Here is a 141,738-nt window from a genome sequence, read left to right as displayed (position 1 = left end):
CAAAGTGTTTGGCAATATTTTTCGAAAGAACCGCCCCATTGCCTCGCCCACTTGGCGCTTTTAGCGCTGGTTTGTTTACGCATACCCTCGAAGAATAGAAACTGCGAAGGGGTATATTAAATACGAAAAAGTAATAAAGTTATCTTTAGCAAAATGTGTAGCGTATCTTCAAGTTCATCATTCCCTTCCACAACCTAGTTGTGTTTGTGATTTGTTTTTAGCTTTTATAGCGGCAACAACAGCGGCACAGTGTTAGCATTTCACACCTCCGATTCATTGAAAAATCTATTGAAATATATTTTGAGTTTGTGCATAAAATTCGCTGAATCTGGCCATTCATGTGCGAGACACAAACGAACTGGAAAAAATCTGTAAAAATAAATGTGTGCGAGAGTGTGTTTGAATATCAACGCCAGAAGAGTAAACGTAGCGTGAGCGAATCTTATGCCAGAAAATTTAATTTGACAGACAGCAAAGTGCAGAAATTGAAATTGCACCATGAATCTATCAACAGCTACGCAATAAAATCTAAAAATAATTACAAAATGCAATGAATAGAAGCCCTTAATAGCAATAGGAGTTTTATTAAAAATTTTATTTGGAGAAGAGAGGAAATTTTGTTTAAAAAATTGTAAAGAACTTGTTTGCTCAGCAAATTTTTCAAATTATGTCTAATAATAACGACCCAATAAATAATATGTACCTTGTAAATTTAATTATAATCAAAAGTATTTTGTATTTAAATTATCTTTCATTTCTTTTAGAGTCGCCATAGTTTAAATAACATAATGGTATAGTACTACATTATAAATATACTATAGAATAAAAAATAGAACATATTGTCAGCCAAAGCTACGAAGATCCGAAGTAAATTAAAATTAAAATATGCTATTAAATAATAATTAAAAATTATTTTTAAACGTGTTCATTTTTTATTAATTTGTACATTGAAATACATAAAATATGTACTTGAATGTCTGCTCAAATTCATTTTTTAGTTTAGCAAGTTTTTTAACTTAACTCGTTTGCTCAGTAAAATTTCAAATTATTTTTAATAATAACGACCCAATAAATAAAAGACATCTTTAAAAATAATATTAAAATAACGAGTTCTAAGTCTAACGCATTTTTTTTCATAAACATAAAAGAAACATAACAATTTTGTGCACATCAAGTAAAGGTGAATTTTTATTTAGTAGAGTGTACTTATATGTGGATATAAGTATTAAAGACAACATAAATGCTTAAATGTTTATGTTGCCAGCACTAAAAATCGCTTCTTAAGTTGACGCCAAATCTCAAATTGGGCATATTGCCAAATGGCCAATTCGTGCAATGTTTATTTATAGTCCGTGGAGGGATATTAAACGGCTATTTAATTTGTTTACCAGTTGATTGGCTGGTTGCTTTTAATTGAGAGAAGCTAATGAAAAATTAATGCGGCACTTTCGACAAAAAAAAAAAAAAAAACACATCATGACGCAAAATCACGCTGACAGATAAACTCAATTTGACACACTTTATTTTGTTTTGTTTTCGGGTTGAATTCAGTCAACTCCGCCCACAGAGTGACCCATGAGTGTATGTGAATGAATAAGCTCTCAAGAAATTTGTTCATTTTGTTCAAGTTACAATGAAAACATTTAATCAATTCCTGTACTCGCACACAACGCATATCTCACTCTCCCTTTGAGAGTTCTCCGAATTTTGAAACATGTTCCAAACTGCGCCGATGGCCTTGTCTCGTTAATCAGCTGGTTGTGTGATGATCGCTGCTCTAACCACAAAGTGGGGGCGTCTCCAGGCGGAAGTCTTCCTTGACTGTCCCTGACTGGGCCTTTTGTTGTTGCCACTGTGCGTGTGTGTCCCATGCGTCGTATGAGTGATATATGTGACATTTGTGACGCTCGCGCGATGATGCGACTGCTTTCTTCGCTCGCCAAGGGTTGCCCCCACCTTTTGTTCAATATTTCACAATGTGTCAGCCGTAAGTAGGCTTCACTTAGTGTGGTCAGTGAAAGTGGGTCATGCGAAACTCTTAAAACTCTGTTGGGGTAGGTGAAGTGAACTACTTAAAGTAACTTTTGCAGATTAATAGAGCTAGCTAAAGTGATGACTGTAATGCGCTTTACTGCGCATTGCTGTTTAACATTCACTGCTGTTGCCTCATCGAGTCCACTTCGAACTGACTTGCTCAAGCACCAATACGTTATCGCCTCTCAAGATCCACACACGGCTCTTCAGTTAGCAGTCTCCCATCTATCAGCAGAGAACTCTCAGAGAATCGCAATCGAAATCAGAAATCAGAATCACACTCACTCCATGTCGTTTTTACGACTCGCAACTGTATTGTTTTTGCCCTGTCAATAATGTGTAAGGATAATTTTAAAGTGAAGAACAGTGACTGGGTTGCTTGTGCCCGGTTTTTATCGCCGCAATCTTTTGCGGCCGTCCGTTGTCCGTCGTCCGCCGTCTTGCTTTGCATGCGAGGCAATTTATTAATTATGCATAAATGGTAAATCCGCTGGGGAGCCATTTACTCAGTGCTGCTTGGAGTATGTCGGAAAGTTCAAAAAGCAATCAACGACAGCGTTTCGAGTGCCGACAGCCAACAGTTCTGCAGTTGCATTTGGCATTTCTGCTGTGTGTCTTGGGGGAAGCTCTGCGATTCTTGACTGTACAGTTATATACACAATAAAGCAGGCAGAAGGCGGCGGCGCTGACCAGATCTGTTTATGGCCATCTCTTGGTGTTTTTTTTTTTTTGGGTTTAAGCTGACAAATACAATTCGAGTGGTGCTGCGTTAAATTGATTTACCTTAAATGGCAGTCGAGTCTTTTGTCATTTCACTTCGATGTGAGCTTCTTTGAATTTCGATGTCAGATTTCCTTTGCTTCCATTTCATTTCAGCAGAAACAATTTTAATTTGCACGCCTCGGCGACTTGGGTCATAATAGGTTTCTTTTGCTTCTCGATCGATTTTTATAGATTTCTGCCCCATAAATTATACGAAAAGTGTCTAGTCTGCATCCTCTGTCTGCCAAAAACCAAAAGAACCAACAAAAAAATATCATAATAATGAGAGAAACCTTTTGCGCGTCAAAAAGAATAAAAATAAAGCAAACTACAGTGCTATATAATGCCAGCGGGCCATTCTTTAGGCTATGCCAGCCAAAGAGGTTCACCACCATTACCATCACCATCATCATCAACAGCAAACAGCAAACAGCAGAGAAACACCAGAGAGCTACCTGCTGACTGCCCGTCCACATTTATCTAAACTGCCCAAAACGATCCTCAGACCGTAGCCCATGTGTTCTTAAGTGGCTCCGGCTCTGCCTTTGGTTCTCGGTTAGGAACTCGGCCTATGTTCTATCATATCGAACACCCTAACACCATTTTTCAGTTTTCGTAAAGTTTTAAATTTCTTGGAAATAAAAGCCTGGCCATTAGTTTTCGTCCTTTTTCACCTCCCTCCAACTCTAACCATCTTCCATCTTTGCGTTGCTCTACGCTCGGTTGCCTTTTTGTTTTCCTTTTCTTTCTATTCTTTAGATGCAGGACAGGCAAAATTTTAGATACATATACTTGTGCGTATGCGTTTATGTCTGGATCAGTGTGTGTGCGTGTGTTTGTGTGTATTTCAGTGCAAAGCGAGCTCTAAAGAAAATCTAAGACTCGTCACGCCTGCATCGTTTTTCGACAACACTCTTCTTGAGGTTGGGTATGCATAGTTTGTAATGAAGTTTGAGTTTGGTATAGATTTAACGTTGAACAATGAGACTTTGAAAATATATGCTTATACTTTTCTACGACGAGTTCTAAAGATTTTTCGTATATGGTCTTAAAAAAGTACTTCATTTTAGCATCTAGCAATAGCAACTGCTAAATCAAATAATACATTTTAAGAAATTTCGAGTACTTCCATATATATTAATTGCTTTTATAAATTTTAGTTAAATATGATTTTAATTCTCTAAACTTAATTATTTATTATTTTAAATTTACTATCTAATTTGTTGAGTTCTCCAATAATTAAATCTTCGACTTATATTTTGTATACCACTCGCAGGAAAATTTATTTATAATTGCTCTAAAATAAACATTTTATTCATCACATTTAATTATTATTTGCATATAATTTTACACACTTTCCTAGTAATTAAATATTCGATTCCTTTATATCGGTACGTTTTATAATAATATTTTTTTATAATTGCTCTCAAATATGCACTGAGTAGCATTTTATTCATCATATATCTTTGTAATGAGCACATTAATTAAATATGTTCAATGTTCTCGTACAAGTACGAATATAATCTTTGCTCCATCGCTTTACATTGTTCTCGCTTACAACAAAGTATTTAATTTCATAAGAAATTATATAGATTGTAAATATATGTATTTTATATCATGTGAAACTCAATAAATTACAAACCTGTCTATTTTATTTCATACAAAATAACATAAATTGTGGATGTAATCCCTTTATTTACTTAATTACTAATACTAATTACAGGGAGGAAGCTCTTGCTTAACTGAAAAGAATCGATTTCAAGAAATGCAATAGGTTAACTACTTTGTTATTTCGAGGTTGCTTCAGCAGCCTCTAGTATCTCAATCAAGTGTAAGTGTATTCAAACGTCGACTTTTTGAACGTTCGTTACGCTGGTTATCGTCTCTCGGTTAGTTCTACGTAACCGTCGTCGTCATCGTCGTCGTTTACTCTGCTCGGCTCAGCTCAGCTCAGCTCGGTTCGGTTGTCTGTTTGTCTGCATTTTGGGCTTCACTTGTCCCTCATACACCTCGTTGTTGTTGTTGTTGTAGTTGCTGCAGTTGCTGTTGTTGTCGTAGTTGTAGTTGTTGCTATTGCCTGTGATACGAAACCGTGCAGGTGTCCAATATTTTCTTTTATACCGCGTCATTGGGTTTAAGAGTAATACATACAAACAAACACACACAAATACACACACGCACATATACAGACATACGCAGTATATGCAGGCAAAACAAAACTAGTTCTAGATTTACAGCGGCTGCTTCGACGTCGTCTACCGTCCGCTTCGGCCCCCCTTTAGCACCATCATCGAGAACCATCAACAACAAGCAGCAAGTGGAACCATCGCTTTATTTCGCCCATATTTTCGATTCGATTGCGTATAACAAGTTTAGCTGCCTCGTTCCCGATGCCCCTCGATCAGCTCTCCCCCGCCCTCTTCCACTTTCCGAACCGATCCCACTCGGTTCTTTAAGTTTATAAAGTGCTTTGCATCCATGCAACGTTTGCTGTCTGTCTTTTTGTTCCCCCCTCTCTCTTCACCTAATGCTTTGGGTTTTTAATTTTTGTTTTGATTCTTCGTTTTTGTGCTTGTTCCATTGTGATTTTGATTAATATTTTATACATGCGGTTGAGGTTGAGGTTGAGGAGATACCATGCGGTGCCTTCGTCGTCGTCGTTTCTTCGTTCTCGGCCTGTCTGTCCCATGTAATTACCCAAATTTGGCGTCACTTGCCGTTAAAGGTTTTGGATTAGACAAAATGGACTGCAACGGTATATTGGACTTACATTTTATTTATGGACTGCCCCACCAAACAAGGCAAATCTACGAGGGGGGAAGGGACAATTCTAACGTTACAATTCATTGCTTAGTTAAAGAACTGCGATCTTCATGCACAATTTCGACTGCTTGAAATAATGCATTTTCACCCAGGAACTCACTTTCCTCCTCCAGCTGTCGCTCAAAAGGATAACCGAAAGGCAATTCATCCCAGCTGCTAACTCCATTGCTAAAGTCACAGATCAGTTCTTGCTCCTGCCTTGCCTTGAAGTTATAGGGCGTGGCAAGCACAAAAAGACGCATTGCAAGTGGCTGCTTCATGTCACCTTGGGGCAGCAACAAACGGCGAGGAAAACCACAACTCGGTATTGTAATATTGAGTGGGAAATCAAACTCATCCCTCTCAGCCAAACGCACATAGTGATAAAGTTCAGTGAAGCTGAGATGATCCCCAACAGTGCCGGCAAAGTCAACCGATTCCCTGGTAATCGTATTGTTGCCCGCATGCAGCACAGTCAAAAAGGCGTCCAGCTGATAGAAAGGTTCTTCGTGCAAATCTCCTCCAGCTGTGGTCAGAAATGTACGCAATATTATCGACTGCGTCTTGTTGCTCTCCAGCTGAAAGTTGATTGTGAATGGTTGATGTTGCAAGCGCTGGCGACGCACTTGCAACGTTTGTGGCCACACAAATTGATTGTCAAAGTAAAAGTGTCGCGTATGCAGCAGATTGCTAATGTCAAAGTCAACAGACTCTTCGTAGGTAATCAGCGGACTCACTTGCACTTGCAGCAGTTGCATTTCAGTGGGTTTAATTTGCTGAGTATAATCCGGTTGAAAGGCAGCGCGATAAGCTCTATAAAAACGCAATATGCGATCAGCAAATGTATAAAATTTGTGATCTCCCAGCATTGTGTGCAGATCCAAAAGTTGTTGCGGCTCCTTGGGAAACTTGAAATGCAATTGCAGTTGATTCAGATCATAAGGAAATAGTTCAGTCAAGCCTATTTGCCAATTTTGACCGTGACTTAGATCAATTGTGCTGCCATTTGATAGTTGATAAGATCCTGTTGCCAGTGCTTCCTCAACTTTAAACTCCCATTTCTTCAGCTGCTCCGCAATGTCTTCACTTTTATCTCCATAACGTTGATACAGCCAAGTGCGAGTTTTAGAAGTCTTTAACTTTTCACTTTCCAACAATCTTCTGTATTCTATTCGCTGTCCATAGCGTTCCAGTTTGTAGCGTGCCAGAAGTTGACTCAGCTGCCAATACCACCAATCTCGAAGACGTTCAGTTTCCTGTGGTTCCTCTATCAATGATGTGGCCATGTTGATGGAATACCAATAGGCACGCCAGCCAGGATCCTCAGTTAGCAGCGCGAGTCCTTTGGCTTCCTCGTTCGGCTTCAAACTGAGTATTTGCACCTCGGACATGGCTTCGCTCCATTTGCTCGTATTGCGCAGCTCTCCATCCAAGTTTAGTGGCAACAACTGCTTTGATTTCTGCAACTTTGATTCAGTTTCATTCTCCCACACTTGATTGGCAAAGTTGAAACTAATTGCTGTGTGGACAAGCTGCTCATCGTAATAGGGAGCAGGGAGCAGCTCATAGATTTTGGGCACAATCAACGCACGGTAATCATCTCTCTTCATCAGTGTCTGCATCAGCGCATAGAGAAAGAGTCCAGGATTCACAAAGATCCGAGCCCAGCAAATGTTCTGTCTCAGCGTGCTCCATTCCCGTGTATTGTAGAAGAAGTGAAACAGTCCCAAGGTCTGCTGATAATGCTCCGGCTGTTGGGGATTGTAGTAAACATCGCGTGGCAGCAAGCGTCCATTGCTCAGCAGCTGATAAAACTGCACCATGTGATAATTGTAATGCTGTGAAGGGAAGCAAATCTTTTAATATATTGTTCTTTGATCTATTATAAATTCACTTACCACATATTGCGACTTGTCGGTGACAATTTGTTGCCCCAACCCCAGCCACTGTTCGTGCAGCAAGGGCTCATGGAGATGATGCAACATTTCCAGCAGAAAGCGCTGCTTGTTCAAATAGTAGTGATTAACTAAGATAGAAAATAATTAGTTAAGATATTATATATCATACTCGTATGATATACAAAATTTAATTCATTCCTACCTATATTTCCCGGGAATAATGACACATTGTGTTGGAGCTGCAGCAATAAGCTGATAAGTAACAGAAAGTAACCAAAACGCATGGCACTTGTTAATCTTTCACAGCTTCAGAACAAACTGAGCTGTGGAATTGCTGAGCAAATATTTTCGGGCTGTATTGCGAATGCATCATCATAATCTGAATGAACTATTGAACTTGATTTGGAGCGCTTGGGGGCCTCAATTTTGGGCACGTCACTTGCGTTCAAGGCCAATTCAGTTTGTTGTACTTTGCTTCCTAATTTTAAATATAGGTGAATAACAATTTATATACAGATCTAATAGGTTAACCTATGTTTGAAGTAGTATTTATTTATTTTCCTTTTACAAGCAATAATTCAAATTTCCCTTCATATTAAAAACAAGTTTTCTTCTCTGATAATGAAAAGAAATTAGTATAATTGGATATCATACATCGAATGTTACATAAAAATGGAAACTATTAATAAATCAGTAATAATGACAATACATCCTATAATACCAACTTTTCCATTTGATAATAAGAATAATATAAAACAAATTAACGATGAAAATTTCGCAGAAATGCAACCAAATTTTTAAATAAAATCAGAGCTTTAAATACAATCTAATTGTCATTTATTCTCTTTTCAAGCTGATCCCGATTTATTTGTTAGAGCATCTAAGCTAGTTTTCTTATCTCCTTGTCAAATGATAACAAAGCTTCACAGAGTTTATGATTTAAAAAAAATGTAAGTAGCTCGTAAAGTTTAAATAATGCTATGAATGAAATAAATTATTATTAATTGCCCATTATAATTCGAAAAACTTCTATGTCAATATGAGGTTAAGTGGGTGAGATTATTATTAGAAGTAGGTGTGATTCATCTGAATAATCAGTTCGACTTAAAGTATATGTGAAATTTGTCAAATTAGTACTTAACAATAAATTCATTGACTACAAATGATTCACTTTGCTTATCAGCTCTACAATAAAGAATACGTTCCACAGATTTGTCCAATAAAATATATTTCGATCGAAAATCAGCAAATACTGATAACCTCGAATAATAGATGCTTAATTCAGTAGTATCTGGTTTTATATAGCTGAATATAGAAATAATTAGAACGCAATACGTAGAGAGAAGGTTGTGCTTCGATAGTGGAAGGGCAGTGCAATGATTAATGGGCTGCACTCGCTGAAGGGGACTGATAATGACTTTTTAAATACACTTCTAATGCGCTAAAAGAGGGCAATCAAACGATGACAAAAGGAAGGCGCGACAAGGTGAGAAAAAGTCGTTGATCGAGCTGAGGGAAGGAGAAGGGGAAGGGGAGATTTGTCTGTGTCGAGACAAAAACAGCCTATTGAATAGTAATTTGCATTTTATAAGCTTCTGGGCAAAAAGAAAAGATAAAAGTGCGCTCAATGATGACATTAGAGGATCCAGAACCCAAACACGCCTCGAGGGCCCTTTTGGGAAGAGAGAAAAAACCGATTTATGTGTTTTTGATGATTGCAACACTATGGAGATGAGATGAGTTAATGCTATGCAAAGTACTTGTGATCGAGGAGCAGACAAAGCAACGCACTTCCAATCGCAAAATCCAAATGCAAAATCATTTTCCTGACCCTTTGCACGTGCTTTCTTTCTGTATTGTTGCTTTGCAATCATTATGCGATCAGCGGCGTTTGTCTCTTGTCATCTCTCTCTCTACTTTATATTCATGTTGTTGCAAACGGGGTAAACGAGGCCCTTGGCAATGATTAGACAACATTTAGGCTATGAGTTTGTCACGTTTTGAGGCAACTCTTTAATCAATTGTCTTGCGCCTTTTTTTTGTCATCTGCCGTCGCTTGCCGAATTGCATTGGAGTTTTTCTTTTGTGTGCCTTTTGAAAAGTCGCTTCTCTGTTCTCTGTTCCATGTCATTAAGTTTTCCCCATAAAAAAACGCTTGTCATACGACGCGTCTGGAAATTGCCACCTAGCAGCAGGCCAACAAAGAATCATCCGATTCGAATATATATTCATTGGTAAGTGAGCGTTTATTGTGCCTACGAATACGAATATAATCCGTTTCGCCTGGTTGCCGCTTTTTCGCATTTTCGTTACAAAAGCAACAGGCGCATTTCCTTTCTGTCCACCCCCCTTTGCATTGCCCATTGCCCATACTTGGCCAAGTGACTGTAATTAACATTTTTATGCATTATAATTTGCCCCTTTTTTCCGCTATCCATTCGAGTTCGTCAACTGTGAGCTGGCGCTTAATGTGCGCACATTTGCAAGCCAACAAACAAGACGATCCACTGGAACTGTGCGGAGGAGGGAAGGAAGGGGAAAGGGAAGCAGTAGCAGCAGGTGGAGAACTGCAACTCAGTAGTTAACAACGACAACAGCAAAATGAAATAATACAAATAAAAATCATAATAAAAATGCTTCACCTTTTGTTTCCACTTTGCATGACTAACAGCAATGTGAAGCGACCAATTGACAATTTTATGCTATAAATCTCTTAATTATGTTAATGACTCTGAAATTTCTACAACACTTATTGACTTACTGAACTTGTTTGATTAATTAGGAATCGACTTCAGATATTCTCATTAATTTTTATAGCATTGATACAAAAACATTTTGTTGAAAGCAAAAATACATCAGCAACGAATCAGATAATTAGCTTAATATAATAATTGTTGTGTTTATTATTTTAATTACCAACAAATAATAAAATATACCGAAAGCTATATGTGGTATTACGATATACTATTGCATTTAAAATATACCATTTATTGGCATAACCGAAAGGCATTAGCTTAAAATTATATGATTGAGTTATTATTTTATTTATTATTTAATTATTTAATGAATTCATATGTTTCTTTCTTCGTTCGTTGATTATGTATTTCTTCTATTATAATCAGTTAATTTAAAATGTATTGATATCAAATGCAGCGTAGAACTTTATATTATATATAATAATTTAATTACTCTACGAAAACTATCTTAAGATCATTTTTATCATTTAGTTTCACACTCAAGCTTACATTTGCATAAAGATTACACTTTTTATAGGTATTTAAATTAATTCAAATTTAATTTAATTCAAACTTATCTGAATATATTTTCATTCAATATAATATAATTTATTTCTTACTCATTGTTAATTTTGTTTTCAAGATTATAAATAATAGTTTTTAGTAAAATGTCCAGTTTGCCACAAACATTCAAAATATATATTAATAAAAATTCCTATTTGGTTTTACATTTCTCATAATAATAAAATCCTCTATAATAAATGTGAATGGAAAGCTAGTTATCTAGTTGTAATATGTTAACTTATTTGATCTTTATTTCGTTATATATTTTAATGTTCAATTCTTAGAATATTCAGATGCTCTCTAATACCTCCACGCAAATTATCTCGTGACTCTCAGGTTGAATTTATGTATCTTGATGGAGAAAACTAGTTGGCAAATTTAGCAACAATTAAGTGTTGCCGTCGTCACAAACTAACGAGTGTGTCAACACTCACTTACAGATCTTCGGTGCATAACTCAGAGGTGTTGCATTCGTGAAATGTCTAAGGTCTGACGCATAGGCACCAAATGGAGTGTGGGGCAGGCAGCTCTGAGCTCTCCATTCTCTCATCTACCTCGCATACCACAATATCTACCAACTGACAAGAGCCAAGACTCAACAGCCGATGGCGAAATGTAACCAAATGAATCATCAATGTGCGAGTTGTGTTTTTTTCTCATTTTTTTTTTACATTTTTGTTTAACCCCGAATCGCCACCCAGGTTGTTGAGTTGAATTGGTAGTAGCACTACGGGCGTTTAATAAGGCATGCGACAAAAAGGAAATTGGGTCAAGTGAGATAAATGTACATATACGAATACGAATATATACACATATATAGTGTATGTTTAATAACTGAAAACCGAAGTGAAAGAATGAATATGTATGAAAAGCGAGAACAAAGAAACAAAATGAAAATTTGTCGAAACTTAATACGAGGAGGGAAGCGAAAGAAAATAAGAGTTTTGAGTTTGATCGAACAATGGATGGGCTTTCATGCGAACTGTCAACTTGTCACGACAATTAAGCAAACCCGATGACTATCTTTGCCATATCTATCTATCCGCCCACGCGCCGTCTGACCCTCTGATTAAACAAATTACTGTTCATGTGTGAGTGAAGAATTATTGAAATATGATATTGGTGGAGGTAGAGGTAGAGGTAAAGTCATTCCCGCTTTTTGGACAGGTAGCCCGACCCAATTCGCGTTGCACTTGCATGTCACTTTTTTGTGTTGTTTCCCTTAACTCCCATCAATTTGTTTTTGTGTTGCAAGCACGCTGTCACCTTATAAAGAATCAAAAGAATGAAGAATAAAAAAAAGCTTCTCTTCCCTCTGCCGAGTTCTTTACGTTCTGTTTACCAATATTTGTGTGTTTACCATTTAGATTATTATGCTGTACGTATGCCACAATTCTCCTTTTGCTTTTGTGTGTGCTTGTGTTTGTTTCTGTTTCTGTTGCTGTTTCTTTTCTTGTTTGATTGCCCTTATTGGGGGGCTTGACTCGCTGTCAAGTACATAATTTCCAATTCGAGTTATGATTATTATACTTACTCGTATGTTGGGAAAGTCAAATAACGGTCACTAAAACCTATGCTCAACGCACACACACACACATCGACACACTCTGAAATTGTCGTGCATAATTTCCATTTGATGAGTTTTCAATTCAGCTTTTCTATGGCGATGGGTTTATTGATCTTTCTCGTTATAGGTGTTGGGAAAATTGATATTGCACCACAAATGCTTAACGAAATATTCAACATAAAATTACCACAATTATATTTACTACCTTCGAGCATGGGAAAGAAATCTTCAGTGCTCAAATATAAACAACTCGATAATTGCCTTAACAGTTCGATTTATTTTCATAAGAGTGCGGACGATTGACAATTCAAATTTCAATTACGAAAAGTAACACAATTCTTGAATAATTCTATTCGTTATTGGTTGACAAGTGATCTTTGCCGACAATCTAAGGGGGAGGATTTTTATTAAATTAGGGATTTCCCTAAAACTTAATAACAAACGATTTTTCTGTAGGTTCTCTCGATGCATTCATCGTATTTATAAAATCTAAACTAATACAACATTAATATACCAAAACATACTGAATTTATACTGAAAACATACTGAAAGCTATATTTAGTATACTAATATAGTACTACTTTGAAAATATACCCTCGAGTAGAAAATGTATGAATTTGCCAACCAAAGCTACTAAGACCAGTTGTAAGTAGACATTTTTCTGAAATAACTTTTGCAATATTTATCTGATTGCAACCAAATTTGCAGGAATCATAAAAATGAATCTTAAAAAAAACAATAAAAATGAGTGCAAAATTTGTATACTTCTAGTAATCTGCCACCTTAAAGAATGAACTTGTTTCATAATGCCTTAATGATCAGTGATCAGTCAGTCAGTCAGTCAGTCATGACATCAGTAAGGGATTTTTCGTTATGACAGAAACCGTTTTGTGTTGATTCTCCACGTTACACAAATTGCGCGCTAAAAGCGTCAAATCATCGCGAGGATTAAGTTCCTTTCCTTATAAGGCAGCCCACTTTTGTACTTTTGTACTGAGCGATAAGATTCATTAGCTGCGACCGAGAAAAAGTTCTCAGCAAAACTGGAAAGCATTTCACATTTTACATTTACCTTTAATGCCTGGCTGGAGTTTTGTGATGTGTCATTTCAGCTTTTGTTTTGTTTGGTTGACAAATTTCATTGCTTGCGTTTTGTCGATTCGAAAGTGCCAGATCATGATTACCTCGAGACTTGTCTGGACTTATGAGGCGTTGATAAATGATACAAGTTGTGGCATTTAACTGTGTTTAACTGTGTTTTGCCCCTGACCAGCTGCAATTTGTGTATAATAAATGCAATTATTATGCCCAGCTGATTAGAAGTCCACGCACACAGAACGGTAGAGCCAACAAAAAAAAGTACTTTTAATGCATGTTAATGAAGAAGCAAAAGTGCTGGTGCGGAGCATGGGGGGTCGCCTCTCCCTCCCGCTTCCAATTCTAGCATTAGACATGAGATGCCGTTAGTTGGACTGACATCAGCCAAGAGTAAAACCGAACGCGTGCCACAACAAATGCAAGTCTCCCCGATGTCTGGCAGCGTTTGCAAGCCAAAAATAAACGAAAAAATGCCAATTTTGCGCAGTTCCAGTCTCTAAAGTATCTACCAGATCCCCCTATTTTTTTTGCCAAGTTGAGTTTAAAATTCCTTTGCGCACCCATTTCGCTGAGTGTGTGTATAAATAAAACTGCCGCTTCACTGTCAAAGTTGACAATTTATTTTTAATCAAACAATGTGGCAGGCAGCGTTCCGCTCACTCGCCTTTTTATACCCGCTACCCATAAAGTAGAAGGGTATTATAACGTTGTGTCTCCAGAAAGCGCATGTAACAGGCAGAAAAAGGTATCCCCAGCAAGCCTGATTACTACGGGTCCTAGTTGCTTTGGCTCACAATCTAGTATATTTTGCACTCTATGGTATATTTTGGTAATCGTTGGTATATTTTTAGTATTTCGGTATATTTTGCAGTATAGTGAATATACCTAAAATAGTCGTTGGTATATTTTTAGTATTTTGGTATATTTTGTACTCTATGGTATATTTTGAATGTAATTTTATATAAATATTCATAAAAAAGCCTGTATATTTTTAGTATTTTAGCAGTATATTAATTTGGTATAGTTTAAAATTTATACCGCACTATATTGTTTTTATTCATAATGGGTATCGGATATCTCCCAGTTGAGCACACTCCACTGTAGCTAGCTCATTTGTTATTTCTCGCTGCTTATCGCGTCAAATGTATCTCACAGATACAATCGCTGCGCTGCGTTGCACTTGAACTTGTATCTAAAATGCAAATTTCACAATAGAGGGAACAGCTTTCAGTTGCACTTTGTCAATAGAGTTTCGTTTCATTAATTAATAAGAAATATAACCCGGAAAAACAATTTGTACAAACTCTAATTATAGAGTGTTTGCGAGAGAGACCAAAAGATACTCGGCTACAACTGCATTTATCACTCGAAGAAATATGATGGAGCACAATCGAAAATCTCTATCTGTTGCAGCTTCCTTTGCACACACAAAAAAAGCGCCTGCAGTTATTAGAATTGTATGGAAAGAAACAACAAAACAACAAAAAAAGTAATAGAACGCCTATTGCAGCTTCCGTTGCAACTACGTTTGTGGCCGTGTGGCAGTTGCAACTCTCGTTGATTTCCCCCTCGGGGGCAATTATCTGCCTGCAGCCTGCAACCAAAGACGCTGCACGCTTTGCCATTTATAATTGCAGCCCCGAAACCGAAAACTGCAGCCAACCTGCTACTGGTTTGCTTTGCTTTGCCCTATCCCCCCTCAAAAGAGTGGAGAGGGGTGAAAAGGGGGGCAACAGTTGCTGGTAGATTTATCATTTCAGCTGCAACGAGGTAAATATAATAATTTTGCGTGTTGTTGTTTCAACTGTTGCAAACTCACAGATACTTTTTATGCTTTCATGCTAATTTATCTCTGTGTGTATGTATGTGTGTGTGTGTGTAGGTAGAGACAACATTACACTCAGCCTCGTTGAGATTTGTGGCATGCAACACGCGCCACAAATTAGAAGAAATAAGTGCCGTGGCAGCACAAGGAGAAAGAGGAGAGTTGTGTGGAGTTATAGATAAAGCTGCAGCGGCTGCTACGTATTAATTGGAATTACTGTAATTGCTGACAAAACTGGCCGAGGTGTGAGTCGAGTCCAGCTTCTAGCATCCAGCTGGGCGGCATGCCCCACAGCTCATATCTTATCATCGCTTCGTATTTCTCTCTCCCGCTCCCATTGAAAGCGAAACTTGAAGCTGCATGCTCCAATAAGCTGCTGACCTCAAAGGTTGCAACAACAAGGCGGGATCAAAGCATAAACAACCGCGCGTTGAATTGGACCAGGAAGATGACTCCAAGCATGTTTGTTTTGCTTGGCTCGCTCTCTGGGTCAAAAGAGGCAACAAGCAGCTATCAGTTGACACGCCAAATGCGCTTTAGAATTCGCTCTAAATACAACACAAAAAGAAAAGTTAAAGCTCGCAAAAAATCAATACGTTCACTTCTTTTTTGTTCTCCTGCAAGCGCAAGCATATAATTTGGTTGACGCGCAGCATAAATGATAAATGCAATCATTATAAAAGAAACAACAGCCAGAAAGAAGAAGTTGGCCAAAAAGCGAACAAAACACGAACGCCTGATTAAAACTTTTGCCAGCGCACTCCGCAGTTTGCTGTTTGCAATTTTTTTTTTAAAGGCGTTGATGCAGCGCCAAAGTCAAGATCGAGAACTAGCTGGTCACTGGTCACTTCTGCACCACTCTTTTCCCTACTCCACTCTCTCTCTCTCTCTCTCTCTCTCTCTCTCTCTCCTCCACTCCGCCTGGTCATGCGTGTGCCCGAGTCTCGCCCCTGACACGCCTCAACCTCGGAATCGGCCTCAACCTGGGATCGTGATACGAGCCACGTCTGTTGGTTTCACAAATGTTTTATGGCTGGCCGAGCATAATTTGTTAGCCAGCTTCGAGTGGATGCTTCACTCCTCTTCTCTCCACTTCACTCCACTTCATCCTGCCATCTGCGGAGGATGTGCTCGCCTGTCCGCCTCCTCTCAGTGTGGTTTTCGTTTCGTACTTTTTCGACTTCTTTTATTTTTTGGGCTGCTGTTGCACAGAAGCTGCTCGCTGGCTTCGATTGCGTATAATTTCTGTGGAGAGCGCGAAGACTACAGACTACAGACTGAAGACTGAAGGCAACCCATACAGTGTGTGGACTGTAGACTGTGGGCTCTGCTTCTTCTCCTCATCATTGGCTGCGGGGCATAATTTTTGATGAGCTTTTGTCTGCTTCTTTGGAACAAAAGATACTGTCGCTGACTGCGCTACACGAATAACTAAAGGGTTGCTTAGCTTATGAAGTCTAAGGATAGTACTCGTTGAACAATAAATTAAGTCACTTTTTATAGTCATACTAAATTTATGCAAGGATTAATGAGCATTCTATAGTAGTTAACTATAATATTTATCTATTATTTATTATATTAACTATTGTGAGAAATACTAAATTTAATTTTACATAATAGAGAGTGCTTTCTGCTGGGGCTTATGTATCGATATTTGGTTTCTATACTTATATTGAAAATAGTTTTCTTAGTTGGTGAAATAAAATATAAGTGCAGTTTTAATACACATCATATATTTAAATTGCATTTTAGAACAGTTTTTCTTAGTTTTCATTCCCGATCACAGTTTCCTTCTTATGTCTTTAATGTTCAACTAAAGTAAATCATAAAATACTATTTAATCGTATTTTATAAATTGTAAATTAGTAACATATTTCCTTAATTTTATTTCAAATAATTTTCTTAACAAAAAAAGGAAAAAATTAATTATTTTTTTATATGTTTTCACCACAAATTTAAACTGAGCTGATATAGTATTTAAAATCAAATAAATTGAATTATAACTATAATAGTTTTAAACAAATTTTTTTGGTTTAAAACTAAATTCATTGAAATTTAAATTCTTAAATTTGGAATTTTGACTTTAAGAACAAGAAATTTGAATGTCAATCGCAGCTCATTGCTCATGTCTTAAAAGCGTTGTCTTACTTAGAGTGCATCATCAAAATATACGCTACACATTTTCACTTTATGAAGTTCTCCTCGCTGATTGCTCCTCCAGCGATCCTGCTGCTCAGCTCTGCTTTGCTTTGGTCAGCTTCGGCGATTTGCGCGCCGCAGGTCTCAAGTCGAGCTCAGCATGCATATTTTATTGGCGAAAGGCTCGAGGGCAAGCCGGGACTCAAGTGGGACTGCGACTGGATCTTCGACTGAAACAGGGACAGGGACAGGGACTGAGAATGGGTTTTGGGACAGGGACTGAGACTGAGACAGGGACTAAGACTGTGGGCAGTCTGTCAGGGCAGTCAGCAGGGTCGTTGCTGATGAACGCCACAGTCGACGACGTGTTTCGTGTCTGGCATCTTAAAGATACTTTTTTTGTTGTATGTGTATGTGTGTGTTTTTTGTAGTCTTTTTCGCGTTTGCTGCGCTGTATTTTATGCTCATTTAATCTCGCTGCGCGTTTTTTAACACATTTACGGCAGAGGGCAGCGAGCTGAGCTGAACTGAACTGTGCTGAGCAACAAGAGCAACAACAGCAACTACAACCACATCATCGATTATGTTGATCTTTTTCTGTCTGTTGTGGTTCGTTTCTCTTTCTCTCTCTTTCTCTTTCGATTTTTTAACTGCGCACTTTTCGAAGACAGAAACCAGGGACAGACAATGGCCGAGTCGATGCGGCGACTTGCTACCTGTCTTACACAAAATAAACGCACGTCCCGTTCCCCTGTCCCCCTGTCCCCTTGTCCCCTTGTCCCCCTGCCCCTCTCACACTTTTTCTCTCCTATAGCAATCCCAGTTACCAATCCCAGTTCCAATCCCTATCGTCTTCGTTCTTGGCAGTTGCCCAGTTTCGTTTGCCAGCTCTTCAGTTTTGTCAGTTTGTTTTTTCCATTTTAATGTTTTCTTTTCTTGCTGTCTTTGTAACATAGTTTTTTTTTTCTCTCCACTGCTTCGCTTCATTCGATTGTCTGTCTGTCCTATCTGTCCGCTCTTCTATCTGTCTGTCCGTCCATCCGTCCGTCTGTCTGTCTGTCCGCCCAACCATCTGTTTGGCCTCTTTGTGTGTTGCGTGTTTTATCAGGGAGTCCAGTTTGGAAACCCTTTAGGCGCTCATTGCCAGCTCAGTTCTGTTGACGAAGCCAGCAAAAAAACCAAAACAAAAGCAACAAGTAAGAAAGCAACAGTTTAGTGTTGACTGTTAAAGACCCTTTTCTTTCTAGGTTACAACTGTAATATAATTTTGCAGAGGAAGATATTGTTAGTTATTTTTACAAAGTTATGTATAACTTACATTTTAGATAAAGATATCAATTGACAAAAACATCATCAAATATTTATAATCTTAAAAGTAAAATTTGCTGTAGATATTATTCTTAAGCTTAATATACAAATCAAAATATTCTTTACTTAAAATATTGCTTTTAACAATTTGGAATTGTAAAATTTATAGAATCAATATAATTAATTAATTAACTTAATTTAAGTGATAAATTATAAGTCAAGTTGTTACTACTTCTATTATTACTATTACTACTTTCAAATTAAGATAACACATCCTAATTCTAAGATAAACACATGGTGTAATCGATATTGTCATACTTTTTAGAATGTATTACATTGTCTAAATGTGAAGATCAAAAGAAATGTCTACATTTTGTAAACTAATAATGAAATATACTTTAAATTCGATTCCAAACTCAAAATTTCGACACACTTATTAGACCCTTTTTCACGTTTTTTTCAAAGTCAAGAGTCTGTAAACAAAAGTAAATAGCAACCTGAGGAAATATGAGATTTCTTATTGTAAATCATGACATTTTGCTGTTACCTTTGCATTGCAGCTACTGTTCGCCCCATTTTCGTGGGGAAGTGTGTTTTTGGCGGATTTACCCTTCAAGGGAGTCGCCTCCAAATGGTGACCACTTTGGGGGCAAGCACTTGCACTTGAGGCCAAGCTCAAAAGTAGCTGCAAGTAGATGCAAGCGCACAAAGGGCAACTACTTTGATGGAAATAAAAAGAGGGACAGGCCAAACACAAATTAGTTCCTATTTAGGGAGGTGGAGAGGTAGAAAGAGAGGGGCGTGGCAGCGCAAAGTTACGTGGGGCAACCTGCCAAAGTGAAAAGATGCTGTGCAAAATGTAAATAAAATTGCCACATTTATTTTCAAAAACACACACAAATGGGCTCCCTCTCTTTCTCCTTTCTCGTTCTCTCTTTCGTTCGCACGCTTTGACACCTAAAGTGTGCGCCCATACGCCTCCACATACCTCGCTCCTCCCTCCTCCCTCCCTCCCTCACCCCTTGATGCGCTCTCTCTCTCTCACGGCTGGCAAAACACTTTGGGCGCCCCCTTCGTTTATTTTAATTTTTTGTTTCGCCTGCGCTTTCGTTTTTATGTATCAGGCGAGGCGAGGAGTTTGTTGCTGCCCCTGGGCAACATTTGCCACCAGCAGCAGCAGCAGCAGCGGCAGTTGGCAACCCTCTCGCCAGAGTTCTCTCTCTCTCTCTGTCTTACTCGCTCTCTCTCTATCTCTCTCGCTGCTGCTCAATAGGTCTTGCACTTGATAGGTCAGTGACCCAGTTGATGTCGATGTTGCTCTTGCTCTGATGTGCTGTGATGTGATGTGTTATGCGGTGTTGCTGTTGCTGTTGTGCATTGCTGTGGTGTTGTGGCAGGGCAGTTTTTGCCGAGGGTTGACTGAAGCTTTAATTGAATGCTTCCTTTGGGCTATATGGGCTCGAAATCAAAATCAAAGTCACTGAAAGGTGTGGCAACCCCAAAGCCAAAGCCAAAGCCAATGCCTCAAAAGCGGCCTCAAAGCCCACAACAATTGTCAACGGTCCAACAGACAGCTGTGTGCAGACTGCGGTTGTTCTAGCTCCTGCTCCTACTCCTTCCCCCCGTTTTTACTTTACTTTACTGCGCATCGAGTTGCATAAACCTCGAGTCGCTGCAACATCATCATCGTCATCCCAATCAACTTCATTATGCTCTTGGCTGCACCTCTCACTCTCTCTCGCACAGTGTGTTGTTTATTTCTGACTTCTTTTGCGCTTTCCACAAAGTCAACGTTCTTGGCGTTTTCGCAGCTGCTGCTGCCACCGAGCACCGAGCACTGAGTTTCCTCCCGACGTTGCCTGCCACTGCCACTGAGGCAAAAGATTGCGGCACATGTGACGATGTGGTCGCGTGCTGCCTTCAGCTTCGAGCTCTAACTCTCTGACTGCTTGACTTGCTGCCAGCTTGCTACCCATGCCCCATGCCACATGCCCCACTCCTTGCCCTTCGCCCTTGGCCCCTTCAGGTTGCCTTGGGGGCCTCACAGATGGGCCCCTGGTCGCAGTGCCATCCAAGTTCGAGTGTAGGCAACCGTTTTGCCATTTGCTTCATTTGAGTTTAGTTGCTGCAATTGGCTTGGGGAAAGGGGCAGATGTTGCCACTGCCTCCCCTCCCTCCTTCCCATCCCCCCTGCTGTTATTATGCTGCTTTCAGAGCTCTTATCAAGAGCAGGTCATCAGGATGCGGGGGAAAATTGGTTGCTGGCAGGCCGTCGAAAGTGTAACTTTTTCTATCTTCTATCGCAAAAATTATATTTGAATTTATCGTTTAAGCGTGCGCTTGGCAAACTTCCATCTAATGCTATCGATAAGTGTCGTAATGGAGAAAATTTGAGTAACGATGCAAAACAGATAACACAAACTGCAGTTCCGTATAATTGATTATTTTTAGTCTGAGTAAAGAGTAGTAAAGATAAAGATATTCTTTATTTTCTTTACTGCAGATAACGTTGTAACGCAATAATACAGAGCGTTTACAATTGAAAGGAAAATTAAGATGAACATAAACTTGAAACGTTATCAACAAGTTACTTTCTTCTAAAGTAAACAATGTCAGGGTCTAATACAGTCATTTAAATCAAAAAAAATATTGACAAATTGTTCTTAAATCTGGAGAAAAAATAATGTTTCATAACTTGATCAATAATCACTATTTTTAAGCAAAACAATAAATATCATAAAGCTGCTGTGGCTATTTTCTGATATTCCCCTTTCTCAACATTTATTCTTATTACAAATTACAATGATTTAATTTATATTGGTGTAGGTGAAGGCTTAAAATATTTGTAATATTTCCATCAAAGATCTCTAGCAAAGCTAATTTGGGAATCAGTTTTGCAATATTGAAGCACACACATGGAAGTATTGTTGAAATCAGCTATCGATAACTTTTTGTATACAATACTATCACATCATGCAGCGCGCATCGATAAGTTTTTACATAAAATACAATCACAGTCTATCGTGTACTATCGATAATAAAACATGCGCAAGTAATCATTATATTTCATACTATCGATAACAGCACATATGCAAATAATCATTATATTTCATACTATCGATAACAGCATACAATTTGTTTCTATGTAATGTCTTTTCACTGCTCCAATGCTGCTTAAATTGCTGAACTGTTTTGAACTATTTTCTAACCCCAATTATGCAATGGACCCCTTTACTAACTTCCACACAAAATGCGTGATCTTCCCTCTCGTTCCTTCTCCATCCACCCCTCTCCTCCCTCATTCCCTCACGCTGCTTAAGTGACAGACAGTGGAGCGCTTAATTCGATGGTCAGCTTAGCTTAGCTCACATCTTTGTCATGCTCAAACATGTCCATGCATCACACACCCCTCTCTGACCCCCCCCCTCTTCGCCCCACTCCTCCCCCTAAGCTCCACTGCATTCTGTTTGCATTTCGACTGCGCGCAAGCGCCCAATTTACTGTTGTTTGGCCTAAGCAGCGACAACGCCTAATTGGTTGTTGTTGTTGTTGTTCATGTTGTTGTTGCTGCTGCTACTTATAGTAAATATGAATTATTATTTATTTTTATTGAAGCGGGCGGCGGCCGATGCAAAATTGTTATTTGTTTTCATTGTTGTGGTTGTTCGCATTGCTGTTGTTGCCGCAGTCGCTGCTGCTGCTGCTGCAGTTGCAAAATTGTGTAATAAATAATTTACGCTCGCGTTTGCAGCGTGCCACATAATCATATTCAATAAAAAACAACAACAGGCAATTCGCAAATAACAACAGCAACAACAACAACACTCGAAACTTGGGTTGGGCCTTGGATACTTGGACACTTGGACACTTGGCATACGACATAACATACAAATACATGCACACATATGTACTTGTATTCAGACTCTCGCTCTCTCTCTCTCTCCCTCGCTCGCTCGCACTCCCCCGCCACGCCTCTCTGGTTAACTCCCATGATGTCGTTTACTCCGCTTACTGTTCGTTTAGCTCTTTGGGTCGCTGACCCAGAAATGTCAATGGGGAAGTCTTTTAATTTGTATACATCGCTTCTGATACCCTGCATGAAATTTCAAATGTTTGCAAAGTGAGTGTAAATGATGTAGGCAAGGATTCGTAATTCCATAAAGTTGAAAACCATATAAATTCACAATACTTCCTAAATATTATATTTTAATATAATATTTCAGAGATTTTTTAAACAATATATGTATCATAAAGAGCTGAATGAAAGCCTTGTACTGTACACTTTTAAATTTAATATTCAAGTTCTATAAGTTAATAAAACAAAAACAAACTAATAAACAAAAATGAATTTTAGCTTTAATCCAATTTAAAAGGTTTGAATTTAAAGTCACAATTTTTTAAAAATTTATTAAACATAACAATATATGCTTTCATTACAACTTTTTATATAGAACCATTAATTTTATTAATATATTATTTTAATGGCTATGATCTTAGTGTAGCAAATTGGATTACAATCAGTAAAAAATAACTTCACAGGGTAGTTAGCAGTCGATCACACACCGAAAGCAACGCACTGACTTATTTATTTAGGCATTATGTGTCTTATGTTTTCGAAGTGAGTCTTTAAAGTGATTTCAATTTATGTGCTTGGTATTATATTAATGCATGAGTGTTCTTATCATCTTGAATTGTGCCATTTCAGCAGAGACCCAAATAAAACAACGAATTATGGAAATTTATTTAAATATGGTTTGTACAAATTAAGATAATTCGAAAAAGTTTGACAAGAGAATGAAATATTTTTTTAAGATTTTTTTTTCTTCCCAATAAGAGTCTGATATAATTTGCAGTCTGCGTAAACTTTTGTTCGTCACTGTAGCCTGATGATGATATCTTTCAATCGGTGCCAAATAATCTCGCACCGTTCCCAACGTCTGGATGTATTATGTAAAAGAGTAAAATAAATAATGAATACGCGACAAACAAGCAAAAGAATAACAAAATATCTCAGCTAATATTGCGAACGTATGTATGTACGTATTTATGTACATTGTTCTCACATTACGCTTAATCAGTTCCATTGCAGAAAAAATGGAAAGAAACGAAAAGCAAAACAAAAGAAATCAACAGGCAGCTGCAACAGCAAACCGGCCCAAATCAATGCCCCTGCCCCACTGTGCCTCCCTCCCTCTCCCACTCCCTTTCCCCCTCCTCCCTTTAACCACTCCACCATCCCAGAATGCTGAAAGACTCGCAGTCAAGTAATTGGAATCCCTAATGAAAAAGCTTTGTGATAAAGAACGAAAAAAACGACAGAAGACGAATAAGAGCACAAAAAAAAAATTGCAAATCAAACTAAAGCAAAACGATGTGGAGCATAAATCAAAATAACCGAGCCTCCTTTTCTGTTATTCTTCAAGTGTGTGAGAGAGAGTGTGTGTGTTTGCTTCCCTCTCCTCGCCTGGTCCGCTTTGCACCTCTTCGCTTGTTGCATGCGCAGTCATGTTCATGTTTTTTCTTTGAATTTCATCATCTCGGGCAATCCTTGCAACACGCCATGTCACTGCCTCGTTTTATCTTTATCACATTGTATGGCACTATCAGCACTTCATTTCCGTATCAAAAGCATTACGTGGTGAATTGATTTGAATTAGTTCATGATCGATAAAAGATCGATTGACCCTACTTATCGATAACTAGGCAAGCAAAGAACATTCCATGTTCAAATATAGTTGTTTAGTATATCAACTTTTCTAACGTTATATGCAACTGAAACGCAATTTGCATAATTTTGCAATTCTCTTTTAGTCGGCTGTTTCGCGCGCGCAAAATATTCGAAGGAGGCGCATGCGAGAGAGAATGATGTAGCATAATTTGAGAGCCTGTTTGCACAGTTGCTGCGTGTGGATAACAGAGGGGGATAAAGAGGGGGCGTGTTACTGTGAAACAGGTTTGCATGCTGCAAGCACTTTGAATACATTGTGAAATTGGTCAGAATCAAACGCAGTGCAGCGAATGCTAGTTAGAAGAGTATTGCCTAAAAAGTAGTCAAGAAAAAGTAGTAAGATTGTATTAGAAATAATACTCCATCTACTACTATTTAACAACTACTCAAGTCCAGCTCAAGCAAGTTTCAACTTGCCTACTACTTACTACTTTACTTACTTGCAGAGTAACTGGCATAAATACATCCTTACTATGTAACTAAGAGCGAGGCTTATGCTCTCACACTCACACTCTCTCTCGCTCTCACTCTTTTCTTAGCTCAGACTCAGACTTTGTGCCTGCAATTGCATTTTTTTGTTTTGCTTCAACGTTCGCTCTGCTCTGCTACGTCGCTGCCTACTCTCGTTGTTGTTGCTTTTGTTACCTGCTCAACAAGATCTTTGTGCTGCCTCGCACTCGCACTCCCAGTCTCTCTCACACACACACGCGCATGCAGCTCACACACACACGAGCACACTGTGTGCCGCCTACTCACTCACTCTCATGGTGAAAGAGCGCAATGAGAACAGGCTGAATTTATAGCTGCTTCTTCTTTGCCGTTTTATTTTTTTCTTGCTTCCAATGTATATTTTTTTCTCTTTTGGTTTTGCTTTATGGCAGCGTTGGCGTCGACGACGCTGCTGGGCTCCCCCGCTGCGTCTCCCGCTTTCGTTCACTCACTCACTCACTCACTACCTGCCATGCTATGTGCATGTGCCTAGGCTGCATTCTGCCGCGCTGCTCTGCTGCGCTGCATCTGGCTCTCCCTCTGCTCCCATGCTCAATTATGCTCTCTTAATTTGAGTCTCGTTCTTTGTTGCTGTGTTTGTTGTCGATGTTGTTGTTTAAACGCGTATCTTGCGGATACTCGGACTGTGTGTGACTCGCATTGCGCCGCACAGCGCAGACAGTTTAGCTCCGTTCGGTTCAGTTCAGTTCAGCCGCGAAGCGAGTAAGACGTGTTTTCTCCTCAACCCAAAAACAAAACAGAAAAAATTAATACAAACACCCAAACATAACAACACTGAAAACAAAGTTGGATAAGAAGAAAAATCCGAAGTTTGAAGTTTTACACACACACACAACACGTTTTAAGTGCTTCCAGTCTCTTCTGCCATTTTTTGTGTTTTTAAATAAATTGCGCGAGCTTTATGAGAAATGCGAACAAAGTCAAATCAAACTAAACTAACAATAAAAAACGAAAAGTGTACTAAACAAATATATCAATGAAATAAAGAATCTTTTTGAAAATACTTTGAAGAGTGTTTTGTGCTGAAAATGCTGCCATTCTTAATGTTCAAAATATTGCACAAGAAATACAAAATCAATTAACAAATCGACAAGTGCACGCCCAAAAAAACAACAACACATAAAACAGAGACAACAACAGAAAAGTTCTTCAGAGCCAGAATATAGTCTATAAAGCAGGCAGAGCAGGACAAAAGTTGTGTTTCGATAACAAATTCGATAACCACAGACTGTGTGCAGTGCATAAACCGCAGGAGTTTTTGGTCCTCAACGAACGACAATAACACAACACCAACGACAACAACAACAACAATAACAATGGCCGTGCCCTTTTATCTGCCCGAGGGCGGCAACGATGACATTGCCTCGAGTTCAGCGGGCACCTCGGGCATCTCCTCCTCCTCCTCCTCCTCCGCGTCGTCGTCGTCTACTTCATCATCGTCGGCATCCGGCTCGTCGGCAGCATCATCGTCATCGTCCTCCTCTTCGTCCTCCTCCTCCTCTTCCTCGTCGGGTGTTTCGTCGGATGGCGCCAGCAGCATCGCCTCACAGTCCCCAAACACAACGAGCTCGGCCACGCAGACGCCGATGCCATCGCCATTGACAATGCCCAACGACCAAGTGCTGACCGCCCTCTGTGAATGGTATCAACAGCATCTCCATCAACGCTACCAGTTCAATGGCAATGCCACGGGTAAGTTCTCCAAATGGGTCATTTTATTTCTTACTTCTTTTTGCGACTGCACTAATTAGCCAAGTTTGTTTGGGGCCACTTGACTGCATTTCCTTTTCGGCCGTTGGTTTCACTTTTCAAGGTTGTTGACTCATTCTCTCACTGCAATTTGTCGAGCTTCATTCGTTTTGCCTTTTATCTTTCGCTCTCTCTCTTTCACAAAAAAAATGTTTGTGCATGGTCAGCACTTTGTTGTCTTTGCTTATCAGGCCACAACAGCAGCAACAACAAATGGAGCATCGAATTACAGCCAAAGATCTCTTGACGTACATCGCATGACATTTTAGCCACTTCTGATAAATTGCCGACAACTTGTAAAACGGGGTAAAAAAAACAGGAATTAAGTAAGGGAAGGGACTGCGTCTTGGGGTAGAAAACTTGTTGAAATAAGGTCAATATCGAAATTAAAAGACAATTCCAATTTAAGGGACAATATCAATAGTAACATAATCAAAAGAAACTAAATAAACGAACCGAAATTTCTTGTTAGAAAATTTGTGTGACAAAATTGTAAATATATAAGATAAATTTCATAATGAAATAAGAGCGAGAACAGTATACTGAATATTTAGCAATTCTTTTAAAAGTAACAAAGCTGTTTGCAAAAACTTCAATTTACAAATTCTACAAAAAAAAAGATCGATAAATTCAACATTCAAGAAATCCTTACAAAAGTATAAAACCAAATTAAATTTGAAGCAATTCTTTTAATAACAATTAAAATATCAGCTATTTAAAAGAACCTAAATTAATAAAAGCAATAGATCGATAAATTAAATAAATTATCAAGTATTCGTAAAAATAAATATAGAAATCAGTTATATATTTATAATTGCTTCCAATAGTAATTGAGCAATGAACTAGACAATATACATTAATAACAGATAATTAAAACCAAAAAAAAATATTCAAACTATTCATAAAGAAAGCATTTAAGCAAATAAAATTTCTTCCAATATTTACTTCAAGTTATGGAACAGTTGAGTAGATATGGATTGTAACTTATAGAGAACATTGAGATACATATATTTCGAAAATCAAAAGTGATCGATAATTTCAGAACATTTTCAAGTATTCAAAGTATTGGTTTAGATTTAATACTCTTCAATATGATCAAAGGCATTTTAAGTAATTTAACAATCATAAGAAGATTTCTATCTTTATTTTAGAAATCATAAAATAATTCTAAGATCAAAACTTATCGATAATTTTAACATATTTGCAATTGTTCAAAGTAGTAAAGTAAATTGAATATTCTCCAATATTTTTCTATGTATTTCGAGTAATTTAACAAATCAGCTGAAGTATTATATTTGCGTTTTAGAAATCATTTAACAATTCTATAATCAAAACTGATTGACAATCCCAACATATTTGTAAATATTCATAAAACAAAACTACACAAATAAATTGCATATTTATCTATAATTCCGATACTAATGGAATAAAAAGATAAATATTATATATCTCAATTTTATTCACAAATGAGGAATTACTCTCACTATTCTTCAGCTGATTCAGCCATTATTATGCGCTGCCCCAAATGAGACGCTGATTAGCTCAACATGTCCAGCGTTTCCATTAGCTCGATGTATCTTTGCATCTGTGTATCTTGTTTGTTGTGGGTAGCTGCGACTGTGTCATGCGATTTATTTACTTGCTGCGCTGCAGCAACGAGTCCAAAAGGTGGGCGTGTGCTTGGCCAAATGTTGACCAGCTGCTGCTGCTGCATGAAGCTTGTTGCTCGTTTAATTGGCACGCGCCGATTGCAGTCGAATGTCTTATTCGAATTGTGTATCTATTAGATATGTATCTTGTATCTTTTGGGGCAACAGTCGTTGCGCGCAAGCCACTAACCCAAATTATTAAACGCCATTTGACCTTAGGCAACGGCTGCTGTTGCTGCTGCTGCGGGGGGTGCAAGGGCTCCAAACAAAGTGTTTTTCCATTTAACGGCTGTTTAAACAGCCATTTTCTGGGCCATTTTTTGTTTTTTGAACGTGGTCAATGCGGCTACATTATAACTATTTTGTTGGTTTTTGCGGTCTCTTGACAGACTTTTTTTTAGTTTTTTTGTAATTGTTGTTGCTGCCCCTTGTCATCGACGCTGCGGTTTCAAAGCTGAGACAAACAACGTTTCACGTTTTTTTTTTCGTAAAGTATTTTCAATTTTCTTACTTCTTTGCAACTGTCAGCACGGTCAGCTGTGGCTTGACTTGTTATTATTTATAACTGCGATAAGCATAAGCAAAAGTACAAGCGAATGCTCAGCACTCGAAGAGAATTCCCTACACAAATGAGTCATTTTTAATAAAGAAAAAAATTAATAAATGAATTCTGCTTTAGTAGTTGCAATCAACGAAAACATAATATTGTTTTGATAAAGTCAACTTATAAGAAATTTATACGATCGGTAGCTGCATTGGCGTAATTATTTCGTGTTATTACGGATACATTGCGAGTTTTTTACAGAGACTTTTTTGTTTATTCGTTTTGTGAATATTTTTTGTACATTTAACCTTAACAGATTATAAGTTATATTTTTATTATGAAAATAAATAAATTGTCTTTATTGTATAGTTTTAATATATCTACAACTGCGAATTTTAAAATATCAGTTTTATCGTGAATTCTTTCGCCAAAATGATTCCTTAAAAATCGACTTCATATAATATCTTAATTTACTAATACAAAACGTATATTAAAGTATTATATTCAGCAGCTTTTTAAAGAACCTTTTTGGATGACTGAATTATTATTTGAAAAACCAATTTTTCGAATAATTATTGCGCGAAAATTTAAGCTCACTGATTAAATAGCAAATGAAAGGAATGCCAATGGTATTTTAAATTTTCCAACAGCACATTTTTCTATTTTTGTGTTTTATTAAAAAATAAATGCATTGAAATAAGGTATAAATAAAAGAAAGTTTGTATGTTTTGTAATTGAAAGAAACGAGTTTATTATTTCTAAGATATTGGCTAGCAATAGATTAGACCTTAGTCTTAAAACTACAAATTTCGTTTATCTGTTTACTCAGTTACAAAGTTTAAGATCTCCGTCTTTGCCTTCTTTACATTTCATCTCCACATCAATAACAGTTTTTCCTGTTCCAAACTCACACTTGGTAACTTCTCGTTTATTTTCCTAGCTATTAAATATTATCCTCAGGCAATTGCGCCCTTCGTTTCCTGCTTGTGTGTATGTGTTATCATAAGCTGTCGCTGGAGTGCATAATTTATGTAATAGTAACACATCCACAAAACCATCTCTAAACTAGTGAACAATGCTTTAAGCACTTGACGGGCACCAACTTAAACCCGAACCCTATTTTATAGGGTTGCCTTCTGCTGCCAAAGTCTATATGCATAGTAACCCCTAAGCTACCGTTATTCATCATTTTTTTTTCGTATTTTTCATACATTTTTTTGCCGCAGCATCTTGAAATGGAAGGCAACAACCGAGGCAGCAGGCAACGCTTAGTCATCAACGTTGTTGATGCTGCCATCCCCCAAATACGAGCCTAAAAAGAAGTCAACCCCTAAACCCAACCCCCAGCTCGCCTTTTGTGTGGAGCTTTAGGCGCGGAGGGGGAGGGGTGTGAGGGCGCCTAAGTTGCTTAAGCGGCTCGGCAACCCGCCCTTAAAAAAAAGCGAGCCCAACAAAAGGTGCAATGACAGTGTGTGGCACAAACACTTGCCTCTCACTCTCTTTCTATCTCTTTCTTTTGCGCTGCTGTAATCTGACTAAAAGCGACGCCGTTTTGGCTGCTCTCTTTTGGCCTGGCCATTCGCATCATTCGGCCAAATGTTGTTGCTGTCGCTGTTGCCAACAGCTGTTGCTGCTAGGCGTTGTTTCTGCTGCCGACGTCGCTGCCGCTCTTGACATTTTTTTGCGCGCAGTTTGTTTTGCTCAGCAACTTCGTCGCTGCGTCGGCAACGGAAATTGCTGCAGTAGCAACAAAAAAAATGGCGGCAAACATGGCGAGCCTTTTTTTCCTGTTCCTGTTGCTGCTGTTGCTGTTGCTGACCTGGCAACAGCTGACAAACATTGCGGCAGCATGCGCAGAGAGAGATAGAGAGAGAGAGTGGGCTGTGCTGCTCATTATCTCATTGCCAAAGTCACAGCGCATTTGTACAGCCTACACCACAGGCAACAACATTGAACAGCAGTGACAGCGTTGCCAACTTCATTATGTGCCAGTGTTGCCAACTACATACGTTATGCAGTGCATGATGAACTTGGCCATCATTATCATTATCATCATTCAGCGTCAGCGTCATCATCTTCATTTGCATTTCCTTTTTACACTTTGCGGCTGCACAAATGCAAATTTGCTTTTGGCTCTGTTGCCAGGCGAGCCTCTGATTTATGTGCGCAAAAGGGAGAGGGAGAGATGCGAGAGAGTGTAAAGAGAGCATATGTAGCGAGAGTGTGTGTGTGTGCGTGAGAGGGGAGAGTGCTAGTGTGTGTGTGTGTGCTCTGCCTTGATTTTTTGCCTATGCTTTGCTTTAGCTTTTTTCGCATTGTTTTCTAGGGTTTTGTTGTTGTCTTTGCTGCTGTGGTTGTTGTTGTTATTGCTACTGTTTCAGTTGTTATTGTCTCCGCTGATGCTGGTGCTACTGTTGTTGCTGTTGTTTTTGCTATTATTGTCTCCTCTGCTTCTGCTGCTGTTATAGCTGCTGTTGTTGTTGCTATTGTTATTGCTCTTGCTGTTGTTGCTGCTCTTCTTGCTGCTATTGCTGATGCTCTCGCTGCTGTTGTTGTTGCTGTTATTGTCATTGCAGTTGTTGTCATCTTCTACTTCGTGCTTTGCTTTCGCATTGACCGTGAATTGGTTTTGCGCCCGCTGCTTTTATGCAAATCTCCAAATGCGGCAAAGCTTCTAGCGGCATCATTAATTGCAGCCAGCAATCGGTTGTGGCATGCAACATTTCAAGTGTTGGCTGCCAATTTGCCATAAACTCGAAAAGTGCGAAAATATTGCAACTGTTTTGCTTTGGCTTGCAGCTGCAACTATAAAACGCCTTTAAAAAAAAAACGAGGCGCAATGAACTTTCTTCACACATTTCAAGTTTAAATGGCCGCCAGGCACTTTGCTTAATAAGTAAAGCACGAAAGCAGCTCAAAAGACTTGACACTAACACTGCGAAGCGAAGCAAGCCAAGTGACTGACTGAATGACTAACTGACTGAATGACTGAGAGTCGCAATCTCAGTCTCAGTCTGGTTGAGTGTCTAGTTGGCTTTTGATTAAGTCTCACACGTCGCCAAGCCGTGCTAAATTGTTTGCATTGAGGCGCTGCTGCTGATGGATTTCCAAGTGTGAGAAGCTAGTTGAAACGTGCTCAAGTTTTTGTTATGAAATTGAGCCTAGACACAGCGCTTGTCCTTCAGACAAAAGAAATGGCAAGAGTGCTGGAAAAAAGAATCCGTATCAAAAGGAAGCAAAAAACTAAGAAACAGGATATGCTTTTCAAACTTGTGATAATTGGCAGAAGCTGCTTCCACTTAAGCGCGACACTTTTGATTAAGCAGAAATGCATAAGCAGAGAAGTTCCTCAACTTGAGTTTAGTCAGCGCAATTAACAACGCAAAAAAAAATAAGAGAGATAATCATAATATTAAGTATACGACCCCTGGTCAGCTATCGATCAGTGAGATGAAACGCAATTAAATTCAATTGCAAAGCCACATGCAAAAGAAATAAATGACAAACTGCACGTTTTACAACGCGAATAGTAATAAATCAGTAAACAAAAAATATATACAAATAATAATAATAATAAATGAAGAGCAGTCGCGGCAGACGCGCTGTCTTCGCTTCGTCATCCGCCTGCCCTTTCCCCCTTCCCCTCTTGCTTCTTCTTTAGCTGCTGCCACTTTGCTTGTGGCAGCAACTCGTGTGTGCTGACCACTCGCTGCTCTCGTGTCCAGTCGAGTCGAGTCGCCTCTTCCCCCAATCTCGCATTCAATTTCAATGTGCGACGTTAATTGTTGTTAGCATTTTGTTTGCACATTTATTAATCGCATTTGATTGTTTATTAAAGACGTTCTCACATTACGCGATGCGTTGACTCAGTTTCGTTTTGCTGCTCTTCACTTGTTTGTTTATGCAATGCAAAGACGGAATTCTGTTAACACGATAAAACACAGCAAATTGCGTGGGATTTCAATCGATACTCGAGACTATTTGATAACGCGCTTCACCAAATACGCAAAAAAAAACGAAGCTTCTTTTGCATTGGCTGTTGACTGTCTTCTTCTCCTCGGTCTTTTAGCCATCGTCTCTTTTTTGTAGCCTTTTAAGCTGTGCGCTGTGACGTCGCTTCGCTTTGTCTGCCCAAAGTCGATAAATTGCAAAATTGCAGCTTGTCTGTCGTTTATAAAATATTGAACATGCAAAGCAGCGCATCGATGAGCTTTAGAGCTTGTCAAAGGCATTGCAAGTGGGGAAGATTATCTTTAAAGCAAGTGTAGTCAGAGTCAACTCGATTATTAAGCTTAGCTGCTGGTAATTTTACTGTACACAAAAGAATAGGGAAGCATAGAATTTTCTGTTATTATTCTTATTTAATAATAACAAAAATATATGAAAAATTGTATTAATATTTTATGAAATAGAAAAAGCATTAAGATTTGTACATATTTTAAAAATAAAAATCATAAAATGAGTATCTATTCGTCATGCTCTATTTAAAAGCTACAGAGTTTCTCTCAGTTGAACTCTACTTAATAAAGTCACTATTAAGCCTAGTTGTTGGCAACTTTGGGGCTCAGTAAATGAATAGACTCATTTATTATAAGTAATGAATTTTGATTCAGAAGCAAGAAATAGCTCTAAAAATAAGAAATAAAATATCAATCTCTGTACAAAGTATCTAATGGTTTTGTTCTGGTTGTTGTTATTTGTTCATTTCAATATTTACACAGAGTCTATAATCACAATTTTCTTTTTCAATAAAACAAAATTATGTGAAATACAATTTCTATATTTATACTGAAAACTTTATCATGAACACATTTAAAAAAAAAAAACAAATTAATATGAAACCTATTTTCAATATTTATATAAGCTTTTTCAAGAATAGAAAATAATGTGATTTACACTTTCTGCTCTTTAAATAACATTAAATAATATGAATTGCAATTGCAACAAATATGCAGAGTATTTTATCATGTTCCCTCTATCAAATACACTTTTAAATGTTCGTTTTGTAATTCAATATTTACACAATAAGTAATACAATAAATATCAAGATATAGTGAGTATCTGGAAGTCTCAGTCTCTGCCACTCTCACTTGCTTCGCGTGCTAAGCATTTGAACTATTTTCAGACATTTGTTTGACATGCCTGTGAATCGCATCACAATCGAAACAGAGAAAGAGTGTGTGGCATGCACTTCTGGGTTTTGTGGCACTGCCTCATTCCAGTGGGAAGATAAAACGCAGCGTAAACTGATGCCTTCGAAATGCGTTTCGCATTGAGCAATAAATCGTTTAATGAATTCTCTGGCAATTAAATCAAACTAAATGATAATTACTGTAGCTCTGGCTTTGCGTGTGCTTCAAGTGCTCCACAAAGTGAGTTTAATTTGTGCAACATAAAAAACCGTTGCAGTTGCAGTTGCAGTTGCAATCTTTTTAGGAGGCACGCGTCTCTCGCCTCAAGCGCTCGACACGCATTTTTTCAATTGGCTGTTTAACCTTGCACATGAAACGCTTAGCGCAAATTGCACAGTTTAAAAAATAGTTAGTATCTTTTTGTTGATATAGTATTTTTTTTATATGATTCGCACGCCTCACGCTTGGGCAGCGAAGCTTGAACAGAACAGAACAGAACAAAAGATGCCTCATCAGCTTCATTAGGCGTCTGCGGCGACACAACATAAGCATACGTAATAAAACCGAGTCGTATACGTAATCTGCGAACTGACCTCGTTTACTGCGTTCTTCATTCATTAGCTGCGATTATCGCTTGCCATTCATTTAGTATTAGAATCGTTATTTTTTTTTAGCAGCTGTTTGCATTTATTAAATCAACAATTTCGCAATTTAATTTAAAGTCTTTTCTTTGTTTCAATGTTTTATTCCCGATTCTAATGCGGGTAAAACAAAAAAAAAAACTTTCTCCTTCGTCATTTCCAATGACTCAGAACACTTTCATCGCCACACGCAAAAACTTCCGCATTTTTAATCAGTTACCAAATTTGTAAACAAGACAAACAACGGTAAATCGCATTACACAAATGGCTAATTAGCGTTACCAAAATTGGTAATTAAAAGTTCGATATGGCAATCTGATTGAATCCATTTATTGATCTCTCAGCACCTGTTGATTGACATTCAATTTCGTGTTCATTTTTTAGCTCGTTTTTTTTATCTCGTTTCGTTTACTACCAAAATTGGGACTAGAACATTTGTCATCTGTGCAATTATGTAGCCAAGAAGCTGTTAACAACGCGGCTGCGATTTCTTTTTAAGCTCACAATTATCGGCTAGTTTAACAAGCAATGCGACTTCCTGCTAAAGTTAACCACAAAAAAATAACAAAAACAGAAAACAGTGCAGCAATTAGTCAGTTGACCATGAGTCGCATGCGCATTGGAGCATGCGAATTTGGGATGAGACGTGACAAATAATACCGTTAGCTGGTTGCTCATGAAATGGCTGCGAACTTGGGTCTGATTGACTGGAGAGTTATGTATGTAAGAGACTTTGAGATACTTCTGGATTTTGGCATATTTTCAAAACACTTTTATTTTGAGAACAGTAACAGAAATGTCTAGAAACTTTATTTATTTATTTAAAAAAGTTAAATATAATTAAAATTATTATTTATTTATTATATATTTCTCTTTCTATGTATTGTAAACTCACAACAACTTGGCACATTTTTATACCCGCTACCCATAGGGTAGAAGGGTATTATAACTTTGTGCCGGCAGGAAATGTATGTAACAGGTAGAAGGAGGCATCTCCGACCTTATAAAGTATATATATTCTTGATCAGCGTCAACAGCCGAGACGATATAGCCATGTCCGTCTGTCCGTCTGTGTGTCTGTCCGTCTGTCCGTCTGTCCGTCTGTCCGTATGAAACACTGGATCTCAGAGACTATAAGAGATAAAGCTATAATTTTTTTTTCGACAGCATTTGTTATGTTTGCACGCAGATCAAGTTTGTTTCAAATTTTTGCCACGCCCACTTCCGCCCCCGCAAATTAAAAAAATCGAATAACAAGCGTAATTTTAAAGCTATAGTTCCGAATTTTGGTATATACAATAATAACTATAGTATTTATGATTTCTGAAAATTTGGTTGCGATCAGATAAAAATTGTCGAAGTTATTAAAGAAATACTTTTGTATGGGCAAAAAAGCCTACTTTCTAGGGGGTCTTAGTTGCTTTGGCTGATAATCTGGTATCTTGTGTCGTCTATGGTATATTTTGATATACTATATCGATATACCAAATATACCATTTGGTATATTTTTAGTATTCTTGCAGTATACTTGGTATATTTTGAGAAAATACCGCAAAATATATTTCTTTTATTCAAAATGGGTAGCGGGTATCTCACAGTCGAGTACACTCGACTGTAGCTTTCTTACTTGTTATTTATATCAAACAGTAATAATGAGTTCACATTTGAAATTAATTGATATAGAATTTAAAGTAGATTCGACTTAATATTCTCGTTTATATAGTGTAAATACCCAACTACTTGTTGCCTATAACTACAGGGTATGCCAATACAGCAGCCGCCTCGCCTAATTAACGCGACAGACAGAAATGCAATACGATGTGAGTCGAGTTGAGTTCCACCAAATTTGTAGCGCGCAGTCGCTGCTGTTGCATCGTCGTGACAATCCAACAAATCGCCTTAAAAGAGCTGAATTCAATTCAATTTGATATGTCATGAGTGTGTGTGTGTATGTGTTTGTTGGGGGCGTATCAGGTGTGGCAAGGAGGCGGAGGGATAACATTTGGTAATGCCAATTTTTGACATTCTTTTCACTCAGTGGGGAATTATGCAACGACAGAGAAGTAAAGTAAAGGCTTTGTGCCGTCAACTGAGAGTTAAAGTTGTTGTGGTTGTTGTTGCTGTTGTGGTTGCTGTGGTTGTTGGTGCTGTTGTGGTTGTTGCTGTTGCTGTTGTGTTTGATGCTGCCACTGCAGCTCATCAATAAACATCAGCGTGGCTCAATGTTCACAATGACAGTTGACAAGCAAAAGTTGCGTGTTTCTTGGAAAGAAAGCACAAGATGTGCCAATCAGATATCGAACTATATATGCTTTATAAGATATACTTATGATTAATTAGCTTGCTGCATATTTCTAAGCCACTGCAAGTGACCAAGCTAAAGAGTCGATGTCAGTGTGTCAGGCAGGCGCATTGAAACTAGTTTCAATTTCGATTTCGACGCAATTTCATACTCGTTGTTTAGTTGTTGTTATTTCAGTTGTTGCCGCTTTTTTTGCCAGCCAAGCACTTCAAGGCCATAATGAGAGGCAGCCGCGCATATGCTGCGGGTCTGTCTTTCCCTCTGTCTTTCTGTCTGTCTGACATGTAATCAAAGTGCGCTCACAACGTTTTGTTCTTTTGTGGCAAGTTAAGCGTAACACACACACAGAGTGCCACATTGTTCACGTTTTGTTCTTGAGCTTTGCTTCGGCTACGTTCTGCTTAGCTTCACTTTAAGCCAAGACTAAAGTCGCTTAGCTGTGCTGTGCTCCACTGATTGATGTTTGTCAGCTGCTGCTGCTGTTGCAGCTTGGCCTTAACAATTGTTGCAACATGCCAGTATGAAAAATTAAAGTGAATTATACATACATATAATTGCACTAACAGATGCGACAAATCTAGCCACACCTAACTCCTAACTACTAACCCCTCCTGCCTCCTCCCTCCGTCGCGTTATTAATCCCTTGATGCAGTCGCAATTCAATTAAACATTTTGCTTCGACTTCGTATTAACAAATGCAGAAATAAAAACATGAAACAAAACAAAACAATGGCAAAAACAATTGGTCACGTTTCGTCACCAGCTAAAACAACAATAACGAACTGCAACAAATGCAATTGTTGTTGCTCAGCTGTTGTTGTTGCTGTTGTTGTTGCTGTTGCAGCGCCCGCATCGAGATGCGATCATAAAATGACAACAACAAAAATGTTAAGGTGCCATAAACGTCCTAAACGCGCTGCCAGCGATGCCAAGCGCAAACACAAAGCGTGATTTGATCACAGTGACTGCAAGTGAAGTAGAGTTAATAATTTATTTATTGGTTAAACAATTTAGAAGAAAATGTGAAAGAATATTTTACTAAATGAAAAAATTTAATAAATTTGAACTAGAATTTTTTGAGCAAAGAAAGGGTTTCCAAAAAGAAAGCTATACTAGTGTGAAGGCTATATTTGGTATATTGATATACTAATACATTCAAAATATACCATAGAGGAAGAGAGAGTATAGGCGAAAAAACAAAGAAACATACAAGCTTTTGAGCAATAAAAAGTTAAAAAGTATAAAAGTATATATCTATTTTTGGTATATTAATATACTATTGCAATCAAAATATACTATGTATTATCAAATATACTAGATTGGCAACTAAAGTACCAAATATCCGACAAAATTGATTAATAAGTATACACGTATATATGCAAAATTGGTATATTAATATACTACCAATATCTAAATATACCATAAAGTGCAAAATATACCAGATTAAATTAATTGCATAAGTTCTTTGGCATCGAAAATTAGTTTTGAAGTTTCATCTGATCTCAAGAAAATTTTTAGGAATCATAAAATTAGTAATTTTGATAGTACATTCATAGCTTTATTACGGGTATAAAAACTATACAAAATAAACTGGTATTATCACACAGTATTTCTTAAAAATTTCCAAGTCAAAGTCACAGAATTTTTCGCAATTTAGCTCCGCTCAGTTGTGCCCACATAAGTAATAAAAAAAGATATAGACAGACAGTCAGTCGTTGAGAGATACTCATATGCAAATGCAATTTTAACACTTGGCAAATAATTTTCCACACAATTTGCAATTAGTAGTAACATTTTCAATGCGCCAGCAGTCTCATCATAAAGGCACCAGCATGAGCCCAGCTCAAGCTCAACCACAAAGCTAAAGCTCTGGCTAGTTATATAAGCAAGCAAAGCTGGACAAAGATACAAGAGTGCGGCGTCGACGTCGTGTAATGATGCCTGACTTGGACAGCGAGTTGGACTGGCAGATTTTCAAGGTTAGCCTTTTCAATATTGATGACGACGATGACGATGATGGAGCAGCCGCAACAGCAGCCGCAGCAAACACGTGAGCTGTGCAGCAGCTTAGCAGCTGTTGCGCCAAACTAGTTTCAAATGGCACTAAAACGTATCTGCGAGATACAAAATTCATTGGGCATAAGGAGTGGCGCTGGCACAGCAATTAACCGCAGATATTTCTATGTTTCTTCTAGCTGCAGCAACAACAGCTGCAGCAGCAGGCGAAGCAGTAAAACTTTACGCGACCTGCGATTGGCGATATTCGAGTTCAAGGCTAATGGGTCAACTGCAAATTAGAGTCGCCTGCAGGTTGGACATTGAATGACATTATTTCTGTATACCTCAAGTTGTTGTATCTCCATCTCCATCTCCATCTGCAGCTGTGTCCAGTCAGTCAGTCAGTCAGTTAGCCTGACAAAGTTACGTGCATTGAGTTGCCCTCGGGGCAATTAGCTGCTTGAGACATTATCGTTTCGGTCGAGCAATCGGGCTGTCGAGTGATTTGTATAAACTTTGCATTACAATCAATCATTTGTCGCCGCTTAAATTGCTTTTTAAGTAAATAAACATTAAGAAATCATATGGCGAACGCAGCTCAATCGCAGCCACAATTTATGCGCATATCAAGTGGACAACGCTTTGCAGCGATGCAGCAGCTATCAACGGCTTTTGTTCTCGATTTGCATGAAATATGACAAATATAATATCGTTAAATAAAAAGCCATATGCATCAAAAGATACTTTTTTGCAATTTTATTAAATTTACTTTTAAGTAAATGTTGAATGTTTATAATATACTTGAAACTCTCAAAAGTTATTTTGTTGTACCTTAATGCAATTTTAATAAATTTACTTCTAAGTGATTGTTAAATATTTACACTTTAGTTGAAGCTTCTCCTTAAAGATATCTTGTTTTATTATTGAAAAGGTATCTGCAGCCTTTTATAGACACTTTAGCGTAGTACCTATAAAACGCATCTTTGAGATACTTTTAAGTAATTGTTCGATTGTGAAATTTACTACACAAAAGAGCAGCTATCTTTAAGATGCGCAGCGGCTGCATTTCAGATACGTTCGCTACTTGATTTTGTATGCTTGTCTTTACGATCGCTTTTATGATCAGCTGTTGGGCGAGGACTTGCTTTAATTAAGGCCGTTTTTATGGCTACAGTTTCAACGCACAATGCATCTGACGACCTTAGACACTTCCTTGCATTGTCACAAAGGGCCAATGACAGTCGACAGCTTTGTTTTCATAATTAATGGCACTCAATTTATAGTATACATAACTATATAGTATTATAATGTATTCATGCTCTTTCTTCTCTCAATCTCTGTCTCTGTTCATTGCAGCTCCGCACATTTTCCAGTACCCGACGCCGCCGAGTCCCTCGTGTTCGATGGCTCAGTCACCGAGCTACACGGGCCCCGACTTCTTCTTCGCCCACCCCGGTGTCTCGGCCTCGCATTTGGCACATCCCCGCACACCGCGCACCAGCGTGAGCTTTGCGGCCGGCGAGGAGATCCCCTACTTCCGGTCGCCAGCATATCCGGCGCCATCGACACCACAGCCAATGCCACGACAACCGCCGGCGCCGCAGTCGGCGCCACCGTTGCACTACAGTCACAGCTATCCACAGCAATCGACACACTTGCTGCCCCATCATCCGGCCTCCTCTGGCTCCATCTCCGTCTCCTCATCGACACAATACGGCGGTCATCCGCTGCCCGTTGGCGCCTACTATGCCACCTACACGCCGCCACCGACACCGAACACGGCGAATGCTTCCACCTCGACGCCCAGCTCATCGTCGTATCTACGGCACGGTCATGGCTTAGGGCTGGCTTCGACTCCACTGGCGCCAAGCGGTCCCAAGATGCGATTGCATCGCAGCCAATCGGATGCGGCCAGACGGTGAGTAGCTAATCTATGTTCTAGGTAGTATATGTGTATTCAACCTGATTAGGCTGCTGCTTAATGAGTTAGCAATGAAATTGTTTAGAATAGTTTAGACTTCTTTTCAACACACAAAAGTTAGTTCAAGCCTCAAAACTAATAATTAAGGCAGTCAAGAAATTCAAAATTCGCAATTTCAATTCATTTTATTCATTCTGATTAGATTGCTGATTAGTTAGTCAGCAATTACATTTTTAAGAAGAATACTACGCAAAAGTTAGTTTAAACAACAAATCTACAATCTGAAGCTGAAAAAAAAGAATGAAATTTCGCAATTTCAGTTTATTCACCCTGCGGTTGCTGATAAGTTCAAATTATTAAGTAGAGTTTATACAACTTTTACTTAGTTTGAATTAAATTGACTAATCACATATTATTTGTTATGGTAATGCTTTGTTTTCTCAATCCGAAATAAAATCTGCCAATACATTTACAAAAAGCATAAAGTTTGCCCAATTCCAATTCTAATAAAATATAAAATTAGAATATTTAAACCACAAAATATGATCAATGCTCAGAAATGAAATTCGAAATTGTAAGAACTGTAAAGATGTAACTCTTCAATTTCTACAACTCAAATCAATTTATTGAAATGCGGAAATCAAAGAATATTGCAGTTATATTATATTTTCATGTGTATTGTTTCAGGAAGTAATTCAGTCACCGCATTCTAAATTAAAATTAATGAGATGAATCAACAAATGTTTAATATACGTTTCAGCAATTTTTTGTATTATAAAGTATTTCATTAGTTTGTATAATTTATATAAATAAAATTGTTTTTATTTCACAATCTGAACTAACGCATATCTAAGATTTAAAGAAGCAGCATAAAACTTGCAACAAATCAATTAAAGGTGTATATTAAGTAAACGTTTCTTAAGTTGACTTTATTGAGAAAAGTAATATTTCAAATATTCAAATTTTAATCAGTTGTCATTGAATTTATGCTGATAATATGATGTCTTCTTTTATAGCAAGCGACAGACCTCGACGGGAGAAGATGAACGCGAGTATCAGAGCGATCACGAGACCAGCTGGGATGAGCGGGACGATCGTTATGATAATTTCACGGCTGGACGAGAACGCCTTCAGGAGTTCAATGGACGCATACCGCCGCGCAAGAAGAAGAACAGCGGCAACGGGAATCCGAACAATAATCAAAGCCACAATGAAAGTCCTGAGAGCGAGGAGAACAACAGCGAGCAGCGAGATGCAACGGAGAAGGAAAAGAAGGTAAGCAAAACTGATTCAGATATATTCTTTATATATGTAAATACGAGTTCATTAACATGGCAGATGGAACAAATATAGAGAAGAGGGAGCTGCCTCCTCTGCTTAAGTATTTGACACGTGCTGTGGCATTAGTCAAAGCCCAAACTAGCAAAAATATGCGACTAAAAATAGTGCACAGCCAATGACAAATTGCCCGCAAGGAGTCAGTGTCAGAGTCCAATCGAGAAACGCGAATGGAGAATGGAGAATGGAGAAACGCGAATCGGGAGTTGGAGTCATGCATATTTCAAATGCGGTGGCAGGAAAACTTTGCACATGCTAAAAGTGTGATAAAAATTAATTGCGCAGCGCTGCTCGCGACTCTCTCTCTCTCTGTCTCTGTCGCTGTCTCTTTCTCTGCGGCTTTTGCATCGCTGCTTTATGTTAATCTAGACAAGTGTCGTTCCCATTCCCATTCGCATTCACCCGCCTTCGGCTCTCCTCCCCCCTCTGTTGGAGCTTCTATAGTAGTTTAGTCAGTCAAAGAGTCAGCCTTTGTCAGCTGTGAGCTATAGACTCACTTCTAAATATACTATATCTGTATGTTTTTGTATACTATATAGTCAATAATATGTACGCGCTTAAGTTGCATTGTCACACAACTGGGCGCACTTCTTGGGCATACTTTCTGAGGGTATATTGATATATTCAAGCGATATGCGACGTAGGAAAAGAGGCGCGTCAAAGCAATATATATTTATATATAATTCTGAATATTATGGTTCAATGAATGAAAATACAATATTATATAGAAATATATATGCAAAACATGAAGCTATAGAAATATAATAATACATAAAACTTAATAGGGAATCATTTTTTTCTATTTATTTTCTTTATATTCATTATCGACACTGATTAAACTACTTACAATTTGCTGAATTTTTATTTAAATCGTCACTATATATTTCCATATAAAGAAATTTTCACTAGCATCATTTACTTTATTATTATTACTAACTTATGAAGAAAGGGTATTTAGTGTGCGACCCTTTGAATGCAATTTAAACTCTTCTCCATCTCCTTCTTTTTTTTGCCTGCGCAATTAAAAGAAATGTAACCTTCACTTACACATACATAAGTACTATATATATTTACACTCATAGTTCATTTTCATTTTTATTCGTCATTATCATGTTTTTATATGTATTTCTTTGCAATTCATTTGCACACTTGTAATATGCGAGCGCAATGACAGGCTTATCTCAAGTTTTGGCGGCACGGGAAGAAAAAAACGAAGCAAATTCTCTTGGGAAGCTGTGCTGCTTTCGATTCGCTTTATCGGAGGCGCACTGTAATGAGATCGTGAGAAAATGCTGTAATCTGTTGAAGAGGTTATTGCTAGAAATAAACTAAAGTTATTGTTGAAGTGAATTTGTGAGGAGAGTGAGAAAAGAAAAACAGTAATGAATGTAAACTAAGTAGATTATCCAGAGTGGCTTATTGTAAAATTATAATGAAAATAATTTAACAAATTAAAGGTATCGACTATCAATGAGAAACAAGTAAGAAAGCTACAGTTCAGTGTGCTTAACTCTGAGATACTCGCTACTCTTTTAGAATAGAATAAAATTAATTAAATACCGCAAAAATACTAAAAATACACCAAAGGCTATATTTGGTATATATTGATGTGCACCAGATTGTGAGCCAAAGAAACTAAGACCCGTAGTAAGTGAGCGTTTTTGGACATGCAACAATATTTCTGATATACCACAAAAAAAAAATATATATATATACCAAAAGCCAAATTTGGTGCTCTAGTATACTATTATATTCAAAATATACCATAGATTGCTAAAAATATACCAGATTGTCAGCCAAAGCAACTTAAGTATTTCTTAAATAACTTTTACATGTAAAGTCAATTACCCTTCTACCCTATTTAAAAAATAATCATAAAATTTCATTCATGTATTACAACAGGAAACATGATATTTCACACTATATACTAAGGTACACGTTCGATCAGCCATTGACCACATATGTATACGAGTTCATATACTATAAGTATTTAGGTCACTGACATTCATTTCATTCGCTTAACGAATGAGTGTTTGCGTGGAGAACTTGGCATTGTGGTCAAACAATCAGTGGAAGGGACACGTGCTCAACGATCAACTATAATTTTCATATTTATTCCCCCCTGGGGACTATTTTAGCAGTAATAGAGTTGGCCACATAACAAGTTGTAAAATTAAATAGTTGGACATAGTTAACAACATTTTCGAAATGTCAATTAAAGAGCGCTTTTCATAAAGTTCCATTGTTTTTATAAAACTTACATTCTAAGACGACATGAATCATTTGAGCACTTAGTCAGCTTAGACTGTCTTTGTTTACAATTTACAATTGCATTATTTTTAACTTCTATTAAATAATAAAAAACGATTATTTTTCTTTCTACTTGCAGAAGCAACAAAGCTTCACTTGGCCGACAGTTGTCACCGTCTTTGTGCTTGCCATGGGCTGTGGATTTTTTGCAGCACGATGAGTGCCGAGCAAAAGCAACAACAGCAACAACAACCAGATGCGAGAACATTAACAACAACAACAACATTTACTTAATGATCCATAGTGAAATCGGCTAACATATAGAACATTGTAATCCCATATAAATATACATTTATATAACATATACTATTCAATAAGTTTATCAACGAAAAATCGAGCTGTAAAAGGTAAAGTCATAAAATCGTACAGAATCAACTGATGAGAAACCCCTAAAATATAGTTGTGTATAAAGTTATGGACGGTTGACGGGACACAAGAACAATATATTATATATATACATATATTCATACTATATACACATACGATATGTGTACATTCAACGTACTATATTCTAATTTACTTCTCTCAAAACGAATAGACTATCCATTTAAGAACTACTTAAGAAAACATTCAAACTGCTCAATTGCAAACTGTAGACTGGCTAAAGACTAAACAAAAAACAAAATACAGATATTTTTGCTAAAAAAAAACAAATTACAAACTTAAATACATATTTTTTGGTAACGCTTTTTGGCTAAAGACTCGTAACGTATTTTTGTACACACTTTAAACAAACAAAAACAAAAAAACTAAAAAGTATTAGAAAAGTGAAACAAGTTAAACTGCCATTTTTTGAGATACATACAGAACAGATGAGATATTTAATAATATATACAGATACATTTTTATAATGTATTGAGGGCCGGTCTCTTAGCAATTAAATGTTTGAGCATTTTCTTTCTTTGCTATTTTGCATTTAGCTTTTGCATTTCGTACAACTTAAAAAAAAAAAAAAACACATAACTCACACACAAAAAAACTACAAAAACATAAATGTGAATATAAAAATAATTTTTATTTTGCTTCCGCGTTGATTTCAATCATTTTAATTGTATATTTTTGATTGTCAAACAAACAAATTTTCAATGTCTTCGATTTGTAATTTCAATTACAAGAAAATAATTACATATATTATTATTAAATAAGAATTTCGTAGCAATCGCCCAACTTAATTGAATTGTTGCTTTAAAGTAGTGAAAATTGTCAACAAACAAAAATATTTAGCTTTAATTGTTATCAATGAAAAAATCAGAGAGAAAAAATGCCACAAAAAAGCAAAAAAAAAAAAATAAGAAAAATGAAATGAAGATAAGAAAGAAGAATGTGTTTTTTGTATATAGTTAATATGCCATTTTTGTGATGATTTTGTCGTATATGATTTATCATGTTTTTAGTTAAATTTCATAGTTATTTAAGTCAGACGTTTATCATGTGGATTATTTTGTTCATTCTTCAAATTGGTCTCACAATTTATAGTTTATAGTTTATAAATGCACAACGCACAGTGCAGACAAGAAATTTGCGCAAAAGTTTATTTTGAAATTTTCCCCCGCAAAGACAAGTTCTACCTTTGGTTAACTCTCAAAAGCCAACGTTGAATGATCTCTTAACTGGAAATTAATCGAACAGCAAAGGGCATAACTCAATTGATCTCCATACGATAGCCAAAGTCAAAAGTCAACATAACACAAAGTTATTCACATTTCTGTGGTAAATTTCACAACACTTTTGCCAAATTTCTTGACGTTTCAATGCTAATCGAACCGTGAAAAGTGACAAAACAAACAAAAAACCAAAAAAGTAAGCAAATTGTAAACAAAAGAAACAAAAAAAAAGAAAATAGATAACAAAAACTATTCCCAAAAATCGCATTGATCTCATGGATTTTTTTTATCATTTACATCAAACAATTTTTACTTGCATTAAACACAATGAGAAATGTGTAATTTAAGAATAAACATAATTGTATAATTAAGTATGTAAAAGTTTAGCGATAGGAGCGCCAAGCGTTTTAGTTTACATTTGTTTAAATACCCACGTTTTTATAATCAGTTTATCTACTTGTCGATTGACACAAATTTCAAGTACGTTAAATGCCTGTAAATAGAGCAATATTTTTTTTAGGTCTAAGAAAAAGCTATTATTCATTTCGAAAATAAATACGAGTATACTAGTTAATATGAGAGCCGTAAATAGTAAACAGTAGAGCAAATTTCTTTTTTATTATTTTAATTTTGTTTATTTTTTTTTTTAAATTTCGTCATGTCTCTCACACACATATTTTAATCAAAACATACATAGATACATATTCGATCGTACATCATAATTTGTAAAGAAGTATTCCATGCCCATCCAAAAAAACACACAAAAACAAAACGAAAAACAAAAAAACTCTGAAAATTCTTTGTAAATTTTTCTAAAGTGAATCGGACACCTCGATTGAAGATGGCAACATATTTCGATCATCGATTGCTCCGATTCATTCTAATTAGTTTTCACAATGATCTCGGTAAAGTTTTGTGGCCGCGCGCCCAAAAGTCAACGCGATTTTTGGTTTGCCATAAACTGAAACAAGGCAGAAAAGCAAGAAACAAAAACAAAACAAAAAATCACATAGCGAAAATTTGTTTAATTTTTATCCATGCAATTTTCCCCCAATTTTAAATTTAAGTAATTCGTAATTCTATTTTTTGTACATAGCGCAAAAATCAAATGCCATTTTTGTAAAGATTTGTTGGTGCCAAAATGAAAGTGAAAATGTGTGTTACAAATGTGTGCTGCCAACTTGTGGAAAAAAAGCTGCGATGTGACACATGTTCTAGCTTAAGTTCAACCACGATAACGATGACGATAACGATCGATATCGATATCGAATAGTCTTAAGCCAAGCCCATCATTTTCAACATATTTCATTAATTTTTCTTATACTTTATAACTTGTACATTTTATATTATGCTGTAATATTTTAATACATAATATCATTATGATCTCATGAATATGTTCATAAGACAAAAGTATATATATATATATATATCATTATATATATATTAATATAAATATATGTAAATGAAATAAACACGCATACATTATACATGTAAGAAGAATTATAAACAAAACATCAAAAAAAAAAAAACATGCACAAAGAATATATAAAAAATCAATAAAAATTTGAAAACCAAAACTTTGTTGTTTTTATTCCCATCGAAGTTGACTTTGACTTCTGACCCCTTGGATATTTTTTTGCCTCAAAGCATTATAAGCAATCGACTTGAACTGGAAACAACTAAACTACTAAAAGTGAGCTAAATTATATTGAAATTGTTTTAGAAGAATCTTTATTTGTGAACTCAATAAATATGGAAAGCATTGAACAGCAGTTAATGAATCGTCAAGTTTTACAGGCTTTGACTGCTATTCAGGAACACACAACACGAGCTGTACCAGTGAATGAGATTATCAAACATGTGGCTTACTTGATGAGCCCCGACGAAGCCGAATTTGCAAGAGAACTATTAATGAATTCATTGGAAACTCTCAAGACAGTTGGTCTGATAAGGGAAACGCATGAATCGGAATATACGCTCTTTCAGTTCTCCAAATCAAATAAAAAACGGAGCAAAGAAAAAGTTGCTAAACGCCCTGGTCGACCCAAGAAACTCAAGCTGTCCGAGGAGTTGGAAAATAGTGATGAATCTGAAGAAACTCTTCCGGAAATCGTCTGCATTAGCTGTCGTACGGCTCTGGAGGAGTTTAAAAAGTCCGCTAACATTGTTAAAGAAGAATGTTCGCTACAAATAAATACCGATAACAATACGGAATACACAGGTCGCAAATGGCAGTTCCAGATGCCAGAACCAATTCCTTCGGCAAACGAGCATGAGGCTTAGTGGCGCCATCTATATGTGAAATGTACAGATAACGAGATATTGCTTGAATAAATGTAGCATACTTTTGGGGCTGCTGAAATAGCATTTCTTCACTCGTAGATCGGTTGAATATTGATGTAATCGTTCAACCCTCGTTTCGAGCTCTTTTTATTTTGAGTGGTGTGATTGCTGGCCACTTAACCGGCGCATTATGCTGCCTTAAGCCAATTTGTAGTTTTTGTGGTCGCGGATTAAATGCTCATAATTGCTGAAAATGCAGCACGCGACGCCAGTAACAGGATACAGTACACGGGGCATGCCACAAAAATGATATGTTATTAACAGCTTAAGCGTGCAGGCTTGCTTGCCATTATTATGATTATTTCAACCTGCCCCGAATATGACATCCGTTTCCGCCCTCAATCGGGCAATTGGCAACGTTCAACGTACGCAGCTGTCAATCAAAGCGAAACCCAGGCGCATTTAATTTGAATTTCATTTCGTTCACATAAATCTGAGCGTGTCAACCATATGGTTGACTGGTTATCGCTTACGGTTTACCTTCTAATCTGCATCTAATTTGACATTTGAGCGTTAGCGCGTGTCGCACACGGAACTTATTGTCCTACTGTTCGTTCAGTCCGACAGGTCATCAAATGACTCGCGAATGCCCGCGAATACTTACAAGTTTTCAATTAAATTTTAAGCTAAACTAATCAATAGGCCACCCAACTCTCATTGCATTGAGTTTACGATAATTACTTTTTGATTCAGCACCTGACAATGGCATCTGTTGAAAAGGGGTGCCATCATTATTTAAGCTCTGCCTTTGTCATATATTGGCAATTTTACTATTAAACTCAAACCATATCACCACTTTACCACAAAAGCCAACAACGAACTTCTCCCATTCCAGGCATCCAATTATAATTATTAAAACTACAGAGAGTGGGCAGAGACAGGCTGCATTTGTGCACTGCATTTGGCAATTTTGCGTGAATTTATGTAAATGAACTGCCTGCGGTTTGCGATGGATGCAAATGCAGCCAAAAATGCAAAACATTTGAAATTAACGTCTCAAATGCTGTGACGTTCTTTGAATACAATTCAAATTTGTCAAACACTGCCTATTGTTCATTTAGCCATTATGTTCGTATTGACAAGGAATTAATACTCTAAAAGATAATTAAAGTTAAAAAATATTGTATAATTTATCCATAACATGACCAGCAAAGAAGTATTCAAATTTGGCTTTTAAATTAGATATCACGTTTTATTACTTTGCAGTTAAAGTCTCGAAATTTGGTACAGAGAATAATACTTTTTTATGATTCCTGATCGGATAAAAATTGCAGACGTTTCACATATAAGAAATACTTTGTTATGGAAAAAGGCCTACTTACTGACTAACAATCTGGTTATATTTTGCACTCTATGTTAAATTTTGAATGTAATATGTTACTACATTAATGTACTAAATATATTCTTTGGTATATTTTTAGTATTTTGTGCTATATTAATTTGATATATTTTAAAATTAACACCACACTATTTTGCTTTCATTAAAAAAGAGTAGCGGATATCTCACAGTCGAGCACACTCGATAGCTTTTTAACTTGTTTATTTATCTGTTTACTCTTTTCTTATATTGTTATACTTATTATTATTTATTACACTAAAATCAGTAATAATTTGTTTAATTTTACCTATCAGTGAAATAAATATAGAGTGTGTCTTAGTCTAATTTTTGTTTTCGACTCAAACATTTTTATTTGCTTTAGCTTAAGCATTTTGTAAATAAGTTTCGAGCCTTCATTTCGACCAACGCTGGGTGGCTACTGAAATTTTGATAGCATTAAATGAAATGCAAATATTTGCTGTGAATGTTTGTGCAGAATTCTACTCGATTATGTAGAATGTTAGCCTCGTCGTCTGAATGGCCTTTTAACTTGCTTACACTCGGTATTGTTTCTGTGAGCTCTTCTTGTACGCCTCCGATCTGTACACACACACACACACACATACACATACATACTCGTAAACACAACAGTTTACACTGAAGTGCGTGTGTGCGTTGGGCCTCCCATTCCTGATAAAGCCAAAGACAAAGTGTTGTGAAGAAAGCACAACTTGAAGATACCTTATTATGATATTTTCTTATACTTTTTTATATTTTTTGTTGAATGATTGAAAATGAAAGATAAAAGTGGCTTTCTTTTAACATTTTTTGGAATTTTAAATTCTTAAAAAAAAATATTTATATTATCAATTACGTTTTTATTATTAAATATATATCAATCATTTTTTCAAAAGACAATTTTCCATTGCGCGCACACGGTATGAAATGATTCTGCTGTTTTACACTTTTATCTATGTTAATCCGAAAGTAGTTGCAGCCTCGTGAGATTCTGTGTAAATGTATATACACATTAATGCATAACTGTATGTGTGTGTATCTTTATCTGCGACAGTGTCTGTATCTCTGACACGCGTTACTTAGACTACAAACATGTATTTTTATTATTTTTCTCCCGCGTTCAGGCCCGCAGTCAAGTCAGTCGGTTGTCAGTCGAGAAACGCAGCCACATAACGCGCATTGCAACTGATCGCGCAAGATTCCCCGAAAGAAAAAACGGCGACAAGGCCAAGAAAAACAAAAGTACACAACAAATACTGAACAACAATTCAAATAAAATCAACTGCAATCAGCGTTCGAGATGCCGACTCCCACATTAATGGGATACATCAAGCTAATTGGGATTTTCTTGTTGCTCACAGCGGAATATAATCGAGAAGTGTTGGCTGATGGTATGTCTCTCATAAATGTATAAACATAACATATTATAGCATATAACATAATATGATGAAAGTGAATACTTGAATTCAAAATTTCAATATAAATTTATGAATTATTTCATATATCATATGCATTTACATTCATATACAATGTTCGTTCAGATTCACTAACGTTTAGTATGTAAATATATCTATATTTATTTTGCATTCATTCACATATTTCATAGAGGAATTCCTGCCTGCCGCCAGATCAAGTTATTTTACATTTTTGAGACCTTCCCCCGCAAAATTGTAAAACAAAATTACTGTGCAAAAACGTGATAGGAAAAGCTTCGCCTTGCTTTGCCTTTTCAGGCAGCTAATAGTTGTCTTACATATGGAGTCTGCATTCCTTGCCTTAGATTACTTTTTACCTTATATGTACTATCCGCGATAAGTGCTTATCTCTCAAGCTAGATAAGAAGATAATGCTGTCAGCACGTAGACATTCAAGTTTTCATATATTAACATACAAGAATAAGTATAGCAAACATTTGTGCTGTCATACTTTGTACAAATAATAATATAGACTGAAGTTTAAACCGGTGTTGTCTCCATACAATGTTTATACTCGTATTTGTATAGTAACTGATATAACCTAGCCTTGCCTGCATTTGATAGTTGAAAATAGTTATTTTTGTCATTGCCAACTTATTTTATTTATAGCACAAATTGCGGATCATATTCGAAAATGCTGTTTGAGTGGCTTGAGACAAGCTCATACAGCGCATAGTTGCGAACAATCCGAAACATCTGTATCGAATATTCCTCGACTTTGGTTGGGATTATGCACCTCCACCTATGGCTTATGCTGTTCAAGGGAATTGGTCAAGAAGAATTGCGAGCTGGGACGCTTGGCTGCATTGGAGGGTTCAAAGTGCGTTGATGATTCGAATACAACTTCGGTTACCTACACGGATTGCTGTCGCGCCTGTCAAGGTAAGTTCACTAAAAGAAAATAGTTTTCCAATACTTCAACATTCTTCAATTTACTTTGCAGTTGGTTTGGCTGTCAAGGCGAGTCAGCAAAAATGCAAGGATCCGCTTTTTTCGTTTCTCATGAACATCGACTCTTACCTTATTTGCTGCTCGGATAATAGTTTCTCCAGCTCCGCTGAAAATATAAATACAAATACTGCCACAAATATTTATTCTAAAATTAATACTAATGTTAATAAACTAGACCTGGAAGATGTACCCCGATCTGGTGAAAATGAGGATGAAGATCTAGAAGAACAGAGCATAGAAACTTCGGATGGCGCAATTGTGTTGAAACCTGATGGTGAGTTGATGTACACAGAAAGAAAAAGAGTTTTAAAATCCTTAAAAAAGTTCGGGATTTATAAAGAAATTATAAAAAATTTGAATAACATTTTTTGGATATTTTTCATTTTCAAGAATAAATTCTTAATTCAACAATGCAAATATAGTATGTCAGGTTAAACACACAAAGAGAAATCTCAAAAAAAAGTTCAGGCGTTCTTTAAATTAGATTCTTTAAAATTATAATATTTCTTTTCGAATTTTCTAAATTTGACCTACTTTAAAAAAACTATTATTTTATCAATTACGTTTTCACTATTAAATTAATGTAATATTTTCATTGTGCATGAAAGAAAGTTCTTAAATAAAGTTGAGCCATTTTTCAAATTAGATTGTTTAAAATAATTTAAAAAAAAAATAATTATTTTAATATTTTTTTTATTTAATTGCGTTTATACACTGTTCGCTTTATGTATATTTTATATGTAAAGTTAAATTTTGATACAGGCTCTAGCTGCAATTTTCAAAAGTCTTGCAATCTTGTTGTCAAGCTTTTTGCTGTATAGAATTCATTTTAAATACTATTCTAAATGTAGATTTTTATTCTTGTTCTATAAAATTGTTTTTTATCTCTGCGTTTATTCATATTGCAACAAAATCTGTAATCAAATCTTGTATTTCCTTAGATGATATCTGCAGTCAGATTCCAAATCTTTGTGCTCACATTTGTGAAAATACCCTGGATGCCTACAAATGCAGCTGCAATCCTGGCTATCAACTGGATGATAACAACATAACTTGCTCCAAAGCGATTGATAACGACATCTGTCCTGATGGCTACTTTCTGGATCCTGTGCCCAACAAATGCATTGACGTCGATGAGTGCAAAGAGAATTTACACGCTTGCAAAGCTACTCAGTATTGTCACAATGAAATTGGCTCACATCGTTGTCTCAACAATATTGCACAAAGTTGCTCCAAAGGATACTTTTACAATGAGAAACTGGAGGAGTGTGAAGGTGGGGAAATTGTCCCAAAATTATTATTATTTTATAATGCTTATATTAATTTTCTGGCAGATGACGATGAGTGCCTTCAATCGCCTTGCGCCAAAGGCGAGGAATGCGTAAATTATCCTGGAGGATACGAATGCAATCAATCCTGTGGCACTGGATTTTATTTGAAGGACGGCAGCTGTGTGGACATCGATGAGTGCAGCTATAATGCGACAAACACTTGTATAGCGGACATGCATCAGGAGTGTAAGAACACCATAGGCAGTTACTACTGTAACTGTCTGCCTGGCTACAGTCTGGATGCCACACAAAACGAGTGCGTGGGTGAGTAACAATTGAGATGTGTATTCACTGTATTCGCATGTATTCACTAACTCACTTCCTGTAGATATTAATGAGTGCTCGATTAACAATCACAACTGCCTGCCAACTCAAAGATGTGACAATACAATCGGTTCATACATCTGCACGGTATAAATAAATTGCTTAAATATACTCATCAAATAGCGAAATAATGGATAAATTTATTACAGCGCTGGACTTCTTGTGGCACGGGTTACACACTCAATGCGGAGACTGGAAATTGCGATGGTAAGAAATGAATATTTTCTTAAATTAGTTTAAGTTCTTTAACATAAGTTATAATATCATATTTATGTAAAACAATTAATACATTTTTATTTTTATTCCTCGTTAAACAAAGATGACGACGAATGCGCTCTCTCCACGCACAATTGTCCCTTGGATTATGAGTGTTACAACACCAAAGGTTCATTCCGTTGCCATCGCAAAACAACAACAACTACTACTACAACCACAACAACAACAACCACGCCCTCAACTACTACCACAACAACAACACCATCGCCAGCGCCCTCAAGGGCCAATGCCAGAGACCCTTATTCACGCAGCTATGGAACTTATTCGGTTTCTCGTCATCCTTGCACCGACGGTTTTCATAGGAACTATCTGGGTGCCTGTGTTGGTAAATATCATTATTAAAAAAGTAAATATTATAAAAGTTAATCAATTACTTTGTAGACATCAATGAGTGCACCGAGTACAAGCCGTGCAATAGCAACGCGAGATGCATCAACACCAATGGCTCCTATCGTTGTGAGACCTACACACAATGTCCTGCGGGCTATAAGCCAACACCTGATGGCACCTCCTGTATGGGTAAGTAAAAGAAGTTGTATTATATATATATAGTTGTATTATAATGAATACCATAATCATATATATATGTATCTGACTGCACTCATATTCCGATTCAACTTACCGAACAGACTGAATTTCTTATCGACTTTTATTTTGAGGCATATTTTCTGGTCTTAATAGAAAGAATGTTATTTGAGATTTTATTTAATGACTTTAATTTACTTTTTTTACTGAGTTTTGCATTCAAAGTTAATGCTAGTTATCAAAGTGATTCATATATTATACATATGTACACAATCTATATCACCTTAGATCCATTTATCTTGGAGTAAATCTCACTGTGCTTGTTCTATTTACGTACAGTCAGTGATCTTAAGTAAGGTGGAGATACATCTACTCGTTTAAACCACTTATAATATCCTTAATATCTGCCTTTTGGCCTCTTCAGCCACTTCGCTTCACTATTAAAATACTCTAAGCAGCATTTCTTGTAAGCTTAACCGAAATAAATAATCATAACAAGTCATAAAAATATATATTTTTTTTTTCAAAATATTTTAAGAATTATTTGTAAAATGACTTATCTGTCGACCTACGATTAGAGCTAACCTGAGAATGTATTAATCTTCTTGCCTATGCTTTCATTTACTTTTCGATATACTTTTAGACCGTAGAATGACCTACGTTAGCTATTCCTTTATTCTTTTACTTTTTCAATTCATTTGCAAGTAAAGTTTTGTATCAGAAGAGGTGTTGCTTTAGGAACTAACCTTTATATGCTGATACTGCAGATCTGTCATATATCTATACTTGACCTAAAAAATAACAAAATTCACAACTAATTCAAAAGCAACATCATTCAAAATTAAAAACTCCGCATTTTTCCTTGCAGATATCGATGAATGCGAGAGTGGCGATCACAATTGTGGCGATAAGCAAATTTGTCGCAATCGTAATGGCGGATATATCTGTGCTTGCCCAACCGGACATCAAGTTTCACGCCAGTCAGATGGATCCAACACTTGCGTGGACATCAATGAATGCGAACAGAATCAGGCTGTGTGCTCCTCGAATGCACAGTGCTTCAACACAATTGGATCTTACTACTGCGAATGCAAATCGGGTTTCCAGAAGAAGCCTGCCCACGAAGTGGGAGAAAGTTGGCTAACACATGCCCAATGCTACGATGTGGATGAGTGTCTGGCCATTTCGGGTCTCTGCCAGCAGAAGTGCGTCAACTTCTGGGGCGGATATCGTTGCACCTGCAATCAGGGATACGAGCTGAGCCAGGATAATCGCACTTGCAACGACATCGATGAGTGCGAAGTGCACAAGAACTACAAGCTTTGCATGGGGTAAAGATGTTTGAAAGTTTTCAATTTCTTCATGTTAATTACTTAATTTATTTCGTGGCAGCTTTTGTGTGAATACAGCTGGTTCTTATCAATGCTCGTGTCCGCGTGGCTACACTTTGGAGGCTGACAAAACAACTTGTCGGGATGTTGATGAGTGTGATCCACATTCGGAGAATCATGTGTGCACCGGAAGGGTAAGAAAATGATTTTATATATAGACTATAAAGTGTAATGAAACAAATTCATAAAATATGCAAAGTCTCTTCTATTTTAAAATTTTTTTCAAAACATTAATTTCTGCGGTTACCTAATTTCGACGTCTACTTAAACTTTCCTGTTTTCCCAGAACGACATTTGCACCAATGTGCGTGGCAGCTACAAATGCACCACTATCAACTGTCCTCCTGGCTACACAAATGATGCAGATCAAAAAAAGTAAGACTCTAAAATCAACTCTTTATTATATTAATTACATATTTGTATTCTTTAAATTGCAGTCGCTGTCGCTTTAGCAGTTTTTGTGAGGGAGAAGAGTGCTACACTAAACCCTCAGCTTATACCTACAATTTCATCACATTTGTTTCAAAATTAATGCTGCCTCCCGATGGTCGAACAATCTTTACGCTTAGAGGACCTCATTGGTATGATAGCACAGACTTTACTCTGAAAATAGTGAGAATTCAAGCAGCTGCCAATGTTGAGAAAGCAACAGAGAGTTACTTTGAGTAAGTAAAGAATTATTTATTTCCTACTCGAATATTACCAATATTTTTACTTCACAGCACCTTCCAACAAAACAATCAAGTGGATCTTATATTAAGAAAGGCGCCCGAAGGACCACAGGATGTGGAATTAGAGCTGACAATGACTGTGTTCACAGATGGCAGACCCCGAGGCAAAAGTGTTGCCAAAATATTCTTATTTGTTTCGCAATATCCATTCTAAAAAAGCTTAATTCAATAATTTTTGATTTTATAATACAGAATGTAGTTGTTAAATATTGACATTCAATAGCAAGCATACTTGATAAAGTACTTACATAATATACTTGATTTTACATATTTATTTTTGAATTGAGAATTTGAAATCGTTTGATGTGCCCTAAAAATGTATTATTAATTCACTTTAAGCATTATACAAAACTAAAATCGTTTGGGTAACATAAGTATTGTCCATAAATAAACCCGATCAAAACAATGTTTTTGATTTCTAAACCCGATAAAAATAATGTTTTTGATTTCTAGTAGCATAATTTTACTCAAGCTATTTCTTATCTTTCACAGAAACTTTGTTTCACCTCATCTATACCTTATCTTTATTTGCACATATGACTTTAAATTAATTATCTTTATTTGCTATGTTCTCATACAAATATTTGCATTTATGGCATTTTCTGCAAAGCATTTTTCAATTATAAATTTAATCTAATTAAAATCGCACATGCTTCCAGATTGAAAAGTATGTAATGCCAGCTAATTGGCTTTTGAGCATAGAGTAGCACACCAAAAAGAAAAAACAATTAATTCGATTACACAAAAACGTAGAAAACGCACATAAACTGAGGCTTTTAACTTGGCTTACGATGTAAAGTGCATTGCGAGTAAAGCTGCATTAAAAATTCATCACAAAGTGCAAAAATGGGGATAAGAAACTTATCTTGCATGCGACGTTGCAACATCACTTTGCCACAAGTTTTTCCACCTTCTTAGAGGAAGGGTCGATAGAAAATGAAAAGGACGAACTTTGAGCAAAGGAATGTGCATAAAGGATGTGTGGAAAGATATTTTCTCTCTCTTGATGTCTATGGCCTAAAATGTTCTCAGCCTGCAGCGGGTCATAAGCAAAACTCATAAGTCGAAGGACAGCAGCGATAGTAATCGACATCTTTTGGCACTTTATTGACAAACTAATAAAAACAAAGCGTAGCAAAAGGAAAGCACAAGAAGAGGGCGAAGAAGTCGAAGGACGAAAACGATTTATTAAAATCCCTGTGTATGGCATACATAAAAAGCAGCGCTACTGACCGTTGATGTGATGAGTAATTTGCTTTTGGCTTTTAATGGTCCAGACGACAACAGCAAGGACAACGACGATGATGAGCATGTGGACATGGACAAGGATAATAACGACAACGATGTTGGCGAATAGTTGCAGGACACGGAAATTAGTGCGGAAACGGTTACTACGCTTAGCAATCTGTCAAAAAGCCAAAATGTAATAAATGAGACACACACATACACTTACACACATGTCCTTCGTCCTTAGTCCTTGGCTAACTCCTGCTATCATCGTGCTGGCCATCAACATAATTCATATATCATGCCAGAGCACGACAAAAGCCTTTTGCGAACGGACAAAAGCGCCAACTACTGCTGCGACTGCTGATGCTAAAAGGATGCGCCTTTCATTGAGGTCCTGTGTAAGGATTGTGTGTGTGTGAGTGTGTATAAAGGATACACACATGTGCCATATTTCATTACACGTTGATAAGTGGTCATTTGTCCACCCTCCGAATGGTATGAAGTTGCTTCCTTGGATGCCAACAGGCATTTCATAATAATTTAACAACCTTTTTTACGCAAACATGAAGCGCTCGCCAGACTGAACCGATCCAAAACCAAACTAAAAACGTAGCTGATATTAATATTAAATGCACCAGTTGGACTGTGCATTAACTTGTTTATATTCATACTCAAATTCATATTCATATTCATATTCATATTCATATTCGTTTTCATGTTTGCAAACTAGAGTTGCGGCAACAGTTTGACTCCTTGGAGACCTTCTGCTTGTTATTAATTTTTGCATCATTTTACGGTTTGTTGCATGCCAAGTTATACTTTTTGGCAGACTTATGGAAGCAGTTAACAAAAAATTAAAAATAAAATTAAATGCATACAACATTAAACTAAAATATTGCAATTTATGATAAAGAGCAAATTATGTAAATTATTATTAGATTATTCATAACTAATATACAATTTACATGAAACATTTTTTCTTTAATTCTTGAATTGTGCATTAATAAGAGCCACATTATGATTTTGATGAATATAATTTAGATTTCATATTTCTTTTTTCCGAAAGAGTACAAAATTAATGATTTTCTTGAATCGAAGTCCACAGCAGCCAGTACTCTCTTTTCTATACCAGATTTAATATAATAAATAAAATGAGATAATAAAGATTTTCTTTCAGCTTGTCATTAAATTTAAATTAAGAGGAATGATTGCAAATGAAAACGAAGTCTCTTAAGTAACATAGAAATATAAGATATAACGTTGAGTAATCGACTTCCCTATCTTAGTTTTATATCATTGACACTGTGAAGCTTGCAATTTAATACAATTCGTTAGCTAACTTATACTATAAATTCGTAATCACATACACATTATTTAATCGATAATGTCGATCTTGGATGATAAAAGTGACAAATGATCACTAAGAAAATTATATGTTTTAGCAGCTAGGGCATAAGGCATACCTATCAAAATAAACTGAAGCTTTTAAATAGTTAGTCACTTGATTGCGGACCTGCGAAAAACTTATTAAAATTTTCAATTTTTTATGCAAATAATTCCCAATATTTATAGGCACTGATGACGTTTTGTTTTGAAATAAAGATCTACGATTAACTTCACTCAAAAAAAGTTTGTTAATATACAATTTTATACATATTGCTTCGGCGAATAACTGATCGATAGAGGTCAACACTCTATAATGAGCAGCATTTTGGCCTTTAAATCTAGTTTATATGGATGTGTCCTTAACGGAATGTAATCCGTCTATATTGCCAACATTTTTATAAAAATAATTTCCAATATTCATCATCACTGTTGACGTATTACTATTTGGGGTATACAAAACAAACTTGTAAACAAATTCCAAATTGAAGGCCTACGATTTATTTTATTGGAATTGATAAATTGATGCAACTAATAAAAATTTATCCATAATAAAAAGCTTTTTAGCCTTCAGTTTGAAACTATAATAAAAGCATCCTTAACTGAATGTCAACCGTATATATTGCCAAACTTTTTATAAAAATAATTCCCAACATTGATTCATGTCTAATGACGCCGTACTATCAAATCTGGGCCAAAAATAAAAAAAAAACTTGTAAACAAATGCCAATTTAAACGTGCACGTTTAATTAATTTATATCAAATAAATTAATTTTTGTGTCAGCGAATAACTCATCAATAAATAAACAATCTATAATGAGACATTTGTAGCCTTCATCTCCAATTTTTTAATATTTCCAAACTTTTTGGACCAATAATTCCCAATATATTTCAGAGCAGATGACGTATTATTATCAAATTTGGACTAAACATATCTAAGTTATAAACGAATACAAAACTTAGCAAATACTTCACTGGAATAAATTACAGATTGCTTCAGTCACTAGACTGATCGAAAGACTGTCCATAGTAGAAAGGTTAACGATCTTTAAAGAGATGTGATGTCGCCTTCAATTTCAGAGTCCTTAAGGGGATGTAAGTCGTAAACAATGTTGACATTTCATGATCAAATCCAGCCAAAGCCCAACCCACTTTAAAACGGTTGCAATATTGATGGTTTGCTCCACTCAACTAAATTAGTATATACAGATTGCCTCACACTCTAGACTGATGGATAGACTATCCATAGTAGAAAGGTTAATGATCTATAATGATATGCCTCCTTAAGGGGATGTAAGTCACATATGCAACAACTTTGACATTTCATGATCAAATCCAGTCAAAGCCCAACCCACTTTAAGACGGATACAATTTTGATGGTTTGATGATTAATCGAACTGAACCCAAAAAACGGCGACTTTGACTTTGCGTAATTTCCCAAATAAATAAAAGCGTAACATCACCAAGCAATGAATGGCGAGGGTAAACAAAAAACGAAAGATAACCAAAATTGGCAAAACATATTTCGCAGTTGAATGCCAGACATTGGCATAAATCCAAGAAGTGGTTAAAAGCTGACGTGGAGGCGTGTTGCGAGCACAACCCAAAAAACAAGTATAAAAAAAATACAAAAAAAAGATCTGAAGAGTTCAGTTTCGCTTTCAATATGACGATGATGACCGTCAAAACAGGTCAGCAGCCCGTCTTCTGGTATTAGCCAGGTTGTGAGTTACCTCATTCAGTGTTGTTGGTGCAGGCTGCGGCGAGTCAATAAAACGTGTAAATTATTATTACGTTGCGGGCTTTTGGGAAAGCAGAAAGCAGCGTGGGGGCGCTACTGAAACTGAAACTGAAATTGAAACTGAAACTGAGACTGAGTCTGAGATGGAGACGTAGACTAGACCAGAAAATTACTCAATGTGGCCTTAAGTCTCGAGGCATGGGTAGCTACTATAAATGCCAATGGCTTGTTTGTTGGCTTGTTGGCTGGAGTCATCAGCATCATCATTGTAGTTGGCCCAGCTCTCTTTCGGTTTCTACTTTCACTCTCCGTACAAACTAATTTGCTTAGCGCTCTCCATCGTTGCCATCGTTGTTGTTATTGCAGCATTATAATTAAGCTGTTTGACTCTTCGGTGGCACCCCACATTTGCAACGCGTATTGTACAATAATTTGTCCGCTTATTTACCCACAAGCTCGACAGCAATAACAACAATAACAACAAAATAATCCAATAAAAAGTGTAACAAGTGATTACGCCGACTAATGCAACTGGGCTTTTAATTGAGATGCATAGCTAGATAGTTGAATGAACAGTCGAACAGCTGTAACAGCGTCTCGAATTTTCAATTAAAAGTAGTATAACAAAACGCAATAATATCAAATAATTATAATAACTGTAATGCAATCATATCTGTTGGGTGATTTTGTATTGAGCAGACAACGGCGGCGTCCAGTAAAGTTGAGTCAACAACTTGGCTTGTGGTAATACGATCATCTTGCATTCTTTTTGCCAGCTGCGTTTATTACTTAATGTGCTCTTTCTCTTTCTCTCCTCTTGTGTATCTCTCTCTTTCTCCTCTCTCATAGTGCGCTCTTTCACTCTTGTTTGCTCTGCCTGTTCAAGTGTAAGCTCAGCTCTTTTCGGCGAAAGCCTCGTCTTCACTCGACTCCACTCGACTTGGCTCGTTTGAGCTTCAGTTTCAGCTTCAGCTTCGCTTCTGCTTGAGCTTGACTTGTGGCATGCTCAGCGCCGGCGTCGCGTGTCAAACGAACGCCGCACTCAAAGCCGGAAAGACGTCGCTTGGCGCATGCGTCGCAGTCGCAAAAGAGTTGAATTTCTTTTTTTGAAATAAATATAAACGCGCCGGAAGATACAACAAGTTACCTCTTGTGTGTGTGTGTGTGTTTGTATTTGTGTAAGTGTAAGTGTTACCGAAAGTGTGCAAAAATCACAATCAAAGCCGGCTAAACATAATGTTGGCAAAATGTCGCAATTTTGGAGCTAAACAAAGCATGGCAATTGTGGGCAATTGTTAACAAGACACCAAGACCATTTTAAAGTTCAACCAGCCAACAACAAGAAACGAGCAAAGAAATCAAATGAAATGAAAATGAAAAGAAAAGAAAGTTGTCGCGTCTGTCTGGGTCGTTGAATTGTGCAAAGTGAAGACTAAACATTACAACATAACCATTTAAGAAATTAGCCAAAAAATAGTGTCTTAAGTGAAGACATATTTCTGTGTGACTCATTCAACAACAATCGAAGTTCAGCACGCATTGAGCATTAAAGAGGAGACCACGACATTGAGTGGATTATATAATTTACAAGCAACGCACCTAGATGACATGCACAACACGTACGCTACTTTTTGGTTTCCGTGTCCTGTGTGTCTCAGCAACTGCAGCTCATCTCAAGCGTAAAGTGTCCTTTCGTGTCGAAACGTTGGTTGCACAGCATTTTGTGTTTCTTGCACCTGCTGCTACAGTTGAGAGAGTGCAACAGAAGGTGGCACTCTTCACATTTTGCCAGAATTAGCTGACATTTCTTGTTGTAAAATGCCATTGCAGTCTGTCGATGCAGTCTTCGTTTTTAGTGCAGCGCCCTCTGTCGCCTGTTGGCGGCAAATGCAATTTTCTAGTACCCAAAAACATCTCCTTGTGCTTGCTGCTTGCACCATAAAATTTTGGGCAATTACTGTTACAGCTGCTGCTGTTGCTTGCTTATGTGTGTGTGTTGGTTTCTCTGTCTGTATTTGTGTAATTGCATGAAATTTAAATTTTATATGCGACCAACACATTTGGCATAGTCGCTTTTACAGCATTATGGCCAAAGCATAAATAATAAATTTTGCTGGTTTTCCAGCTGTTGCTCGAACTTCTCCTCTTCTCATATGCCATTAAATGACGCACACTTGAAACACTTGCCAAAAAATAGTATTTCGAAACTATCTTGTGCGTCACAGAGAGATGCGTTTTAAATATAATTTTCAACACGCGACACTACACACAAAAGTAACCTTGACTCCATTTAAATGCAAATTGAGAAGACGCTAAATGAGAAACGCTTAACAAAACGCTGGCTTAAATATTTATGGTGAAATTTTTGTTGATTGTGGTTGAAAGCAAACCGATTACAGTTGTAAAATTTGTCAATCAATAACGTGTTTCATTTGCATTATTAGCAACTCCTTTTAGTTTCTTATCGCAAAAGCTTCTTTTGTCTTCTTTTGCCATTTTCTTCTGTTGATTTTTTAAGATGATAAGTATCTTATTTTGCTATGCAAGATATTAAAAAATATATACTTATAACAATCAATTTTCATGAAATTCAAAGGCTGTCTTTATCTTTCCTTTGACAACTTTAAATACACATTCCATTAGTTATTCTATAATTGATTACTTTGATTTTAGATAAATATCTTTTATAAGAAACTGTATTAATACCTAATATTATTAGAGTGTACATTATTAAAAGATCAATGTTAAAGGAAATGACTTTGCTTATTATAGTTATTGCTACAATTTTAAAAAGTAAAGACTTTTATAGTTGCCGACATTAAACCATTTGTATTAATTAAACTATTTATCATTTTTGATATTTCATAGGGTTTCAAATATAAGAAATAGCTTTAAATTTTCAGCTGACATACAAAGATTATCAGTTCATTTTATTTTCATCTAATTTCAAGGTTAATAACGAAAACCAAGTGCGCTATGTACTTTATTCAGAGGTCAACACTCTATGTATCTAATCTTTTGGTGCAATCTTATCATCTCAATGGCACATACATATACCCTGTAAATTCATGACTCTCTATGCAGCTTCAAGATGAACAAATGTTTATGATCTACCTTTAAAGTAAAATACCAGACTGAACATTAAAATTTGAAGGCCTGTCATCGCAGTGAGGCAGGCAGCAAGAGCAGCAGCAAAAAGGCGACAAATAAAACTTGACATAATAATATGAATAATTTTTAGCGCCAGTCTCTAGACAGAGAGCAGCACAGAGACAAAACAGCTAAAGATTATGGATATGATTATGGAGTGTGTGTGTATGTGTGTGTGTGTGTGTTGGGGTAGTCAAGTGTATGATGATGACGATGACGATGAGTCGAGGCGTGTGGCTGCATAAGCACGGCGCAATCATAACAAATGGAATTAAAGAAATGTCGCCGACAGTTTGCCGTTGCTCAGACATCGCAACGAAAACGAGAACGAGCACGTGAGAATTGCATTAATATGAATGCAAATGTTGCCGTTGCCACCGACTAAATCTATAAATTTATGAGCATCTCAAGAGAAATTGCAATTTTTAGCAGTTTGTAGTTGAGTTTTGTTGAGTTGACAGCAAGTTTTTATTATGCTCTTCTCTGTTTCGCAGGCGACGTGCTTTTGAATCGTTCACTTGTTCAGGGGATTTTCCAATTGGAGCAAGTGGCCCCCCGCCTTCCAACAGGCCAGCTAAGACAGCAACCCAGCGGGCGACCCAAGACATCAAACCAGTCAGCATGCAGTTTCGACAGCAGCCGCAAAGTATGCTATGGAAAATTGCATTTCTAATTATCGCATTAGTCGGCGACGTGTCGTGCATAAGAAATGGCGACGGAAATGACGAGTGAGTTGACATTTTCCACCTTAATTTATGCAAATTTCAATGCAAATTTTACCCACTACCTTCCGCAGGCAAAGACACATTTCCGCCAAGCTAAAGAACTTTTTTCCCTCGGAGCCGCTGCCCGACAACAACAACAACAATTCCCCACTCCCGGCACAAGCATCACAGACCTCGGCACGGGTCACCAACGGTGGCTTTCGACCCTCGCAAATGCTGGAATTCACGCCCTCGGATGTGATGCACGGCGGCACAAAGCGCTATCCGCCCAGTTACCTCGAACCCAACTATAAGCATCATGTGCCCAACACCTTGGCCAATCTCAGTCCCCAGCAATCGGCCATGGACAAGCAGTTTGCATTTCCCGACGAACCCACAGCGACGACTTATCACCATAGCTTTGGCGGCTCACAGCAAATACCCACGACACCGGTGGTCAGCTATCTGGATCCATTTACACAGCAAAACTATCGCTACACACCCACATCCCCACCGCCCTCAACACCCTCATTCATACAGTACCAACGAGAGCAGCCGGTAGAGCAGGGAGATCAGGCCTACACAGTGCAATCGTCGTTGCTTGTGGGCAATCACTCGCCACAGCAGCAGCACCAGACACGTCCCGGCCACGTGGAAGACGTCTATTTAAAGCGTCCCGGCTATGTGTTCGATGAGAGTCCATCCTCGGCATATCGTCGTCCTGCAGCCACAACGGCAGCAACAACAACAACAGCGAAGGCTACTTCGACACATAAAATTTCATACGATTCGCATGATTACCCGCCACCGAGCTATGCCACCCAGCAGACATCCAATTTTGTGCCACAATCGCCACAACCACAAGCACCACGTCCACCCCGGCCAACACCCCCATCGTATAGGCCAACGTACAACCGTCAAGACGTCAATGACAACAGGCCATTAGCAGGACCATCGATACACGAAGCCTCTTATGCATCGCAGCCGCAATTCTCTTCGCCATCTGCAGCCTCATACCCATCCCAGTCATCGTCGTCGTCGTCGTCTAATTATGCAAACAACTTTGGTAATTATTTGCAGCGACCCACCGGCTACCCCAGTCAATCGCAGTCCCCTTCTTACACGCCCAACCCCTCGCACTATCAGTACGAGTCACTGGTAAGACCACAGCAATACCAACAACAACAGCAGCAGCAGCAGCAGTATCAGCGACCGGGACACAATTACTACCAGTATCAAATTGGTGAAATACCTCCACAGCAGCAACAGCAACAACAACAATTCAACTATCGTCCAGCTCCCGCCTATCACCCGCCCACACAATCTACAAATTTAGGGGGAGGTGGAGGAGGAGGAGGTGGTCTGGCTACTTTGGCATCGCTGCTTAGCTCAACACAACAATATGCGCCACAATTTACGAATCTACTTTTGGGTGGCGCTGGCTCAGGGGGAGGTTTCGGCGGTGGCGGAGGTGGTGCTAGCACTTCGGCCAGCCCATTAGGCAGTCTCTTAGGCGCATTCACGGGGCAGCAACAGCATAGCAGACCACCGACCACACAGCTCATTAGAGCACTGGAGAATATCGCACGCAACGACGATTTGCAGTGTGTGCCCAAGGTGCTCTGCCAGATGATTGCCGGTCAAACGTTACGTGGCCAACTGCCCGGATTCATAACATCGCCGGCCATAACCAAGTGAGTATCTTCAGCTCTCTGACTCTGCTCTAAATAATGTGGCAAGGGCTTTAGTTGTAAGTAAATATTATTAAATTTGCATTTCCCAGCCAAACCCATTGCCCCCTTCCTTCGTCATTAACTGGGATTAGACTTCATTATGCAAGTCGATGTGGGCCCAGACCATATTGATTGTTATATTAAATGAGCCACGCTCTGATTGAGACGACAGAGTGAACCTGAGACTCATTCTCGTTCTCGTCCTAGTCGCCATCGTCTGTAAATTGATATTGTTTGGCTTTTCCTTGCAAATTGGCATTTACTCAATTAAGTTTTATAAGCAAGGATATAGTCGCAGATAGACAGCTGGGACCGCATTTGCTTGGCTAATGAGTAGCATAAATATTAAGTAGGATTGGGTTGAAATAGAATAGTCAGGAAAACGTGGCAACTGTCTACCTTTGAAGCAAAGCGAAACGCTTTGGTAATGCTTGTAGGTAGATAACGAGATGATTTTTATTGGAGACCTAAGATATGCGGACTTCATCCTTTTTTAATCATTTCAAGATATAAACTACCAACAACAATCTTACAAATAAATAGACTGATGGTAAATATTTTCTTATTGTCTTGTCACACTTTCTTATTGAGGATAGATAGCACAAATTATATTAGCACAATAATATATTAGACTTAATATAAATTTAATCTTGCATAAAAACTAGTAATATAAAAAGTGTAGATATATTAAAGAACGCTGAGCAACTGAAACTCTGTTTGACTCTTCCTTTTCATTAGAAACATCTTAATAGCTTAGACAAACTTCTCTGTTCATTAGCAACAACTTGAACTAATAGCTAAAATATAAAAATTCGATTTCCTTACAATTCCTAATACTATTTTCTATGGACTTCTCTTTCCATCAGTTTCCTTGCCGGTTTCCCAGCTGCCTCGCCAGCTCTTATTTACGGAAGAGCCGCATTGCTCGGCATAAGTGGTGGCGAGCGAAGTTGCATACGGACTTATGAGCAATGCCCCAAGAATGAGGTAAGCTATCAAAACAGCGTTAAATGATTATTTAAAAACCTCCACTATAACTGTACACTGAAACTTTTATACTTCTCACCCAACAGATGGAAATCATTCACTATCTGAACAATCATCGCGGCGGCTTTTTTAAGTTCTTCAGCGAACCGGAAGAGCAGACAGCGGAGGCACAGCAAAGTGAATCTGGCGGCGGTTCATTGTTCAGCATTCTCTCGGCACTGACAGGAGGCGGTGGCGTCGGCGGCGGTGGCCTGGGGCAGGTAACGCGCACCACGCCGCGGCCAGTGGCACGACCCACACAAAGACCCAGCACGGACATTGCCGATGGCATTGGCAGCTTCTTTACTCGCGTGCTGTCCGAGTATTTGAATGGTGTGGAGTATGAGCGACGTCGTCGGAGGAGAAGGAGAAGTCTGTTGCCAACGGAAATTAAACGCAGCATTCAGACGGATAATGAACGTTTGATGGCCGTTGATTTTCACGATGAAGAAGATGACTTGGATACACAGACGCCCGTCAAGTTTCAAGACGATGATGAGGCGGAGGCAGCTCAAGCTCACACCGAACTGATTGGTGTGCTACAATTTCCCGAAGATGCCGAGACCGAGGGGCGCATACTGCACTTCAAGGACATTGCTAGTGAAGAGCATCATGTCGATGGTGCCGTGCGATTTCCGGATGCCACGCCGGAAGCCCAAGTTATCCACGACTTTAATCGCAATGCAGCTCAGCGTAAATTGAGATTTCCACAGGAGCCAAGCGAAGGTGAACGACAGGCCAAGCAGTTGCAGCTCACCGAGGGATGGAGAGCTGTGCTGCCAAATGGATTGGGCGTGGAGGATTACGGTGTAAACAAGCGGCGTGGCAAGCGAATCGTTTTCAAGGATAACAACGAGCAGCTTGAAGATCTAGATGAGCGACTGAGAGAAGAACAGGAGGAGGAAGACAGACGTTTAAGAGAAGAAGCGGAGGAGCAGCAGCGTCTAAGGGCGGAAGAGGAGGAGCGGCAACGCCATAGAGCAGAGGAAGAGGAGCAACAGCGACTAAGAGAAGAGGCGGAGGAGGACAGACGTCAAAGAGCTGAAGAGGAGGAAGAGAATCGTCAGAGAGAATACCAACGAGAGAAGGAACTAAGGAATCTGCAACTGCAAGAGGAGCAAAGAAAACAGCAACACACCCCACTCAATGCTCTTTACGAGCAGGCAGCTCCTCCACAGCGTGGTGCTCGTGTCATTTTCCCCGATCACTATGAACGTCACATACGCCGCGGAAAGATCCTGAATAAACCAACCTATGCACCCAGCTATGACTACCACAATGAAGTTCGTCCTGAGGAGCATGAGCAACAGCTGGTGGTCAGCGATGAACATAGACCGACCTACTATCGTATAGAGACCGCAGACTATCAAGCAAATACTCTAGGTCAAAACTTTATGAACTACGGAGAATATTTGCCAGGAAATTCTGCGTCTTATATGCCAGGGAATACGGTGCGTTTTGTCGAATCTCTCGATAGACCTCAATATAATGCACACTACAACTACCCGAATACGAACTATATCAGCGATAATCGCTACAGCAGCGCATATCAGGCCAGTTCTACACGCAGACCTAAGCACGAGGATGATAAGAACATCTACATAAATAATTCACAAGGTGTTACAGAATACTATATAAGACCGGATGGACGTAAAGTCTATTTGGCTAGCGGTTGAATGAAGAGAGGCTGTTTTGTTCGCTTTAGCTTTAAGTCTGTAAATAATTGTTAGCCCCAAAATATTTATTAAATGCGTACCTTTTAGTTAATATACAAAAAAAAAAGCGTGCTCTTTAAATTGTCAGCGACAAATCAACAAGTTAGACAACCAACTGAAATATACAAAGGAAATTGCACATAAATCTAGCTACAAAACGGCGTCACTTTTGAAAAATTAAATGTGATCAACGGGGGAAAACAACAGTAGCAACAACAAGAAAATGCAAAAACCAACACACAATTTCAACTTTTTTTTGACAGCGCGCGTTTTTTTTCCCCAAATGGGACTCGCTTTTCTCTCTCGCAACTGAACCAAATCACACAAAAATGCAAAGTGCAAAAAGTGCAGTATACTTTTGTGCGCCTGACGCAGGGTTGCCAACGTCACCAAAGCTCAAAGCAGCGTTTGTTGCTGCTGTCGTTGTCGTTGTCGTTGTCGCTGTCGTTGTCGTTGCTGTCTGTCGCATCGTTTTATTTACAGCACTCGCTTGGGGAACGGCACTGAGGACAGTGCCTGCAAAACATATGCAGCGAGTTAATAAATAAAGGGAGTTTAAAGCTGAGGTAAGGGTAACGCTAGGAGACAGTGTGTACGTGGTTAGGGTTGTGTATTTTACCCAAAAGCTCTAGCTGCATCACTTGTAGCGAAGCAAACGAAAGCCGAAAAAACAAGCAGTGCATAAAGAACAATGATTGAGTGAGGAATGTTGACTTTAAGATACTTTGTAAAGAGAGCGATTAAACAAGAGAAACATTCAAAAATATATATTTATTTAAAATACAGTACAATACAATACAATCTAAATGAATGAAATATGATTAAAGAAGTTTGAAATTATATTCTCAAAAAATGAAACGTAAATAAACTTTCTCGATTTGTGTTATACTTTAATTGTATATTTCTTTAATTATTAATAATTAGCCAAATCTAACACTTAAAGTATCTGACGATCGTTATAAAAGTAATGTTTTTAATAACGCAATGAAAAAATTCATCTACAATTTTATTATTCTTGAATTTTTTGTAATTTATGAATTAGTTCAATATTACATCCGAAATATTTTAGATACAAACCACACCTCAAAAATACAACATACCCTACACACACTCGTTACAGGGTATGCACCATGGAGTCTGAGCTTAATGCCTTGCGTCAACAATTGGTGCGCGCCGCTGCAAAGTATGCAACCGTTTGCCGCTTTTTTCATGTTGCATGCTTTTTGGCGTATCAATTTTTTTTTGCAACCAGAAAAATTTGTGGCATGGAGCGTGAGTGGTAAAAGGGGGTAAAAAGTGCATTGTCCGAGCAGTGAAACAAATGAAACTTCGAACTGGACGCCGAATTCAAGGGAATGGGCGGACAGTCAAGGAGTGCAGACGACTCCAATGGATGGATGGATGGATGGATGGATGAAATCTGCTTTTAAAAGCGCAGACATGACACGGCATCGACACAGAGCATTTTCAAATGATTTTTGTTTATTTATTTGCTTATGCTTCACATGCAGATACATAGAGAAACACATACACTTACTTTACTTATAAGACTGACTAAGCCTATGCTGTCTGTTGTTTAAATTAGAATCCCCAACTAACAGTACGGAATGAATGTGAATGAAGAGATAGACAGAAAGTTGTGCTGAAAGAAAGATGTTCGTGCAGTTGACTGACTGACTGACTACCCGCCCTTAAATACGAGTATTACGATTTTTAATCCATTTGCACTTCTTAGCGCGGCTGCGGAGGCGGCAGTGGTCCAGTGCCTGGACATGGCATCCGCTTGGCCAGGTGCTTGCACAGCGGCACATCTCGCACAGCGTCGCCGATGAAGAGCGAGAGCAGATACCATTGTTTCATGCCGCCGCTTGATTGCACTTTGTAGTTCCTGAGTGTTGTTCAAGGTTGAGTTCCGTGGGGGGCAGTCCAAAGAGATGTTCAGCATCATCGTCATCAACATCATCATCAGAGAGGCACAATAGTCGAGGCAACGAAAGCGGATTACAAAAATAATTACTTATAAGTAGCGAGTAAAACATATACATATTTACTACACAAAAAGCTCTCTTCTCTTTACTCCTTCACCTACCATCACCCATTACCCAGAACCCAAAGGCTTGTCATGCTTGAGAGGCATATTAAAAACAAAAGTAATTTGCGCTTTACTACGAGACTGAAACGAGCCATCTTTCGCATTTGTGAGTTTTTAAAACATTAGGAATATGGGTTTTGGTTAGTGCTACTAATGGCAGCTAAGTATTGTATGTAAGTAAGCAAAGGAAATTGTTAATAATAAGCAAAAAACAAAGCTTCCAAACGTATACCAACAAATCCATCATCGTTTTCTCGTAATAATACCATTTACCTTATGTTAAATAAATTTCAAATTATTACAACTAATACAGTAATTTTATGTATTATGTACAATATATAGTTTTTTGTGGTTATCTTATTAAAAATAAGTGTTTTTAGCAAGCTAAAATTAACTTACAATCAATTACGAATTTAATATGTTTTTGTGGTAAATTGAAAATTTGCTTAAACTCATTTACAATCAATTAATTACAAATGCAAAAGCCAATTTCTTGAAATTTTCAAATTGAAAAAAGTGCTGCCTCTCTTGGTTTATCATAAATATGGTACAATGAATATGTGAAAAGTTTTATTTAAAAGGAAATTGCATTGGCTTTTGCAGCAGCTGAGTTCATTTAATTTGTTGCTGATTACTTTGTGGTAGTCTCTGGTGTCTCCAGTCGGAGTAACACCTTTTTGGTCAGCAAATTTCACACGTCTGCAGTGGGATAATTTAATCAGCACAGTAACAAACACATCTGCAGTGCCCTGGAGCTCCGCTTGGACAGCAAAGGGTAACATGAATATGCAAGATAAGAGTGATTGACGAAGATAATACCCTATGCATACTTTTAAGTATAAAATATTATATATATTCATGCACATTTTACTAACAATTGTTGAATTTATAATGCTTTCTGCATTCCTTTCTAATAGGTATAAAAAAGGTGCAACAGCATCAAAAATGTAACTGACCAATGCAGAAACGAAACAGAAAACTAACGAGTTGAGTTGAATTGAAGTGTTCCCCTTTGTGTGCTTGCATAAATTTAATCAAAAACTTTAATCATATTTTATTATTACAAAACACGACGTGGGCAAACGAACAAAACTTCTTCTAATGCCAATTACATTTGCAACGCAACGAAAACTAAACAAAAACGACAAAGAGAGGGAGAGTGTGGGATGGAAATGGAAATGGAGAGACACCAAATGGACAGACATGGAGCACATTTCAAAAATAATTTGGAATATTTGCACTTGACACGTTGGGGCTAGCACTTGGGTTTCTCTAGCTCTCTCCTGCTCACTCTGTCTGAGCCCGGTCAGAGGCCAAGAGCGAGCCGAAGCACAAGGAAAACTTTGAGTGTTGAAAATTTTGCATGTTAAGTGTGAAAATGTCAGTTGCATGTGAGGCAAGCATACGATATGACACAATATTAAATGAAATTTACAACAATGACCGCCTCTGACTCTGACTCTAACTCCGACTGTGTGTGGTTATGAATGCCACATGTTGCGCATACGACACGTATGCCATAGATTTCTATGCAAAAGCTTTCTGTTTGCGTCTTCAAGTTATCTTTTGTTTGGCCAAAAAGCAAACAAGAATTTCATTTGCCCCACAATAATTTAGCAAATAAAGAAATATGAACTATCAGTGACCACAGAGCAAATAGGATGCACAGAACTTTTTCCATTGTTTTATTGCATAAGTTCCAATAAAAAGGGAGGAAAGACTAGCATCAACAGCGGGGGAGAATTAATTATGAATCACAGTGTAGAACGACGGGTGATTGTGACTAAAGAAGCAGAAAGAGAAACAGAAGCAGAATAGAAATATAAAAACAAGTAAGAAAGCTACAGTCGAGTGTACTCGACTGTGAGATACCCGCTACCCATTTTGAATAAAAGCAATATATTTTGCGGTATTATTCTCAAAATATACCAAATATACTGCAAAAATACTAAAAAAAAAAACCAAATGGTATATGTGGAATATCGATATAGAACCGCATTCAAAATATACCTTAGACGGCACAATATACCAGATTGTCAGCCAAAGCAACTCAGACCCCTAGTAAGTAGGCGTGTTTGCCCATACAAAAGTATTTCTTTAATAACTTCCACAATTTTTTTCTGATCGCAACAAAATTTTCAGGGATCATAACTATTATAGTTATTACTGTATATACCAAAATTCGTAACTCTAGCTTTAAAATTACGCTTGTTATTCGATTTTTTTGATTTGTAGGGGCGGAAGGGGGCGTGGCGAAAATTTGAAACAAACTTGATCTGCGTGCAAACATAACAAATGCTGTCGAAAAATAATTATAGCTCTATCTCTTATAGTCTCTGAGATCTAGGTGTTCATACGGACAGACGGACAGACGGACAGACGGACGGACGGACAGACGGACATGGCTATATCGTCTCGGCTGTTGACGCTGATCAAGAATATATATACTTTATAGGGTCGGAGATGCCTCCTTCTACCTGTTACATACATTTCCTGCCGGCACAAAGTTATAATACCCTTCTACCCTATGGGTAGCGGGTATAAAAATCAAAGCGGAAAAGAATAATTTCCTCAACTTGCAGCACACGACTTGCATGACATTACCATGACAATGGCGAATGAGAGGGCAACTAACTCATCAGGAACTTGTGAAATTTATGTAAACTTACAAATTGAAATCCAAAGCCAAAGTCAGAGCCAAATGCAGCAATGACATGCACATTTAAACCGAGCTGAAGAAGAAAGCGAAGGATGGCAGAAAAACATTAAATTATGCGCAGATGAGTTAGCATTACCAATGACAATGAGCAAAAGGGCGGCACAACGAGAAAGGGAGAGAGACATAAAAATTGATTGGAAAACATTTTGGAAGCTAAAAACAAGTCATTCATTTGCCAAATGACAACAACAGCAGCGCCAAATTGCAACGTAGCAATAACGAATGCAATCTCTGAGACACTCCAATGGCAAGACACCGAAATGGGAGAGCAAAAAAAAAAAAATAGCAACACAAAAGTTCAAGTTGCGAGATGCGAGTTGAATGCGAAGCCATAAAGTCAGCGTTCCACTTGAACAAGAAATGGCAAGTAAAATAAACAGACAGACATTGGGACACAATGGGTCGTATGAGCTATTTTTAAATGAAATAACTTTGATTGAAAGGGATGGAAGACGTGTAATGGCTAGGTAAGATTTGATATGTCTTTTACTTAAAGTGAATGCGGAATTCTCAATTGAAAACTTAAGTAGTATACGTTACGTTGAGATATGTAAATGTATTGTAAGCCACTGCGTATGCGTAATTTGTCAATATTATAGTAACTGATGAAATGACAATGCTTTTATTGGCCAAGCCATGCAAGAAGCAAAAAATGAACTAAAATATCTTAATGAGAAATTAAACTGTGCTGCGTATGCGTGATGTGTTTTGATTAACTAGTCTAGACAAAATGATCTTGGCAATTTGTTTAGCAACACTTAGTTTCACAGTGATGTACAACTCATAAACTTAATTAAGAGATGACCTTGCTTGGTTAAAGAGATGATTATATTTCATCTTACTAATATTAAGTATACGATATATTGTATACGTAATGTTGGTAAAAAAGTATTTCTTTCCCGTACCAACACCTCCAAGCAACATATATTATTTATATCAAACCAAAACATACCTCAGCACCTCCTCCCAGGGTGCATGTGGTGCGGCATTGCCATCGCCTAACGGACGTCGCTGGCTGCCAGGACGTGAGGCATGCACACGGCAAGGCTCCTCGAGAATGCAAGCCCTTGGTCCAAACTCACGCAAGATCTCCTTCTGAGCCAACTCGGCGTCCAAGGAGAGCGGATGGCTAGCATCGCGTCTGCTGCGAGAACGATAAGTGCCTGCAAAATAAAACGTAAATATATTTTTTTGTTGATGCCAGAGTTTAACGAGTTAGAGCTGTGTTTGCCCAACATAATAATGCGAAATTCAGCGTCAGCTGTTGTGTAATGTCTTTGGCGTTGTTAAAGTGCAATGGTATTTCCCGCTCAGCGACTCTTGTGTTTTGGTTTTACCCGCACGTAAACTGATTACCAACTACACTATATACACGCATGCATGGCCAGCCGCTGTCTAACAACTTGACTTGGAGTGACTTCATCTGGCAACTCGTCATCTGGCATAGTAAGTAGTTGTTGTAGTTGTCGACAGCCTTGACCCCATTTCGGCTTTGGCTTGGTTAAGTGGACGTGCACGATGCCGAAGCCGACAACGGCAACGATCAGCGATAAGCGACAATTTGAGCAGACACATTTTTTAGGTCTGGTTTTCAGTAAGTATTTTGTCAACACAACAAAATGCTGATAAAAACTTTTTTCTCACTATTCAATTCAGTAATTTATGCACTTTCACTTATTGAAAAGAAATTAAATTCATAATTAAAAGCGCTGCGTCATGCCCAACATATTTTCACTTCAACAAAACTTACTTGGACTCAGGGAGTAGGCCAACTTTTTTGGCAAACTGCGACAAACGCACCGAGAGTACAATAACAGGGAAACCAACTAGCTGCACAGGCAATTCAAATAAAGGATCCTGAGACTGAGCCAAACCCTCCTCGATGAATTCCGAGAGCAGAACGAGCAGCACATAGAGCGTGGGCAGCGCCGACAATGTGCAAATGTAGCGTAGATTCATGGCTTACAACAAAATATCTTTTTCGGCCGAGGAGGAGGCAAGGCAACTTGGTGCGTTTAAAGTCTTTGACTGACTGACGCGACTTGGCAACGCGACGAGCCGCCAAAGCGCAGCAAACAAAAAACTAAACCAAAAAGGCAATGCAGAGGAGAGTTAAAAAGAGAGAGCCGCAGAGAGAGAGAGATGACAGAAGCAAAGTGTAAGAGGGAAACGGCGTGTAAAGTTGGCGGCCAAGTTTGTTTTGCATTTTGACCAAGTTTCGTCGTCGCGGAAGCAAAAGAAGCCAAAGACAAGTGAAAGTGAGGCAATATGGCCAAAGCGGAGGGCGCCAAGATCCGAGCCTACTTACGAACTGCACACTTGCATACCAGTTGGCCAAAAATACAAAACAAAACACAACAAAGCACTAACCAAAAAGTGGCCAAACCACCTGCTCAGCTGTTTGCCCAGTCACCAAACTGAGTCTCTCTCTTTCTCAGTCTCTGTAATAACAATCTCCTCCTCTCTCTCTCTCACTGCAATAACAGTCTTCTTCTCTGTCTCTCGCGCTTTTTGTTTTAGTTGTAATTATGAAAAGTTATGAAATTTTCCATGTTATAGGGGCCGTTACTTTTGCACTTGCGATTTCCTTTTGGCGTGTCTGGTATGCGTTACAGTTGGTTTTGCATATCAATTACTCAATCCGCGCTTGTTATAAACCACAATTCAGCCAGACTCTGTGTTTCCGTTAGCTGTTTTAGCTGTTAAACGATCTGCTAATGTGCGAGTCTTTGACTAAGACAGATTAGATACTACTAACACCTTAGTCAGTAAGCTGTTGGCGCAAATAATTTTCACGCTGCATAACTAATTAGAGAAACTCAACTATGTTTATCTACATAGGCGCATATTTATTGAGTTCTAACTGCAAAATAATAGTTTTGTATATAGGTCAAACTTATGCAAACAATTTCAAGTCAAAGCTGCATAAAAATATCATTACAATCATTTAATAGTTTTTCATTGTTACACGTGAATTCAATCACATTCTTGCCAACATTTTTGGGAATTTATTAAATTTAAAATTGCATAAAATAAACATCAATCATTAATTATCTTTACAAGCTACAAAAATTTTGTTAAATTAACTTCTTAGCTACAAATTTACTTCACTTTTAATTATACAGCTCTTTAAAAGTGATTAACTATTAGCTGGCGTTACATAAAATATAATTTATTATTTAACTTCTTTGAATTCAACTATTTATTTATAATTCAGTTATTTATAAAGCCTTAGTTGTTAGTTTAGTTATCATTGCACAACAGCTTACAAATTAATTGCGATTAATTATCTTTACTAGTAATATCAATTTTTATGCAATTGCTTAAATAAGTGATTAATTGAACAGCTAAAATATTTAAAAGCAAGTCACAGTAGTTAGCAAGATTTAATTAGTTTGGTTTTTAAAAATAATAATCCGACAGGTGGAAAATCTAGATTTTGTTGCTTAACTTAATTTATAACACCTTTAATATAAAAATACATTTGCGAAATGAATTACCTAGATCTTAAACCATAATTTACTACTGTTTAAACAAAGTTGTTTGTATCTCATATATACTAGCTTATTTATTTCTACTCATAGTTGCTTTCACACTAATTTACGAGTTAAGTTTGGGAGCTAAGGAAATAAAATACAGATGCCTAGATAACAATGTGCAATCTTTTATTTATTGCACTAGCCAAAAGAAGCAACAAGGTAAAGCTGTTGCCATATGGCGAGTAAATAAAAAACTGATCGCGCATTTCAACACTATTCGATGAATTTTATTTGCCTGACAACTTAACACGATTTGCGTATAATTTTTGGGTATTGTTTGCACAAACAATTGTCAGTTGCGTGGTCTTTGGAGCACGTGTCGTTGACCACGCTTATAGTTCCAAAGCAACCACAAAACCTTAAACTTAATCATAGAAAATAAGCTTTGATACGACCATCAATTTCAAGTCAATTTGAGAGTACAAATTGCTAGAACAATTGCATAAATTTGACACAGTTAACACAGACTGCAATTGATTAATGAGCAGCATTGAATGGAGCACAGTTAGCCATACAATTGAGACCACTAACTCACCATGGCCAGAACCGATGCAAAGCTCGCGCCAACAGTCGGTCGAGTCAGTCGGTTATAAGCCAAGACCTGACCACAACGAGTTGAACAGTTGATCAGTTGGCTGATTGCGCAAGACGGCGCCTACAATCAAGTCAAGAAAGAGAGAGGGAGATATAGAGATAGAGATAGAAAAAGAGAGCGCGACTAACTTGGTTTACATTTCGACATTGTTTTCTTTTGTGCAGCCCGTTGCAATATGGGTTGGGAGCGGCAGCATTGTTATAATTGTTGTTGTTACTGTTGTTGCCGTTGTTTGACTGCGCGTAATTTTCATGTTTTTCCAGTTGGTGGCGGCACTTGTTGCACGTTGCAAGTGGCACAAACCGGGATAGAGAGAGAGTGTGTGTGTGCTCTAAGTACTTGCTTGTCTTCCTTTTTGGTAAGTGCAATGCGGAAGAAATGTTAGGCAACCCAAAAGCTGACAAATTGATAGAAGTTTGAGTTTGAGTGCCGGCAACAACAGGCACAACGCGTCATGTAACAAGTACCAAGTAATCTATGTCGTATAAGGCAGACATTGCAGACACAGAGATTGCACAACAAACAGGTCGCCCCGTCGAATACGTCAGGCCAAAAAACCAACTAACACTAATAGTGTTTTGGGGGGGACTCTATCACCAAATTGGGGCGACTCGAAACAATAAAAGTGCGCCCCGATGCCAAAGCTTGGTGTCCGCTTTTGGCACGCAACAAGCGTAACAGCTGGCAAACTGACCCAATTCCATTCATATTACAAATTGTTTACTTTTATTGTTTTTGTTAAGCCATCCAATGAAGGTAAAAAAAAAATGAAAACTAAAACAAAAAAGAAATAAATGTGTTTACTTTATTGCGTCTATTATTTTATTTTTTACTTTTTTTCTTTGCAAAATTCCCCCCATCGAAGAGTGCCGGCTGGACTTGTTAATTATTTGCGAGCCAAGGATTTATAGTGTATTTATCGTGGTCGCATCGCAATCGATCACACACAAAAGCCTTCAAAACAAATCAAAACACAGCCACGTGTCGTTGACTGATTTATGTTATTTGGATGTTGAAATCGAAAGAATGTTTACCTAATCGCGAGTTGTTTACTTTCTAGCATTGTTGTCCCCTTTTTATTGTTTAACAAATTTAATTAGCCATTAGATATGTCTGTCATAAACCCCCCCATCATTTCGCTCAAAACTCTTCTCATTTCATGTGTGTGGCAATTCGTACGCGCTCGTCATGCTCAATGAGGCAATCGGCAACGGCAATCAGCAAATCGACAATCGGCGAAAATAAATATTGAACTTAGATTTAGTATCTTTTCTGATGGTTTTGTTGCTTGTGAGGTGTGCAATGTCAGTGAACATTCCCAAGCGAGCCAATTTGCATACAAAGTGTTTGCTCAAATTTATTGTGCGACGCAATTTCTCAGAGCGCCCGAAAGTATGCAACACAAATTTTACGCTTTGAATTGCCAAAAAATACGAATTTGCATAGTGGTTGCGGGGAATTATTAATTGTTATGAATGAGAGAAATAAACTATTGACGAACCATACCAGTCTTTTAAATGTTAAAAAATCAGGAAGATTGATAGCAGTGCATTAATAGTAATAATGTTATTAACAATATTAAAATATTTGAAGTAGACAAACGAATTTAAAATACTACTCTCCCATACAACTCTACAAAAATGTATTGAGCCAATTTAATACAAAAATCACATTTCAAGATTAAAAAAAACAGTCAGATTAGTCCAGTTTGTTAATTATCATTCCATTATGGCAAAAATGTTTTCCAATCCATATGAGCTAAGGAGAAATAAGCTAATTTCAATTAGCTTATTTTCATTATTATTATTATAGTCACTTTAATCAGCAAGAATGATTGAAATACATGAATAGTAACAATGTTATTATATATTTAACTAGTTAGCGGAAAAAAATGAATTTCCATTACTATTCCACAACTCTACAAAAATGTATTGAATTTAACTTATGTAAAAACTGCTTTTAGAAAGAGCAAAATTTAAAAGTTAAAAACCTTTTTTAAAATATTAGTGCTCTGCATATTCGCAAGCTCATAGCTACACATAATTTTTCTATCTATTACCAACTTATAGTTAATAATCATTTAAAGAAAGCCATTAGTTACTGTCCGAAAATAAATACGCCTCATTACAGACAACTAAAGTAATATTTTAAACATTTTTCAATATTTTTACACTTCCAATTACGTTGAGAAAGTCATTGTTTCGCTCCCAAGCCAGCGAAGCAGAAACAAAGCGCAACTCATTTAGACGGGGCGATTGCATAATTGCAACCAATTGAAAGTGTAAACTCACTGTTTGGATTTCATGATTATGATTTGGCCACATTATTATTACAAAAAGCGAAACAAAACAAAAAGAAAATCATTTTTAATCACAGTCCAAAGTGTTTAATTTATAAATGATTTGAATTATGACCTTCGATGGGAGTTCCAGCCGTCAAATCGATATTTCCTAGGCACTTGGCAAAATGCAATTAAAAAGCATTTTCCGAATGCATTTTGAAAGTTACAAGACAACGAGTCGTGACGATGTAAAGATGACTTGGCATCCATAACACAACTATATTCATATATCATTAGCAAAATGTGCAAACAAAACATAAGATAAAAGTACAAAAAAAAAACAATTCAGATTCAGACTATAACAATATGCATTTATTTACAAATTGCACACGCTCGTCGCACTTACATTAGGCACATAATGTTTACAAGTTTAAACAAAAAACTAACGTACACATATATGTAATTGAGATAGACTAGCCACACTTAAATGACTACTTAGGACACACTTACTATAAGCTAATAGATACAAATTGCAAATTGTCACATCAGTCATGCCTCAGCCTACGAACTGAAGGCACTTTTATTAATCAGCAGCCAGAGGCCGTCGTGTATGTGTGAGGAGAGTGGAAACAAATTATAGTACAATAGTTCATTTTTTTTTCTTTCTGGGCCCAGAGATGTGTGTGTGTGTGTAATAATTATATATCCTAATCACTTAACATTACTATGATCACAATTAACAAAGTGTGCGTGTGTGCTAAACGCGCACCTTGTAGCTCAGTTTCATCAGCTTCTTTGAGCTGATCGGGCAATTTGGCCAGAGATTAGCACAGCCCATTGGACCATGTAGATTGTCGGCTGTATGTCGCATCAGTTCCCCCATATGAGCAGCAAAATACCATTTGCTCGGCGGCATATTCATCATCCAGGGCATGGTGGGTGATCTGTTATTAAGAACAGAGAAAAACAAACGGAAGTTAATTACAAAATACACAAATAAAAGTTATTATAGTCAGCTTGTTTCGTGCGAGGTTGTGATCAGAATTAACTTGGCTAGCAATTAGCCGGTTCAATAGCAAGGAGAATGTTAATAATATGACAATGATTACTCAATGTGCAGCCTAACACATTTTTACAGTTTTCAAGTCGCTTCGCTCACCTTCGACTCAAGTGCGAGGTTACAAAACAAAACAACTTGATCTCTCTCCCTCTAGTTGTTGTATTATGTGTGCAAACACAGCTTGTGTGACAGGGTTAAGCTATTTTGAGGTAGGTTAAGACTGTCTCTCTCACCTCTTACAGCACTTTGTCACTGCTGACTCAACTTGCTTCTTACTAAATTTTATATTTGTAACATTGACGAAACTCTTTTGTCACAAGTTCAATGCACGACTCGGCATTCCCCCAGGCCCAGGTGCAATATAACTGGACATTGAAGTCGATGTCAAACGAGTTAAACCACAATTTCAAACAACTAATTACACACTCCTCTTTCTCTTATCATAACTCACCTTATCAAGCGCAGCAATTCCCTCTCCTTTTCACTCAACTCATATTCTGGCTTTGCAGCCAATTCACACAACATTTTGGGTAAACAGGATTCTTTGATCGTATCCGTTAATTGTGATTTTGTCTTTAGATTCGCTCCCGTCACAATTCCTGTGTTGAGCTTCAATGCTGCCGCTGCAGAGAACTCGTCGAAGTCATGCTCTGAAATTGTTTAATAATAATTAGTAAATAAATTTAAAAAAGAGAATTTAAACTGCGTCTTGGCATTGCAACCCCAAAAATACTAGAGAAGCTACTTTTTAATTAATACTTCAAGGTAAGAGGATTTTTAATTATAATGACAATGACATGATAATTAATTAATCGTTATATGTTATTTTAAAGTTGTTATCTCTCGGCGCTTAAAAAGAAATTCCTTTTCAGAGTATACAAAATTAATGCTAAGCTAAATAAATTGTCGAAAGTAATCAACGAAATAAATGAGCAATTCTTTATTTTTAATTGTTTGCTTTTATCACATTTTCGAATTGTTTTCGATCACTTTAAATAATAAACATCTACACAAATACGAAACTGGAAAATACATTTTATACGCAAATAAATATGATACAAATGCGCAAGTTCTGCAGACAGCAACATTTTTACTGAATACAAAGTTCTGAGACTTGGCAAATATTGAAATTGAGTTTCAAAATATTTGCACACTTGGCGCTTAGCAAAGTGAGCGGTCAACCCGACGATACCATATACATAAGTATTTTACTCCCCCCAGCAAGGTCGAAACGTGCGATGAACTCTGAATAGCATTTTTTTTTTTGCGTTTTTGTCTAGTGTTTTAAATGGAAATTCTAGCAAAATATTTGCTTAGTCATTTGGCGCTGATATTTAGTTAAATTAATTATGCTGTTGAATAAACATTAGGTTTAAGCCTCGATCATAGTTGCCAGTAAATGGCAGTTATTGGCAATTAACAAGAAATCAAAAAGAACGATTGGCGTAAATGTTTTAACACCTGAACTTTGTACGCGGAAAAAGAGTCGAATCTTTCCCCCTTCCCCCTTCTCTCTTCCCTTAATCCAATACCTCAAACCAAGAAAACCAACTACTTACTGGGTGGAGACTTGTTTTGCGGTTACTTATTTATTTATAGCCTTGTGCATGTGTTTTAATATTATTATTATTTATTATTATTGTCTTCGCAAAGAAAGCCAGCGAAGCATAACTAAGTAAGCAATTTAAATTAAAGCTGCTGCTGCCTTTCGGCTAAAATAAATATCCAAATGCAACGAAATTGAAGCCCGGAAGGCCGCTAAAATTAAACATTATGAAGTCAACTTTTGACGTGAGAAACGTTGTTAATTTATTTGAAAAACTACAAGAAAAAAATGCTACGATTATTTGCGTCTTTAGATTTATCTACTCAATAATTCTCTTGTTAATCTATTCACTAACAAATAAATTCGAATTCGCAATAATGATTTCCATTTGATTAACATTTGCATCATCAACTGTATCAAATATCTTTATCGCAATCAAATGGGAAAAAATGCCGATAAAAAATGCAGCTGCAGTGTTTGATTTTATTAAACAAGTCGTCAACGTGAGTAAAATGCAAGCTCTGCATGTTTATCACGCACTGCTTTTAACCGTAATGTGGTCTTGGCCAAATCGAAAGAAACGTGAAAATCATGCCAAAAGGCAGAGAACGTGCGGTATCAGTGAATGGAAAAAATGTAAACAGAAGACCCTGATTAACTATTTTTTTATTTACTATTCGTATTTTAAAAGCCTGGCGTTTTACATGTCGTTAACACAGATATTATGAAACGGCAGATTATTTTCGATAGGAGGGCACATTCGTACTTTACTATACTCTCGATTTCCGTAGAACCCGTTTTCAGGTTGATAAATTTTTATAAACCGGCGCTTAAGATGCGATTACGTATTAAAACCGGTTAAGAGCACCGGCAACGCGAGACAACTTCTATCTACTAAAAATCGGTGTGGAAACGACAACTACCAAAAAAAGAACTGTGCATTGGCGACTCGAAAGCTGTTCAATAAATTAAATAGCACACAAATTAAGTCAATGCTTTGCTTATATTGTTGATTGGCTTCTCAACTTCCTGTTGGCTTGGACTCTACAAGTATTTCGACTTTGTCTAGACAATGTGCATGAAATTTGAATCTGAACTATAAAGCGACAGCGAATTATCTGGAAATAGTCTACATTTTTTTTGTGTTTTCTTTGCTCATTTTCCTCTTTCCTGCTACTCTGGGAAAGTTGAGTTGCAGTTTCCCACACACTCACAAAAGATTTGCAAGGCAGGCAAAGCTAACAACTTTGCTGATTTTATTACGTGAAGTTTATATTTGCCAGGCATTTTTCCACTTTCACCTAAACCCACAACAGCAACAACAACAACCGCAAGCAAATCAAGCCAGACGGAGATCATGTTAATGACCTAAGCTAAACATTTGGAGGTATTCTGGCCAAGTCTTTAGGCGACCTCAAGTTCGCGAGCAATCGAGAAATTTGTTGCTCGATTGCCTCGAACTGCACTTTGACTTTCGATTGATTTCATTAACATTTTTGTGTTTGTTTTTATTGTCATTCGAGGTTTCGAGACCCGCGCTCAACTTGTGGCATTCGTTACATAAGGCTGAATACGGTATTCACATTCAAACATTGACGTCTCTTATATCACACTTTCCTCCGCTAGTCGTGAGTCCCTCTCCCATCATAATGCTATGCAAATCTTTGGGCCATCGAAAGTGGTTACAAATATTTTCTCGCATTGTTTTTGTTTATAAAACATAATCGAACCACGGAGAGCGCTTCAAACATATGTTTTCCTTTTTTTGCTTGCCCGTGAATACATGTTAAATAATATTATTTTTGTGTTAATTTTCTGCGAGGCCCTCTCTTGACATTTATTGCGTGACTTTTTGAAAAGAAACTTCAACAAATTAAATCCGGTTAAGTTGACGGCAAGAAAGGCTTTTAAATAAAAACGAATCCGAAAGTTTAATGTGACATATCAAACGGGTCCTATAAAGAGGACACTCAATTGCGAAACACATGTACGCTCTATAAAAAAGTTTATGACGCGACGTATGGAAACTTTTTGTTCGAGCAATTAAATGACCACCAAAATTTACAACCTAACGTCGAATAGAAAACTTTCCAGCATAGTAATGATATAATACCAAACCTGAACTAAGCTGACTCATACGACCATAATTTGAAAAACTTTAAAGACATTCTTTAATTCAAATAATGTTTGTTAATAATTCCTATTTGGTTGACTGTTTATTTTGAAAAAGCATGTAGGAGGGGAATTTTATTCCTGGAAAGAAACTCTTAACCAAATTAATGAGAATTTCTAATGGAATATACTGAACTCAAAATAATGATTGCATTTTAATTGCTACTCAATTTTGAAGTGACTATCTAAAAAAAGATTAATTATTCCTATCTAGTTTGGGAATATTTAAAACTGTCTCAGAGTAATGATGTTATTCAAAGTAATGATATAATACCAAAGCTGAACGAGATTCTTTTCAAAAACTTTAAAACCTATTCGTTGATAGAAATAAAAGTTGTTTTCCAAATTGACGCTTAACTAACAGATGAGCTAACAATGAATATTTCTATTCTAAACTCATAATAATGATTGCATTTTCATTCTATTTCCAAACAAAATGCCTTTTTAAACTTTGTGCGCATATACTAATAAAAAATGATGTCCAACTGTTTTGGGAATATTTAAGACTGTCAGAGCTAAACTAAATCATAGAAATTGTATTCCAAAGTAAACACTTTATTAACCAAATTTAATTAGCAGTTCTAATTGTAAATGCAATTCTATTTTCAACTCAAATTCTTTAAACTTTGTGCCACATCTAAAAAAAGATTTCTGATGTCTAATATGATTTGAAAGTTATTTTTAACGCACTCTGTCCATTAAATTTGTTAATTTTAAAAACGTTTTGTCAAATTGCTTGTAAAAGTAATAATAATATTAATGGTTAAGGCCTCAACTAGTCGATTCCGGGTAGCAGGCACAACACATTTATTAATGGTCTGCTTACACGTGATGTCAGCTGTTGTATTTTTTCCATTTTTTTTCGGATAGAGCAATGGAACGAATACAACGCGAGGGGTCTCCATATATAAATCGAAATTGACCTTGATACGACCAAACAAAGCGCGACTTATAAGACGAAACAACAACAACAACAAAAACAACAACAGCAAAGCGAGACAAAACAGTCAAAACAACAAAAAACGACAGCGGAGGTGAGTTTATGAAGCCAACCCATAAAAAAAAGAGACATCAGGTATTTTGCAATGCGATGCGCCAAGTGTGTAAAAATTTGCGTTGTAAATGCCAAAATAACAAAGTCAGAAAAATTCAGAATTTGTAAACAAGTCGAGGGAAAAAGTCAAGAGTTAAAATTTGCGTAAAAACCCAATTCGAAAACAGAAAATTGAATTTTGCAATGCCAGCACAACAAATGGGGAAAATGTCATTCACTCACCTTCGCCTATATCGATTTCAGCATTCTTCTCCGGAAACTTTCCAGCAGCAGCTGCCGGTCCAGTGGGCGCTCCACCACCCTGGAGGGGATTATCATCGGGATTATCCGATTTAACGCCACGCACACTTAGACCGCCGAAGCCAACGAGATCGCCCACGAGGAGGAGAGTGAGGATGCCAAAGATCATGAGGCGGCAACGCCAAGCGGTGTCAATGAGCGCCATTTAACCGTTATGTTTTTTATCACACGTGCACTTAAATACTTTTTTTCTTTTATTTCTTGATGTTGTAACACGTAACTTTCAAGAGACACTGCACAAACACCTCTGTGTCTTGTTGTTGTTGAATTACAGAAAAATTATCCGTTTGACACTTGGCTCAATGAAAACTTGTAAAACGTAAAAAAATGAAAGTTGGGGAAAAACGAAAGTCACGACTTGTGGTGATTTTTGTGTTGTTGTTTGTGGTGTTTGAAAAACGTTTTCAAATTAAACGTTAGCTGTCTTCGATAACCGCGATAGCTGCTGTTGCTGAGTGTGGCAATTAAATTTGGCATTCAAGCGCAGACAACACGTTAAGACTCGCAAATGTAACTGTGAATCTGCGCCAAACGAAACGAAATGCAACCGAAACAAAACTCGCGACCGAGCGATGAGCGTCCAACCTCGAGGCTGCTTTCAACTGAACTGAACCAAACAAAAAACCAACAAACAACAAACGCTCCGCACTCGCAGCTCACAGCCCAGCTCAGTTGCGATCAAGCTGAGACTCGACTGAAAAACAGCTGACAGCTGATACTCAGCAGAGAGGAAATCAAGAGAGAGAGAGAGAAAGATCATGTGAGAGAGCGCGTGTTTGTTACCTGCTGTTCGCTAAGTTTTAGTGCCCACTGTTGGTGTTAATTATATGCGACACATATACCTTTAAGCCAGTACTTGCTGTACTCACAAGCGTCGTATTTATGGATTGGACACAAACTTGGTCCCCATTCGAGTTCGATTACCTGAACAGGCGAATGCCCGCCTCATTGCACTCACTGATATTACCGAAGTGCGCTCTCTGTTTAGACAAACAAATTTGAAAAACAATCAAATTTAGTATACATCAAAGTGCAACTCAAACAGATAAACAACACCCAAAGCCCTTAAACGTATTTTGTTAATTTGCTGTGCAATACATTAGTTCAGATGTCAAATAACACAACGTAAATTATTATATGTACAACAATTTCAAATATTATTTGTATTAAATTAAATAAATTAGATCATTGTCAACTAAAGCAAATTTAAAATTATAATAAATATTCATTTCAATTATTTAATTTTAATAAAAATAAAGTAAACTTAAAAAAATTTTAAATTTAAGTAAATGAATTAATTTATATGCCAATTAATACAACATTAATGTTATAATAAATATTTACTTTAATTATTTAATTCGTTTGAAAATAAAAAAAAAATAATAAATAATTTTGATTTAAGATACCACAACATAAATGTTCTTTGAAATACATTGATCTTTAAATCGGTTACTTACCTTGATCATCTAATAAAAATTTTAAAAATAATAAATATAATTGATGCTCATCTATGTACATATATCACATAATTTAAATATCATATTAAATATTTCTAATTGTATTTGAACTTAATCAAATATAAAAAAAAGTAAGAAAAATATCATAAAATTAATATTCTGATAAATGATTCAAATATTAATGGTATTATTATCATATCATTTAAAATTTATGAAATGAGTTGGAATATAAAATAACACAACATATGTATTATATAAACTTTTTTCGAATATCATTTGAATTATTTAACTAGAAATCAAAATAAAAATGTTTCAAATATTTATGAATATTTTATGTGCATAAATATTATACGCAAGCTTAGTTTGGTATCGCCATTTAAAATATTACCTACTTAATAAAGTAATAATAAAATATTTTGATTTAGATCATAGCAAAAAAAACAACCAAAACATCTTCTTTAAAAGTATTTTAATACGTATTTTAATAACATAAATATAAAATGTGTCAAACAAAATAATTTAGAAAATTTTTAAATCAATAAAATATTCCAATTTATTTATTTATTGGGCTGAATATTAAAAATAACAACACAAGCATTTAACATTTTGTCTACCATAATTTTCTATTATTTATTTATTATTAGTAATTTAACAGTCACTTTTTATAAATATTTATAATTCTAACATAATTTGAATTTACTTTTACATTTTGAGATTGTTATTATTTTAAATATAATGGAAGAAACTTCAAGAATATCAAAGTAAATACAAATGTAGTACATTATTAATAGCCGTAATTGTTATTACGAAAATGAAGCAAGGCAAACCGTAAACTTCCTATATTACAGGTTCTAACCACAGCAAAGTAGAAACCACTCGCAACCCAAGTCTTGAGCATTTATAGCCCAACAAATTGCACAGATAATGATTCAAAAACTAATAGCACAACAAATCTCGTAAAGCGAGCTTGCCGCGGTAATAATAATAATAGATAAAACATATGCATAGACAGTGGCTGCTAATGGCATGCTGCTGTATGCATACTTCTCGCAGCACTGTACGCACACGGGTCAATGGTCAATAACTGCCTCCATGGCACAAGAGAGTTTACTCACGTAGGCCACGTAATGTAAATATTTGGTTAAATATTTTGGAAATGTTGCCAGTCCTAGACAGCTGAAAGTTGTAATCGTAATACTAGCTGTCAGCAGGTAAAAGGTCAGAGATTGAATGTTTTATGATTGCATTCTCATTACCTGGGCAAATCCATCATCAACAAAAAAAGAAAATCACAACCAGTCTGACCCTGTCAAAGTGATTGAGTGACTGCTGAGAAGAGGCGGCGATTGCCAAACCTGCCCGAGAACAAGAAGCCAACTGCACAACTTAAATAACCGGACAGTTTGTTTTAGTTGTAAGTTGAGTAAACGCAGCAAAACGTAGCCAACAATCACCCAAATATAGCAAATTAAAGGTAATAACAAGTACAACAACAACGACAACGACAGCGACAGCGACACTGACAACTTTAAGTGTGGCACGATTGCAACTGCAACCAGCAACTGTTCGAAATTGACTTGCAACCGTGGGTTAAACTTGAGTTGTCGCTAGCGCAACTAACGGTAGATAACAGCCAAGTTAAATGCGAAACTGGTAACCAATGTGAACCGCAGCCAACTTTGAGAACAACTGCCACAGATATCCAGCAACAGATTACGTTCGCCTTCAAATTGCCAATGCCGCCAACGTCCTTCAATTGCAAACTCGTACTCCAAGTCGCAGTCGCAGTTCGCTTCGCAGTCGTTGTAGCACTCTCATAATACAACGCTATGGCTTGGCCAAACACAAGCAAAAATGAGAGAAGAAGAATAATAACTGAATGAAAAAAAAACACCTTTAAACATTTTGTGCAGCAAGCTTTATTCATATAGAAATGATTACTCGACTACGAAATGCGCTGGAAGTAAAATGGGACTGCTCATTATACATTTTATATTTAATGTTGGGTTCCTATAATATTTTTAGTCAAGAAATGAGATAAAACTAAAATTGGAAATTTAAATTCAATAAGCATGAAATTTAAGTTTTGTAATCATAATAAATTTTGATGCAATTTTGTGTAAAGTAAAATTCCAAAATTAGCTTTTATACGCTTAAAAATGAAATTTTGTAAACATAATAAATGTTTATTTAATTTGATCTTCCTAACTAAACATTTATATTTGTGGGATAGTCACAAAAATAGCTTGATGTTAAATTTGAGATTTAACTTTAATAATCTCTTACAAAAATAATAATTTGTTACTTAATTTTGTCTTCCTAACACAACATATAGTCTCAAGAATTAATAAATGTCAAATTCGAGATTCGATTTGAATACGACTAATTAATAATATGATATAATATCTCTAAGTAAATCGCCCACCACTGCTTTCTTCTCTTTTAACACTTTGCTCATATTTCATGCAACCCTTACTTACCTCAATTGCTACAGGGTATTAAAAAAAAAAAAGTACCTACGAAACAATTTTCGCGTCGAAGGTTAACGGCAAAGTAAACGCCAAAAAGATTAAAAGAAGACAGAGAGAGAGAGGGAGAGAGAAAAAACCAACTTCATTGCTGTCTGCGCAACGAGGCATAAGGCTAAAAAAATATTATTTAAAATAATAATTTTAAATTTATAATAATACCATAAATAAGTAAGCACATGAACTTCCCCTAAGTGAAGTCGATTAAATGTTGTGGCATGCGGTGTTGCGGTTTCTTTTCTAGACCATAATTGTGGCATATTTGACCAGGGGCCAACAACATTAACACACACTTTAGATATGCCCAAAATGCTGACAGCATAAATGCCAATCTCAATACATCAACGACTAACTAGTAGCTAATATATAACATTATAAGAAACGAGTTCAATAATTTATGAATATGAACAATGAATAATTTGATGACGTTAAACTTTATGCGAATTTTATGCAAAAAGTTGAACTCTATACAGCACTATTATATATAAAATTGTTCACTAAATATACTCCTCATTGCAATTATTAGATCATTTTTACTTATACTTATATACTGAGTTCATATTAACATGTAGAAGTTGTAGAGTCACTTTGAAAGTTCAAGCTTGCATTAGGGTACAGTTTTAGATTCATTGTTACAGTTTACGAAGTACTGAACATTTTTAATGAAAAATCATAAAGAACGAATTTGACAGAACAATAATTTAAATTAAATATTTAAAAAGTCATCAACAGTTGCAGAGTCACTGCTCGAATACTACAGTTTTAAAGAAATTGAACCTTATGCAAACCCGTATCATTCATGAGTTGCAGAAATTCAAGTAAGCCTAAGCAGCTCAATTCAATTTCTTTGCTAAAAAATCGGGTATTCACTTCTCACCACATCATCAGTTCTCGATTTATAAATAAAATGTGAATGGTTTAATGCAATGCATGACCAAAGCGATTTTCCAGAATTGATTGCACAGCAAGAAACAATGAAAACTTGTATTCACATTAAAGTTTCAGTCTGGCAAACAGACAAAAACCCGAAATTAATCCCAATCATACAGAGCTTGTGAAATGTGCTGCCAATTTGTAGCTTTAAAACTGTGCTATTAAGTTGTTTCGCTAATTTAATTAAAGCGATCAATTAAAGGCATTTAATTCCTTTTAGCCAAATGCATTTTGTTAGCCATGTCAATTAAATTATATACTGCAATAAAATACGCAAATGGAAAACTGTTGCCCACACTTTCTATTTAGGTAGTCGTAGTAATAAAAAAGAGGGAAGCAAGCGGAAACGGAAACGGAAGCGACGCGCTCGCTTTGGCTGGCGGCTTTTTTGGCTTTCACAACCACAACTAACACCTCAGAGTTGAATGCAACCCTAACTTCGCCCCCTATTTGCCATACAACCACACACACAACCCCTGCGGTGCCTACTTACAACATGCTGTTAATTTATGCTAAACGCATCGCGTCTTTGCATTTAATTGTGAAATTAAATTTGATGCGATTAATGTTGACACAAGACGCGATTACTGCAAACCCTGCGGTCGCATTGAGGTCTTTAGTTGCTGTTGCTGCTCCTTCCGAATACCTCGTAATTTCGGGAAGCCACATTGGATGGCATATCATCTTCGTGTTTGCCTAAATTATCACTGCAACTAATGCTCGCCTCTTGAATCGCAGACCCAGAAGCGTTGCATAAACAATAATTAAATGTAGCCAAATTAAATTTTACACACACACACACTCACACAAGACACCAAAACACAAAGTGACAGCTGGGCGGGGTCCAGGACAGCTCGGTAGAAATGCCCAGCATAATTATGTGGTGTGTGTGGGTGTGTATGTGTGTGTGCTTGTGTGTCCTGATAATGTGCAGTTTAATTACAGAGGTCTACATGCTCACCGACAACAATAATAACAAGAAAACAATGCCAATGCAATGCAACGAACTGCAAATACTTTACAATGAAAGTAATTTTATTCACAATTTATCTTAACGATTATGAGTAAATTTTGTTAAGAAATATTTACGAAAGTAATCAATAAAAGCATGATATGTATTTTAAGATACCAGTACGTATATTTTTCAATAATTAATGTACAAATTTCTTTAACATTTATTTACAATCTTATCGATATTTACTAAGACAAAAAATGTATTTTTGAAGGGAAGAAACCAATTGTGAGTTCTTCTTTTAAGCAAAAATAATTCTTTGTCATTTATTTACAATAATATGTACTCTAAATAGCATGAAGAAATTATTATTGAAATTTGCATTACATAAGCAAAAGGAGATTGAAATGTATTTTGAGTTACTAGTGAAAAAAATGAGAAAGTTTTCATTAATTCGTGTTTATTCCATAAAGTAAATATTACTTTACATATAATACTATTTTCATCATTAATTTACAATCTATCTTATCGATAATTATGAAAAGAACGAGCTTGAAATATATTTTAAGATATCAATAAAAAAGTTGTGATACATTTTTAATAATTTTTTGTTTACTCAATAAAGTCCACATCAGTTGGCAATAAAATTATTTTCAAACATCATTGCAATTCTATTTTATCGATAATTATTAAATTCCATAGAGCAAATCGCCATTTGTGACGCAGAATTCTAAGGTATTATGTGTCATTAAGTAAGTCGTTGTATTCATTATAATATATTATAGTAGGTTTTCTATATTATACGTTTATTGTGTGAGTAGACAGCTCCAACTAAACCAGACGCTATTTGCGCAAATTTGTCAATGGAACTGCACACAATATTTATTTACAACGAACCTTATTTTCATTAAGCAAAACAAAACAAATTTGCCCAAAGCTAATAGACAATACAAATAATGTTTACAATATGAACAATTTGTGCAGCAATCGTACAATAGATGAAATTGATTTATGGTTTAGTTTTAGCAAACTGAATGGCAAAGTTATGATACCCTCATAAATGTAAAATATTGTAATAGGCAGGTCGACATCTTTGCATAAATTCAAATTAGTTTCAGCCGTGTCTCTGCTGTCCCCTTCCTTTCTCTCTCTCTCTCTTTCTCTCTCTTTCTTACTCACTCCTCAACACTCTGTTGTGCATTGCTCGCATCACTTTTAATTTTGTGTTTGAGACAATGTTCCTTGAAGCTGTCAGTTACATAACTGTATCTACATCTGATTGTTCGTGTCAGTTGTGTGCAAGTGTGTGTGTGTGTGTGTGTTGGGTGTTTATTTGCATTCACTGTTTATTGGCATCCATTAGATAATGGAATTTATGTCGAGCATTTGTTGTGCCAGACTCACTTGCTGACAAAATGGATTCTGTTTCGTATATGGCCTAATCAAATTGTTAATGTTTAATGGATAATAAAGATAAACAATATTATTTGTCATACTATTTATTTGTAGTATAAATTTTGTACACACAAAATCTGTGAGTGGCATTCTCTGAGAGTTTGCCGCTCGTTGATTTGCATTTTGCATTTTGACCAACTGTCATTGCATTCATTCATTTAAAAACTTCAACATTTGCATATCAATAGAGCCAGAAAGCTGTTCAAAAAATATAAAATGAAAAAAAAATACTATATAAAGGTAGGCCAGGCAGGATTGTGTATTTACACTAATTAACACAAAAGTTACAGCGCACAAATAAACACGAATAATTGTAATTAATGCGCTTGTATGCGAATCATACTCATATCCATATCATCATACACTCGCATGGAGTACTATAAGTATATTCATTTGTATATTCATAAAATTGTATGCTGAAAATATTATTATTTGTCTGCTCGTCTCTCTCTCTCTCACTCTCTTCTGCCTACATTTCAATTCAATATAAATAAAATGCAGACGGTTCTCTTTTCCTCATGGTTTTTTTCTTCTTCATTTTTTTTATATATTGTAAATGCAGAGGACTGCGGCAATTTTTTTTATCGTTTTTTATTTTAATGAAAAGTGCAAATAAATGGCATAAATATGAGTTTAATTAAAATTATTATGACATTTTGCGTACGAAATGAATCCAGAAAAAATAGTGAAAAAACTCTCAGATATTATCAGACAAAGCGAAACGAACCAAAAAAAAAAACTTGGCAAAATCTTTATTGTGATACTAATTAATACAGGATTTTTGACTGAAGTTGTAATTAAGAATATATTTAAGATAAAATATGTATCTAATAGTTGTCATTACCGTATGTGTATGTTTTTATACCCGGTACCCATAGCGTAGAAAGGTATTATAACGTTGTGCCTGCAGGAAATGTGTGTAGCTGGCAGAAGGAGGCATCTCCTACCCTATCAAGTATATATAGTATATTCTTGATCAGCGTCAACAGCCAATGATTAAGCTAAATCCAAGCTACTTTGTCTCATATTCTGATATATTTTTTACTTTAGCGGTACTTAAAATGCAGTATTGATGTACCAAGTAGTATATTCACGACATATTTTTAGTATATTTATAGAAACTGTTTTTTTTTAATGAGTAGCTGGTATCTCAGAGTCCAGCTCACTCACCTGTAGCTTTCTTTCTTGTTATATATATTTAATAAGCATGTAGTCTCTTGATGTGTCTAAGATTTACGTCAACAATGATAGTTTTCATAATTTGATATTTGCCACACATGGCAAAACATGTTCGATTTGATGGAGTGCAGAACAAGTATCATACTGAATCTGCCGGGTAGTTCCCAAGTATCTGAAGAGCTATTCGAGCCAAGTGCGATTCTGTTTACGGTTTCAGCCGTCCATCAGTCTCACTCACTCGGGATGAATTTGTATGCATTGGGTGCGACAGCTCATCAAATTTATATATTTTGCAATAATCATATTGGTACTGTTTGTTTTGAGTAATTTTTTATACGCTGAGTGGAACGGATTCTATAGTATCGTAGTAGACAACGCCTTGACTTGCATTACAGATACCCTTTCATTGGGGTATACAATAAGTGATAATGATTGATTGATCAATCGATCGAACGACACCTCAACTGAATATCAAGTAAATTTAATAGTTTTGTGCAGTTTTCTTTACTCTGTTTATAGAGTCTGCTCAGCATGCATTTTAAAGTGTCTAGAATTGACTTCATTTAAGTAAGTTATTGACAATTTAAGCAGGAAGGAGATTCGCTTTATCAACAAAACGATTTTTGAAGTAACTAAGTTGGATTGATATTGTAGAATTAAAGTCTTTGTTGTTCAACTTTAAAATACTTTTCGATTTTATTTCTTGTTTATTTTGTAGAGCATTTAAAGTGCGTTTTAATAGAACAAGCTTCTCATTCTTTATACTATATTATTTGTTTACATTTCGTTAATTTTGCTTGAGAGGATCGAACACAAAAGATCGTCAAGCTCTTCCAGACAGACAGCGTACTTAAGCGCTGCTTCTGGCTGACAATAGGTTCAATTCGGTTTCACATCTGAACGCTGGCTAATATCACTTAACCTGCCGCAGCTTTTGGCTAATAACGTTTGGAACCTACGCTCATTAGTTTTCGCAAAAATTACATAATCATTTACTTTGAAGCTTACTTAAATACATTTATATATATTTTGTTTTCCTGTTCTCTTGATGATCAATCGCGACAGTGTGTGGCTCGAGTGTTTGCTTCTGGCTGTCTCATTTAAATTCGCAAATTTGCTGATCGATTCGATCAGTTGAATGAACGAACTCAAGCCACAATGATCGATTTGTCACTTTTTATTTGGCTACTGTGTTGTGTCTTCATCGCCTATTTGGCATATGCAATTCAATATCACGTGCGAATTAATCGTTTAACCAGCAATTGGCCAGGACCTCCATCCTGGCCCATCATCGGGCATTTGCACATCTTCGCGCGCATCATTGGACCGCGTCCTTTCAAGCGTGCCACCGAGCTGATCAACTGTCATCTGAGGGAGCATCGCGGTAAACTTTGGCTGGGCACAAAACTCTATCTCTTTGACTGCAATCCCAAGGATATTCAGGCACTTTGCAGTGCTCATCAGCTGCTGCAAAAGACTTCCGATTACAATGTTTTTGAAAATTGGCTCTGCGAAGGTCTCTTCACAAGTGGCGTGGAGAAATGGACACATCGTCGCAAAATGATTGCGCCAGCCTTTAACTATAGCATGATAAAGCAATTTGTGGTTATCTTTGAGCGTCAAGCGCGTATTCTGGTGGAGAGATTGTCCAAATTGGCCAAAACCAATGAACCTGTGGACTTTTTTCAGTACATCAGCTGTTATACGTTGGATACCATCTGTGAAACAGCCTTGGGCACAACAGTTAATGCACAGTCAGGGCTAAAATCGGACTACTTTGATGCGGTTAGAGAGTGAGTATGAAATGATCTAATTAAACAACACAAACTAAGAACTTTCCTTCCTAGTATTGTACGCATCATCGACTATCGCTTGAAAAACTTGTTCTATCGCAGCAACTGCATTTACAATCTCACAGCTTTAGCTGCCAAGGAGCGGCAAGTCATCAAAATACTACACAGCTTTACAGAAGGCATCATAAAGCAACGCCTTGAGCAACTCAACTCGGATTTGGCCAATCGGAATTATGGAACAACAGAGAATGCAGATTTGAGTGAGAAGCGGACGCTTAGCTGCTTGGACACTTTGTTGCTGGCCAGAACTCCAGATGGTCAGCCATTGCAGGTGAAAGATATACGCGAGGAAGTGGACACAATAATATTTGGTGGCTTTGACTTGACTGCGGCAACACTAAAGTTCTTCATGTACAACATGACCATGCACATGGATTATCAGCAACTGTGTCGTGAGGAGATTCTACAGGTGTGTGGCAAGGACACAGGCGAAGCCATCACTATGGAGCAACTATGTCAACTGGAATACCTCGAAATGTGCATCAAGGAATCTATGCGCATGTATCCTTCAGGTCCCATCACAGCTAGAAGAGCCACAGCCAATTGCACAATCAGTAAGTACAACTATTCATAACTTATATTAATAGAAAATTAACTCTTCTTCTTTCCAGACGACTTTTTCATACCAAAAGGTAGCGATGTCATCATTTCACCTTTGTATATGGGTCGTTGCAAGGACTTCTTTCCGGATCCGCTTGTCTACAAGCCACAACGTTGGACACGCGACGCAGAACCAAAAATAGAACCTTCCACTTTTCTGCCATTTATGACGGGCGCTCGCAGTTGCCTTGGCCAACGCTATGCGATGGTCATGATGAAGCTAGTGTTATCGCATCTGCTAAGAAAGTATTACTTTGAGCCAGTTGGCGAGCGACAAGAGAAAGCGCGTCTCATCTTTGTCATGACTTTGCACACCAAAAATCCCTATTACTGCAAAGTGCGTGCCGTTGATTAGATTAGTCAGAGAATATATATAGGATATAGCTCGAGATCTGTTAGTTATTAAGTCACATTTAAGTGCTCTTTAAGGGTTGGCTGTATTTGTTTGGCGAACCTTTTGTTAAGCCCTTATCAATTCGCTTCGCCTGACTCCATTCACGATACGATTTTTCGTATTGCATACTTCGCGGCGCACACAAATTACGCATTACATTTCCGTTTTTAATGACGACGGCGACGCCAACGCATATAAAAAATGATGTGTGAACACGCTGATCGACTATGACCTACCCTGTTTTTGTTAATATGAATATTTCTTAGCAAGTATAACCATTTGAAATAAGAATAGAATACGAATAAGAACATTATAACACAATAACACTCATTAAAACACAAACATTAGCTTCTAGCGGCCACAAGATGGCGCCAATTTTCTTTTTAGTGGAAAGAAGTTGTAATATTTATTGTTTGTTTTGCCCGACTGCCACGACAGCAAAATACGATCATGTTTTATAGAAGAGTTCCAAATAGGTCTCACTTTATGAATCTCTGAATTAATATCATCTTACTGAATCATCTTAATGAAATTCGAAATCTTATTGAAGTTCTCGTAACTTACACTAATCTTTTCTAAGTTATATTAAATCGATAGATTTGAATACGTTTTCTACGGACAAATATTTTATAGCAAGATTTTAACATTTAAAAGATCTCTATGTCTGCATTAAGTCTTATATTTTTCTATATATACTTTTGCACAAACTTTTCAAAATTGTGTCCATACCCTTTAACGCCCTCAATCAATGGGCACAATTCGAACAATTTTCTGGCCTTTTTTGTATATTTTTATTATTTGAGGAACGCGCGTTCGTCTAGAAAATAATTTGCTTTTTTGCCCCGATTTTTTATTGTGCGCGCGCTGCGGAAAATCAACAAACATTTCCTGCCAATGATGCTCTGTGTAATAAATAAAAATACATAAAGCAAGCCCAATCCAAACCGACGCCATACACACATATCCTCCCGTCATATTCCGGTGCAAATTATGGCTCGTTGCCTGCTTATTATTACGATACGACGACGACGATGACGACGCCAACGTCGGCGCTGGAGACGCAGCATCGCATATCCTTGCTGAGCGCATAAAATGCAATTTATTTAAATAAAAATCAAGTTTAATTTGCAGTGTCGTAAATTTTTGTTCGTTCGCATTGAATTTCACGCTTTTGTTAACAAGCGCATAAAAGTTTTTTTTTGCCACTGACAACTGATAGCATTGAATGTAAGGGGTAGAAGGAATGCTGAGCGGGAGGCGAGCCGTGAAAATAGTAGAGATAAAGTGCAGTGAACTCGTTGAGTGCAGACTAAAACTTTCTCAATTGGATTGGAATGCTTAAAAGGGAAGAAGCAACTATCATTATCACTTACTAATGAGGCTTAGAGTTGCTCAAAGTATTTGAAGGAACTAAACTAAGTATTTGAAGGAACTAAAAAGTGGCAATTAAGTAACTTAGGTATTTATTTTCTAAAAAAATAAGAATGTTGGAAAAGACACTATTCACTTCTTATTCATTATTGTGAACAATTATTTTTGTCTATTAAAGAAATTGTTATTCAATTTTATATCTATATTGACCTAAAATTCCCCACTTTAAATACCTAAATCTATAAATTTACTCCATATTTACATTCACAATTCTATATCTTGATTCGAATTACACGACAACCACATTTAATAATTTTTATTATAATCTCTGTTGACTTAAACTTAATCTATAAATTTACTCAATTTATATATTCTCAATTATGTATCTTAATGTTTAAAAATTAACTTGAAGACCTTAATTACATCCCATTTTTTACAATATTTTTATTCTGCCAAAGTTTACTCAACTAGCCCCTTAACTCTTCTCAATCTCTGCTCACATGAAGAATTTATTTCAAACACTACCATTATTAATAAATATCCTTTTCTATTTTGACTTCAAAGTGTCTTAGTTTACTTAACTAAATCATCATCGTATAATTTTCAACTATAAGCATTTCAAACTTAAATTAGTAAATATAACTAAGCTTTTACTTTAATTTTCTCACTTCGCCATTTTTAATCAATTTCATTTTCTATTTTTGGTTTAAAGTGTCTTACTTTACTTAACTAAATCTTCAACTCTTTTCAATTTCTACTTTTAAAATTCTGTATCTTAAAGCCGTAAAAACAACTCTGCTGTTACATCAATTCCATCACTTTTATGAGGCCTCAATTGCATTGGCATAATGTAACTCGATACCGTTTCCTTAAGCGAATTGTAACACGTGATTCAATTTCATTGATCAATTTTAATTGATTGCTTCAATCGGTTTTGTCAATTTTACTTTTAGATTTTCCCTTTTCCCCATTTTAATGTATTTTCATGGCCACTTTATTTTCCGCTTGTTGTTCTGGTTATTTTTCTTATTTTATGTTGCTTTTGGCAATTCAATTCTCGATTTTTATGGCTTTTTAATGTGCAAATGCAGCTACTCCTTTTATTTTGGCGCTGCCTTCAACCACCCCTTTATCACTATCTCTCTCTCTCTTGTTCGCATTTGTAATTCGACTCCTAAATGTATGCTACGATTTTTATGTGTTGTTACAGCTAGTTTATGTGTTGCGAGTTGTGTTGTGATTTGCCAAAGTCTGGCATATGGGCAAGGACTTGGCCTTAAAATAGACTATTAAAAACTTACAGCTGCAGCTTTAAGCTGCAAGTTAAGGGCAACACTAATTAGCGTTAAACTGAACGCTATCGGAAGGAGCCAGCGGCCGCAACTTGCAACAGATCCCAAACACAAACAAACACACACACACAACCATTGGCCATTAGCCATGGCACAATATTGACATAATCGACTTTCAGCTGACGCAGAGCACACAATTTGACCACAAATGAGGCTTAGCCTTTGGGCAGCAGGCAGCAGGCAGAGGCAGCATTACTTCAAAGCGACCCAACCATGATAGCCCACCTGCCTCAAATGGCAACCGCAAATGCGTCGCAGCTTGCATGCTGCATGCTGCATGCAGCAAGGTGGCAGCATGCAAATGTTGTTGTTGCATCACAAAACAATGACAAATGTCCATTGACCATGAAGCGAAGCTCCTTAACTTTCACCGCAAAGACAGAGACACAAAGGTCTCTCCCTCTTCTCAATGTGAACTGATTAAAATGATGAAAATATCTTGGCACATTGAGCCTGCCCCGAAGGCATACAAAATTAACAGCCCAAAACGGAAGGCAAACAATAAACTTATGATGATGTTTCAGCTGCTGCTGGACATAAAATGTTCGTTGAAATGAGGAAAAGCGCAATAAAACATTTTGCCAGACGACGACGGCGAAGGCGATTTCATGTTATTTTAATGAGCAAAAAGCCGTGAAGATCTGTGAATTTAGATAAATAAAAATATGACAGCTGCGAGTGCCAAGTGCCGAGTACTCATCATAATTAAAAGTGAGGCTCGGGCTAGCAATAAAAACTGAAGGATTCATATGGATAATTAAGTTATGGCTGGTGTTAAGAGTGGGTTAAAGCGTGGCGGGGTGGAGGGGTTAAGGGTTCAACGACAATGTCAATAAAATGTCCAAAAAGATCGTAAAATATGTAGGCCATAAAAACATAACTGGACTATGAACATTTATGCATAATTTGTTTATATTTTTTAAGCCCACATTTTTATGATTTTTTAATTTTGCAAGAAGTAATTACAAAATGGCAGCTGAAAATGTTTAAAGAAATTAAAAGAAACTCGAGTTAAAGCAGACTTACCTTTTTTTCCATTTCCATTTCTAAACTCAAATCTAAATGCAAAACAGCAACGTGCGAGGGGCGGGAACATTGGCTAATGCAATTAAGAAGTCTGCAAGTAAAATGCAAGTATAAAGTAAAGGAAAAAATTAGCAAATATCTAAAAGGGTTACGAGACTAAAGAGTGTAAGAGAAAAAGCGGGAAATGTCCAAATTACAAACTGTGTGTTGTGTGTTGTGCTGTGCTGCAAAAATGTCAAGTTAAACTTTTTATGCATAGCAATTTTGGCCAACAGACAAACAGCAGCTGTCTTAGGTGGGTTGGCTAATTACAGTGCAGAGTAAACAACATAATAGAGAGCGGAGAAGAAAAATAATATAAATAAATGCAGCGGGGTGCAAGGAACCTTTGAGAGAGAAAACAAAACCGTAACCTGGACTCGACCCTCGAGAGTTGCTACTAAGACGTTAAACAGACGCCACACGAATGCGAAGCACGTCCAAAACCAACAAAACTTAAAACAGAGAGCAACAAAAGCAGAAAAGAAAGTAATACAGAATTAATTAAAACAAAAATTGCATACTGGAAATTGTATTTTATTAAAGATACTACGACTCCATATCGAAGATGTCAGCACCAACTGACGCAAACAATAACTGAATGCAACTGCAACAACATAAACTTTCAACTGTAACAGAAACCAAACACAAAACTGTTACCACAGTTCCCATTGGGTTCGTGTTTCATGTTTTTGCATAAAACTTCTTTTTTTTTTAGTTTGTAAACATTTTACAAGGCAACCGCCGCCGCTTCCACTTGAATCTAACAAGCAAAAGTTAAACGCAAAGTTTACATTTGGCCAACGACAGCAGCAACAATGTGGCTAACAAAACTCAAAACTCAATGCATATCACACAACAACAATTGTGCACACACATTTCAGCCAAAAAGCCATATGAAAAGTTGGTGAACAACAAAGTTGCCAATGAACTGAGTTTCAGGCAACAATCGAATGCCCAAAAATAGCCAAAAGTTAAGAGAGGAAAAGGTGTGGAAAGTTTCGAAAACTGCGAGCAATTATACACTCGAGAGTATTATAATTTGATTGGGAAATATGCAACGCATTGAAATGGTTGTGAGATAATATTTTGAATACTTACTTACCATACAAAATGTGTAAGAAATTTATAAATTTACTAAGGAAAATCATAGCTAACTTTACACTTCTTGAATTGAATACTAAAAGTGCAATTTTGAAGACTAATAAGATAAATAGACTAATCAGATTTACTATAAAATACATGTATTAAATTTAAATAATAAAAAAATAGTGCATACTCTATGAATTCATTAAAATAAGATCTCTATAATTGATAAAAAGTAATATTCCATTTATTTTAAAAAATACAAGATTGTATAAAAACTATATTAAAAATAAAATATATTATTAAAACAAAAAACATCATTAACAAATTAAAAACTATGATAATTGTCAAAGTACCCTTTTTTACAGCTATATTACAACATTAATAAAAATAAATAAATAAATACAAATTAATAATACATACTTTATAGATTAAAAAAATCAAATATTCAACCATTTTTCTACTAGATTATTCCATTCATTGCCTATTTTTACTATAAACTCTAATGCTTTTCAAAGTCCATATAAAGAAAACCACAATTGGATTATTCTCGCAATAATTAAGGGCTAAGTTAAGCCTAAAGGATTGCCGAAGCGAACACATTAAAAGCGATTGATATCTTGGCATTGCAATGCCGCAGAAATCAAAGCACAGAAAACGGGTTGAACAGTATTGACAACACAAAGTGTTTCAGTTTTTAAGCCTATTAAGCGCAAAGTACCAAAAGATGACGAGATACTCTTTTAATTTTTTATGCGACTCAAATGAGTTGCAGTTTTAATTACAAACAAGCCAGTGACTGTTTGCAGCAATTGGATACAAAACCCATTAAAAATTGAAAAAGTTAATGCCCCCAAAAAAGGAAAAAAGAGAACAACTCAAGTGGGCAAGTTGCCATGATGAAGACGAAGACGAAAGCAAAAGCAAAACAATGCGACAACATTTTGGGGAGCAAATAAAGATACAAATGCAGAAGGAGATAAATATAAAGAAAGTGAGCTTGGGGGCAAGAAGAATGTCAGTCAGATTTTGATGCGGAACTAATGAGTGACCGAGGAGGAGCCAAGGCGAGATACTCAACTTAAGTCTATTGCCCCATGGCCGAGCACCTTGTCTCAAGTCAACCGGGTCCAGTGCCAACACTTATTTTAATGAGAAATTCTAATTTCACCAATAATACAAAAGACGGGCGGCGTCCCCAACAGGAAAAAATGCGGCAAATACTCGGATTTTTGTTGTGCAACTTGAAGGGGAGATTGGATTGTTGACTGTGATTGCTTTTCGCCACTCGTCCGTGACGAAAACAAAGAGATGTTGTTCCTTGATTGCTACACTTACTCTTACTCTATCTCTATCTCGAAAGAAAGCAAATAATACAAAAAATTGCCTGTCTTTAGGAATGTCTTGAAAATGAATGAAAATGTTGCAGCAATGTTTATCTTGCCTAATGCCAAACTAAATGCATATTTGATCATTTGCAAATTTATGCAAAACTCAATCAAAATTACAGGAAATTAATATGCAAACATCATGTATACAACCAAACACACAAGCTCACACATAGTTTAATTAAACTAAATCCCTGAGAGACAGTCTGGAGCAGTGTTTGACAAGGTTGTCAATGGACAACGACAGCAAACATGATGTGCAAAAAACTCAAGAAACGCATGCAAATAAATACAAATAAATGAAAGCAAACACATAAAATTACTTAAAATGTGTATAATTTGTTACTGGCTGTCAAAAATCAAAGATACACTAAAAATAAAATTGCCAAAAGGCAAAAGTGTTGTAAGATGTCTTAAGACTACTGAACGATTCTTACTGCAGATAAAGTTGTCATCCAAGTATTCCCTTCCCATTCTCCAACTCTTCAAGCTTATTGTTACACATGGCCAGACAATGTCCGGAATTTCTTGTATTAAAATCGAAATGGCCTATGGAACGAAACAACCCTCCTGCCAATATAAGCTTGACTACTATTCTTGTTTGGACCTGTGTGTAGTATTTGGATACAAGGGGCCCCTTACAGCTGTCAACATGTTTAATTGAAACTGACACTCAGTGTCATTTTATGGCCATTGCCATGCGTTACCTTAACTCGCAACTCGAACTCGAACTCTCGCATTCACATTCGAATTGTAGCTGTAATTCGACTTGGCTACAGCATTTGGCTTGATTATTGTGGCACATTCCTATCGAGCAACGGGGGAAAATGGGGGTTGGTTAGCTTTGGCAGTCATTGCTTGAGAGCCTGTTGTATATTAGTTAAATTTATGGCTGACAATTTCGTGTGTGTTTTGGCATGCGAACTCTGACATTGTCTTATTTGATTTCAGAGTTAGCCGATAAAGCTAACAACATGCTCCGCATAAATAGTTTTATCATTTCTTCAAAGACTTAGATCAAGAAATATATAGACTGATTTCATTATAAATTATTATTTAATAATATTCCTTCATATTATATAATGTAACTAGTTGTATTCTAACTAAAGCGTTTTTTTTTGACAACTTTAAACACATTGAGTATTTATTTGGAAGAAGCATAAATTTGGGTATAAACTGTATTACAAATTTTCTTCGTAATTATTAATTCTTTTCCAGAATCTTTAAAGTACGTTTAATATTTTTCGACAGAGAAAGTATTGATTTTTTTTTAGAAATTTACAAAACTATTTTGTCGCTATTGGTATATTTGCATGTGGTCATAAAATATAATATCAAATATATGTACATATAAGTATATCTTGGTATATTTAGTTGGTATATTAATAGAAAATATCCATTTGGTATTGTTTGCCTTTTATTGAAACTTGTTAGTGGGTATCTCAAAGTTTACATTTAAACATGCTCATCGATGACAGACAGAACCTGATTACAATTTAACAGATATAAAATATATAAAGTTTTCATTTAAGGACATACAACATTTTTTAATTTTTTTGAAATGCTGAACGACTGTTGTGTTTATATTATTTATAAAATTTTACTCAAGTGGCCTAATCATCATTTGTGCAAATTTCATCGGTCGAGCCTTCCACCATCTCCATTCAATGCCATTGACATCCGTACCATTATCGAAATATATATATTTTCCGTTAAGATTGCTGAAATATAATACAATGTTTGGTAAATTTTTCTATTGCGAACAGTCTTAAATTATTACCAACGATAGCAATTGGAAAACCACCATCCAGAACTATAATATTTAGCGCAATTGTTAGAAGAATCCCTATCTGGTGTTGAAAACTTTTGATTTATGTGAGGTTGCATTGATTCGGAAGCAGTGCCTGAGAATGTTCCGAGTTCTTTTAACTCGTAGAATTCTTTTTCGTTACCAATGACAAAGTTGTTATATCGGGCATAGCGGGTTTCATTAAAAAAATCCCCAAGGAAGACAAACAATTCATGTGGCTGGGATTGTGTCAGCAAATGAATCTTCTCCAGTCCAAGAAAGAATTCGCCATGAAGATTTCCAAAGCCTTCTCTATACTCTGACCACGTTCTATTAAAATTCACACTACCATCTTTACGCCGCTGGATTACAGTCCAACCAGCTCCAGCCTCAGGTAAATTCGATTCACATGGAACTGTCATTCTATGAAATATGGGGACTCTTAAGGCATGAAGATACGTCAATTTGCCTAGGCAGCTGGATGCTTGTTTAATTGCTGTGATTTGAGTTTGAAGCTCTTTTGTTTTTAGATTTTGAGATTGCAAATCTTTAATCTCTTTATCTTTCAAAGAGATTTCTGATTTTAAGGTGGTTAATTGAATTTCATATTGATCAAGAAGTTTCTTTTGATATTGATTTTGACTTTCATACGATTCACTCAATTTGGTTTGCTGTGCTAGTTGTATATCCTTAGACTTTATCAATTCATTTAGCTTGTTTATTGTTTCTGCTTGTAACTTGATTGTATGCTGCAGCTCATTATATTCTTTGACCGTATTTACGTATTGTAGAAGGGGCTTGACAACTTGATAGCAATAAGTACTGCATTGATGATCCAACTCTTTTGAATTATTGATGCACTGAATGGAATATTAACTTAGTATTTATATTTAATTGCATTAACATATTTACCTTGCTATTCACTTGTAATACAATTAACAATATTGCCAATATACGCGTATAAGTAGAAATATTCATTTTAATATTTTATTCCGATTCGTTACAGAACTAAAAATCAACTAAATGCCCCTTATTTTGTAATGATGAAAAGGAAAGTGTCAGTTTGCCGTTGCGCTTCCAAGATGTGATTAAATCCGTTGATGCTTGCACTTTTGATAACCTTTAGCAAAATACTAAATGTGCAAGATTAATCTAGAAGAGCATTATATATTTAAATATTATGTATGTAACCTTTGTTTTGTTTAATAAAATTTGCGTTTCGAAACTAATTTAAACTTACTGACAGAAAGCTGAACCAACTATTTTGATTACTTCTTCCGAATGCTTTCTCTGAAATTACAACTGCTTATATAATTTATGTGAATCAATAATATAATATAATTTAAATTGTTACTTGACTTTTAAAAATTAAGTAATATTTATACATAAATTGGAGATAATTATTATGAATTAAATCTTGCTAATTTAATATAATATAAAATAGTTTTAAAATAAAATAAATAGTTGATTTAATTAACCAATATCATTGTATAATTTAGGCTAATCCAACTCAGTTTAAGAACAAAATAGTGTGATATTATTGTTATTATTATTAATAACATATTAAGAACTATGTTAATATTAAATAAAACACTTTAACGTAGCTCTATATTCTTCTATAAAGTATTATGTAATAAATAGAGAATAGATCAGTTCAACATACTTGTAATTTGGGAAGTTAATTCCATTTTCAGAATCTCTGCAGATAAACTATTGAGCACTTTTCAACACTATTTCATTTCTTAACAACACTATTTGCTTATGCTTTCCGACTCATTATATATTATTCTCACTCGACCGCTTTTAAGTACATAATACTCAGAAACCGGCAAGTGATTTCCCACTTCGAATATGGATTCTCTTTTTTGAGGGTGGTTCTCAACTCGACAGCCACTTGATGTCATTTTGACGCCACTGATTTGTATTATTTGCCCAAAATATCAGCGTAATTCCTTTGACAAATCAATTGGCAAATGGCACTCAATAGGACCTCACAGAAGGCTGAGGGCTTTCAGTGAACCATTGACGGTGACACCTCCACATCGAGAGCAAGCTAGAGAGAGTGACGTATTTGCCGAAATCATTGAGAAATCAAAAGGTTCCGACAGAGTGTAAAATGTGACACTTGTTTGGTGCAACAGATCAAAAGGCAAGGGAAGCTGTGAAGCAGCTGGAAGCAACAAACTACAATCGAGGATGAAAATATAACCTATGAATTATTTAAGCAAATATAAATCCAACTGTTTTAAAATAAACGAAATACAAAATTCAATTTTATGCAAAGTTGACAGGAATTCAGCCCAACTTTGAAATCAGAAGGGGTTTGCGTTAACATAATACAAGATGAAACCTTTTCCCCAGACAATTCCAGTTTGGTTATCAATCTGGAATGAAATTTAATTTTATTGGCAACAGCTGGCAGCATATGATACCTGTGGTTGAACTGAGTATCTCAGAAGAAGAAAGACGAATTTGCATGTTACTTGAAGATATCCTAAAAAGGAATATTATATAAGTTTGCTTGCAGTTCTTTCATCAATTTCCTCTTATGTTAAATCGAATGACATTCAAATATACACTCATTGTAATACTATTTATATTTTATTTCTAAGCAGAGAAAAAAGATCATGTACCAAAAATTAGTATACAAAGTTTTAGTTTGAGAACTTTTGTATTCTAGGAAGAATTTGAATCTTAAGTGTTAATTAACAACAACAAGCTTATATTCTTAGCGAACCTATTTGGTTAACTAATGAAATCGCAATACTTCATTATTTAATTTAATTAAAAATATATATAAATAAATATAAATGTATAAAACTATAATAGAATACTATAGATATGAATAATTGCAAAAAGTGGAACAATTTTAGAAGACCGTCAAATGAATGATCACACAAATATTTTAAGGCGCAGTGAACTCAATACTCGTACAATCGAAAATCTAGTGTCTATATTTAAATTTAAGAAGTAGGCTCTTACTTTATACACTCTCATATCAATTCATTACAACTTATTCCTCATCGCAAGCCTTGCAAAATAATTCTCGGAAAAGTAAGTATATCCAATTTAGTTTCTAGACAAACCAGAAATCTCTTTTAATGGAGCTTCTGCTTCAGAATGGAGTTCAATAAGGATAATGACTGTAAAATGGGCTCCAAGGATTCTGGGCCCAATAGCGAATTCATGCAGCTGATATTGTGGCGTAATTGGCGCAAGACTTCATTCGTCTTTCTTCTGATGTTGATGATTCTCATGGACATTGCCTCAAATTCAATCATCAGTGTTGTAAGCGTTTTTGGCGTGCTGATTGTGTTGATCAGCATGAGCTATTGCTGCCACATTTGGGGCATGCGTAAACTGAGCAAGAGCCATATTATGGATCATCCGTATCAAAACTTTCTGGAGACTGATGTGAGCATCTCAGAGGAATCTGCTGCTCGTCTAGCGCGTTTTATTGTTATCAAAGTGAATCCAATACTTTGCCAATTGCGCTCGTTGATACTTATTGAGGATTTTGTGGACTCTTTGAAATTTCTGATCGCACTCTGTGGTCTCAATGTGCTCGGTGACTATATCAATGGCATGACGATGGTTTTGATAGGTAAATTAATTTAAAATACAACTAAAATATATATAAATTAAATTCTTTGTTAGGTTTTGTTATGCTGTTTACGCTGCCCAAACTTTACGAGTGGAAGAAGCCCTTTATCAACAATCAATTCAAGCACTTGCAGCAACTCAAAACACGCTTGTTTTCAACCAAAAAGAAGTCGCACTCTTCAGCTCCAACTGTCGCCGTGGATCCTCAGGTTATATCTTCGAACAGGCAGAAGTCCAATGGCATTGATTGTGAGATTGATCAGCTTAATATGGGTCAATATATTTCGGCTGAATCGGACTATGACTGGGCACAAGAAGATGTCTCTATGGAGGACTATCAGCATTACAAGGGGACATAAGCAGCGAATTTGTCATGATTAATCAATTGCAGTTATATCAATAAAAGTTAAACAACTGCAGCTTTAATGTTGTCAAAAGTCTTTTCACACATCAGCAACCGAAAGGAAGAATATTTCACTGCACTATGAATTATATTTGTAAACGAAGACACTTTTATGATGGCGACGACGATGCGTTTTTATGCCACAAAAATTTTGCCGCCTTCAGCTCGTAAATGTTGTAAAAAAAAAGGGTCGCCTGCTTTATCGATGCACTGCAGCAGCAGCATCAAATTTAAATCGTATGCAAAATGCCATTAAAAATGTTGAGTAAACATCCATCGAAAAGTGCCAAGCCACAACACACACAACACAAGCATAAAATTTCGTTTCTTGCAGTTGGCAAACTAAGGTAATTAGTTTTCTCTTCCATGTCTGTTTCCCTCATAAAACGTCGAATGTCTGTCATTACACACCACAAAAGTCCCTTGTAAGCACTTCAATTACACAACAACAACAAAAACGAATAGATAACTGACAACTGGCAACTCAAACCGAAGCAATTCATCAATCAGTTGAAGCTGAAGCTGAAGCTGAAGCTGTTCCTCTCTTTTTGTTGTCTGACTGTCTTTCTGTCTGTCTGTCTGTCTGTCTGTCTGTCTGTCTGTCTGTCTGTCTGACCCTGGCGCCATTAGCATTTGATCGTAATACTGCGGATTTGTTTAGTTTTTATTGCTGCGCGTAAATGTCATAAAAATTTTGTGTAAAATTGCAGCGAGCGTATATAAATCCGTATGCGGAATATGCTTTTATCGCTTTGGCGCTTTTAAGGTAATTGCATTAGATTTATTTGCGCAGTTGAACAGCCAATGATGGGGCGACAGTATTCAAATTGCACGCATGTAAGAATTTCTAGCATTTCTAGTGGAGAAATTATCTCGAATACGTTCTGTAATAATACGTATTTCTCTATACAGTTTTATACCTCTCAAATGTTCAACAACTGATAAAATTCTTCATTCTATGCTTAGTGAAATTAGTGAAAACTCAAGAAGTGAATGGAAATTTTTTTGAGCTGGTAGGAATTATTTAAAATACTAGCAAAAATAGTCCAGAATTTATCCATCATCAAAGTGACAAAAATTAAAGTTTTCTTCCTTTCAAATATTTGTCTTTTAGATGTGAGAATATTCTTCATTCTGTGGTGATTGGAAATGATTTTTAAAACATCTGACAATTATACATGAAAAACAAGTAAGAAAGCTACAGTCGAGTGTACTCAACTGTGAGATACCCGCTACCCATTTTAAATAAAAGCAAGATATTTTGCGGTATTATTCTCAAAATATACCAAATATACTGCGAAAATGCTAAAAAAAAATATATACCAAATTACATATGTGGTATATCGGTGTAGTACCGCATTCAAAATATATCATAGACGGCTCAATATACCAGATTGTCAGCCAAAGCAACTAAGACCCCTAGTAAGTAGGCGTGTTTGCCCATACAAAAGTATTTCTTTAATAACTTCGACAATTTCTATCTGATCACAACCAAATTTTCAGGAATCATGACTACTATAGTTATTATTGTATATAATTCGTAACTCTAGCTTTAAAATTACGCTTGTTATTCGATTTTTATGATTTGCAGGGGCGGAAGTGGGCGTGGCACAAATTTGAAACAAACTTGATCTGCGTGCAAGCATAACAAATGCTGTCGAAAAAAATTATAGCTCTATCTCTTATAGTCTCTGAGATCTAGGTGTTCATACGGACAGACGGACAGACACACAGACACACAGACGGACAGACGGACATGGCTAAATCATCTCGGCTGTTGACGCTGATCAAGAATATATATACTTTATAGGGACGGAGATGCCCCTTTCTACCTGTTACATACATTTCCTATTGGCACAAAGTTATAATACCCTTCTACCCTATGGGTAGCGGGTATAACAAGTGATTTCAGATAGCAAAACCAGTGTAAAAATCCCTAATTAATTGAATAAGAAAGATTAAATATAGGTGATGCAACTAAACTTATTATTTTCATTAAGTTTACAAAAAATAGTTTAATAAAATATTAATAAATAACAATGATTTGCCTAAATATTAATTTTTATGTACATCTGTAATTTGTTTCCCTCTACTTTTTAGCATTTAAAAATAAAACAAAAAACAAAACAAAAATTATATAAAATGGTTGGACCTAATAAATTAAGAAAGTCCTCAAAAAATTATGTGAGCCTATGAAAAACATATTTCCGATTTTAAATTTTAATTACTTATTTTCTACATTAAGAGAATTCTGCTCTTCTTATTATCTGCCGTTTACAATATTTCCCCCACTATCTATTCTGGAAACTGAATGAGTTTGCTGCTCATGTGGAAAATTCCACATGCCAATCCCGTATAATTATCAGTCGAGTTTCTTAAGAACCATATAAAATCGAAGCACTTGCTAGCACTGAGCTTAAAGGCAAACAGGAAAATGTTTGTTAATTTTTCATTTGCACGAGGTATACGACATTTGAAGAGGGGGTGAAGTCTAAGGGGTTTTGCGGTGGTTGGAGGAGGAGGGGCGTCTCTTGCTCATTAATCAGTTGTGGCAGTTAGTCAGTAGCTAGAATTTAAATAATTTCAAAATGATGACAATGGCGCTTTTCCACACATCGTGCTGCGTTTTAAGTAATTATGCACACATGGAAGAGAAGAAGAGAAAGCGGGGAAAGGAAAGTGAAGCTCCAGCGTCATAATGCAAATTAAAAAACATTAACACTTGCTAGCAAAATAATCTGAGATAAATTGTGGCATCATTAGTCATTAGCAGACTGAAAGGGCTAGTCTGTAAAAAAGGGAATCCATCACACAACCCTCTCCCTCCCCTTTTCTCATCCATGTGTGTGTTCCCTCTGTTTGCAATTGCTGCCCAATTTTTCACACACAATTGGCTCTTACAGGGGGGTGGAGGAGTAGGAGGAGGAGGGTTGGGCACAAGTCACACTCATGATGAGATATCTACGTATTCATATGCAAATTCTGTGGGATTACTTTGAGCATTTCCAAGCTTGCTACTTGACTGTTTGCTCGAAATTATTTATAGGCTGTCATTAAAGTACAGACCAGCACAATGTGTATCTGTAAATCTGGAAAAGATACTATGCGAATGAGTGAAGCGAATATATGTGACATCATCAGGTACAGTTTCAACGAAATGATAATCTAAGCAAGGCAAATAAAGTAGCTGACAGTGAAGTAGATTAGACTGCTCAGTAACTTAAATTTAAGTAGACTAGATGTAGACTGGTCTGCTCAGTTTTGAGATTAAATTAAATGATTAAGATTAAAATGTTTTTCGAAAACAACGAGCTTAACTAAATTTCCCAGATCTACATACTCTTAAAATTTAATTAAATTTAAAAGATAAAAAATTCTACATTTTATTATCATCGGGGTTTTATGGTATTTTATATTATTAAGAGCAGCAAATTCAAGAGACAAGATATACTTTAGCTTATAAGGTGCAATTTATATAATCAACTAGATATTTAAATATATGTTACAAAATGAAAACAAATAAGAAAAAAATAGTAGGGTGTGCTCGACTGTGAGACACCTGCTATCCATTCTTAAATTATGCCAAATTAATATACTGCAAAGTATTAAAATATACTGAAGGTTATAATTTGGTATATTTGTATTCACTCCATTCACAATATACTACAAAATATCCCCCAAAATACTAAAAAAAAATACATAAGGCGATATTTGGTATAGTTATATGGTACTGCATACAGCAAAATATACCGCAGAATATTAAATATACCGAAAGCTACATTTGGTATATTTATATAATGTGTAGTACATTCAGAATATACTATAGCGTTCTAAGCATATCAGATTGTCAGATGCCAATCACTCATCGTTGAATTTTTCAAATTTCATAAAATAGTAAGAGTAAGAGAAATGTTGTTTATAGTTGCGTTGTTAATGATTTAACACTTGTTGTAAATACAAAACGATATTTTAAGAAAAGCGACAGTAAACAGTTAAAACTTCGAAATTTTCCCATTACTCTTCTAAACTTAATCGCACATTTCTAGAGCTAATAAAATGATAAACGAAATCCCAGTAAATCCTTGTAATGTGCCTAATTGCAGCCACTTTGACCCATTAAATAAATGTGTTAAAGAGAACAAAACCAAATGAATCCGAGCCAAAATTCGAAGCAGAGATTTGCCAAACGAAAGATTTATGGTGTGCCAAAATAAATTCCTGTTTATATACATGCGAGTATTAGAGTTTTATTTGAATTCCGGACTAACTCGACAAAGGTTAAGGAGAGAAGAAGGAGAAGAAGGAAGTGAAGAGCTTGTAGGATGTGCCGAAAGTTCATTAATTATGATTGGAGACAGTTGGACAATTAATAAAGGCAACCAAACGATGTTCAACCATCGGTTTGGCTGAGTTGCCAAATTCAGCAAAGCTTTCATTGTGGTCAGTGGGGTTCCCCCGGCCCCTTTTATTTGGGGGGTTGGCGACTCGCCAACGAAAAAGGAAGTGAAGTATTCACTATATTTATTTGTTTTATTTTACTTTGCACTTTGCGATTATGATCGGACTTTGATTTATGGTTTTATGTGCAAATTTATTGCCTTTAATTGTGAGAGGAAAAGCTGTGAGCTAATTGAAAATAAGTTGAAGCTGATTTTTTGTGATAAGAAGAAGTGAAAGCGCCTTAAGTGCATTAGGTTAATCGTAAGCTTTAATTAACATTGAAAATAAACAAAATGCGTAAGTCCGAAGGGAAGACAACAACAAAAAGCCAAAAGAAAAGCCATAAATTCACTTTTGAAATGCATTAGACAACAAGTCTGTCTCAATGTTTGTTCACCCGCCAGCAAAGTGCAGTCCGAAAGGAGAGAAAGAGCAGGGGGCAACAAGGGGTTAAGGTGCAGTCAAAGCCGAGCCATGGGTCAACTTTGGGGAACTGCCAAAACAAATCAACACAAGTTGCACCCAAGCTAAAGTCAGTCAGATTGGGGGCGAGTCAACATCGCCTTTCAATTAATGCATAATTCTCGAATGTCATGGCTCTGGGAAATTTGTTGCTGTTGTTGGGGGTTGATTTTACTTAACGCCTCGCCTCAGCACTTAACTTCCGTTTCCTGTTACTTTGCCAAAGGCTGCGAAGGCATCGCAACTAGAGTTGGAGTTGGAGTTTGAGTTGCAGACGAAGGCATTTGCAACTAATTGAAAGTGCAATGTGATGCTGCAGAATGCAATTAATGCCTTCAAGCAGCCCAAAGACCAATACTCTCCTCCTTCACTCTCCCCTTTTATTCACCTGTCTTTGATTTGTACTCCGATTTTCACTCCGAGTGCAATGCGAGATGCAGCATCCCCCCAAATTCTAAAAAAAAAACAAGAAGACATGAAGTCTGGGTGCAACTTCCGATGGAGTTCAAAGCAAAAAGCAGACAGACAGTTATGCTTATTGCCTCTGAGAGTTAACGGGCTTGGACTTTTGTTTGATTTGCCTACCAGTTGAGATCCTGTCACTCTTCCCCTCGAATACTTTGCACACATGCAGTTGCAAAATTTCTCGAGAAAAAACGCTGCAACATCTAAAGGAAACTGAACTGTGAAATTGAGTTTGAAAACGAAACCAATTAGAGGTAAGCTTACCATTTTTTTCATCTTGAAAGTTAGAGTTATGCTAAAAGTAAGACTGTATTTCAAAACTATACAACACTTTTGGTTGGGAATTTTTAAAGGTCAGTGTAGTCAGTAATAAAATTTTTAAGGAATTGCCTTCCAGAATTCAAATTTGGATACACAATATTTCTAATATATGTTCGGGAATATGAAATGCAGTGGACTGTTTGGTGTGCGAGTTTAAGGTGTGACCATCTTAGTTCTGATAAAATAAGTCGTCAGTTCGAGAACTGAGGGTTTTGTGTGAATGACGCTAGTTCTTCGACATATAAATATATTTATATGTATATATTATAATAATAGCTTTACTTTACACTATATTTCGCAATTTTTTTACAACACACACGCTTTCAATGAGAAACGTTTCTGATAAACTTACTTCATTTCTTTGTTAATATTTAGATTCTTATTCATAAATTTGTACAACATTTATTTATCTATATCGAACCGATAACATTATAAAAACTTGTGCCGAAAATGAGTTGGAAGAAAAGATGGCTAAAGATTCGATAATTTAAAAATGTAGTGCGAATTTTCCTCAATGAATAATCATGAAATCATTAAAGTAAACTAAAAGAAAATAATTTAACAAAGAATCTGTACCTTAACTCATTAAAGTATATTATTGAATTAATTTTAGAACTAAAATCAATATAATAATTTGATGATAATCAATTTATACTATAAACTACTGAAATATATGTAGTTATTATTGTATATAGTATACCGAAAATCTATCTTCAAAATTGCGGTTGTTAATAGATCTTTTTAAATGAGCGAAAAAGGAAGTGAAAGTGACAAAAATTTGAATCAAATTTAATCTGACACATGATTTCTGGGAATATTATTGCGATCGGATAAAAATTGTAAAAATTATTTCAGAATCTGCCATTGGATTAAGTTGTTTTGGCTGATTATCTGGTATATTTTGACCTCTATGGTATATTTCGAATGTAGTACTTCAACGATATACAAAATATGACCTCTTCTGTATATTTGTTTTCAAAAAGGGTAGCGAGTATCTCAAAGTCGAGCACTCAACTGTAGCTTTCTTACTTGTTTGATACAATATTAAATAAAATTTACTTCCACTTGCCCCTAAGGATTCTGTTCTTGAAAATCAACAAACGAAAGTGTCGCAAAAGTGTTCAAATTGAATGCAAGTGTAATAAAGCCCCGCGGCAGTTGCATAAGACACCAAATCACAAAATATGCATAAAGTAAAACAAGAGTTTTGTATTGAGAAGAACATGCAGCAGCTTACTCAAAAGGGCAAAAACAAAAGAATGGGTTAAGGTGCTTACTTTGGGCAAAACAATAAATTGCTTTTTAAACACTTACAACTTACAAGTTGCAACTGGCAAGTAGCAAGTGGCAAGTTGCAGGGTGTCAAGTGCATTTGCCGTTTTGCACGCTTGGCTCAGCTCGACTCGACTCGACTCGACTTGGAACTGACAACTTTCTAAGAATAACTGCAAAGCGATTTGCATATTTTACACCTCCAACTTGAGGGAGGAGGGAAGGGAAAGCGATGCCAAGTTTATCGCACACTGTGCAGACCGAAAACAAGGCACATACTCGCAGCACATTCATCGCATTCACATGAGCACTCACACTCACACTCACACTCACTTGCACTCAGTCGCATATTCAATAGCCAGAAGAACTTGCAGTCGTTACTCGTAAATCGTAAATCTTGGCCAGCAACTTTGGCAGACACGAAATTTATTTATAAACACAAGAAGCAAACACTTGAGTAATGCAGGTTGTTTAGCTGTCATAGCTGTATCAGAAGCTGCCTAAGCTCCAGGGGATTCCCCACTTCCCACCCCCCTCTCCTACCACACAGCTTCCTCACACAGTCACGCATCGAGTATGCGAAAGCTTTGTCAATGCATTTGCTGTTTAAGAAGTCGCAGCTTAAGAACTATACAAGCAACTGCTTATTCAAGTCAATGTTTATCAACTATTTTGCATAAACTTTTTTGAACAACTTGCAATAATTCAAACTTTAATAATGTATAAATAGATATTTAAAATTAAAGAAATAATAATAAAAACCCTACACAATTTGTATAAACAAAATTCTAAATAAATCTCTAAAATAGAAAATCTGTAATTTAAACATAAACATACATTCCCTAAATTATTACAATCTATAGAAAACAAAAGAAGACAACTTGTTCAAATTAAAAAAAAATATATTAATTTCAGAATTATAGTTGCTTACCCCAAAATTCTGATTAGTTTTCCACAAAAGAATATAACTTGATCATAAAACTGTTAAACCGAGTTAAATCATCATAAAAAACTTTTTTTTTATAAGTTCGAGATAATAATACACACCTATTTTATATTATAATTTATCATAATAAAAAAAAAATTGCTCAAATTGTTGATATTAAGTTTGCCTTTCAATTTCTAATTTATAGTTTCATGCTTCAAAATTTTCCACAATTTTTTCTGTCAAAGAATAAGTCTCACATATCATGCTATTAAATGAATTTTATTTCAACAAAACCTCATTTGAGCTATCAATTATTCTGAAACTGATTAAACACTTCACTTCTACACACTCGTGACAGACAAGCAAATAAAAATTCATTAGAAATATGTATACCTCAAACCAGAATTAACTGTTGTCGGCCTTAACGATTGCAGCACTTATTCCCGCATTTATTACGACACTTAAGCCAATCCAGTCAACAAACCATATTTGATTCGAGCACTAAACTCTAGCGATTCCTAAGTATTTCCTTATCTGTCCCATAAGTTTCATTGTAATCAAATAGTGAGCCCCAAAAACTAAGCAATAAAGACCATAGAATGAATTAAGTACTTCAACAATTTAAAATTTTAGGAAAAATAAACATAGTTAGCAGTTGTTGATCTGAGTAACCAAATATATTTCACGCACTTATAGATCATGTTTGAAACTTTAGCAATACATTATCTGTTCCATAAATATGCTTATAATCCCCAACAACTAAGCAATTAAGTCTCCAAAATATATAATATGTTTTCATTATAATTTTTTTTTTAATAACAATTTAGTGCTTCACATTTTAAACTCCGATTAAAATGACATTCAACAATTTAAACTTTGCAAAAAAAAAAAAAACAATAAACAATTGTTGATATCAACGACTGAACATGTTTGACTCATACACTTAAAGATAAGACTCAGAACTTTAGCGATTCCTAGGTATTTTCTTATCTGTTTCATAAATTTCTTTATAATCGGACAATAAACCCCAAAAACTAGCCCAGTTCCCAGTATGAAAATGTTTGCATGAGGTGTGAATGGTGAGTGATAGTGAAAATGTTATGCCACAATCAAAAACTCGACACACTCAGCAGTTAAATTAGTTTAATTTGCAAATAGTAACAATCCATTATAATATAGTATAGTATACAATTTACCTCTCACTCACAACGGCTCTAGAATGCCCTGCTCCTCAAATTGAGGCAAGGTTGCTTTCAACGTTTCACGCACTCGCTCGCTGGCATAGAGTTGATGACGTTTTGCCAGCATTGCCTCGTTATTGGCAAAAGTGTGGGCAGTAAAATCGGAAGCTGCCTCTTTGGAGGCACAACAAATGGGCAGTTCACAAACAGCAGCATAATAGCCATAGAACAAGCAACGTTTCATTTCCTGTTCGAGCAGAGCAAATGTTGGGAATGATCCTTGATAGTTGCAATCCTTTAATGTTTGACAAAGTGAATCTAAATAATATTGCAGCAAACTCTGTTGCTCATTCAGCAAAAGTTCAAGCTGCAAACTGGTGTAGAACAAGAAATGAAGATCCACAGCCGGACTGCCCACAAAACAGTTTTGGAAATCCACCTGAAAAAAACCATTATGAATAACAAAATTCATCTACACGAAACACTTCAATACTTACAATAACTGCATTTTGTGTATCCCGATTAATCATTAAATTATTTAGCCAAATATCTCCATGGGCAATAACTTTAAAATCGCAATTCTTGGGATCAACCACATCTATTATTCGCCTTGAATACTCCGACGCTATTTGTGCTTTCATCTTTTGTGCAATTTCGGACATGCCCGGAAAATTTTTTATTATCTCAGCGCCAAATTCTACGCCGTCCAACACGAGCACTTGAGAGAATCCATCATTTACTCCCTTGGCATAGTGTGAGGGCGCCAATTTAGCGGCCAACGTAGGCTGCTCTTGCAATAACACCATTGAGGAGGCATGAAACTGTGCCAACTTGAAGAGACATATGCGTGCATCATCTACAGATAAGCCCTTAAATGCCAGAGTATTTAATGAAGAATAGTTCAAAGCGCCCAAATCCTCTAGCAAATAGATTTCCTTGCCTTTCGAGCGTTCCACAAACAAACAACTAAAAACAGAAAATAAATATTTAAAAACAATCTCGTTAAAAAGTCGCCAGCTACTCACTTAGCACTCAGCTTTTTGTCATGCTGCAGCGTCGCTTTAGCCAAGACTTGATCCATTGCAGGCAGCAGCTGTTCGAACATTAATTTCTCATTGGAACCCAATTCAGCCATGAAGGGTATCAAGTCCTTCACTATGTAGCTACCATGCACTAGGGGCGCATTTGCACTCTTGCGATATGCAACTTTCACCCGATAGATGACGCTGCAAAAGTTCTCACCACTCTGGCTAATGGCTTGGCTGTCGAAACTTTCCACTCGCAAGCTCTCGCTGCTATAGGCTTGCACCAATGCTTTTTCAATATAAGCGGCATCAAAGTTCGCCGATTTAACGCTTAATTGATGTTCCACCTGTTGATCCATAGTGTCCGGTATTCTATTCCCACACGTCCGACGGCGGCAAGTAGCGTCGAAACACTGACCAATATCGCAACAAAATGTGGCGCGCGATTGTGAAATTCACGGAAGCTTTGGCGCTTTAAATTGAGCACCCCCAACTGCGAGTATGCATATCACTTAATACACAACTTGTTGTAATCACGTTTAATGTCTAAATTATTGTTTATTATTGTAAAATACATTTCCATTAACTTTAATACAAGCGCACTGCGTGAGCATACGAAATATTTGTGCTTAATCTCGGTCTCTCTTGCTTCCGCGCTCGGTCGCTCGCTCACTCTCTCTCTCTCTTTTGTTGTCTGTGAGCAACACTCGTGTCAAACACAAAACAAGCTTTGTGTATGATAACAAACTATCATTTATTATTACAGTCACAACGTTGTACAATGAACTCAAGAGCGCGATCCAAACAGATTAAATTCACGCGACGCTTACGAACAAATAATATGTTAAAAGCCGTTAAAACGATGCACTTCGTTAAATTCTATTGCAGTGCAAAATATTTGCAACAGCCACTTATGCAATTATGGCAAACCTTATGCACATAAACTTATAGAAATATACAAATACAACAAAATACACACACACTAACAAAATAAGAGGACTAGCACGATTAATTAATAAATTTTATTTTAGCGAACCGGCATAACGAATTTTTAATGCGCGAAAGTGGTTACTTCCAGGGCTGTCACAAATCGATATAAAAACTATCGAATTTTATACATCGCTTATCGTAATTCGTATTCGAAGGTCTGGTAAAATATATGTGCGTCAAGATAGCTCCGCAACTTTAGCGTCACATATCGATAAGAAAATATCGGCTTTACATGATATTTAATCTTAAATTAAAAAATTTAAATGCAAAACAATAGAAAATTAAATTATCTTTCTATTAAATCCATGTTCGTCAAATTTCATGCAGTATTTATGCACTAAAATCGTGAATGATAAATAGGGGTAGCAACATTTTTGCCAATATCTCGGCTTTGACGAGTTGTCTGCCAAATCGGCTTATGACAAGTTATAAAGTATTGTTTTATAAATATACCCTCAACTCAAATCATAAATTTATCCTAAGAACGATAACCTCAGCTCCAGCCCCATACAAAATGAGCACAAAAAATCAATGTTGCCGATTAATGACCATAACTTTTTTTTTATTTTCTTGTCGGCCATAGCGCACATTATACTTTCGTAGATACAACTATAAGGAAGATATATAGCAATTTTGATTGAAATCCTTTAAGCTGTTTTTGAGAAAATTGACCTTTTCCTAACCCGCAAAAACAAGTTCATTTCGCAGGTGAATGAAATAACTGGAACCAGCGTGGAACCAGCCAGTGTTAAGTAACACCATTTGGACTTTGGGGGGACTTCAAATACTTGCAGAAAATAACTAAATGAAACAACTATAACTATAATTTAAAATTGCATTTAACTACTCTATTTACACATATATTGCTTTGTTAAAATTAATAAATATACGCAATTTTATATTCTTATTTAAATCGTAATTTTGCAGTTTACTTGACCACTGTTAGCGGCAAAACGGTATCATCAAATTATTCTTAATATTGAGAGCAGTGATAAGCGCGCTTTAGGTCCGCTGCATCCAGTGGTTTTTCGTTTACATCGCCTTCAACTACATTTTCATTTGGCAATGTGAAACCGCCAACAGCAGCAGCCATCGAAGCCACAGAAGCTGCCAATGCAGAGGATGAAGAAGATACGCCACTCAAAGTGGAGTTTAATAAGGTATTCACTTCTTTGTTTTTTTTAATTTATCATCAAATGGATAATTACATTCTCATATTTATTAGGTTGTTGAGGATAATGCAACCTTTTCGAAGCGATGCAAGGTATTTGTGAAGGACAAAGATTTTTCGGATAGTGGTGTGGGCACCTTGTACTTGAAGCCCGTTAAAGACTCCGATAAGACTCAAATTCTGGTTCACGCTGACACCAATTTGGGCAACATTCTAATCAATCTGATTCTGAGCAAAGGTCTGTCATGTCAGCGCATGGTCAAGAACAATGTCATGATGGTGTGCGTGCCAACGCCGGAGGAGAGCAAGGCTATGTCTATATTGCTGCGTGTTAAGACTAGTGACGAGGCAGACGAGCTTTTAAAACAAATTAAGACGCACTCCATCTAAGACTTCAGATATATGTGATCTTTATAAATTTTTTTCAGAATATATTAACATGGAAATGTAAACATTAAAGATCTTCTCAATCCACCGTTGATACCACTACCTTGGCATCAATTAAGTCGCGAAAATTGACATTTAAAATAAGTGTTCCATCGGTAGAATCCTCAAGATTGCTCACGTAACTACGCAATATATTTTTAGGAACGCTGTCACTTGCTGTAATAATTGCGGATTAATTAGGGTTCGTTAAGTCTTTTGCACTCGCTTACCAATTACAGTGATTGTTAGAGCTTTAGTACGACGATTGATGTAGGAGCAGGTGCCTGCAATGTAATTAGTTTTTGCAGACTGTTGTGAGGCTCCTTTTGTCTCGGTTAGCTTAAATATGATGGTTTCGCCAATGTTTGGTAAATCTGTAAGTTTCGCCGCATTATCCAGCATATCTTTTATGATCTCAAAAGAGTTTGACGCTTCCATCGTAGTATCATCCAGCACTACGATATCATCTGAATCATCGGAATCTGTTTCGAGCAGACTCTGTTCAGGTAAAATCGAGGATGTTTCACATAAATTTTCTTCATAGTGTTCCAGATCAGTAATCGGCGGAGTAGTCGCAGTTGGTCTTGACCTCGGTGCTTCGGGTACTTCGGCTTCCTTGGTTTCATTAGCGGTTGCGGCTTGAGCTTCCAATGGCACAATAATACTATCTTTATTTTCCTGGGGTGTTGTGCTACGTTCCGGTGCAGGGATTACAATATTTTCCAGTATCTTCAGAGTTTCTCTTTCAATTGGTAATTTAAAGACGCGCACAGTGGGGTTCATTTTTTCTAGTGCGCATCGAAATTCCACTTGAGGTTTAGCTATAGGTACTCCACCATTGCTAATCTCTGCGGCCATCTCTAGCTCTGGTTGCTTTTCTTCTGCCTGTTGCTGCTCAGCCTCCTTTTCTTCGACATCTGCGAATATTATATGATTATTGGAGGAGGATTCAACATTGAAGCTTTGAACTTGAGCGCGCTTTCCGCAGGATTTTTGTCTTGGGCTTTGTCTATTGTTCTGACGGCTTGAATTACTTCTACTGAGTGTGGTTTGCATGCTGCTCTCTGCCAATTCAACATCATCGTCGCAATTATCAATCGCTGTCGTTTGTGACTTCGACTTATTTTTGGAGCTCTTTCTAGACGAATGCTCTGTTTTAGGTGTTTCTTCTGACTGCAAATTGAGTTGGTTGCTGCTCTCTGCCAATTCTACATCGTCGTCGCAATTATCAATCGCTGTCGTTTGTGACTTCGACTTATTTTTGGAGCTCTTTCTAGACGAATGCTCTGTTTTAGGTGTTTCTTCTGACTGCAAATTGAGTTCTCCTGTATTATTTGTACCCTTCGATCGCTTTGGATTAATTGGAGTTGAGCTGGAGAATTCACTATCCACATCACTTGAATAATTCTTTCGTTTCTTTCCATTGTAAATCAGTGTGGAGGCTTCCCTCAATTCCTCTTTAGAGCTACAAGTTTTGCTCAATGTAAATGCCTTAATGGACTCGACGGATTGCAGCACTTTGATTGACTCTTTGGGAGACAAGTAAAACCCATCCTGAGTCAACAGACTGATATTTGTCTAAAAAAGAAATCCAACGCTTAAATTAAATTTGAAATTCATAATCGAACAGCTAACAAACCAGCCGAAAAATGCTTTCAATGTGATCCTGCACATCTTTGATGTTGGCCCAGGAGTCCGATATCCAAATAAGTGAGTTTTGACGGGCGTCATTGAAGAAATTCGACAAGTCAACGCGCATGGCTGTACTATTCATCATAAACAAGTCGAAGTAATGCAGATTAATAATATGCAATAATTTATTTCCCGAGACTAAAAACAAAACTTATAAAATATACGTTTTAATACCGCGAAAGCATGCCAAATTACAGAAATATCGAAAATTGGCATCTGGGCACACTTTATATGATGCAAGCAAAGCAAAACTTAAACAATATTAAATAAAACCAGATTAACCAGATTAAGTAAATATTAAAATAGTAAAACTACTACATCTGATTTTTACGAAATAGGGGAAAACCAAAAGTTGTTTGCATTTCACAAAGTACCGAGAACGTAAATAAAGTGTTACCAATTACTTATACAGTTGGTATATTTATTTTCGAGTTTAAGAAGTATATTTGAAAATCGAACTTGCGGTCAGTCTGTAAATAACCTCAAAGCAATATAGGAATTCCTCGAGATATTCAATTTTGTAAACAAATAATAATTTAGTGATTTTTGTTGACTGCTTTGGTCGGAGATGGCCAACGACAGTGAAAAGGGCAGCAGCAAGCCGGAAGCAGCGATACCAGCTAAACGACTGTCGACAACAGCGCCGCCTGTTGCCAACAACAACAATAACAACGCGACGTCGGATGGAAGTAAAAAGTCAAATGGAATGACACGGTTAACGCCAGCGAGGGACTTGACGTTGGGAGGACGTGGTACCAGTCGCAAGGTATTTGCGCCCAACTTGAATGCAGTGCGCAACAAGAATACGTAAGCAGCCAACAACAGCTTTCATTCAAGTCAAAATAAAACATAAATTTTCTGCAGAAATGTAAAGACATCCAAGGATTTCACCCAGTCTCGTGGTCGCGGGCGAGGTGCACGCGGAGCTGCTGGTGCAGCACGTGGGCGTGGCGCTGGCGGCACTGGCAACTCATCGCTTATACAGACTACAGGCGTCTTCTCCGAGGGAGCGGGTGCAGTGCATCTTCGCAAACCTTCGAGTGGAGGCGGCGGGTCGTATGCACGTGGTGGCGATGAAGTGACTGTGTCGCGTAAGCGTACCATCGGCAAGGATGAGAGGACTGCCGATCAACGTGTGCAGGATCTGATCAGCGATGACGACGTTGAATCGGCCAGTGATGATGAAATGGGCGGTGATAAGACTGAGTTGAATTACAAACCCATCATGCTTAAGGAAGGCAAGTCGAGTTTACTTTTGTATAAGTTTGCTTTGTTCGTTTATACTATGTTTAAATGCTACACCTCGTGTTTTTAATAAGCGCTAGTTGAAATTAACTTACATTTTTAATTAATTACTTTTCTTTATTAGGTCTATGGCTCAGTGAAAAGCAAGTCGTCAAGCAAGAACCTCAAAGCATTCCCAGCACAAATACAGATGCCGCAGGTAAGATTAACAAGTTCATCAAACTTTTTGATTAGACTTTTAAACTAAATCTGTTTTCTAGCTTTACCTCAGCAGCTAGAAAGTCTCTTCGTACATGAAACACCCGCGCAATATGGACGCTATCCACGTAGCATTGAAGCGTTTCTATCTACGTCACAGTCCCCGCAGCTCTTTGTGATGCAGCTGCCCAATGTGTTGCCCTGCGTAGCGGACGATGCAGATGACGCGCCCCCTGCCAAAGCGCCAGCTGATGCAAGTACGTCAACGGAACAAGCCAACAGTCCCATGCCCGCCACATCAACAGCAGCAAATGGACCCAAGCCAAGCGTGCTGCAGCAGCTGGAGGAGGGACAGATTGGCAAGATACTGCGGTATCGCTCGGGACGCGTCAAACTGTTGCTGGGCGACACGCTGTTCGATCTGGATCTAGGTCTGGAATCGGGTTTTCTGCAGGCAAGTTCAAGACACTTCTTTCGCTGTTACTCAGTTTGCTTAAAGCCTTTTATTTGCTTGCTTTAGGAACTCATGTCAATCAGCTGCAATCGTGAGCAACGCAGCGGCGATATGATTAATTTGGGACACATTCAAGCGAAGCTCAAGGCCACTCCGGACTGGGAACATCTCTTTGAACAGCAGGCGCGAGAAGAGCGAAAACGACAGCCAACGCCAGCGGCCACATAGCTTAGAGATCTTTAACAGCTTTTAGTTTAAGGATGCGATATTGTAAATTATTAAAAGATGTTTTTTTGCGAGAAGAAAATGCTCTGTTTAATTGTAACAAACAACGAAATACCTAATGCTCAATTGTTCAGTGATTGCGTACCTCGCCCCCTGTACAGATTGCCCGCCAAGTCGATGGCAAAGTTGTGATCCACGGGATTGGCCAAAGCCGCCTCAATTGCCTCGTCCAGATTGGCGCGCGTCACAAACGTCTTGGATTGTTCAATTTCAAAACGTATGCGTTCATCGGCACGCTCTCGTCTTTCCTCCTCCCGCAGCTTGCCCGCTTCCAATCGCTCCTGGACATAGGCAACCTTTTCATCGCGCTCCTTGGCCAGGCGCACTTCGCGTTCGCCGGCAATCTTAGCATTCCATTCGGCATTAACTTCCAAGCAGCGTTGGAACTCGGCCTCCTCCTGTTCGGGTGTGAGCACAATGTGATCTGCCGTTGATGTCTCCTGATGCCGAATAACTTCCTCACGCAAATATTGTCGCACCGAACGTAATTGGGTTCTAGTTTGGAAAACAAATTAGTTAGGTATCCCAATTAACTGGGTAGGTAATAAACTCACTTGTATTGGTTGTGCAGTCTCATCAGCTCGATGCGCTCCTCCTCCGTCTGCTTCTTGCGCTCAGGCACGCGGAACACTTTGCTCTTGGCCACCGGCAACCAGCGGGGCTTGCGTCGCCAGCGCACAAACTCCAGGGCAAAGTCATTGCTGCCCGTCTTGGCTGCAGTCACTGACATGGGATTCAACAGCTGGCGCAGCATTTTTATAGCTTTTTATTTAATGAAATTGAATTTCTTTGTATACTTTTGCCTTGTTACGGCATCCAATTCATGTTCGATACAATCATTGAACTACCGATATATCAAACAGAATGCAACCCTGTGCTCGTGAAATACATTTCGGTATATTTTTCAAAAATACAAATTGCGGTCACGCTGGTTGCCAGCAGCAACAAACAACGATGTTTATTTCAAACCAACAACTTATTTTTGAATTCTCCCACGATTTAATTGTCAACTAAACATTGTATAAGGTTACAATCTGCTCGAAAGTAAGCCGGCAACATGGACAAACCCCAGATGATAGAGCATCTGCACGAGGCCGTTAACTACACGGTCTATGACACCAAATGGATTCCGCTCTCAGCCAAGTTCGTGGTTCTCGGCTCCAAGCCGAACAGTCAGGGCATCTTGGACATTTACGAGCTAAACCAGGAGAAGCTGGAGAAGGTGAAGAGTGTGACGAAGAAGTCGGCCTTCAAATGCGGCACCTTTGGCGCCTCCTCACTTCGCAATCGTCACTTGGCTGTCGGTGACTTCGAGGGGCGACTCCAAGTGCTGTAAGTTTCCAATTGAATCTCTTATTATTTGTCTTAACTAAGCTTGCTGCAATCTTATAGTGATCTGGAACGTCCAGACATGGCTGTGTACAATGTGAAAGCGCACACCGGCATCATCAACTGCATCGATGCCATTGGAGGCACACAGCTGGACTGTGGAGCACCAGAGATTGTGACCGGCAGTCGCGATGGTGCCGTCAGGGTGTGGGACATACGCCAGGGTCAAGAGCCCGTGGTGGACATCTCACCGCCACCGCAAATGGGTGATGGCATCAACAAGTCCGCCAGCACACGTCGTGACTGCTGGGCTGTCGCCTTTGGCAACACTTACAACGAACAGGAGCGCATTGTGGCTGCCGGCTATGATAACGGTGATCTCAAGCTGTTCGATCTGCGAGCGCTGGCCGTGCGCTGGGAGACGACCCTGAAGAATGGCGTCTGTGGCCTGGAGTTTGATCGCCGCGACATTATTATGAATAAGATGGCAGTGACCACATTGGAAGGCGGTCTGCTGGTCTTCGATATGCGCACCCAGCATCCGACCAAAGGCTTCAGCTGGGCGGAAGAACGCAATGCAGGACGCAGCGTGGGCTCCAATGGTATTATCCAAGGACCCAAGGCAACCGTTTGGACGGTGCGTCATTTGCCCCAGAATCGTGATGTCTTCTTGACGGGCAGTGGCACTGGCTCCATACGCCTCTGGAAGTACGACTACCCCGATCGTCGCGTCATAGAGAACAGCGATGGCGCCAAGGAGGGCGTTGCTGGCAAACTGCAGATGGTCAGCGCTGTCACATTGAGTTCGCAACCCGTGCACAGCTTTGATTGGCATCCAGATAAGCTTGGATTGGCTGTGGCGGGAGCCTTCGATCAAAGCGTGCGTGTGCTGATCACCACCAAGCTGAACACGCTCTAAACTTGGCCTTGCAAATAAGTCTAGTAGAAACATCGTCTTGTATAGTAATCCTAATCCTAACAGCTGAGCTGTGTCCAAATCTCAGCCAGCTCTAGCTCTTCACATTTAGTCAGTCAAGCGTTGCTTTATACAAATAGTTATTACAATTTATTATATTAAATACACCGCACAGCATGGAATTTGTAATTTGCAATTACGTGCGCTGCATGCGCTGCTGCAGAATCTTGGTCACCTCAGCCAGCTGCTGCTCTAGCTCATCCATTTGCGCCTGCTGCTCCTTGGGCACCTCAACCAAACTGGCACGTTTCAAGGCATTTAGACACGATGTGGCCGCTAGACGACTTGAACTTAATTGCGATGTTATGAGCACATCGCTCTCATCTACGGCGTGCTCTTTAATCGCCGCCAGCGACAACTCGGCAGCCTCGAGACAGAGTGCCAACGCTTTCTTGGCATGCGCTGACTTCGTTTCCCAGGACACCTCTTTAGCTGTGTAAGCGCGATAGGATTTAACCAAACGTTCGGCTTTCTTCACCGGCGTCACAGCCACCAAGGCAGCCAGTTCCCAGACCATCGGTTCGTTGCCATGTTGCACACACTGCTGACCCAACAGCTGAGCAATGCGACGCTGCAGCGAATTGGCCGCTGCCTGGGAAGCTGCATCCGATTGCATTTGTCTGGCAATGCCATAAACAATACGCGTCAGCACCTCCTCATCGAGATAATGTTGCTTCAGCTCGCCGAGGCGTTGATACGCACGCATCGCATCCTCCCAGTGACTGGTGTCCACCGAGACGAGCATATAGTTCTCCCAGACCTTCCAGTTGTTGTAGTTGCACTTCAACGCCTCACCGAGCAGACGATGAGCCCGCTGCTTGTCGCCCAGTTTAATCAGCGCCTTGGCCAGATTATTCCACGACTCAAAGCCATTCGGCTCGAGATGTGTGTAGGCCAAATAACACTTCACAGCCAGTTCCCAGCGTTCCAGCTGTATGGCACAGTAGCCACAGCGCAACAATATTCCTTCCTGCAGTGAATTGATCTCCAGCGATGTCTCGTAGTGACCAATTGCCTCCGCATAGTTGGCGCTGCGATAGAAGAAGTTGCCCCAATACGCTTGCGCCTTGCCACTCGTCTGCTTGGAGTGCATCCAAGCTTGCTCATAGCACTGCGGATCATCGATGGCATCGCCAAGCAGACAATACAACAAAGCTGTCGGCGCCTTCTCCAGCTGTTGGCGTATAATCTCGGCAGCTTTGTGACGCAGCTCCAAACTCGTGTAGCACTCGATGACCTGTTGCCAGGCATGTATCTGCAGGCAAATGTCCAGCGCCGACTTGGTCATGCCCAGCGAACGCAGCAGATCCACCAGCTGCAGCTGCACCTGCCACTTGGGCTGCAGGCTCGCAGCAAAGCCAAACGAGAGTCGCGAACGCAACGAGTGCGTTGTGTTGTCCAGCAGCTTGACGCACTCTTCACACTGCTTCCAGCTGCGCTCGACTGTGCGACGTTGTCCCGATTCCTGATGGCAGTTCAACAGCAGCGCCGCTTGACGCACTTGCAACGGACCATGTTCCTGATACAGCAAGGTTTGTGTATACGGCTCCAGTTGCTCGTCTGCAAGACGATCCTTGGGCTGCGAGCGTTTCAGTTGCTTACTGTAAGTAGTTGAAAATTAATTGGTTTCACTTAATACTTCACAAACTTGCCACCTACACCTTGGCCAACACTAGCGCCTGCAGCACGCTGGGCAGCGTCATCACCTCGTTGTCCTGCGGCTCTACAAAGAGTATGCGCTCTCGCCTTGTGTCATCTTCCAGCAATAGCAGCTGGGGCAGCTTGGTATCCGCATTGCTCAGTTTGGCAGCTGGCAAATGCTGCTCTTCACCACCTTGCTGCGTCACTTTGAGGCAGAGTTGCGGCAACGCCTTCTGTTGATGCTTCGTCCGTAAGCCGAGCAAACCTTCCACCTTCAATTCCACTTGCAGCTGAGCACACACTTCATCGAGCGTCTGACTCGACAAGTCTGAGCGATGAAACTGCAAGTAGCCATTGGCCAGCTCGAGCAGCAGCAAACCCTGCAGCTCCACTGAGCCAAAAGCCGCCAAATTCTCGCGAAGATCAGTGGCAACCACTTTGAACTGTTGATACAACGAATCCGCCAAGTCGTCGAGTATGTGCTGATGCAGGCAGATCAAGCGCAGACGCCACCAGCTGAGCAGCTAAAGAAGAAGTAGAAGTTAGCATAGTTCATACGAAATAATTACCACCTTCTTACTTTGGCTGTGGGTTGTGCGGCAATCAAAGCATCTAGCAACTCTTTTGCTATGAGCAGCAATTGCGCTGTCTTCACATTGGGATTGGGCTCCTCGCCGCTTGCCTTAAGCTGCTCCAGCGCAGCAGAGTGCTCCAACTTCAAGTTGGACAGCATTTCTGTGCAGGATGCGAGTTTATCGAAGGGTCCCGTGAAATTGTTTTGCACAAAGGCAAATGTCAGCTGTAGGAAATCATTGAGCTGCTGTTGAACATCTTTTTGTTGCTCCCCCTGCTGCCAACGCTTCACAATGCTTTCCAGCTCCTCCACCGTCCACAGTTCCTCCTTTGTCCACAGCTGGCGAAGACGCTCATCAGCCGGCAAATCTGTAGAGCAAATTACGTTTATATGGGACTACTGAAGTATAGCTTTTACTTACCCTCCAGCTGCACTGCATCATTGAAGTTGCACAAATAATATGCACTTAGTGTTTCCTCCAGCATGTTTTTGTTGTTGTCAAACGTTTAACAAACAAATGTGCTCCACGTGCCTTTTTGATCAACTTTATGTTTCTCGCTAGAACTGACTTAAGCTCTACACTTTTATCACTCTTATAGCTTCGTTGTCTAGATTTAAAATTTAGGTGAAAAAGCTTTTTATTGGGCCACAACACACTTAAATACTTGCTCGTTTAAATTAATTATTTTTGGTACTGGACTTCAAGTCCCACCAACTAACTGATAAGTGTTATCGATTTTCGATGTTTTTAACATTGTGTTTTAAAATCGATTTTTATTGTATACGACATGTTCATAGATTTTATCCAATGATTTTGTGCAAACAATTAAGCATTATGCAGACAAGTGTTATTTATTATGCTAAAAAGGCATTCCTAATTTCTACGCATTTAGTTGTCATTTACTGAGGAGCACTCTGTTAGCTGGCATAGAGTGCTGTTTACATACAGCAGTCAGCTGTTTTCCATAATACATATCGATAGATTTCAACAGCCTATCGAAATTTAATGTTTTTGCCGCTGAATTTGAAATGTAAAAAAGCACCAAGAAAGTTTCAATTATTTCGTCATATGAAAGCGTGTGAGTGTGTTTGTGTGTTTTTGTGTGCTTATACCACAGCCATTGTTCACTTACACAAAGAAAGGCAAGTAGCTTTTTTGTCATTTTTTTACGTCGTAGCCGGCTGTCGCTTCTAAATTTAAATTTCACGGTCAAGGTCGAGCTTGCACTCGCTGCGCTGTCGACGTAAACGTTGCGTCGCCGTCGTCGGCGTTGTAGTTGTTCAACGCGGTACAGTTAATGACATATGTATGTAATAGGAAAACAATTATTTGCATTAAAAACATTTATAATTGACTTGCTCGTAAACTTTAATGGCAATCCACATAAAAATGTGGTATTACTTGCAGAGCATATTTACAATGTCTTTAAGTTAGCCAAAGTCATGTTTTCATTTCTCTTACAAGAAAACATGCGCTTGCTATGCGAGAGCTTTATAACGGTCTTTACGTTGCTCTTATGTGCAACCAAATAGTGAATTCACCACAGCTCTTTTGCTTGCGCTCTCTTAACATTTATCGCTCTTCAGCTAAAGCTTTGCGTCCGCACGCTCTTCTTCGCTGCTCTTACCATCGTTTTGCTTCTGCCGGCAGTTTTCTGTTTCGTTTTTTATCACAATATTGAGCACTGCACGCCGGCTCGAAATGCACTTGCACTCTGTCGCCGCATGATAACAAAAACACAGAGTTCAGCAAATGTCAGCAACACTAGCGACACCTGGCGGCAGCGTGCTGCAGTTGCATACATAAGCAGAATTATAATTACAGTTGTTGTTGTTGTTGTCGGTCTTCTTCTTCTAATGGAATTTGCAAAGCCGAAAAATATTGTTTGCATTTAAACACTTGAAACGGATGCTTCCATTTTGCAACTTGTTTAAATTGAACAATATAATTTATAATAATTACCTTTTTGCTAAGCAAACCAGTTGCTAATACATTTTTAACATACATTTCTGACTCATTTCACTTCGTTGTTTCATTGTGTTTGCGCTTTTGTTTTTGCTGCGATATGCTGTCTCAAGGTCACGCTGCCCCTTTAATTTGCGTATTGTTGTTATGGCAATAAATGCAAATAATACATGTAATTAATAACTAATTTAATTGCTGCAACCAAATGCGACGACAGTTGTTAAAATAACCTATAAATTTTGCCCATTTTCTTCCGTCGCATCGCTCTCACATTTCCCATAGCAACATCTAACATCACTCACTCCCCCCTCACATCTCCTCTTTCTTCTCTCTTTGCTGTCTATCAATTACTCAAAATTGATGTCAGTGGGTTTTCATGTTAACTGGCAGCGGCAGCAACAGCGGCAGCGACGTCGCCGTCGACGTCTGTGGCAACAACAGAAGCAGCGAACAATTTTCATTTTCACTTTCACGGGCCGCAACTTTCACGGCAACAGCGGCCTGGGCAAAAATGAGTTCCCCCCCTCTCTTTCTTTCTCTCTCCCCTTTTCTTTCTGTCTCGCTCTCTCCTCTGCTGGGCATTGTTAGCTTGTTGCATTCCACATCGCGAACAAGCTGAAAAGTCCGTTTCAATTTCAGTTAACATTCAACTTCTTTTCGACAGCAATCTACATAAATGCTCAGTGGCTCAGTAATTAAATCTGAAATTTACAAAATGCTCAATATTTATAATTTAAGCGAAATTCACGAAGAAACAAAAATTAATACATTTATTAAATTACTTAAACGGTGTATTATCTTTAAAAAATACATTAACCTTCATTTAATATTATTTATTGAGAGTAAAATATCAAAGAATACAAATTTAATATAATTGTTAGATTTCTTATTTACTACACTTGAAATTTATTTTAAGGAAACAACAAAAAAACTCATAAATAATCATTTATATAATGAATATTTTAAAACATTATTATAAAAAACTAATGAAATCATAAACTTCGAACTATATTAAATCTGACTCATTCAATCAGAATAAAATGATTCATTTAGTTCTTAATGTGCGAATTTTTCTTATATTTAGAAAACAAAAACATTATTTTTAGTGTCTGTTTAGAGCATATTACGTATACGCAATTCTCGAATATGAAAGAAACCTTTCAAATAAAACTTATGCATACTCGTATGTATAGTATATGTATTAAAATTTGTAGTTTGCACAATCAAAGTGGCTGCTGCGGAAGGAACTTGGCACTTCACACTTTAATGTGTATTATACTATTTCTTTGATTGTTTATTTGCGTTAATTCATTGAATCTCTGTAGGCTCATTCACTCTGTGACCATCACGCAAATATTCAATATCGCCAAAATACATACTACTAAATATGGCGACTCGCATGCTAAAAAGTTCTACTCGAATTAATTTATTTCGCACTTAATTATTCAAATGCTCACACGCGAGCAAAGAGACACAAACTCTGCCGCCGCTGACCTTGGGCCAAGCGGGCTTCGTTAGATTTCATCGTCATCTTCATCTTCATCTTCGTTGAATACGTTGTCTCCTTCTGACTCGCAGTTGAGTGTGCTGTTGTTGCGTCCTTGTCTTTGTCAAGCTTCTATCGCGGCGATCAAATAACGGCCGCGGACATAAAAACAAAGCCTACGAGAACAGCGCCAACAAGAACATTGTAGAACTAGGAAGAAGTGGGAGAGAGCAAAACTATTACTCTCACAGCAACAATGAAGACAACAGCAACAGTGTTGTTGGGTTGTAGACAGAAGTGGGAGTATAGTGTAGAGATTTGTCTTGGACAGAGCATAAGATGAAGTGGGTGCGCTATATGTGTGTGCTTAAGCAGCAATGCTGTGGATGTGTGTCGCTTGCATGTGTGCATGTGTTTATTTGATAGTTTTCAAAAATAGTTTTTACTATGCATAAACCCAATGCGCAGTTGTAGTTGTCATCGGGATTGATGACTGCGGAGCTGAGACAGCAAAATTCCCCCTCGTCAGTCGAATCCAGTGACATCATTTTCATCAGATTAACTGAAATTGATGTCAGTCTGACCGACTGTCTCTGTTTGCATATAGTATGTATGTTATGTTATGTAAATTTTCAACCGATTTTTGCTACACTTGCTTGTCTCGCATTTAAATATACCAGTATTTGGCATAAATTCTAAACAAAGCACACTTAATCAATTCTAGTATTCTATTTAATCGCTTGTTTTTTCGACTTCCGAAAGATTCACTTTCATTGGTCTACCAAAATCCAAATGATAGTGAGTTTGATTTCAATCAAAATTGCTTCTTTGCTATTTAATATACCCACTAAATTTCACACCTGTCTGTCGCTCGTTTAATTTCATAACACGAATACGAGTATTCAATGTGTGGATTGCCTCCTGCCAAGCCCCCCTTCAGAGTTGTTGCACTTAAATACAAAGTATTCCCAATGCGAATTCTTGCCAATCACCTGTTGTCTGAATACCTTGCAAATAAGTACAGTGATTAAAGGGGTTTAAACAGTTAATTAGTGAACAATAGATTGTTATTAAACCGAGTTTGCTTCAAACATAAATATCTAAAATAAAAAGTAGGGATGAAGCCATATTCAATATTTTAAATTAATATTTGTAATCGACATGGTTAGTAAAATTTAAGAATTCATTTAGTAGTACATAATTAAAATAGAAAATTATAATAAAATTTTTCTGAAACGTGTTTTGAGTTGTTATTGCCGACTTAAGTTGTAAAAATTCTATAAGTAATAAAATTTTATAGTAGTGTGATTTTTCTTGTTTTGTATTGAGTAACTTTAGATAAGTTTTTTTCATAAAAAAAGTGGCATACCCTTATTTCATTCGTCATCAACGTCAAGCGTTGAAAACCTTATGAAAAGTAAGTAAATTTAATGTGTAAAGTAATTCGCACAGGGTATTTTAAAGTCGATCAATCGAGCCTGTACGATGACGACTTGTTTGTTTTATTGTTTTTGTTATTTCGTATTTGTTTTGTTCTAAGCGAAATTCATATCTTGACCTTGAGCAATTATTGTTTATTAATATTGCTGTTTTGTTACTTTTTTTTGATGTGCTGTTTTCAAAAATTGTTGTTGCTGGCCTGAGTGTGTTTGTTTGTTGTTTTCATGTGAGCAATATTCATTCCTGTTTTGCTGCCCGTTTCGGGTTTGCTCATAGACGGCGCACGCCAAGATCCATCGACAACCCGATCTCCATGTCGATCTCGATTCCAATGTGGATATTGATGTCGATGTTGATGTCGATGTCGATTTTTGCCTAGCAACCGAGCATAAAGTGAATTAATCAAATGGCGGCGTCGTCCACGTGTCGAATGAAATTTGTGGAAATGTTCATTAGATTTTAACGAGCTACAAATCAAAATGTCGACGCATGAAAAACGCCGAATCGTGAGATTTCGAACATAAACTGCCAACTTATTTTCCACTTTGAAATGCGTAGTTGTGATTTATGATGAATCGGCTGGCATTGAAATTGCATATTGCATCAGGAATTAACTGGAGCGGCAAATTAGCAAGTAGAACTCAATAAAAGAAAAGGCCCTGACCCTGGAGAACCAGGGCATGTGAAAGGTGTTGTTATTCGTATTCGATTGTGGAAACGCCCCAGTTACGACGACATCCACAATTAATGCATTCATTTTCTTTCTTCACTCGCCACCTCCTCCCTCTTTCCCCATTTTGAAGTGCATGCTCAGTCCTTGAACCTCGCAATATTTGCAATTTCTTGCACTTTGCCCAAATTGAAATGAAATCGTGACAACAACAATAACAACAACAGCATTTACATATACAAATGTAATATCAAGTGCGGGCTTGACGAATAACAGTGTAAACAATGAGTGCAAGACTCTCGCATACCTCGTAAAAACGTATTATAAATGAACATTTATTTTTGTCTCAGCAATTTTGGAGAATGTACCATTTATATATGATTGTAATAACTAAACGAAATTGTACTAAAGTGATAGAAGTATACCTCCCTAATTTGTATAAAATACGCAAATATACTAAGCTTACCTTTTAATTCAAACTGTACTCTTACCCACTGGGTTTGAAATGTACCACATAAAATGTACCATTTGCATAAAAAGTCAATTCGCAAAAGTACCATTATTAAAAAGTACCAACGAATGGCAATTGTACCGTTTTCGAGAGTAATGGAAATGTACCGCATCAAGTCGATTTCCGATAAATATATCGACGACAATTCGACATACCATCAGTCGATATGCATGCAAATTAAATTACAAATTAGCGTTTTTATTTTTGCGATGTCGCCGTCAAGCATTTGCATCAGCTTGCATGTGTGTGTGTGTCAGTGTGTAGCAACAGTTACTCATCATCGCTTTGTAATACGTCATACAACGAAATGCCTTTCGTCCAGCCCTGGCTCTCTTTCGCTCTTTCTTTTGCCCCCGCTCAGCCTGATCCAACAGTGCAGTGTTGTTGTTGTTGTTGTTGTTCTGAGTTATTTGCGTCGACGTCGCCGCCATCGTCGCCGTTTGAGTTTAGCGGCCCTGTCGCATTTCAAGGACGCGCCGCTTTGTTTTGTTATTGTCTGGACATGTTGTGTTTGCTGTTGTCGTTGTTGTTGTCGCTCTTGCTGCTGCTGCTGCTGCTGTTATTATTATTTGATACGCTCTTTCGTTCGTTCCCTCTATCTCTATCTCTCTTTCTCTCTCCTGGCTTGCCTGCACCAGCGCTTGCTTATAAAAGCACAACAACAAAAAGTGCATTGAAATCAGAATAAAGCAATGGAATTTTTAATATGTACTATATATAAATTTATTTATTTTATTTATATACATATATTTTTTTTATTTTTTTTTTTTTGGTGTGTACTCAAACTTTGCATTTGTTTTGCTTTTGTCGCCGCTTGTGCTTTTGTTTATTTAGAATTTTAACGCTTATTTTCGGGGTATATTTTATGGTCGTCTTGATTTACTTTTGCTAGACGTAAGCAAAGCAGCGCTGCCAACCAAAAAAAGTACCCAGCATGCGTTTGCATACGTTCAAGGCTAAGTTCAAAAAGAGCGGTGGGGAGGGGGGAGTACGGCACAGATACCATAAATAACATTTCTATTTATCTAATTAACAAATTAAACTCTCAACAAAAGCCGCACTGAATAATAAGCGATAATTTGGCAAATAAAAAGCTGCAGCAGTCGAAACAGCTTTCGAAAGAAAACACACGCTCTCAAACACAGAGCCAGACACACACACATACACATACACATACACATACACTGCAGCAATTCCATATAAGCGACAACAATGAAATGATTGCGAGTTTATGGTCAAGGACATGGGGTGAAAAGCTATAAATCGAAAAGAGATTGCAACCCAAAAATACTCTGCAAACATTGTGGAACAAAAGAATTATATACACTATAAATTACACTCTCAAAATTACGGTAAAATAATGCTCTTAAGGTCGAACTTACTTGTAAACACTTTAAAAAAAATTATATTTTTCAAATTTAAAAAAAGTCTATTTTCTAACAGCTGTACAAATCTAACTAACTATAATTATAATTATAAATATTTATATGTTAAAAAATTTAAATATTTCAGAAACTATAAAATTTCTTGATAGTTTTTTATTTAAAACTTTTTCTGAGAATCTTAAAAACGTCACTTAAATTACTTTAATACATTAAACTTTATTTTATTTTATAAAAATATCTAAAACTAAATCATTTATCTATCAAATTATAACAATTTATTCACTATTTTATTTTATTTTAAATTATTATGCAAAATGGATATCATTGTTAAAAAAAATTACATATTTTTAACAATTTCTTCTTCATTTAAGTAAAATGCAATTACATTTAAAAAATGAGATCATACTTCCTACAAAATAATTCATTATTTCCAAGAAGTAATACAAATAATCATTATTAACGGCTACTGGTTGAAAGTGATCAGCTAAATAACGTTATTAATACTAGTAAACAATGTTAATTCGAACTTGAGATTTGCCATTAGCGATACGCCCTCAAGACCCCAGCAGAGGCTGATTTATCATAAACGACAGCGGCGCCTCTGACGCTCATTTGAAAACAAATCAAATAAAAAAACCAACACACACACATAACAAGCATATGTACGCTTGTATTTGTATATACATATAATCAACCGTGGGGGCTCGTGCTTTTAATTAATGACCTGAACTTGGACGTATCAGACTCGTGCGACTAGTTTCAGCTTTTCAGTTTCGTCAGTTTTTCAGTTTCCAAAGCCGCAGCTAAAACTGAAACCAAAGCCAAAGTCAAAACCGAAGTCAAGCGGAAGTCAGAGCCGAGACAGAGCAAATTGCTCTTATCTTGATGCTCTGACGTTGTCTCTCCGCTGCGCTCTGCTCTCTGCTCTCTGGTCTCCACTCTCCAGTCTTCAGTCTCCACAATGCTTCACAACAGTTGCTCCGTCCACATCTTTGGCTGATTAGCGTACTAGTTTTCGGCATCACTTGCGCGTTGTGAGAGAGATAGCAATAGTGAGAGAGAGAGGGAAACTGAGGTGGTAGGTGGCAAACGCACCTTAATTGAAAACGCAGACGAGCCAAAGTAAATGTTCAATTTTTTTTATTTCTCGTGTGTGTGTAAAGCAAATTCTAATAAACGCGACGAGAGCGAAATAAAAAGACATTAAAATATACACACCAAAAAAAAAGCACACACACGTAGACAACAAAAAAATCAAATAAAACAACGTTGCTCAAGGTTAGGGTTATCATATTGCCAAGATCAAGGCTGTACGACTAAAGCTTGTTGTTATACTCTCGTACACAGACAGACATTTGTCAGTCGCTTACTCTCTTAGTATAGGTAAGTGTTTCTCTCTCTGTGTGTGTGTGTGAGCTTTGACCATTCTGCGCCAGACAGATCGTCGAACAGTGTGACAGTGTGTGCGTGCGGACGTGCATTGAATGCTTCTCAAAAAAAAACTGGCTCAGGGAGAATTATGTTATAAATGTATGTTTGCCATTTTAAGATCTCTTTTGGGATATATGATATAGAAAAGTTCTTTCTATACTAATCACTACACATTGAAGACTACTATTATCAAACAATATTAATTCATTCTTTTAAAAATCGAAATTAATTTTCAATTTATTTTATTTACTTTGAAGTTCAAGGTTTGACGCTTTAACATTTTTGTGTCTGCGACTGTACGTCGTTCATTCAATAATGGCATTTTAAATAGTTGCTAAGCATCGTTATGAGTTTATGTTATAATCGCTTTAATAAGCGTCGATTGTGATATCACAAGATCAAGGGTAAAGTGTTTTTGTGTTTGTTTGAGTGTTCAAATTATTTCAACTTAAAATATAAGTAATTTTGGAATAAGTATTACATTTTTTTAAATTTGGCATAAATTTGTTTAATAAGTTTTCTTTATGAAATAAATATAATATTCTTTGTGTGCATTTATTATTAGCAGCTGTTGAAATTATAAATTTAAATTTAAATTATCATATTATATCATATATTGTAATATACAATATATATATTACATTTATTTATTTTACTGTTATTAAAATAAAGTTTGTCATTTATTAACATTCCTTATGTACAATTTTTAATAGACATTTTTGAAATTTTGAATTTAAATTTAAATTATCATATAGTATCATATATTATTATATATCATATAGTATCTTATTTATTTTTGTTAAAATTGAATAAACTTTACATAATATTGTTTAATAAAGTTTATTCTTTATAAATATTCTTATTGTACATTTTTGATTGACATTTTTTTTAATTTTCAATTTAAGTTCAAACTCTTATATATTTAAATATATTATTATTACTACATTCAGGTGTTTTTTTTTCATTTTTATTTTGTTAAATTCATATACATACATAAATTTGACATAATTTTTTCAGTATGTACGTGTTTTATTAGCATTGTTTGCAATTTTTAATTTAAATTTAAATTTTTATATATTTTCTTATTTATTTTTGTATTTTTTAATATATTTTTAATGAAATATTCTTTCTATTTTTAAAGCATTCAAGCAACTAAAGTCTTTTTTAATGATATAAAATAATGAATCAAATATTTCAAATGTTGAAACATCACAAATTGTCAGTTTATAATAGTATATGATAATCAATCTACCAACCTCCACAATTTTCATTTTCAAGCCGATAAATACGCTCTAATTTTACAGCACTCATTAGATGTGATCTCTGTAATCAATCAACTGCTAATGGCATATTTAGAGTGATCCACAATCATTTTCATAGACGATAATTGCTCGATATTAATGCTGGTGATCTTGTGCAGACAGCTTTCGTTTTTTTGATTCGATTTAATGCGTGATTAATTGCTTGAGGAAGTCGCACAGATGA

The 141,738-nt window shown here is 37.0% G+C and overlaps 16 protein-coding genes across 17 annotated transcripts; 8 read left to right on the top strand and 8 right to left on the bottom strand.

The window, feature by feature from the left end:
• Positions 1–5,526: 5,526 nt before the first annotated feature.
• LOC132789820 (larval serum protein 1 alpha chain) lies at positions 5,527–7,799 on the bottom strand. The gene is made up of 3 exons (XM_060798099.1): positions 7,699–7,799; positions 7,497–7,624; positions 5,527–7,436 (listed from the first exon to the last, which is right to left on the bottom strand). Exons 1-3 carry the CDS (start codon positions 7,778–7,780, stop codon positions 5,640–5,642), a joined length of 2,007 nt encoding a protein of 668 aa, XP_060654082.1. The 5' UTR covers positions 7,781–7,799; the 3' UTR covers positions 5,527–5,639.
• Positions 7,800–25,622: 17,823 nt separating this feature from the next.
• Positions 25,623–46,954, top strand: LOC132790875 (cell death protein hid). Its single transcript, XM_060799618.1, has 4 exons — positions 25,623–26,662; positions 40,342–40,903; positions 41,923–42,181; positions 44,634–46,954. Exons 1-4 carry the CDS (start codon positions 26,287–26,289, stop codon positions 44,712–44,714), a joined length of 1,278 nt encoding a protein of 425 aa, XP_060655601.1. The 5' UTR covers positions 25,623–26,286; the 3' UTR covers positions 44,715–46,954.
• An 849-nt stretch (positions 46,955–47,803) lies between these two features.
• On the top strand, positions 47,804–48,525 carry LOC132790336 (uncharacterized). The gene is made up of 2 exons (XM_060798829.1): positions 47,804–47,851; positions 47,948–48,525. Exon 2 carries the CDS (start codon positions 48,031–48,033, stop codon positions 48,439–48,441), a length of 411 nt encoding a protein of 136 aa, XP_060654812.1. The 5' UTR covers positions 47,804–47,851; positions 47,948–48,030; the 3' UTR covers positions 48,442–48,525.
• A 2,468-nt stretch (positions 48,526–50,993) lies between these two features.
• On the top strand, positions 50,994–56,995 carry LOC132792138 (latent-transforming growth factor beta-binding protein 4). Its single transcript, XM_060801387.1, has 14 exons — positions 50,994–51,228; positions 51,922–52,194; positions 52,256–52,537; positions 53,205–53,537; positions 53,598–53,858; positions 53,923–54,005; positions 54,068–54,125; positions 54,238–54,519; positions 54,576–54,713; positions 55,588–56,050; positions 56,112–56,244; positions 56,397–56,485; positions 56,548–56,775; positions 56,833–56,995. The coding sequence occupies exons 1-14, from the start codon at positions 51,138–51,140 to the stop codon at positions 56,993–56,995; spliced, it is 2,877 nt and encodes a 958-aa protein (XP_060657370.1). The 5' UTR covers positions 50,994–51,137.
• A 5,242-nt stretch (positions 56,996–62,237) lies between these two features.
• Positions 62,238–69,565, top strand: LOC132792882 (uncharacterized). The gene is made up of 5 exons (XM_060802406.1): positions 62,238–62,373; positions 64,840–65,073; positions 65,142–66,743; positions 67,649–67,769; positions 67,856–69,565. The coding sequence occupies exons 2-5, from the start codon at positions 64,967–64,969 to the stop codon at positions 69,482–69,484; spliced, it is 3,459 nt and encodes a 1,152-aa protein (XP_060658389.1). The 5' UTR covers positions 62,238–62,373; positions 64,840–64,966; the 3' UTR covers positions 69,485–69,565.
• Positions 69,566–71,017: 1,452 nt separating this feature from the next.
• Positions 71,018–76,361, bottom strand: LOC132790564 (uncharacterized). Its single transcript, XM_060799133.1, is given in 4 exon segments — positions 71,018–71,411; positions 75,287–75,497; positions 76,085–76,112; positions 76,114–76,361. Coding segments are annotated over 4 exon segments (576 nt in total). The 5' UTR covers positions 76,294–76,361; the 3' UTR covers positions 71,018–71,254.
• A 4,738-nt stretch (positions 76,362–81,099) lies between these two features.
• On the bottom strand, positions 81,100–102,068 carry LOC132791049 (uncharacterized). 2 transcript variants are annotated; one of them, XM_060799831.1, is made up of 3 exons: positions 101,982–102,068; positions 82,261–82,459; positions 81,100–81,693 (listed from the first exon to the last, which is right to left on the bottom strand). In XM_060799831.1, the coding sequence occupies exons 1-3, from the start codon at positions 102,049–102,051 to the stop codon at positions 81,507–81,509; spliced, it is 456 nt and encodes a 151-aa protein (XP_060655814.1). In that variant the 5' UTR covers positions 102,052–102,068; the 3' UTR covers positions 81,100–81,506. The 2 variants fall into 2 exon arrangements, with proteins under 2 accessions (XP_060655814.1, XP_060655813.1); XM_060799830.1 differs by lacking the exon at positions 101,982–102,068 and adding an exon at positions 86,804–87,497.
• Positions 96,285–98,685, top strand: LOC132791048 (probable cytochrome P450 312a1). The gene is made up of 3 exons (XM_060799829.1): positions 96,285–97,178; positions 97,233–97,792; positions 97,850–98,685. Exons 1-3 carry the CDS (start codon positions 96,544–96,546, stop codon positions 98,191–98,193), a joined length of 1,539 nt encoding a protein of 512 aa, XP_060655812.1. The 5' UTR covers positions 96,285–96,543; the 3' UTR covers positions 98,194–98,685.
• Positions 102,069–105,778: 3,710 nt separating the features above from the next.
• Positions 105,779–107,408, bottom strand: LOC132790587 (fibrinogen-like protein 1). Its single transcript, XM_060799162.1, has 3 exons — positions 107,196–107,408; positions 106,275–107,143; positions 105,779–106,215 (listed from the first exon to the last, which is right to left on the bottom strand). The coding sequence occupies exons 1-3, from the start codon at positions 107,259–107,261 to the stop codon at positions 106,095–106,097; spliced, it is 1,056 nt and encodes a 351-aa protein (XP_060655145.1). The 5' UTR covers positions 107,262–107,408; the 3' UTR covers positions 105,779–106,094.
• A 1,830-nt stretch (positions 107,409–109,238) lies between these two features.
• On the top strand, positions 109,239–110,307 carry LOC132790447 (reticulon-1-A). Its single transcript, XM_060798971.1, has 3 exons — positions 109,239–109,337; positions 109,403–109,887; positions 109,941–110,307. The coding sequence occupies exons 2-3, from the start codon at positions 109,404–109,406 to the stop codon at positions 110,243–110,245; spliced, it is 789 nt and encodes a 262-aa protein (XP_060654954.1). The 5' UTR covers positions 109,239–109,337; position 109,403; the 3' UTR covers positions 110,246–110,307.
• An 8,996-nt stretch (positions 110,308–119,303) lies between these two features.
• Positions 119,304–120,844, bottom strand: LOC132788486 (uncharacterized). The gene is made up of 3 exons (XM_060795925.1): positions 120,384–120,844; positions 119,856–120,324; positions 119,304–119,797 (listed from the first exon to the last, which is right to left on the bottom strand). Exons 1-3 carry the CDS (start codon positions 120,740–120,742, stop codon positions 119,381–119,383), a joined length of 1,245 nt encoding a protein of 414 aa, XP_060651908.1. The 5' UTR covers positions 120,743–120,844; the 3' UTR covers positions 119,304–119,380.
• A 2,095-nt stretch (positions 120,845–122,939) lies between these two features.
• On the bottom strand, positions 122,940–124,923 carry LOC132788484 (coilin). The gene is made up of 3 exons (XM_060795924.1): positions 124,610–124,923; positions 123,201–124,548; positions 122,940–123,147 (listed from the first exon to the last, which is right to left on the bottom strand). The coding sequence occupies exons 1-3, from the start codon at positions 124,745–124,747 to the stop codon at positions 123,011–123,013; spliced, it is 1,623 nt and encodes a 540-aa protein (XP_060651907.1). The 5' UTR covers positions 124,748–124,923; the 3' UTR covers positions 122,940–123,010.
• A 187-nt stretch (positions 124,924–125,110) lies between these two features.
• On the top strand, positions 125,111–126,866 carry LOC132788487 (DNA-directed RNA polymerase III subunit RPC4). The gene is made up of 5 exons (XM_060795926.1): positions 125,111–125,469; positions 125,527–125,900; positions 126,032–126,106; positions 126,168–126,559; positions 126,626–126,866. The coding sequence occupies exons 1-5, from the start codon at positions 125,231–125,233 to the stop codon at positions 126,785–126,787; spliced, it is 1,242 nt and encodes a 413-aa protein (XP_060651909.1). The 5' UTR covers positions 125,111–125,230; the 3' UTR covers positions 126,788–126,866.
• LOC132788489 (small ribosomal subunit protein mS26) lies at positions 126,843–127,688 on the bottom strand. Its single transcript, XM_060795928.1, has 2 exons — positions 127,399–127,688; positions 126,843–127,339 (listed from the first exon to the last, which is right to left on the bottom strand). The coding sequence occupies exons 1-2, from the start codon at positions 127,596–127,598 to the stop codon at positions 126,907–126,909; spliced, it is 633 nt and encodes a 210-aa protein (XP_060651911.1). The 5' UTR covers positions 127,599–127,688; the 3' UTR covers positions 126,843–126,906.
• An 83-nt stretch (positions 127,689–127,771) lies between these two features.
• LOC132788488 (dynein axonemal assembly factor 10) lies at positions 127,772–129,271 on the top strand. Its single transcript, XM_060795927.1, has 2 exons — positions 127,772–128,176; positions 128,237–129,271. Exons 1-2 carry the CDS (start codon positions 127,902–127,904, stop codon positions 129,090–129,092), a joined length of 1,131 nt encoding a protein of 376 aa, XP_060651910.1. The 5' UTR covers positions 127,772–127,901; the 3' UTR covers positions 129,093–129,271.
• Positions 129,272–129,285: 14 nt separating this feature from the next.
• On the bottom strand, positions 129,286–132,099 carry LOC132788483 (tetratricopeptide repeat protein 27). The gene is made up of 4 exons (XM_060795922.1): positions 131,786–132,099; positions 131,371–131,732; positions 130,809–131,314; positions 129,286–130,750 (listed from the first exon to the last, which is right to left on the bottom strand). The coding sequence occupies exons 1-4, from the start codon at positions 131,847–131,849 to the stop codon at positions 129,286–129,288; spliced, it is 2,397 nt and encodes a 798-aa protein (XP_060651905.1). The 5' UTR covers positions 131,850–132,099.
• Between the last annotated feature and the right edge of the window lie 9,639 nt (positions 132,100–141,738).

Source organism: Drosophila nasuta, chromosome 3 (assembly GCF_023558535.2).
Source record: "Drosophila nasuta strain 15112-1781.00 chromosome 3, ASM2355853v1, whole genome shotgun sequence".
NCBI classification, from domain to species: domain Eukaryota; kingdom Metazoa; phylum Arthropoda; class Insecta; order Diptera; family Drosophilidae; genus Drosophila; species Drosophila nasuta.
Note: the sequence above shows the minus strand (reverse complement) of the source record. Positions and strands in the feature narration are given on the sequence as shown.

Bases quoted from the DNA above. Each gene is read 5' to 3' on its own strand.
- LOC132789820 (XM_060798099.1), bottom strand. From the start codon at position 7,780: ATGCGTTTTGGTTACTTTCTGTTACTTATCAGCTTATTGCTGCAGCTC. The intron at 7,625-7,698 runs GTAGGAATGAAT...TTTCTATCTTAG, and splicing joins ATTATTCCCGGGAAATATAG to TTAATCACTACTATTTGAAC. The intron at 7,437-7,496 runs GTAAGTGAATTT...TTCCCTTCACAG, and splicing joins CCGACAAGTCGCAATATGTG to CATTACAATTATCACATGGT.
- LOC132790875 (XM_060799618.1), top strand. From the start codon at position 26,287: ATGGCCGTGCCCTTTTATCTGCCCGAGGGCGGCAACGATGACATTGCC. The intron at 26,663-40,341 runs GTAAGTTCTCCA...TGTTCATTGCAG, and splicing joins GTTCAATGGCAATGCCACGG to CTCCGCACATTTTCCAGTAC. The intron at 42,182-44,633 runs GTAAGCAAAACT...TTCTACTTGCAG, and splicing joins CAACGGAGAAGGAAAAGAAG to AAGCAACAAAGCTTCACTTG.
- LOC132790336 (XM_060798829.1), top strand. From the start codon at position 48,031: ATGAGCCCCGACGAAGCCGAATTTGCAAGAGAACTATTAATGAATTCA.
- LOC132792138 (XM_060801387.1), top strand. From the start codon at position 51,138: ATGCCGACTCCCACATTAATGGGATACATCAAGCTAATTGGGATTTTC. The intron at 54,714-55,587 runs GTAAGTAAAAGA...TTTTCCTTGCAG, and splicing joins TGATGGCACCTCCTGTATGG to ATATCGATGAATGCGAGAGT. The intron at 56,051-56,111 runs GTAAAGATGTTT...ATTTCGTGGCAG, and splicing joins AACTACAAGCTTTGCATGGG to CTTTTGTGTGAATACAGCTG.
- LOC132792882 (XM_060802406.1), top strand. From the start codon at position 64,967: ATGCAGTTTCGACAGCAGCCGCAAAGTATGCTATGGAAAATTGCATTT. The intron at 66,744-67,648 runs GTGAGTATCTTC...TCTTTCCATCAG, and splicing joins ACATCGCCGGCCATAACCAA to TTTCCTTGCCGGTTTCCCAG. The intron at 67,770-67,855 runs GTAAGCTATCAA...CTCACCCAACAG, and splicing joins AGCAATGCCCCAAGAATGAG to ATGGAAATCATTCACTATCT.
- LOC132791049 (XM_060799830.1), bottom strand. From the start codon at position 87,026: ATGGCGCTCATTGACACCGCTTGGCGTTGCCGCCTCATGATCTTTGGC. The intron at 82,460-86,803 runs GTGAGTGAATGA...AAACAATTTCAG, and splicing joins TGAAATCGATATAGGCGAAG to AGCATGACTTCGACGAGTTC. The intron at 81,694-82,260 runs GTGAGTTATGAT...TCTTAATAACAG, and splicing joins GAATTGCTGCGCTTGATAAG to ATCACCCACCATGCCCTGGA.
- LOC132791048 (XM_060799829.1), top strand. From the start codon at position 96,544: ATGATCGATTTGTCACTTTTTATTTGGCTACTGTGTTGTGTCTTCATC. The intron at 97,179-97,232 runs GTGAGTATGAAA...TTTCCTTCCTAG, and splicing joins TACTTTGATGCGGTTAGAGA to TATTGTACGCATCATCGACT. The intron at 97,793-97,849 runs GTAAGTACAACT...TCTTCTTTCCAG, and splicing joins CACAGCCAATTGCACAATCA to ACGACTTTTTCATACCAAAA.
- LOC132790587 (XM_060799162.1), bottom strand. From the start codon at position 107,261: ATGAATATTTCTACTTATACGCGTATATTGGCAATATTGTTAATTGTA. The intron at 107,144-107,195 runs GTAAATATGTTA...TATTCCATTCAG, and splicing joins TATTACAAGTGAATAGCAAG to TGCATCAATAATTCAAAAGA. The intron at 106,216-106,274 runs GTAATAATTTAA...ATTATATTTCAG, and splicing joins TTTTCCAATTGCTATCGTTG to CAATCTTAACGGAAAATATA.
- LOC132790447 (XM_060798971.1), top strand. From the start codon at position 109,404: ATGGAGTTCAATAAGGATAATGACTGTAAAATGGGCTCCAAGGATTCT. The intron at 109,888-109,940 runs GTAAATTAATTT...ATTCTTTGTTAG, and splicing joins CATGACGATGGTTTTGATAG to GTTTTGTTATGCTGTTTACG.
- LOC132788486 (XM_060795925.1), bottom strand. From the start codon at position 120,742: ATGGATCAACAGGTGGAACATCAATTAAGCGTTAAATCGGCGAACTTT. The intron at 120,325-120,383 runs GTGAGTAGCTGG...TTCTGTTTTTAG, and splicing joins GACAAAAAGCTGAGTGCTAA to TTGTTTGTTTGTGGAACGCT. The intron at 119,798-119,855 runs GTAAGTATTGAA...GGTTTTTTTCAG, and splicing joins ATACACAAAATGCAGTTATT to GTGGATTTCCAAAACTGTTT.
- LOC132788484 (XM_060795924.1), bottom strand. From the start codon at position 124,747: ATGATGAATAGTACAGCCATGCGCGTTGACTTGTCGAATTTCTTCAAT. The intron at 124,549-124,609 runs GTTTGTTAGCTG...TTTCTTTTTTAG, and splicing joins TTGAAAGCATTTTTCGGCTG to ACAAATATCAGTCTGTTGAC. The intron at 123,148-123,200 runs GTAAGCGAGTGC...CAATTATTACAG, and splicing joins TCTAACAATCACTGTAATTG to CAAGTGACAGCGTTCCTAAA.
- LOC132788487 (XM_060795926.1), top strand. From the start codon at position 125,231: ATGGCCAACGACAGTGAAAAGGGCAGCAGCAAGCCGGAAGCAGCGATA. The intron at 125,470-125,526 runs GTAAGCAGCCAA...AATTTTCTGCAG, and splicing joins GCAGTGCGCAACAAGAATAC to AAATGTAAAGACATCCAAGG. The intron at 126,560-126,625 runs GCAAGTTCAAGA...TGCTTGCTTTAG, and splicing joins TGGAATCGGGTTTTCTGCAG to GAACTCATGTCAATCAGCTG.
- LOC132788489 (XM_060795928.1), bottom strand. From the start codon at position 127,598: ATGCTGCGCCAGCTGTTGAATCCCATGTCAGTGACTGCAGCCAAGACG. The intron at 127,340-127,398 runs GTGAGTTTATTA...TTTCCAAACTAG, and splicing joins AGACTGCACAACCAATACAA to AACCCAATTACGTTCGGTGC.
- LOC132788488 (XM_060795927.1), top strand. From the start codon at position 127,902: ATGGACAAACCCCAGATGATAGAGCATCTGCACGAGGCCGTTAACTAC. The intron at 128,177-128,236 runs GTAAGTTTCCAA...GCAATCTTATAG, and splicing joins GAGGGGCGACTCCAAGTGCT to TGATCTGGAACGTCCAGACA.
- LOC132788483 (XM_060795922.1), bottom strand. From the start codon at position 131,849: ATGCTGGAGGAAACACTAAGTGCATATTATTTGTGCAACTTCAATGAT. The intron at 131,315-131,370 runs GTAAGAAGGTGG...CTTCTTCTTTAG, and splicing joins CCGCACAACCCACAGCCAAA to CTGCTCAGCTGGTGGCGTCT. The intron at 130,751-130,808 runs GTAGGTGGCAAG...AACTACTTACAG, and splicing joins GCGCTAGTGTTGGCCAAGGT to TAAGCAACTGAAACGCTCGC.